We start from the raw sequence: 121,208 nt of genomic DNA, 5'->3' as shown, positions 1-121,208 counted from the left end.
CAGAACGCATCTATACACAGTTATTTGCATTGCTTTTTTTTTTGACATTCTGGTCATCTCTCTAAGACTTTCTTTTTTTATTTTCAAAAAGGTGCTGAGATGTCTTTGCGCTTGCATTGAACAGTCTGCAGATCACACACAAAGGCTGTTACAGAGATTTAAAGCACTTAATAGTCCTGCTCTCTGATTATGAGTGTTCCATCACCCTTCAGTACAGCCCTAGGGGACAGGTAAACAAGGTTCAACTGCAGCTACCCACTCTCCCAACATCAAAGACATCAAAAGTCAAGCATTGAATGCTAAAACACAACCCCCACCATGTGCAGAATCACTGCAGACCTAATGCATGTTAACAAATTTAAAGGGAGGTAGACATGCAAGGTAATTCAAAGAGAGAAAGAACATGGACAGAGAGAGAGAGAGAGAGAGAGAGAGAGGAGTGAAGAGTGAGAACAAGAAAAGTCCATGAAGAAAAGAAAAAAAAGACAGTAAGTGACAGAGAAAGGACAGGTGTTGAGAGAGAGAGAGAGAGAGTGTGAGAGAGATGATGACGCAGAGACAAAGAAAGAAAAGTTTCAACATTCAAAATTAAAAAGACAAAACAAAACTTTGTCAGTACATTAGTCCTAAATAAATAAAGTCTCCTCAGGCTTGGCTTTGCAGTGGCTTCATTCTCACATGCCAGTTGACACAGTGATTAAGGACATTAGGTCTCTAAGAGGGCAGGGAAGCCGGACGAGTGTGTATACGTGTGTTTGTTTGTGTTTCTATATGTGGAGTGATGACAGGTATTCGGGCCCCAAAACGGGCCATCAGTATCGGTACATCTGATAGGTGCTGACCCAAGAAGAAGGGAAAGCCCAGTTAGGGAACCTCTGGAGCATGGACTCAAGCATGGGCGTCTTCTGGTCCTCCCCAAAGAAATAATGAGAGGAGATGGCCACTGAGATCATGCCTTCAGCACTGGAGGGTTCTGGAGAACTGGGTGGCTGTGTGAGTAAAAAACATGCATAAATATCCTAAAAATACAACTATAATAATAAACTGAATCATTTTCAAACGGGAAAGAAATTTCAAAGTTCGAGACAAAAATGAATGCATAAAAAGTACAATAAAAAATGATAAAGTATATACTAGCATTTTGCTAATCTTCAATCTTTATCTTCAATCTTTAGGTTTTGCTAAACCTTCAGTCACAGTCAGTATGGATCATACAAATTTCATTTAATGTGCACTTAATCACATTCAGCAGAACCAAAATCCATTTCATTTCTTATCACTGGATTTTTAAAAAAATTTCTCAACACTCTACCTGGATTTCAAACCAGAAGTTCCAGGCAGGTGCATCCAGACCATGGGAGTAGAAGATGAAGTATTCCCCGCTGAGGTCAAACCGAGGGTTGCCATCCCCAAACGACCAGCTGGAGAGCTTGGCCCCAGGGTGTGGCATGAGGTAGAGGGACATGTGGCTCGGTCCTGAGAGAACCCCAGTAAGGATTATAATCCAGCCGGGTTAACAGCAGATTATTCAATTCAGTTCAGATCACTTTCATACCAAAAATACATTTTATACAGACGCTTACTTTTTACACATGCGTATACTGTAGGCAGATGTAGTGTTTCTGTGTCCTGTAATTTTTGAGCTATTGTGTTGTTTCAGAAGGTGTCACCTTTGGCCTCAAAGGTCATTTTGACTGTGCCCCACTCTGTCTCCTTCTTGGAGAGTAGCCGGAACTCCAGCGGAGACTTTGGAGACACTTCGGGTGCTGGGAGATACCAATTCTTCCTGCAAACACAGAGACGAAACAACAATACCATACATGAGTCCCCTACGCACTCATGACAAGTGCTACACAAATGACATAGACACACTATTGTCAGAGCATTACAGAGTTTACCATACACCACATAAAGCCAGAAGCACCTGGCACAAAATTAAGCATAAAAGTAAATGCTTTAGTGTTGGATGCCAGCCTACTGTGTTATCATAAGTATTATTTACATATATTCTAACAACTTTGTGACGCTCCTATGGGAGTCTTATGGCCCACATATTCTCTGGGATCACAATTATGAATCAAATATAAATAAGAACTCAATTAAGACTCACGTTGATGTCAATAAAAAAATTCAGTGAACTCGAACACATTTTCTGACTTGTCTGTATGCCTGACTTGTCCACCTGACTTAGATGAGGTGGTACTTACTTAACAAGGAATTTGACGGGAAGGAACCATGGGAAGCCACAGAAGGGCAGATTGTCCTGGCAGCGTGTTCGGATGGTCTCGTTAATCTCCGGGACATAAGGCGTAATGTGACTCATGCCAGTGTAGTCAAAACTGTTAATCCACAATCCAGAATCAGTCTTCTCCACAGAACCGTCCAAGCCGTGAAACGTACGGGTAGTATGCTGAAGAAGAGAGAGAGAGAGAGAGGGAGGGAGAGAGATGATTAAACTCATGCGTCTACCAAACCTCGATGAATGAAAATTGGACTTCTGAAAAGGCAGCTACTGCTGAGACGTGATGTAAGTCAGAGTACATTAAGCTTCAACCTTAAAACTTAAGCCCATTTCATTTGAGATGAAATTGCACCAGTAAATGTAACAATGATATGATTAGCACAAAGCCAAAAGTAAATTAGCATAAAATCATTTGAAGGTATGTCTATTAAACAATGGAGACATCAAACCAAAGCAGAAACACTATTCTGTCTCCAAATCTCTTGCTATCCATACCTCACTTCCAACATTCATCATTATAAGAAATATATAATAAATGTATAATTCTGGTGTGTCAGGACCTCAGTGGATACTGTATCAGACTTTACCTGTAGAAATACACGTTTGGGTCGTGGGCTGCTCGGGTCGGCCGTGTAAGGGAAGAAAAGCCCAAAGGACACCAGAATCAGCATCACAGTGAAGATGGTACCCAAACCTGCCAAAATCCACTTAGTGCCTCTGCTCAGATAAATGAAGTGCAACTGTACATGTGAGTTAGGAGGTGTATGTGTGTTACGTGAAAGGAGGAGTGTGTATGTGTGTGTGTGTGTGTGTGTTAGTGAGAGAGAGAGAGAGAGAGAGAGAGTATTAGAAACACTTGGAATTTCAGTCAAGCCGCAGTCCTAAATAAAGCTGAGGTAAGCCAAACTTTAATATATAAAATTTAGTCTGTGTTTGTTCAAACTTCACATATACGTATATGTTTGCCTGAAATCAAACATTTTTTCTTGTATTTGTGCCATTTCTCCCTTTCTGTTCAAAGACACTTGGTTGAAATCAAAGCAACACACAAATGTGTAGTTAGAAATGCTAAAAGCTCTTTTCTAATACACGCTCCATAAACTAATATCTCTCTGAACAGAAATGACCAGAAAAGTGTCTGCATCTTAATTAGGATGCAAATTGCAACTTTAGGGAAACCAGAATATTCTGATGAGAGTGTTTTCGTTCATATGTAGTATCAGCATGTAAAGGGGACAAGAAAGGGGTGTTTGTCAAACTACTGCAACTGCAAATACATTTAATCTGTTAGATCTGTTTAGAAGAGCCATCAAAAACAGGAAGGAAGATAACAGAAGGATGTGAAATGAGGAAGAGGATGGCAGTATTGTTCTTCGAACACTTACATGTAAGATTCACAGTTCACATCCCAAATGTTTCAATAAGCAAAACTTGACGAAAGATGAGTTGTACATAAGATAAAGAGCCATCGGATACTCACGAAAAAGGAGGACAGAAGAATGGTCGCCACGGTGACAAGCGAAGCCAGCACCACGTCAGGAGGGATTTCTGTGCCACTGCGACCCAGGATAGGCGTAAAAATCTCAAACACCACCCAGATAAGGAACATGAGGTGGACGTATGGCAGAGCCAAACCCAACTGGTACAAAACTGAATACTTCAACGATGCACCTGAAGAAAAAACAGAAATCCACACATAATTCGGCTGCTTTATGACAATGTTTGTAGCACACAGAGTCAAATTAAGAACAATTTCAAACGGTGAATGAACAGTTGTCTTGTTTTGTTTTTTAGTTTCTGACCACAGGACCGCAGCTGGTTGGATATTTTTGGGTGGCAGGCCACTCTCCACCCGGCAGTGACGCCGACCTGTTAAACCCTGCTGTGCCTGATACACTCGTGTCACCATGACACCCACCACCATTCCACTACCATGACATCCACCACCATTCCACTACCATTCCACTACCATGACACCCACCACCATTCCACTACCACGCCACTACCATGCCAGAGTCACAGCTTTGTCGATAACGGCCGACCACCCAAGTAACATCTGGTCATCAGCAGTTCTGTGGTCAAAAACTCACCATTTATGAATGGGCTAGGGCTTGGTGCACAAATTGTGCATGGAAACAAATGGGCTACATTCTGTAATTGTACACAAATGTGTATGTGCACCTTTAAAGCAGGTATACATAATGAAGTGGCCAGTGAGTGTATAGCTACAGACATAGGGAAAATATTTGATTTAGAATAGGGTATAGAAATGATCACATCAAACTGAGCTACTCTCTGAATCTTAACTAAAGTCTAGTCCTAATTTTAGTCCTTGCCCTGACCCTACTCTGCAAAAACACATCCTGAACACTGTCTCTATTTCACCCACTGACTTTAGCCAAGACCTTCTACACTCGTTGCCTGAGAAGGGCATGCCAATGGTCTAAGTCAGTGACCTGAGAAATATGAGTCCTTAACAAACATGTCAAACGGGATACAAAAGAGCCATGGTCGGTCATGGCCCAAATATGCACCTGAAATATATCAGATCCGCACCAACACTCTTAACTCAACTTAACATTTTTCCTTGTCTCCATGTCTACTTCCACACAAATTTGAATACCTGAGTGCCGTCCAAAGAAAACCAGACTATAAAGTATACTCGTAGGGCGTATTCAGTGTTTTTCTAATTCATTCAGTCCCTCCAAATCCGTACTCACAAGGGAAAGGACTCCATTTGTATAGCGTTAATACAAGGCCACTTATTCAGCGGCCTATTCACTGGTCTCTCAGCCTCGAACTAGGAGATTAACAGAAGCATCAAAATCTGAGCTGTGAGCCAAAAACAACTTAGAGAACATTTTTAAGGGCATAATGATTCAAGGTGACACTCTGAAAGAAGTGTTTAAACATCAATAAATCATTACACACCGAACACACAACCCTAAGTATCTTCTGTCCCCACTTCAGCAAAGAGCTTCCTTTTGGCTCCCATGTAAATTTCCTTTACTTCTTTCATGACATCACTCTCTCCTTCCTTAACTCTCCTTGGACTAACTGCTCAGTGGTCTTTCCTTTGAGGATCTAAGAACTACCTGATCTTCATTTGTTATGTTTCTAGATCAAGGGTAAGAAACAATCCTTGTCTTCGTCCTCAGTATTATATCAGAGGTGTTAGATTAGGGGTTGAAAACAAAACAACTCTAACCAAAGTACAGTGTGTTCCTCACCTCTTTGTTTGAACTCCTGGGTGAGCAGCACCTTCGTGATAAGGGGGAACACCACCATCAGCATGGGCACGTAGGCCGAACACAGGCCTTGCTGGGTCAGGTAGACCAAGGCACAGCACCACAGCAACAAACTCACATCAAAGAAGAGCTCACCCAGCTCCATTCGACGCACGTTCTGTGTGTGTGTGTGTGTGTGTGCATATGAGAGAGAATTAGAGAGAGAGAGAGAAAGAGAGCATGAGAACAGAGAGGCAGAGACAGGGAGAGAAGAACAACTGACAGAGAGTAAGAGGGAGAGTTTTAAGAAATCATACATAATTTACTTGTTATTCTTACTTGCTGTGCTTTTCTCGCTGCTGTGAGCAAGGACACAAACAAAAGAAAGCACAGCTGTCGTTTTAATACCTGCGTCACGGGACAGGGGCCTCGCCATAGCAGCCAACCACACCATCAAATCAAATCATGTGTCAATGGTGGGGAAAATGGAAGCTTCATTTACAACATCAGATACACATTTTCATCATATCAGCACTCTATTAGAGCCAGACGAATCGTTTAGCCTAAAAGCCACTGAGTTAAGACTTTCACAAAAGATAGGTCCAATAACCTCAGACACAAGAGACTGTCAATGCAAAACAAAACAAAAAACAAAAAAAAAAAAAAAACAGAGCATTTCCACACACAAACAGATATTTGCCAAAGGTGAATGAAGGACCTGTGTGTGTGTGTAAGAGAACAGCTCTGCAAGGACAAACACAGAGCACAAATGACACAGTTCTTCCAGTAGTGTTTCGTGTCATAATCATTATTCAGTAGTGTTTCGTGTCATAATCATTATTCAGTAGTGTTTCGTGTCATAATCATTATTCAGTAGTGTGAGTGGCATAGTTATTTTCAGCAGTGTGAGTGGCACAGTCACCTCAGAGAACAAAGCTAAAGAGGTCTACAGTGTGCTCAGTATGTTATCCAAACTACCACAAAGTATCACACAGCTTTGCCCCCTCACATACCCACTGTTACAAATAGGAACAAGGTAGTACAGATGGGCTGAGAGAGCAAGTAAAAATGTTTTAAGTCTTGTCAAAAAAAAAAATTAAAAGTTATAGTCTTCCTACATGAAGAATTAGATCTTTCTGCACAAAATCAGACAGCAATAATTACTTATATATATATTTCAAAAATGAGTGTGATATTTGTTGATGTACTGAAGATACGTTTTAAGGCAATTCTTGAGGCATTTGTCATTTCTCTTGATATGAGGAAAGGTGCAAAAAACACTGTCTGTGCATTGCTTCTGCTTCCTGCTACTCGTGTGCACGAGTACACACACTCACACACACACACACACACACACACACACACAGATACTCACACACACGCAGAGACACACACACACACAGACACACACTCACTCTCACTCTCTCTCACACACACACACCTCTCATTCAAACCACCAACATTTCCTCACAGAGGAACCACAACAGCTCACAACTCAGAAAAAAACTCCAAGGCAATCGACCCGACGTGAACCACTGACAAAGGCCTTGGCTTTTTACACGAGTGTCAGTGAGAGGACACACCGATCCACAAGCAGATATTCAAATTCGTTTCATATTTGCCATGGGGCTGTCTTGCACAATACACCAGGAAGCACTAGACAAGTACAGACTGTGATATAGAAATATGGCGATTCTACTCTCAACCCATCCTGGCCTTCCAGATTTAACAGATAGTTTTAGGGTGTGTTCAGAACTTGTGGGGTGGTACTTGAAGAGAAAGTAGGGGAGAGGCTGCCCTTTGTGACCTCCTTGGTAATCCAGTCATATGACTTTAAGCATGTCGGACTGGAATGATGCACAGATAACATCAAGTAGAGTAGGAGTGACAGAGAAAGTTAGTGCTGATGTGGAGGGAAGCACCGATGTCAAAATTCGATACAGAATTTTCCTCAACCATAGTGTGAACTTCAGCTCTGAAATTTACTGCAGTCCAGCAAAATGGAGGCATTAGCCTACATAATTGAACTGTGTGTGAAATCCATAATCATTATAAGTTATTAGCCATCGTTGAATTGACATGTTGAATTCTCACTGATTATATATGACTAAAACACGTTAGGATCCAAAACCTGAAGCACGTAACTGGCATGGAGATTTATTCAGATGTAATCTAAACTAAAGGAATTTCAAAATAAAGCAATTGTTATGAATTCTGTGCATGCTATGTAACATCAAAAGATGTAAAAATGTTATCAAAATTATTTTATTTTGACTTCTTATGAGTCTTCTAAATCTGCTTTCTAATGGTATAAACAGGTAGACAGCAAACTCACCCCGTAGTAGAGGTTCTTGGCCAGTGTGTGGATCAGAACCATCTTTCCAGTAGCTGCAGCACCATACAGGCAAATGGAGGCATAGAAGTGGTTGTACCAGAACATAGAACGGCCCATCAGAGTGACCAGAAGAGCCACAATCAACACAGACAACAGGGTGACGAACCAGCCCAACACTACCACACCAACTGCATAGGCCAACTCCCATATGTAACGACCACCTGAGAGAGCCACATACAGGTACACATTTTACAAAGAGTGCTAAATAATTCTCCTTTTGCATCAAGAAAAGTGTAATTTGTACAAGCAATGTGAACATACACATAAAAAGTTCTTTATTTGATACTGTTAGTAGATTCTCAGCTCTGAACTGTACTTATGTAAAAGTAATATGTGCTGTGTCAAATGTGTTGCAATTTTCCTCTAATATTTTTTTCACAAAACTACGCTATACCGTACATTATACCACTACTACGAGATAATACTCCAGAGATTCTATGTTCCAAGGATTATTATAATCTAAAGATGCTAATATCCAAATCTAAGTCTCTCTGAGAGAGTGGTTTTGACAAACTGTCAGAAAACATACCCACATTGCTAGGCAGGGAACACTTCTTGGCCAGGTAGAGGAACGTTGCCATGGCTGCCATATAGTTTATGATGGTACCAACTTGTGCCGGATAGGCTACCACTACCACGCCCAGTAGGTCGAAAAACACCATGTTACCATGACGATAATCGGAGGAATCCGCCAACATCTCTGACATGACTAGGTGCTTCAGGACAGCCAGAATGTTGTCACCTGACGGGGTACACACAAAACTTACTCAATTTATAACAGTCTATTTGAATATTTACAATATTGCACTTAATATTTAATCACATTCATTAAATTACTCTGGACATTGCAACATATGAATGACTGCATCATTAAACAACATAATTTCCAGAAAGATAAATTGAACTTTTCTTTTTGTTGTTGCTGTTGTTTATTGGTTGGGGTTGTTTTTTTCGGTGATGATGGTGGTTTTGGTATCTCCTAAAAGAGCACCTGGATTAGGAAACTCACCATGATTTGTTTGTTACAAGTAATACATCTTCCATAAATGGTCTTTACAAAACATGAGATGGCTTTTTAGCACCAGTGAGAGGTTGTTAACCACTGACCCCTCCCTCTTAGCAACCATGTTAAAATCTTTTAACCATTCTTATCTTTATTAACATAAGCAAATATTTCGGAGAATGACATTAGTGCAGGTAGAACACAGCTAACAGATATAGTAAACCACTTTCACTGCCATGGTATTTCAGCATGAAGACGAACATGAGCGAAAAAAAAAACTACCACAAAAGGGAGTCTTTTCATACTTAACAATTGAAAAACTCACATAAAAGCATCAATGAAGAGAGAGAGAGAGAGAGAGAGACAGAGAGAGAGAGAGAGAGAAATCGCATTGTTGGGAGGAGAGGAGAATACAGCGTGTTTGTGTGTGCCTGGAAAATGGGGTGGGTGGGGAGAAGTCAGTGGGCCCCATGCTGACACCACCGCCTGAATTCAGAATACTGCATCTCTCTGCAGTGTGCAAAACACAGCAAAAGAAAACAAAACCAACGGTTGCTAATACGAAAGAGCACAAAGCTCTATTGTTCTGTCTTGACCGTCTGAATCCACAGCTTGGTCCAACCCAGACTGTGTAAACATCCCCCCCCACCCACCCATCCAAAGCTTTCATATATGACTGACCCCCTGCTGAGAAACAACCAAAGCTCATTGTGCACAAGCATTTGGTGCAGCCATTGTATTTTTTTTTCCACTCCTGCTAAACTCATAATACCCTCTTCAAATATCACTTTAAGTCCTGCTCAAATGCAGTGCTTCTTCTTCTCTTTTTTTTTATAAGGAAACTGGAATGATTGCAAGCAACATAGCAAAAACACATGGCATTAAACTGACAGGATGTGGCACCTCAGTGAAATGACTTCCTCTTCCCTGGTCAGCACAAACCAAACACTACAACCAACAGGACAGTGCAATGCAATAAACACTGCTTTCCTAATCACATATAGCTATGAGGTTGAGAGGTTGGGAACAGCTTAGCTATGGAGTATAGAGATTAGCTTATGTTTAGCCCAAGGGGAACAATCAGCTCTATATGCTCCTCCTTGACTTTAAAAATAGATTTCATTTCCAGGATCTATGAATGCTCTATCTCACACTGTGTGCTATGTGTGTGTGCGACTGTGTTTTCTGGGAACGTCTGGATGTGCATTAAAACTTCTTTTGAAATGTATGCACTGTAATGTTTGTTTACATGCACTTCAATGTGAAAGTGCTTTCTTTGCTGCTTTCTTTCACGCACATGCGCGCACACGCGCGCACGCACACACACACACACACACACACACACACACACACACACATTCAGCTGAATGCATGAATGCAGAGGGAAATGCAGGAAAGTGCCTGCGTTGATAGTGATGTGTCCACTAGCTTATCTTGGGAGTGCTGGAGTGCACTAAGCCATGAAGAAAGGAGGATGAGAGGAAGAGAGAGAAAGTGGCTTTTGATAGTAACGCAGTGCTCCTCCCTCTCTCTCTCTCTCATTTTTATTCACTTTCTTTTTTTTTTTAACTCACAAAAGAAAACTGTGACGCAAGAGCAGCTGTGAGTCACCTTCAAAACAAGGCGTAGCCCCCCTGTCCAATCCTGAACACTGCCCTGCACAAACCCAGCTGAACCGACTCTCCTCCGCGTCCTCACAGAGGGCAAATCTGCCTGTCTGTCCATCATCATTATAAAACACAGCCCTGCTGATGCCTCACTGTCCCGCTAATGCAAGGGCTTTTGGAAAAGCCTCTGTCTAAGCTGGCAATTCGAGAGAAGTAGAAACGAACAATGCAGGAGATGCCTTAGAGCTGACAAAGACTGGATATTGTAGTGATGAACAGGCTAACTTACTAACTTCCTCTAAGAAGTTAATGTGTGTAAAAAAAAAAAAAAAGACTCAAATCCTGTGTTTAACGCTCAATACACATCTTGACTACGGTCAGAATGTGCTCATGTAATATTTGTGTACATAATAATAACTGATTAATATTTCTGTAAACCCTTTTTTAAGCTCCACTTCTACCTCAGCCCAGAATTAGCAAGTCCTCCTCCAGAGGAGCCAAGCTCCTGCAGTTTTAATCAGATGCACAAAACACTCGGCTATGCAGTTCAGAGGCTCATCAGGGCCTTGAGTGGCTGACTCGGGTTTGTTTGTGTACGATGGGTGAAAAAGCCTGCATACACTGGAGTCCTGCCAGAGGAAGGTTACCTATTACTGCTACAGTCCTAACAGTTTAACCATATGACGGTGTAAATGATCTGTCATTGGTAGAGTGGTAGTAAGTAAATACAATAGTATTGACAATGTCTCTACACGGGTCGTTACAATGCAAACAAATGAGCTTTGCGGAGTAATTTTACACCTTTTCTTAGGAGACCATGGAAGTGCTTCACTTACCAGCTCTCTGAATGGAGTCGGTCAGGATTCGGTCGGGAGTGTCGTACTTTGTGTGATATATGAAGCCATTTTCAATGAATGCCAAATCAATGCCTGCAGAGAGGACACTATCAGTTTAGTATGCAGGGAGGTGGAGGGCAAATCAGGATGAAATAATGACGCTATAAAAAGTTATGAAAAGCCAGTCAATGTTTCATGATGTGTGAAAAATATTCAGTTTAACTTCAAACATCATCTGCAGCATACCTGGAATATTCCCAAAGTCGCGGTAGATGCGGAAATCTGTATCAGATGGGATAATCCCACTTTGGAAAACCTCCTGACCAACCACAGATGCAAATGGGTGTTTGGCTGCATGAACATAAGCCTGAACCAACCATGGATTCTCAGGACCTAAGCAATGAAATAGGATATGTTAAAAAAAAAAAAAAAAAAGTAAAGAGATGGGGTTGGGGAGAAAAGGTGAAAAAGGGGGAAGTTTAGTAAAATGAATGATTTGATGGTAAATAAGGGAGAACCTCTGATAAGACTGTAATAGTGGAAGCTTGCTGTTCACCTACTCCTAACTACCACAGGGAGATTTGCATTTGTTCCTAGTGATTCAGGACAGTGTGGAAAGCACATGTACATCCCCTGAGGAAACACACACATCACACAAAGAGCTGACAATAGATGTAGGGGGGCTGTGTTTGGAAAAGATTGTATGTACCTGTCTGAAAGACCACCTCTTTCCCCCCAACACCTGCTGCCTCTAGATTCACAAAAGCCCGCACCTGTTTGGCCCAGGGGTGCTGGGTAATGAAGCCATGGCTTGCCTGGGGATAGAGGGAGAGAGAGAGCGAGAGAGAGAGAGAGAGAAAAGTGGAATAAAGAGTTTGCAGGACATGATGGGGGAGGGCATAAAGGCCAGTACTTTCTGATTGAAAGCAGAGCATTGTTTTAGGTAAACAGTCATGTCATTGTGAGTGCCGCATATGAATGACTGGCAGGTGTAAAACACAAACATCAGCATTTCATAAAGGGAATCTGATGTTCATTTCTATTGTACACACAAAAACAAAAACACACACATACATGCGTGCATACACACATACATACAAAATGTAAGACTGTATTTTTACATGACTGTACAAGAGAACTTAGTTACTTAATTTTTTTTTTTTTTAATTTTTTATCAAACCTAGGAAGATTTATGATGAGTTAGTTCTGTCTTTAATTACAGTTGTACAGTGTTGCAGCTGTTGACCAGTCTTTGGATATCATTCCTTGTACTGCCATAACAATACCACTGGATAATGAATCTATAACTTTCCAATTATCTGTTACATCCTTAGCACACAGTTAGGGATTTAAACTGAAAATCCTCCACCCTTCAAGTGATTCCTGTTCTTTATTAATCCATATAGTCTAAGAAAAATAAACATAACTATAACAATGAGCTTGATAAATCTGAAGTGTCAAAGAGTGCTATTGTTATAGAGTTTTCAAATCCAGCCTCTAGTTTCTCCATCTAACTCATATTTCTTTGGACACAAGCATAAACTGACACTAGCTCTGTTAGGGGTGTAAACACAGCCACAAAACAGCAATACTGTAGATTATTTCCACAGCTTCAGCTTACATCTCATGCATGCTAGAATTCAGGATGGCTAACAGATTTTTCATATCACTGTGATTATGAACATGCATCCAAACAGATTCCATGACATTATGAAAGAGTTCACCATTCAAAGCACTTCTGTGTTGTGCCCTCACCTGTAGGACATTTTCCTCTGCGCCATTGAAAAGGAAAACCACACCATGTTTCAGAGGAGAGGAGAGATTAGCCAAGGAGTGCAGCACCTCCAACATCACCGCACAACTAACTGCATCATCACTCGCACCTGATAATGCAGTAAATACACACACACACACACACACACACACACACACACACAGTTTTGCCTGACATCGATATACTTAAAACACACAATAATACAGAAGAATAAAAAAGTTACAAAAGAATACAAAAACGTGCACTCCTAAAGCACAGTGTCAGACATTCACATTAGATATCAATATCTGAAACAAACATTATTTCATACATTTTCCTCTCTCTCAGTCAGATCTAATCCTCCTATATCTCTCTCTCTGTATCACTGACAGATGAAGTCTGTTGTTTCTGCTGTCATTTTTATCATTTTTACAACTGAGTTCTCAGATGAAATTTAGAAAACAAGGTGCATATGGACAAGTCTTATTTGCAGAGCTTGGTTGTTCGTATTTGAGCTTTTGTCTGAAACCAGTTCGGATTTCTTACAAATAACATAATCTAACCATTAAACAGTTGAGTTCCGGTTCTATGTTTCCAATACTTTTCCAATTGAAATTCTAACCATCCACTAAAACTAGAGTTACAAATTTACACGTGAACAGACACACATTACACGTTGGTACGCTACACACATTTTTCACTGACCTGCAGATTACTGGCCCCATAACACAAACAATAACAGACAGGTTGTCTGTTGTTCCCACACCTCCCTGGACAAGCAAGAGAAATGAGAACCTGCTCCACTGGAAAACTTTATCTACTCTTCAACCTCTAGTTCTGGCTGTTATTTGGGCGATCACAGAAAACAGGATATTCTTACTTGTGTTACAACGTTTCTTGCTTTTTTAAATCTTCATTCCACATCTCTCTCACATGCCTCATTGGTGTGGGAAGGGTGTGATTAGGATGTGGAATGAAGACTGCAGAATGTTCTATAGACTAATGAGAGGTTGAAAGAAAGAAAGAAAGAAAGAAAGAAAGAAAGAAAGAAATGCTTTAAGAGAGCCTGAGCAATCAAGAGGATTTTGCCTGTTCTATTGTGAAAACAGCCCTTGTATATCAATAAGACCAGTCCCTGCTTCACACGGCTTCTCTCTGCCATAGCAACAGTTCGTAAGGTGTTTTTACATCTGAGACCCAAGCTTTGCGTGCTTGTGTGTGTGTGTGTGTGTGTGTGTGTGTGTGTGTGTGTGTGTTGTAATTAGAGAGCTTCCCATATCTGAACGTTAGTTTTTATGGTCACAAAAACAAACAGGTGAAATGTTAGTGAACACTTGCCTGGACAGTTTTGTTGGTTGAATGCACTGCTGATGTGCAATCACGTCTACTAACATCGGGAGTTTTTGATTCATTTGTTTTACCCATGTGATCAATGTGATCCCAGATTAGATATTTCTGTTAAGACGGGGAGTGTGTGCAAAGCTGCGTAGCGTTAACGTCTGTGAGAGCAAGCACTGAGTCGACTCTTGTATGTGTTAGAGATGGGACTTTAATGTGCATCCAAAGTGTTTTAACCTTCCATTCTTATCTCTACACTCTCAAACTGGTCATCATTCTCATGTCTAGAGACTCTCTTTAACCCAAATCTGCATAGACTGGACACATGAAAACACTGTAATTATGTTTTAATGTAAAGTATAAGCTTGTTTTCAGTACAGGTTACATTTACTTTAAAATATCTATTTCAGTTCTCAGAACAGTGATCACAAAGAAAACAAGTCAACAGCATGAGCATTTTCAAATCAATATTTTAGTATCAGGACCATTACTTTAGTATATTTTAGTATAAGTATCAGGACACAATCTATCATAAACACTGAAAGTGTCTTACTGCATGAGAACACTGCTATAATGCAGCATTTTATTTTTTGCTCTGTGTATGTGACACTGTGCATATTTATGCAGAATTACGTGTATCTGAGTGACTATATGTGTTATTGAGTTTTTAAGCTTTTACCGATCACTGTGTGTGTGTGTGTACGTGTGTGTGTGTGTGTGGGTTTGTGTAAGAAGGAAAACAGGCTCTTGTTTGAATGTCTGATCACTAAGAACTGGTCCACAGTCCGCTGACTCACTGGCCCTCATGTTCTAAACAGATTCCTCTTTGTCTTCCTATCAACCAATCAGACACCGGGTCCAACAAACTGCCACTGCCAACAAACAGGTCACCATGGTGTTAGTCCCATTCCTGGATGGTCCTTTAACTACACGGTTATAGCCAAATGGTTCCAATTCAAGATGGTACTTCCCAAAAAGTTAAAGAACTGTTTGAACTCCTGAGTGGCCCTTTTCAAGAGGCATGCAGTTAACCATGAACATGCCACCTACTGTTTGTTTTCTGGTTAAAATATTTCCTGATGGAACCACCTCACTATTTAGTCAGCAGTGCAACAATCCCCTAACTCTTTAATGTAATACTGTACTACTGTGTTAACATCACTCTTTGCTTTGGGGGAACAGGTTTACCTAGTCCCTTCACCATCATCAAGAAATACAGCAGAGACACACTGTCTACTTGTGTATGACAACAGAGCAATAAACAACAAATGACAACATAACAAAAACCAACCAGCAAATAATAACATTCAGGTCACCAAAAAACATTTGTGCCTACCACCTTTAACTCAGGGAGTGAGAAAATTCATCATATAAAAGCCACATTCATCACTTCTTAATGCTCTCATTACCTGGACTGTTGGCCACCGAGTCAAAGTGACAGTTGGCTAGCATAAGGTGCTGAGCTCCAGCCTTTGGTTCCAGTTTGACAGCGATGTTGGTGACACGGTCATAGTAGCTGGTGAAGCCACCGAGGAAATCAATGCTGAAGGAGCCAGTCGGCCGCTGAATGTCCACAGAGATGGTGTGGAGGCCTGCACTGGTCTCACTCTGTATGTGAGCGATTTGGTCCAGCAGGTAGTTTACAGTCAGAACCTCATTCTCTGGACTACCCACTGGCCTCGGACCCACTCTGGTGATACTCTCTAGATGTCTCCTGATCAGACGATGCACACATACAGAAATAGGTTAATGTTAAATGTGTTCATATGCACACACACATTTGCCTTTAGTGCAACAATATCCTTTAAAAAAATATTTACACAAGAGGAAATGTACACACTAGAACAGATATTTACATACTCACAGAGACATTTAACTTGCACAATGCCACAAGGAACACAGGCACAACCACACACACACATATATATATACACACACACACACACATATATATATATATATATACACACACACACACACATATATATATATATATGTGTGTGTGTGTGTGTGTGTGTGTGTGTGTGCGTCCTGATATCCTAATGTAGATTAAGGTATTTACACATACAAACAAAATTATAAAACAGACATAAAATAATATTTTACAATGTATACAGGTCAACCACAAAGACACTGGTCTCCATGCTACAACACAGACATACAACTCTACTCAGAAGTTCTACAACTGAGATCTAGTGCCCAGAACCTCACGTGGTGCGGGGGTTTTCTTTTTTTTTAACTGAGGCCAGCAAGAGGCCAAAAGGGGAACCTGACTCTTCAGTTGTTGTCCATTTCTGAAGAGTACTGAATCCCAAAGCAGTTCAAAAAGCAGTATTGCTTAACATATATATATACTGAATATATACACATTTATATATTACAGGTAATAGCAGCAGTGTACCCAGTATTAATATAACAGTAACATTTAATGACTTGTTTATTTAGTGCTGAACATCTAGATTAGAAAAGGTCCTTTGATAAACAGGTTCCTGACAACAGTTGGTCTCTCCGATAAGTAATACCTTCCCTGTTTCCATCCCACCCACCCCTCCACCCTCCCAAAAAAAAAAACAAGTTTCCAGCCAAAAAAAAAGCTCAAAGTAGCCAACAAGGTCATATGACACTTTGCTGGGAAGATGACACTCCATTACTTCCACCATACTTTAACTCTACACCACAATGCACTCCACCCTCTTCCCCAACTCCAGCCGAGTGCCCGAGGGGCTGTGAGCATGGGTGTGGCTAGGTAAACCGTTCTACATGTTTTTTTTCTCTCTCTCTAACAAGAGCAGGAAGGTACTTGACAGAAAAAAAAACAGTCTGTTCAAACTATGTCTCTAAACACTACCTAACTGAGTTGGAGACAGTTATTGTGAAGAACACAGCATGTCTGTTATAATAAAAGGACATGAATGCTGTGAAGAGGATGTTGCTCCCCCAACAAAAGCAAAATAATTATTAAGCTACTGAGACAATGTGACATTCGCAATGGATTAAATTGTTTACTTAAAAAAAAAGAGTTTGTTTACAATGACAACGAAAAGTCTGGCTGCAGAGTTCAAAGCCTGCAGTTCTGGGAGACTATACTCGTTTGCAGCAAGTGCAACACTACAGAGGTTTGGTTTTACAAGCATATCACTGAACTCCAGATAAAACTTCTTAAAGGGCATGCCCTGTTGGCTGTGCCAGCAATGATTTGATATCAGTGTCGGCACAATCACAGGAAATTTCGGCTAGAATCACTTTCAACAATATCTACAACTTTACTCTTAAGTAGCCCAATCATAGCATTTTCCTGGCATTTGCATTGTCCTGACCAACCAAACGGATACGACAACCGGTAAAATAGTGCTGCGTCTGTCACTAAATAGAGGAAAGGTTATACCCAGCGTATCAGTCACGAGAAGCGTACGTTGTACCATACAAACAACCAAAATTAAACGAACTGTGCAAGTTATGAAACGTTATAATTTATCGCTATAGTAAAAGGTGCTCACCTTGCCCGAACAGCATTGAATTCTCCGGTGGATTTTCCTATGACAAGCTGCTGTAAGGATAAGTGAACCAGTCCCCATAACACCAAAATAAATACAGTAACCAGTAACGTTGCCACTCCTTCGTTTAACAAGAACAGACTAACTTCAGGTTTCTTTTTCGCGTTCCCATAACCGTTGTTTCCATACTGAACCTCAGTGTCATTGTTCTCATGTGATGATTTATTTTGTGTACTGTAGGATTTAATTCTCCGTATAGTGGTGTCACTCTCCATCTTTACTACTGCTACACAAGCGAGCGTCCCTCTGCCGGACTCCGGACGGACTATGCCGAGGGACAAACTTTGACTAGAAGGAAACGCGATTACAGGAGGGGCTAGAATAGCGGAATCCGCCTCGTGGCAGATGTTTGAAAAACTTCAGTAAACAGGGACGAACAAGTACTATATCAGCAAGTAGATCGGCTGGTATTACATTTATATACCACATGACATAAATTAGTATGAAGTCATATAAACACAAGTAGATTTAAATGGAGACAAATCATTAATGATTTGTCCTTTTTTTAGTAGTGTATTTTAGTATCGCACCGATACTATTCGTTGGTACTCATATCGGGCCGATACAGTGTGGTGAACACTTGTACTTGGTATCGGCATAATTCATACAAACACAAGTAGATTTAAATGGACACAAATTATTAATGATTTGTCCTTTTTTAGTAGTGTATTTTAGTATCGCACCGATACTATTCGTTGGTACTCGTATCGGGCCGATACAGTATGGTGAACACTTGAACTTGGTATCGGCATAATTTAATGCTTCCAATTACGAGTACACTGTCGCATAATGACCTATCCTAGCATGTAAACTTGCCGCGAAAGCCCTAGAATTGCAATCAAAGTTGGAATCATGTTAGCTATTTGGTATGTCTTTAAACTTGAAAACAAAGAAAGTATAATATTTGTAATATTTGCAAGGAGAAGCACAAATACAAAGGATTACAACACAGGCATTTTGATCAAATATTTAAAGAATCGCCATCCTAAAGTACTGGATAAGCAACGCAGCCCGATTCCTTCCTTGGGCTCCCACCGCTTGGAAATTTCTATCAGCAACATGCACTAGTGTTGAGAGCGAACGACTCCTCAGCCTCGCAAATTGTTAAAGAGAGAAGAAACCGATTTACGTGAGAGAGAGCGGAAGTGCTTTTCTTTGTTAAGAAAAACCTTCACCTTACGTTTACGTTTACTCAGTCAAGCTAAATACGGTAAGCTATGTTTGTTGTCAGTTGGCCAGACTGTTTGTAGCTGGCTGCTGGCTTTGTAGAGAAGGCACTTAAACATTTCCGTTTCGAGTGGTACACATTTTCTTTGAGTAACTTTAATGTTTCTGTCATGAATTTACCACCTTAGCCTTTCTGTAATTTAAGTTTGTTTTGTTTTGTTTGTTTTTATCCGGCCTTTATTTGCACAAACAGGCCGCACCCCGGCTATGATTTGAGACCCTGCCACTATTTGAGAATTTACGGTATATAAATTTTTTTAATACAGTACAAGCAGTTACAGTCTCAATTGTTTGGGAGGTTTTTTGTTTGTTTTGGAGAGTGTTGAATCGAACAAATGTATTGTCTGAACTCTTTGCTAAAGGCAATAAAGCATTCTTACCTGTAAAATTTACATTTATGGATATGAAATTTGGCCATTATAGTAATAAGATTAATCGTGTACACATAAGTATTTTTCTGTGTATTTTTTCTGATATACATTTTTTCAATGTAAGATAAATCTTTCATCAGTGTTTTCAGTAATAAAGGCACATAGGTTTTGTAAGAAATTCTTCACAATTGGGCAGCAGAAATTAATCACATCGCTTCACTGCATCACACTGTTGTAGGAAGGAAACTCAGTTGAGAAAATATAAGCAAGAAGGACCTCTATCTGTGCGGAAGAATATAACAGCTCTGTAATAAGAGAGAGGCCTGGGTTAGCCTTGGATCCCATCACGGAATCATTCATGTCACATACATGTCTTAGAAAATATCTGGAGATTTAACTGGTTCCTTTACCAATAGTATACCCTGATGATAATGATGATATCCATATATCATCATTATGGATTTTGCGCCAAAATGTCCTCACTGGTTTACACCAGTGTCGCTAGAAAGTGGCAATCATAGCTATCTCTGAATATCTGGGGCCCCTTCTCAGAAGGGGGCAATAAAACAAAAAATAACAACAACAACAACGAATCAAAAAAAGACCAGCCCTGGTTGCAATAGAAAACAATATTGTGTTTTGTCCATCAAGTATTTCAATCAAAAGGGGTAATAGTACAACCTTGTACATACATGATTTCCCTTTTTGTAAAATCTGCTCAAGTAAATGTAATATCCCCATGACTGAAGTAAAAGAAATTGTTGATTTAAGAGACAAGAAGAAGAAGAGGAAGGTCTGTGCATGATTTCACAAATATTACCACATTACTTTCCTCATTTGGATCAAACTGAGGCAGCTCATTTAAAAGTTTGTATTACACAGATTCATAAACAAATGTGTCACACAGACACTCATGCTTATCACTAACGTGAGAAGAAATAATCCAATCCACAGTAGCATAATGACATTATTTCAAACTTTTTATATTCTAAATATGACACATTCATTTGGGAAGGTTATTGTGACATGTTAATAGCAGCACCACTGATAGCAGACAGTGACTTTGCAGCATGATGAATGACACAACCAGGGGCATCATGCACCCATTTTTATGAGTGGGCTCAGAAACAAAGAATGGCCCAATATTGACAAGGGGAAGGGCTAACCTGTTCAGTTCTGCACTGGTTTTTGCCATGTTTTTAGAGAATATACATGACTTACAGAGCTGAAAAAATCTTGGGCATATGCCCTCTCCACCCGAATAGGTATGATGCCATTGGGCATAACACCTATCATAAAGTTTAATTTCATGATCTCCTTTACCGTATACTTTATGACACATACATCATCATAGTATCACATTGTATATTATTCTGTCAAATGGTTTAAGGAACAGTGGGCCTGTCTTCTTATATTTTCATTATGATTTCCATTGAAATGTTTGTTTAACATTGACTTAAAACTATTGAGAAACTTCTTCTTTTTGCATACACATTGATCTGCAGTCTCTTAATTAAGGCTGACTGAAGACAAAGGTGGTGGTGGTGATGATGATGATAATGATGATGATGATTATGGTATGATGGTCAGGATAATAATTATTATGACACGCTGAAAAAACATCCTTTATGCAAGATTTCATGGAAGAAATTCATTACTTTTTGATCTGTTTTATGTCCCATGATGCAGGACTCTAGAACGCATCAGACGACGTTCACGAGTGTTGAGTGGTCTGGGGCAGTATCTGAGAATGTGGGAGGGTTTCACGCTAATTGGTACAGTTCAATAGCTTTAAATACGTGAACAGAACCCGTGACGATCATGAGAATTCTTTGCCCTGCAATTCTCCCTCACAAGCCAAAGACTTAAGTAGGCCTAGCAGACACAGGGGTGCAACGGTCTACTACACGGTCTCTCCATCTCTCGCTCTCTCTCTCTCTTTCCTTCAACCGCGATAAGTCACTACAATCAAATTATCCAGTGTGGGTAAGATTTAATTTTCGTTCATGAATTCGCGTGCAAAATCAATTTTAGTGCAAATGAAACGATGAGATGTTATTTTGTTGAATTTTCCGAAGGCTTAATGAAATTAAACACTGTGGTTAGACTGCACAAATACGACATAATAAGGAGGGGGATTCCAAACTGATTAAATGTAGCCTATTTATTTTGCCAGCATGAAGTTTGTTAATTTGCATAAGATTAAAATAAATAAATGAATGAATAAATACATTTATTTTTAAAAAGTGGGGTATTGAAGTGCGGGATGGATCTTTCAGTTTTTAACCAGTCATAATTTATTTTGTCTTTCAAGGCTGATTATGTTTTTTTTTTTTTTTAACGATTTCTTTGCGTGCATAGGTGGTTCCAAATAAGCAATGCCTCGCAGAGATTTCAGTGTTCACTTTGCCAGCAGGGGCGGCGGATCTTACATCAGATCAGAAGAGTTTGTGGATTTTTAATTTTACTGGCATACTTTCTTTTTCAATTTACAATTTAAATTGGTCCTCCTGTCACACACAATGTGTGGACAAAACACAGTGTGAAAAATATATTGCTTACAAGGACTACTTATGACTATTTGTTTTCATGTATTTGAGTGAATGCTTCAAAAAATGTGTTATTTGGGATGTGGACAAATATGGGCAAATGGTGACAACGTCATTCAGATTAAACAAGCAAAACTGAAGGAGTTATGCTGTTCATTGCAGGGCAGTGGGTATAGCTTTACTGGTGATAATTCTTGCTGCTCTGCTCATCCTGGGATGTTGGTATTACCGAAGAAGGAGCGGATACAAAATGATCCGAGTAAGACATGTGACTCGCCTCTCTTTTTGTAGTATTAATCTCTTTCCCTAAACACGGCACAGTTATGGACTGGAGAGAAAGACCTCTCCCAGTTCATAGCACTTACATGTCCACAGGATTTCCTCCTTGTACATAACACATTGAGGAAACAACAGAATATTCCAAATGACATGAAAACAAAGTATTTTGATTCAGACTGATACCCATGTTCTTCTTCGTTTTTCTATTGTTAGTCCAGTTAATAGATCTGAGATTAACTGCTCATACTCCAAATGCCTGTCTGGTGAGAGAAATATTTACCGCATAAAACACTGGTAATATTCTGGTGCCGTATGCCCCCACAGAGTGCACGCGGTACAGGTCAGTCCTGGAGGGAGATCATGAGATCAGGGCAGCACAGTGAAGGAGGGGCGGGGACTGAGAACAAAGTCGCTCTCAACGAATTCAGTAACCTCCAGCGAGTGGTAAGAAACAACAGAATAAATTGAAAAACAGACAGTCTTTAGTGTCATATTTAGAAGAGTTGAGTATGATCAATACTTTGACTCTACTAGTTTAATCATTTCGATCTGCAGTTCGATCATTTCAATCTAACTTAGGTTAGCAAGGTCTTTATTTCATTTGGTTAAGAGGTCTCTATCCACCAGTTCACAAACCCTCTCCAAAAGCAGGCACTCTATGTTGTGACAGCAACCTTGACCATGCATGCCATAAGGGATAAAGAGATCATGTGAGCTGATTCAAACACATGTCGTGCAGTGGCTAGGTTGGCTGAGTTGTATCACTGTGCTCCTTAGAAGATGAGGATTATTGTGAATGGAATTTGTAAAAGAATGGGGACTTACTAAATAGTGAATACTATATATTGAAATTTTTTTCCACCAAACGTGTGCAAAAGAAATACAAATGTTAGTGCTATGCTACATGTTGTTCCAATGCAGTCTCACTTGATATGTGATAAACTGGTACTTGCCAATGTTATACAGTAGATATGTTAATGCAAGTACCTGTTTGAGTCTATTCAGTATTGATACTATGGTGCACTTACTAATATGAAAGCATTTGGTTATCTGTGATTCATAGTGCAAGTAGATTAAAAAATAAATATAATAATCCAATAATCCTGCTATCCAAGTACAGTATCTGCAGTTATGTACCTAATGCGAATTTAACAGGTAATTTGATTAATGATTCTGTTACGCATAATAATAATTTTACCGTGACACTTGCTGAAGTGACAGTGATTGCTTTGGAACATATGGCTTTCTTTTCTTTGTATCTTAGGTTCCAAATGCCCCTCCCGCCTATGAGAAAATCGCCTCTGGCCCATTACCTCCTCCATATTCACCCTGAAGGGTTTTCACAGAAGGAAAACGAATATTCCAAAACTGTACATTTTCACTCTCTTGATTTGAATGGTTATACTACTGAATGCAAATGTACTATTCAATCATATTTAAGTAACCCCTGTGATTTTGGTTCCATTGGTAAGTAAACGGGAGATGGGGTTAAATAGGAGCAGTGAAAGCCTTTAAAGAAATATGCATTGCGTTGTCATGCACTGACACCTTTGATCATTCAATGGTTTATTCAAATATATGCTGAGTGCTTATTATATCTTTATTATTATTATTATTATTATATCTGCATATGTTACCTGTTACAGAACTTTTGAATACACAATCCTGTAAATCTTATAAACAAAGAGTGCTGTGAATCTTATCATTTACTCCAAATGACTGTTGGGCACCTGAAGTTCTATGGCTTCAGTTAAATGGGAAGTTCACAATTTTTTCTTTTTTTTTTTAGCTCATTTTCTGCAACAATATACAAGGCACTTGAAAACTACTTTGATTAACCGTCCCATTGATAGTGGTGGCTGTGCCAAAAGATAACGTTCCAAATAAATGACCTAACTTTCAAAATGTCAGATGTGCACCAAAGGAAAAAAAAAAAACACACACATAAGACCTATTTCTCATTGGGACAGGATTTTCTGAGTTTTCATTTGCTCATACAGATGGGTTGAAGCATCATCTTTTGCGAGCAGTCCTTTAGACTTCATGTCATTTTTTAATTAAAAACTTTATATCTCTCTCAGAGGAAGACATGTAACGTAATTACTAAATTTCAATATATAGAGAGCAAAGAGCATCAGTAAATATTCTACTAGACCACTGGTCTACGAGTGGGTCTAATACTAAAACAATTTAATTAATAGGAGATGACTGTAAAAATGAACTTGTATGTGAACTTTCCATTAATCTATAAACACCTCATGCTGCAGAAACAGTGAGGAATTGCCTACTTTTTTAAATTCTTATTTCACTGTCATACTATGAGACAGACCTATCCAAATGCTTATGATATTTCCAAATGTCATAATTTCCCAAGCGTAAAAGTGAGGTTAAATTGATACCACTACATAAAAGGTAAAGACTGAAAATATCAGTGAATGACAAACCATTTTTTCATTTTGGTGAATTTCGCCATATATTAAAAAATAAATAATTAACAAAACTGCCTTGAGAGCTTTATTAATGAGAACATACCTTAGTAGAGTACAAAGCACTGCATTTATTTCCAATATTTCATTGAATGCATGTGGTCCAAAATACCTACTAGTGTACTTTGAAAAATCTACAGTAGACAAATTGTAATAAATAATTTGACTTTCAACACATTCTGTGATTTCAAACCATTTACAAAGTACACTATCAAATAGTAGTACTTCTACATGAAATATGCCAGTATTTGTTTTGATAACATTTTGATGTGTATGTCTGTGTGTCTCTCTCAATATAACCACACTGCTGAGACCAGATACTGATACGTCTGAAAGTGTACAAATGCACTACTATAATTCAGTGGGAAGAATAACTTCAGAGAGTTTGGTGGCCATAAGATAAAATACATAACAGACCATTCTAAAGAATAAAATGCTCATCATTTAATGATTATTTTATATCAATGAGAAATGCTACAAAAACATTCAACCTTTTTGTTTTGTCAAACCAAACTTCTTGCATATAAACAGTAAAAAACCTTGCTAACCAACCCTTTCACAATGTACATTACTGGCCGTTAGATATAGCTGATCCTTGTCAGTAAATTTGCCTCCAAGTTAGAGAAGATACCACATCAGTTGTTTTGCCCCAACATACTATAAAACTCAAAAGTAGCTAATAAGACAACTGCCAAATCAGAGGGTTTCTAGCAATAAGAAAATATCGTAAACATATTTTAATTCCCAAAGAAAACAAAAATTAAACATTGTCAACATTCGTGTCCAAGTCCGAATTAGGTGTAAGGGGTCAAAACAAAGCTGGATTATCTATGAAGAATTAATTCCAAATACTCTCACACTCATTGATTGGGTCCTGCTGATTTGTCCGGGGTTGCTGACTGCTGAGGATCCTGTACAGACAGCACTGACAAATTACTGGTGGTAGAAATTACTGTTTGAGCTGCCACTGGCTTAGCCATCACTGGGAAACTGGAGAAGGCAGGACCTCTAACTGCATTCAAAACAGCGCCATCTGGGCTTACCAACAGTTTACCAGAGTTCAGGTTTGTTGACACACCAGATACAGCTGTCTGTGTTGGAACACTGCCCTGGACATGTGTAGAACCAGTTAAAACAACAGGCATTCTAAAAGTACCAGGCTGAACTGTTCTTGTTGGTTGACAGGATGCCCTTATAACTGTGTTAATGGATGGAGGCACAGTTGCTATGGGAGTCACTTGTCTATTACTGGCAGTACACCCTATTGGTGGTACTGTAGCAACAGGCAATGTCTGCATCCTGGAAACTGTGCTGCTCACCGACGGCACAGTGACCACTGGTAAAGCCTGGATTCTGGATATAATCTTCTTGGCTGGCTGCACAGCTGACACCAATGGTGCTTTTGTTGTTGTGTCTTTAAGTCCTAAAGAAAAGGGAGCTGGTGTGACTATGTTATGTGAATCTCCCTGTGACTGAGTAGATGCTACAGTAGTGTCTTTTACGTGGCTGTCCACACACTGCAAAGGTGTAATCGATGAGCCTGTCCCTTCTGTAGTTAACAAGGATGGAATTCTCACAACAGTTGTTAAGCCCTGTTGCCCTGATGACAGTGTAGCCCCTAATTGCTGTGTTACTTGTGTAAGCATTGTAGTACCACTGGATGACAAAGGTGCCCTGACAGTAGTCATCAACTGAGAGACAGCGATAGAAGGTCCAACTTTTGCCGTAGAAGGCACTGGCAGTCTAACTGCTCCATGTTGCAGCTGTGATACCATTCTAGGTGCTTGAATTCCTGACTGTACAGGTGCTGGTGTCCTTGGCACTGTTGAAACTACAGGCATGGGGCTGACCCCTGGAGTACCTCCACGGGGCACAGCTGGGCTAGTAATGAGCAACACATGACTGCCTGGTCCAAGACCTTGAGCAGGAACCACAAGGCGGGTGTTGTTGATGAGGATCTGAGTGCCAGGAGCAAGTGGAGCAGTGGTATTTATGACAATTTTTTCTTGCACAGTTGTAGCAGCAGAAGTGGGATTAATAGGCCTGACAATAGAAGTTGTAATAGGCAAAGGGGTAGACGTAGGCGTGCTTATGGCTTGTGTGGTGCTGCTTAAGGTCACTGGATGGGTGACCCTAAGTGGAGATGTAATTGTTGGTAGTCTGACTGGTGCAGGTCCTGTAGGAAGTGGTGCAGGAAACCGTGGCTTGTTGACTACCACACCCCTCATCAACATTGTGTCTCTGCTGATCAGATTTCCCAAGTATTGTGGAACAACATTCAGTGCGGAGCTTCCTACAGTTTGATGTGATCTGTTGCTGGAAGCCTCGGAGACACTAGACGACATTGATGAGGGTACACTTTGTTGTTGGGCAGCTGTCAGGAGGGAAGAAGAAGCCATATGTCCCGAGCTTAAAGTAGAAAATGTCATAATTTTGCCTTCAAAGGAAACACTTCCTTTGACTTGGTTACTGGAGTTCACAGACTGACTCCCACTGCTTGAGACTGGATTATTTCTCTGAACAAAAATGAGTCCACTAGAAGTTGCATGAACCTTAGAGACTGAAACAGGTGTGGTTTGTGTGGTTGTCTCAGGCAGTGTAACAGCTTTACTGTTCACATTCGCGGCAACTTCCAGTAGCTTTGAAGGTAACTCTGGAACACTAATACCCTCATGGACTATTTTATTTGCTTCACCAGGGGTACTGCTGCCAAATTTTAGTGAAGATGTAGTGGTCGATGGTGTAGTGGCAAGCCCAGAGCTCAAGGTTCCTTTAGGAACAGTAACAGTAGAATAAGTAGAGCCAGGTGCCTGACTAATGAACACTACCCTTGGTCCTGGAACTGTTAGAGTTGTGGGAGTGGTGATTTTTGAAGCTGCAGAAATATCTGAAGATGGTGAGACAACAAAAATTTTCTGAGAGTGGGCCTGGTCTGAAACCTTGTCTTGAGGTTGAGACCTTTTTGATGGAGGTTTTATGATATTTTTTGGTGGTGTTGTCAGGGTAACTCCTTGGCCAATCTTCACAGGTGAAATCTGTGCATTAACATTGTTTTGAGAGTTGGGAGATAACTGTGAGTTAGCACTAATCAATGTCTGAGCAGCTGTGGTTGGACTGTTTGCACCAGACACTACAGAGAAGGGAGAGTTATTGTGAGGATGGTTCAAGGCCAAAGAAATAGATGATCTGGCTACCATTGCTGCATTCCCCGGAATGGCACCTGTAGAAGGAGAATGGGGTACAGAAGTCAGCGAGGTACTTCTGCTTATCCGAGGCGTAGCAGCAGGTAGTGACTGGGCTGTAGTATTAGCAGAAACTGCTGTTGGATTGGATTTCGCAGTAGAAGATGACTTAGACACCAGAAAAGCTTGCAAGTGAGGAGGGATGGTAAAGACCGGGCTGGCTGGTAATGTTCCTGATGCACCCTGGTCTGATGTCTGAACTTTGACCACCCCAGTGTTGCCCCCTCTTGTGGTGACAAGGATGGACTGGGAGTCTCTGATGCACACTGTCTTCAGTTCTTGCTTGAGATCACATTGACTGGGATCAGTAGGGGTTGCACTGGGAGCAGGGGATCTATTTGGAGTCACATTTTGGTCAGTAGTCCCTTTGGCAACATGGGAACTTCCACTAAGTGGTATTACTTTACTCATACTAGGAGATACAACTGGAGACGGCGTACGCACAACACGTGTGTCTTTCAGAGGCGCTACCTGCTGGATGGGAATCTTTTCTGGTATAGTGAATGCAGAGCTGGATGGAGTTTTTGAAGTGGGGACAGTGATGACTCTGGTTCCCTGTGCAGCTGTCTTCTCCTCGAAAGACTTCTGAATGACCAGATTCTTTGGCAAGATAACAACCTGCTGCATTGTCTTATCCCCAGTTTTCTGGTCCAAAACAGGCTGCACTGCAAATTTCACTTGGCTGCCATCCTTTCTGAACAAACCCAAGCCTCCTGACATCTTGTAGACTAACTGGACGGGACTCTTTGGTGTGGATGTGGTTGCAGCTGTCTGTATCTGAGTGGTAATGGGCACTGTTAGTGGTGCTGGCTGACTGCTTGAAACGGATTTAATTTCATGTGTGGAAGTAGGCACTGTCTTGGTTTGCACTTGCAAAGCCTGGGCCATAGCTGCTGCCTGAGACTGACTTATTAAGGTCACTTTGTTCCCAACACTCTTGGCCAACAGAGCCTGGATTGGCTTACAGCGTCCATGAAAACCAGACACTGGTGTAGACACCCCTGGGGTCTTCTCTGAAACCTGTAAGGTCATTGTTTCAACATTTTGTTTCTTGCTTCCATCCTCTGAGTAGATTTCAGGAGTCAAGGAGTCCTCGCTTGACATTTTGTTTCTTTTGTTTGGGCTCAGGTCCTCACCCATGTTACCAATAAGACGACGCTTTGAACTCCGCGTTGAAGGCCCTGACTCATTGGATGTGATGAGGATTTCCAGACTGGCCCTAATGCCACTTCCTAATGGCTCGTTTTCAAGTAGATGTGGATACTCTGAGATGAGAAAAGTGAAACTAATATGTTCAACGTTTCACTCAAACCACACAGATTCATCACACAAGCAGGATATACTGAAAAGTATGTTGGTGCAGTACAAATACGATAACTCTCCACCAAACAAACTTGGAGCAAAGTTTTGAAAACGTAGAAATAAGACAAGAACAAAGAAAAGAAAGTAATCTGTTAATAGCTCCATCACAGACAAAAACAAAACATAGAATGCCGTCTACTAAGGACTCACCTGCCACACCAGGGTCCATATCAGAAGTTCCATTTTGTACCTCCTCCTCTTCTGTATCTCGAGATGCATCTGTGGAGCCCTCTTTACACATGCCACCTTCTAGTTCCTCAACCACCAACTCCTCTCTGACAAAATTGTCATACTCAGGATGTTTCTTGAAATCATCGTAGTCTTTCTTCAGTCGGGCTCTGAAATGAAAACAAAGTATGAATCTCAGATTTCTGCAATGCCCAATAGGAAAGGGCCTAAGTGAAACGTTACAACAAATCCTCTATGACTTTAACAATGTATTTCATGCACATTCACGCAAAACTACACTCAGAATACCTCTCGTCAGATTATATGAATTTGCACTGCAATTAAGGACACGTAACAATATCCCAAGTGAGACTTGTGAATACAGAAAACTTAGAAATTTTACTTTCGGGTCAAGTTCTAAAATTTAACATTACAAGCAAGACATGAAAATGCGGCAATAGGAGTAAACACCTCTACAAGGAGACAGTGGAAAAATAATGCAGTTTACCTGTTCCTTTGAAAGGCTTTAACCAGTTTTGGTTCCCATGGTGTTAACTCATTCAGCAGTCTTATAAGAGTGATATGAAGCTCTTTTACTGCCTCCCTCTTGTAATACCACCTTCCCTGAAATACATTACAAACACACATGTAAACAATGTATTGATAGCTCTTCAAAACTGTATTTATTCTTAATATACGTTAAAGGTAAATGTATATAGAATTAGTCTCTCAGGGTTCAAACTTTTATGGTAATACAGCATATGATTCAAAGTCTAAGGTTAAAAGCAAAGAGAGAACAGCACAGAAAAAGCATGATAAAACTGAGATTACAATAAAAATGAGATCTGTAGTTCAAGAAAACTCATGGTGTGTACACTGAAAAAGGGTACAACACCAAAATAACCTCTGCGGCAAGAAAATCACCATTATGTGAGGGCACGGGTATGTTGGAGAACCGACAATGTGAAAACACTGGGTTTTAAGATGACAAATTCTACATGAGACATGCAATTTTCAAAGCAATCATTTTATATAATGATTATATTCAGAATGTATTCTCATAAAATAGATCAGTGTCAGTGTATGTATGTGTTCCCTCTCTTACTAACAGATCTTTTTTTGGTGCTCTCCAGTTCATCCAGCTCATCCTCTGTTTTGCTGATCAGATCTCTTAGCTCCTCTAGACTGGAACAAACCAGCTGCATGATGGAAAAGAGCAATTCAGTAAAAGATAAAATGGAGAGATGATATGAGAAACAAAGTGAAAAGAGGCAGAGGTAAGGATGAAAAAGAGAGAGACGGGAGAGAAAGTAGAGAAAGGGGTCAAAGGTATTATCCTGATATGGCCATCCTGATATCCTGATGGCAAAGCTGAAAATTTGTTCTGCTCCAATATGCACCACTAAGCTACAGGAGAACAGACACAGAGTATTCTTAAATGATAACAGCTACATGCAGGCTGGATCCCATTAACACAAAATCAACATTTCTATTAAAAAATGCCATTCTATTTTCTCTGAGAGTACTGAATTCATTAAATACTCCCTTGCGGTGTAGTCTGATGACAACATTTGCATGTGGTATACAGTGATTAAAATATTGTCGCATGCCTATAAAATTACACATTAAAGCCAATAATGCTGTGTTGTATTGCTCTTAGTTGATCACTTTACAAGTAATTACCAGTTTGTTACAATGCATGAAACAGCATCAAGATGTTTCCCTTCTTCTAAAGTCACAAATTTCACAGTATACATTTATTAGGAACATGCTTCATTATTAGCAGCAACCTCAGGCCCACAAATAATTGAAATACACAACTGTAAAGTTTAATGGGTGAAAATCAGTTCTGAATGTCCTCAGTGCTATCAGATATTTATATTTTCCTCTAGCCAGCAAAGCTCTCTGTTTCTTCTTCTGATAACAAGCTTGTATAACATATAGTCGAATCAGTATAATAATAAACAAAAATAAAACAACAATAAAACAAAATGGTATAATAATAAATGAGCACAATTAGGGGATTAATGATAGCACAATACTTAAAAGCTCCGAGAATTATCAGTTACACAGCTGACACCTAGCATGACTTACTTTAAATGTTGGCTCCACTGGGAATTGAGGAGCGTCTTTCTCCTTCTTTACCACTTTGTCAGCGTCAACCTTTTTTCCTGCTTGAGAGAGGAAGAATGAATCTCATTTGTACCGCAGAAAACTGTTAAGTTCGTGAACGAATAATCACAACTGATAACCTGAATCTTACAGCAATCAAGGCAGGACATACCACCAGAATTGGGAATGAAAAAGCTGTTTTGCTCACCTAGCTTTCGTTTTTTCCTTTTGTCCTTTTTTTTGATAGTACAGGCAGCTTTGCGAAGGGTGCTTTTGGCTGCTTTGGCCTGACTCAGTTTCACAGAGCCCAGTTTACTCGGCCCACCCTTGACCCGGAGTTCCTTCCCTTTCTTTTTCTTCCTTTTCTTTTTTTTACTGCGCACTCGGCCTGCCTCCCCCTCCGTCGAGTTGGCGTTCCAAGGTAATCGGGTGGGTGATTTGGAGACCAGCTTTTTGGTACACTGGCAAGGGTGTGTCTCTAAATTTTGCTCAGACCTTATATGACAGTCAGAACAGGGATCCTGCTCACTTCCAAGTGATCCATCCACCTGAGTGCAGTCCTCTTCAGGTCTACTAGAAGATTTCATATCTCCCCTGCCCCAAGAGTTGGCAGGAGACTTTCCTCTGTAGCAGTTTTCTCCTACTCTCAGGCAAGGCTCTGTATCAGAGGACTCTTCTCCCTCCTCTTTTTTGAATTGAATGTGCTCTCCCTCCACCAGCTCCTCTTTAACTCTTTTAGGGCTCTCTGGATCATTTTTACAATGAAAAATAAAATTACTTTGTCTTTTCTGATCAGGTTCATTTTCTCCGTTCAAGTCCCCCATGTCTTGTAAGGAGTCCTCTGTCCCTCTCCAGACCTCAGAGTCCCTGCTGCTGGAACCACCATTCTCAACCTTCACCCAATCAACAGGGTGATCCATACCTGGTTTGTCCTCATGTCTGTCACTCGTTTCCACGGAAACTTCTGGCCCCTCGGCGGTAGAATCTCGCTCTAATTTTTTTACTAGTACTGCAGGCAAGGGAAATTCTGGCTCCATGCAAGGACTCTGGCAGTAAATCCGCAAATCAGCACCGCAGAAATGTGGGAAGTGTATATATGCATTCTCCTGCCCATCATAGCCCAGGATGGACTCGCGGCACTCGTGGATAGGTTGGCCCAACACAGCATCCTGCACGTCCTTCTGAGTCTCGTAAACATTGTCACAGAGGCCCTTGAGCAGCCACACGCGCTGACTGAAAGGCAGCAAGTGGAAAGCTCTCTCCTCCAGGGGACTTGTCTCTCCAAGAGTACAGAAAAAGCGCTGGCAAAGGCCCAGCTGCTCTGCCCGTGACCCCTGGTCATCTGCCCTGCCGACTGTTTGATACCAGCCTCCCACCCGCCGCCTCAGCTCTGCCTCCCACCGCCGATAAGGCAGTGCTGGGCGTCGGTGCAGTGTGGCCCGTCTGTGGGGCTGACACAGGAGTGAGGTCATGACCTTGGCGAGGAAGGAGCTGCAGCGCGGCATCAGTAAGCAGCGCTCCAGCTCAAAGAAGACAATCTCAGGGAGGTTCAGGGCCTTCTGTGCCAAGCACAAGAAGTGCCCGATGGCAGGTAGCTCCCACATCGTCTCCACTGGCCAAGGGTCTGCCTGAGACAGCAAGGCACGCTCCCACTCTTCGACCTCTTTGGCCGACGCCTCCTCAGCCTCCTTCTTCTCCAGCTCCCGCTGCCTAAAGGTCAGGGATCACAGTTTTGTAACGCAAATAATGAGCTACGCACATAAAATTCTCAAGATGTGTGGAGAGCATGCGGTGAAATGTAAACAACAGAGGTATGTTAAATGGCCAATTATCAATTTAAAAATCTGAAATACAGGCTAAACGGAACTGCCTGGAAAGGAGGCCTGGAGGACAGCATGAGTGTTTACCTCTTCTCCTCTTTGGCTCTCTGCTGTTCCTCCAGCCTAAGGGCTTGTACCATAATGGACTCGCTGCCACCCACTGTGATGGCAGCCAGATTCCGTGGCACAGACCTCCTTCTGGTTGAAGTGCCCCCTGTGCCCTTCTCATCCTCTGCCCCAAAGCGACCTTTAGAGGTCACAGCCAGAGTGGTCTTCTCTCTAAGAGTCCTAGCCAAAACAGTTCAGATGACAGTAAAACTCTATCTGTGATCCAAATCACATTCACACATAACTTCACCATGAATGTTCTTACAGCAAGTCTCAGTAGCAAGGCCTCTACCCTCTAATTTCAAAAACAGAAAGTCTCATTTTAAATACATTATGGAGAATTAAACATAATTAATTTTGATGTTTTAATGAACTCTATTCTATTTATGACCAACTTCATACCAGTTTGCCTACCTTGACAGCAATGTAAGTTTCTGCTCTAGGATGATCTCCAACTTCTGAGCTTGCTTAGAAATCCAGTGATCAACCCCATGAAATCTGTAACAGTTCTCCAGCATTAACCTGAAGTCAGCCACAAACTCTGTGATGGTTTCATATTCACGCTTTGCAAACTTCTCCTCTATCCTCTTGAAACATATTGAATTTGCAACAGGTTCTCCATCTCTGATGTCCCCTGGACCAATAGGAAGCCAAAAAGGGGCAATTAAAGCTTTGTGCTTCTCCAAAAGAAAACTGTGGAATATTCTAAAGGCTTGCCGCACTTCCGGTGTGAGGTCCTCATCATCGTCGACTGCACTAGATGGGTAAACTTCAGGTAAAGACTGACTATCCTCAGAAATTTCCGTCACGCCATCTGTCATGTCCACATCGTTTTTGTCACAGTAAGAAATAACACTGTCCAGTTCTCCTGAAGTGCCATTGCACAGGTCTTCTGTAACTTCAATACATTCAGTGTCTGTGTACTTTGATCCTGATTGTGATATAAGAATGCTCCCCTGGGAGCCTGCATCCAGTTCATCTTGATGGTGGGAATTCTGGAAGTATAATAGTCTCTGTCCCTCTCTGCCCTCTGTCATGTCCTTGAGACCCACGGCGTTGTGCATCACAACTTCGGATATGCAACAGGGTTCATTCCTGCAAGGGTCGCCTTGCACCTTCATGCTGGAGGCAGCTAGTCTTAGGGGAGGTTGAAGTCATTTAGGCTATGTCGTATTTGAGCTGGTAAATCAGCAACCTGGTCCGGGTGATGGATCCCGCAATCACCGTCACTATTAAAAACCGCATTTGTTACTATAGAGCCATCGCTGTTCCTGAGACTGAATGTTTTGAAATGTCTCTGACAACACGTGTGACGTGAGTGAAACAAGTTCCAGCTTGAGAAGTGGCTGCTTCGCTAACTAAAGTTAGCTTTAAATGTTACGGGGCTGATGGTACTATAAGCACTCCAACTGCAATGGAATCCAAATGAAATTTCGGTCTAATTCGTATTTTCACCATTAGCTGAGTGCACTGTCGAGCTAAGCAAAAGTGCTGACAACCTGAATAAGACCCCAGCCTTGAATAAAGTGTTAGCTAATTAGCTAGCTAGCTAGCTAAAAGTCGCTAAGTAGCTATCCACCAGCTTAAACGTCAGTCTTTCACATCTAGATATTCTGCTCACTAATCAGGATTGTTGTGTGACATATGTTGCCATAAAAACTCTTGGATCTGGACTTGCTAGGGTCACATTTCCTTGCATCCTACAGTCCTGTAATTCTGAAAAGGCCGTTGAGCATACCTCCAAGATCGGCGGTGTCAGTTTGCCTCCTAGACCCACGCCAGAGCGTCTGAGACGGATAACTGCTGCAGCTTTGCCTGCTTATTAGTGGAGCCCATTGTTTCCATTCCGAGGCCTGCGCTAAAGCTTCTCCTGACACTCGAAAAATACTCCAGCGTTGCAGCTATCTGTGTACAAAAAGTTGAGCTGGTTTTGTAACTTAGCTGCGAACGGACAGCCTGTATTTCAGCATGACGAACCCAAACACCGGTTAACATTAGCAAGCTCTGAGAAATCCGAAGTCAATTTAATTGGCTAACACTGGCTAACACATAGGCTATGTTGGCTAATTTACTTTTCTAAAACATTCTGCAAAAGTTGACAGCGCTAAAGAAAATAAAAACAAAAAACGTATTTAAACAACTAAATGTGTACGGCTAATCAAAAGACATTAGATTTCTCAGTTAAGGCCAGCTGTTCATAGCACCAGTTTGGAGAACATCAGAGGGATCCTACTATGCTAGCTGGCTTGTAAAATTAGCTGGATGTCTCTAACCAGCTCCTCTAACGTAACTTCAGACTCCCAAGTGTGACACTACACGTCATTTCTGTGACATTATACGTAGTTTCTGTCAATTTTTCCAGTTCATTTTTTCATGTCTGACATACGATCGGTACTTTAGTTACGTTGTCATTAACATTAAAAAAATCTTTGGTTATAATAGTAGTAATATCATATTCGAACTATCTGTAAAATTGAACTCACCCAAATGTATCGAAGAAGAATTATTTAGTTCTCAAGTTTTGCCTTGAGGATGGTGACCACACTGATTTGCATATCAATCTACATTATTACAATGATATGTTCAGTTTTCCAAACTGTAACATGGTACCCGATTTGCTATGAGGACAAACCCAGAGGAATTTTTTTTTACCAAATAGAACAGTAAATATTCCTATTCCTGAGACTTTCTTATGAAAGTGTTGAAATTTTAGATCATGCAATGAAGTTCTTTAATAGATACTTAAAATGGATGATGAATTCATATATATTCTACTGCAGACATTTTTTTTAAATACTGTGGTTTGAAATGCTCTCTACAAGAGGGAACTGTTTGGAATTTGTACTTACTGTGCACACTTATGATGGAGTGTGGGATGGGGAAAAAAGCCCAAACTTTCACCTTGCATCACCTCTCTCTGTTGTTCTGCTCTAAGGTTTTCCACTGATGCTGGAAACCTACGTCTGACATTGTCTGAGTGACGCTTACCATATCTGAAACTATATCAAAAGACGTCTTTTTCCGAAGTTTTACAGTTGAACTAAAGGTGCAGTAACATGCCCTAGGTTATATAAGCCTTTGAAGGCAAGGTTATGCAAACCAAAAGAGGAATGGATAAAAGGAGGAATGAATGTAAATTATACCTTTTGTAAAATACTAATTTAGAAAGGACCAGTGTCCTGAGTGAAAGAAGAATCATGTGAGGGAGATGATGCTGATGTTCAGTTTGACTGACAGCCTCTGAAACTGTTTCTCTACTTTTTGAGATTCTGAGATAGTCTTGCCCGCCCCCACATCTGCTTCTAGCCCAGCAACGCTGGCAACATCTCTGTGGCAATGCTGATATTTGTGTGGAATGCATAGTTAGTACTTTAAACAGCATGATGGAAAACAGACATGGTCTTTAGAAAACTCTTCTTTTGCAGATGTGATTGTGTACTTTCTTTTACTTCTAGAACAAAGAGCATAACTTATTTCTGCACAGTCAAATATTAAAAGGTAAGAGTCTGTATCCGGCTGAAGTGACCCCACTGTGGTGATCAGAATGGCCAAAGTGAATGAATGGCCTGTCTTGACACTGCAATGTGGGCTTAGTTATATAACAAACCAAGGCATAGACAGTGTAATATGTTTCTTCACCACCAGAGGGCTCCTCAAACCATGTTTTCAGGGAGACTCAATTATGGACAAGGACACATGGAAATGGGTTCGCAAACAGAGCTTCAATCTCTAAGATAATGAGCCATTACATTCGGTATAAGGAATGGGATCAAGCTCAGTGGCTGTGTTCAGTAGGATAAGATATAGCCCTGATTTCAAAACGACCTCCCTTGCTATTTTATTTATTTTGCCTGGGCTGGTACATACAAAGCAAGTGCCTTACACGCTTCCGACACAGCACAATTTACCCCTTTTCATGGCAGTCTTCGTTTCCGTAGTAACCAGGCCAGAACAGAGCCCCTGACTCTACACTAATCAACCCAACTGTGTGAGCAGATATTCAGAATATGCATGAGTAATACTATTACTGTCCCCATTTTCCTTACACCTTTGCTATGCCCTGCAACTGAATTAAGAGAACAAAACATTGAAGACTGATGTGACAGAGGAGACAACAGATCCCTAAATGTGAGCCAAAATCATGCTCAGAATCATTTAACATAATGGGAGCTTTAACGGTGCTGTCTTTAAGAATTCTAGAATGTCTTATCTTTCCATTAGTATTCTCAGAAATAGTACAAACCTCCCCCCTTACAAGAATCAGAGCAATCTGACCATAAATAAAGTATTAAGATGCACAGATTAATCTCCCTCCATTTGGCTCCAGTTCAGTTTTGGGACACACCCAGTGCTTAACCCTCTAGTCATCTCAGCTCAGCGGCCCTGCTGATCCCAGACCTCCCTCATGAAAGAAACTGGAATTTGCAATTCTAAACTGACTCTTTGAATGTCCTGTATTATGAAACATAACCTTACAGCTAACCGCCATATTGAAATAATGTTTAGATCTGGGAAAAGAGTTATTACTGCATTAAATGATATGAAGTGAACTGAAATCTGTGATAAGGGTTTAAGTAGATGTGAGAGTAGTTTTTGGTTACACCCACGCTGCACATATGCAAAATTCAGAGAGACATCTTTTGAGAAAGCCTTATCATACAAATAATCAAGCTTCTCGTCTGGAATCAAAATATTTAATAGGTACATATCAAGTATTATACCATGTATAAAATTTCCAATCACAATGTGAAGCCATGTAACTGCTTAGGTCAACAATGCAGCAGGTAACATATGCCACATAAAAAGAGCTAATGATTAAAATAGGCAACTAATGGATAGAAAAAATGGCATACTCGGGATTATTGGAAATTAGACAGAATTTTTGTCCTCTTCTCAAAATTTCTTTTCCTCATTAAGTGCAATAAAAAACATAGAACACAACACTAATGCAAAAGCGAAGCGGCCACATGACTTTAGAACTGTGTAAGAGCTGTAGTTAACATTGGAACTGTAGGGAACAAGATAGAGGAGAGCAAAGCCAAGCTCACAGAGAAAGGCAGAACCATTAGCTCTGCCCAGCAGCACGGAGAAATGAAAAGTCTATCTCTCAAAAACAGATGAGACAGGAATAGGAAAGGTGACACATCACAGTTTGCTTCAGAGATGATATAATCATTTAAACATTTGCGTCTGCAATTTTTTTTCAAACAAACAAACAAACGAACAAACAAAAAAATCATTAAAACTTTGAAAGAAGACAGGAAAAATCACCACAAAAAGAAAAGACAGACACACAAACAAACAAGCAAACAAACAAACAAACAAGGGCGTCAAACATGGAGTGAGGCACAGGCTCTCTCCTTCAAAGAAGCAGTTTGGATTTGAACTTGGATGGATGGCCAGTAATGAGGACACGAAAAGACGGTATGATAAACAGACCCTTGTTTGGATTTCACCGGTCTCTGGGGTCTAGGATGTGCAGAAATGTGCTCTCCTGGACAGTTAGTAGCAGCGTAGCAGCTTTATTCCATCCCATAAGAGTGTGAGGGGAAGGAGAGCAGCGTGATGTCATAGAGTACGCCAAGGAACATTACATGCTGGTCAAAACAATGCTAAAAGACTGGTGCATGCTTTGGCCTCCAGTACAGATATGACTTCCTCAAGATCTTATTATGTCTTTCACTTCAGTTATTATGTTCCTAGGTTCATCCTCAAATGAGCAACGGATAGAAAATGGCTCTTTATTGACTTCTCTTCTCCTGGACAGATAAAAGTTGATCCAGGGTGCTTATTAAACAGGCAGGGCCAGGAAGAGTGGGTCTGGGTAGACAGCAGAGTCCTAAATGCGTTCTGATATTTTGATGAGGTCCATAGGGGAGTCTGAATGATGGCTTAGTTCATGATGAAAACTGTCCAGACCAATTAGGTGTATTCCTGTTAGGCTGGGTGCTGCAGGATGGTTACATGTATGAGTGTGTTTGTTTGTGTCTGTGTGTGAATCTGCACAATGCTGTTATGTGCGGTCATTTTCATTTGGGTTGGAATTGCGTGTGTGAGTTAGTGCTGTAGTGAAAATGTAGGTGCATATGTATGTGTGTGCTGTGTAGGGACTCGTCCATATGTCTGCTTCAGGAGAGGCCGACTCATCGACCTTTGCTGTAACCAGGAAAGAACTGGTCCAGCAGTTGCTGTAATGTCTTATTTAGGACCATGACGTAATCTTTACCCAGGTCATGACGACAGGCTGGGCAGGTGTACACTTCTGCACGAAATGACCTCTGCAGGCAGGTCTGTGGTCAGAGAGAAAACGGACAACAATGTAAATGGCAGATCTGAGATCAGACATAGAATACAATAATACAAAGGCAAAGACAAAGCACAGGTCTGAGGTGAAGTAAAAAAAAAAGAAAAAGTTGGGGGGGGGGGGGGCAAAAAAACAAAACAAAACAAAACAAAAGAACCAAATACCAAAAACCCTAAGCACACAAATGGCAGAAAAGGTCAATTTCAGTAAAATACTACAACCTGGCGAGATCAGCTTCAGTTTTAAAGGCATAAACCTGAACCACAGAGTTGAGCATTATGTGAAACTACATATGACCAATATGACCAGTCCAAACAGTGTGAATATCACTGATAGACAGGTGATCGATTTGGGTGAATAAACACATAATTAAATAATAATAAATGCTTAATTACACATTTCTGTATTGATGTTCTCATGTCACATGCCGGTTCTAATAACTTTGCTTCTTTTTCTTGGAATTAATTAATACAGAACATTAAAAAAAATCAAGTAACCTAATAATATTGCATTTGTGTTTTCCAAATAAGTAACACTTTACTTTCATCTTACTGTGTGTGATGTGCATCCTTGACCCAGTGTCATGCTGTAATTCATATAAATGGTTTATCTTCATTTCACTTTACTGCTTAGAAAATAAGGTCAACGGCAGCAGAAGAGGCAAGGGCACACTCTCAACAGAATGCTTAATGTGCACTGCTTATCTGACTGCCTCTAGTTTCTCTACATAGCTGTTTTCTAATCAGACACTCAAAGAAGACACATCAGTGTGGCCTATCAATTTGAAATTAACTGAAATTAAACAGCAGTCCAAATAAAGCGTTAAATTAGACAGAGGAGAGTTAAATAGAACCAGTAACTTTGATAACAGTTAAGCACTTCTATCGGACAACATTTAGACTTATGCTAAGACTTACACTTAGACTAACTTACTTAGACAAACTTAACAAACTTATTTAAGCAATGCCCCCAGCCCTGTTGCTGCTATAATTAGCTACAGTAAAGTGAAAAAGGCATTGATCACGAACAGCTTAATTGTTGTTGATGATATCAAACATAGTCATGGTTCTCTGCCCACCAGTTGAGCAAATTCAAAACGGCTACACAATGGGTTAACATACAATTTCAAGTTGATGTTTTTCCCTTGAATTATCACCTGTGTGCACATAACGTACGTAAACACACATGCATTGTGTTTACTTACTTACAAATGTACACTCATGCGCATATACAGATGAGCAGACAGATGCGTGCATGCACACGCACATGCACACACACACACACACACACACACACACACACACGCACAGATACCTTGCAAACATTGTGCAGACACACTGTAGTGATGGGCTGGTAAGCTAGCTCCTGGCAGCAGACGCACATAAAGATCTGTTCCACTTTCCTCAGGAAGTTCTGTAGAAGGAAGAAGAATTAAGGAAATGAGGGGTTAGTGTCACCATAGAAACTACTTTTTTCCAGTAAATCTGCGTTGAAATAAAACACATACACTTGCATTTAAACTGTATTATAGATTGCTACAGCAGTGCTGCATGACTTTACAATGAAATATCATTATTAAAGTGGCATGTCTTTGTCATGCAAATTCACTTGGTTCATTGTACAAGGTATTATCATGTATTATGATTTTAAAATTTGTTTTCAGTGCAACGCTACAACTCAAAACACTTCAAGACAGCTGTTCTTTTTAAAGCATAATCAATGTCAAACTATTAATTACTTAAATTAATGAATTAAATTCGATTCAATTCTTGAAATAAATTAAAGGGTTTTTTTGGCTTTACAAGGTTCAGGTGAGAATGGACTGGTCTGGTTACATTTGCCATAATCCATCAGAAAGTCAGTTCTGGAGGTGGTTTCAGGCAGTCCACAGTCAACAGATTTGCTGAGTGCTTTAAAATAAATAGACTGGGGTTTCTAATGATGAGTTTCTGTGCTTCACCATAAATCTAGGAGTAACTTGACCCGCTGTGCTGAAGCACTTGGGTCGTGGGGCCTCGGCCGTGGTTAGCTGAAACGTCGGGCTGTATTTCTACCTTGTAATGCTTAAGCTGAACTTTTCTTGATGTATTTAATCAAGTCTTGATTGCATTTTGTCTGTGCTATCATATACAACTGCATACAAACACTCTTCTGTGTATGCAGGCTGGACTGGGAGCCTCTGCAGTGCCGGAGTTGTATAAAGCATAAATAAGGTTAAAGAACGGAGGAGTACCGGTCCCTCCACCAGGGCCCCCAATGCCTCGTCCCACAGTTTTTTATTCAGCTCATCATCCTGTATGAGAGCGCGCTGTTGATCAGAGAGATGAAATGCTTCCACATCCTTCTGTCTCTTTGCTTTGGGTTCCTCCTCTTCAACACGTGCATCTGAAAGGCACACAAGCACACACACACAGACAAACTCAGATACACAAACACATCACGAAACATAAACACAAACACAAACAGGTGAACGCACGTGAAAAGTAAATAAACGACTTAGACATACATTCTCAGACGTGGAGACACAGATGCTGACGAATGTGTACAAATGCTCTAACAGCTGCTTTAAAAAAAAAACAAAACAAAAAAAAAAAACCCACCCACACAGACAAACACACATGATACTTGTTGTGGAGAGGAACTCTTTCTCTCTCTGTTCTTTGACTGCTCTTCTCCATGTTATAAAGAGCAGTTATGACAGGCTGGAGAAGTCAGATGAGACAAGAACAAACAGTACAGTAACCAGAAGCCCTAATCTATACTAACACCGCAGTTTTACCAGAAACTCACTGTACCCAAAAACTAACGCCAAGCAAATTTGTTTCAATAGTAACAGGGGATAAATGTAACTAAGTAGTTACTGCTGTATATAAGAATCCTTTGCTTTTTTTGACCTCTCATTTCAGAGACCGGTTACAGGTCATGAGCTATGACTCTGTTTATGCAGCCCCTTAGGTTGATAAACTCTGACCTCTTAGACCTTTTGTATCCTGACCTGGGTCTTTGGGGGTTTTTTGACCCCCATTGCTCTGTGGCCCTCCATCAGCTTTTGTTTCAGACTGCACTTCCGCTTCTTCTTTCACTCTCTTTGCCGGCCTTGTAGATTTTGGTCGCCCCCTCCCAGCATGCCTCTTGCCTCGTGGGGAGCCCCCGCCCCCTCCTCTCACACTGGCCTCCTTCTTGGTCTTGTTGGCCATGGCCTCCAGATAGCCTGGGGGATACTGTATGGAAAAGAGATCTTTGCTCAGTGTGTCTGTGCTCATTTTCCTCTCTGCCTTTTTTTAATGCCAACTGATTCAGTAATTGTATTCAATATTCTGTTTGAGTGTAGTCCTCACACAATATTTTTTCCTTTTTTTAAAAAATATTTTTTTTTATATTTTTCCAGATCTCAGAAAGAGGTTTGAAACAAAAAGTGAAGAAAATAATTTACAACAACTAGTTTCGGTGATAAACAGTGCCCTAGTTAAGCTCTGCGCTTGTTAACACTCGTCTTTTGAACCTGTTGTAAAGTTTTCATTTCAACAGTTTTAAGACGAAGTTTTTAACAAAGTAGAGTAATTAGACTCTAGTGCCTGAATAGTCATTTCCTTATATCAGAATTATGGATGCCTGTTTACTAGGCAAAGTGGGTGATGGCTCACCTAACATACAGTAATAACACAACAGAACATTCTGGCTTTATCCATATACAGTTAAACAGGAAGCCACTGTATGGCTCGGTATATGCTGACATTTGGAATTCTCACATATTCCACTTAGATGACAGCTGTGGTCCTTATTGTCTATATACCATTATTTCCCAAACAGTGTATGTGATTTATAATACATACACATATATTTAATATGTTTTTGGTCGTTCTACAGACATTTTTTTTTAGTTCACAAAGAGTTTTCCATAAAATAACTTATTTTATATTTGTGAGGTGCGCTAATACAATTCCATGGCAACATGACAAGATGCTGAGTTAAAATTGATTGACCGGTGCTGGTCTAAATCTAGAATGTTCTTTTCAGCCACTGGTTTATAAACTGATAGGTGCAGATTCTGGATCATGGAGACAGGGTTGGAGTAGCTCACCTGAACTTTGAGGCCCAGTTTCTTGCTGCGTTCCAGGCCTTCAGGGGTCCAGGGCGCTGGCTCAATATCATCACGCCGCAGGAGATATCTCCACACCAGAAAACCACACTTGCCAATCTCAGGCCAGTACTTCACCACCTGCCCGGTCAGCACAAATAGAGACACTTTTAAAATGCGTATTACTGCAATCACATACAGTTTTATTCTTCAAATTTGAGTTTTTGATGCGTTATTGGACCAGCCTCCAACAAAAGGAGACAATAAAGAAAACTGCTGCAGTAAGGAGCCAAGGTCACTTGCTATATTCTAACATGAAGACACCAAATTGCAATTTTCTTTTGTTCAAAATTCAAAACTCTTGAATCAGCAGCTCAATCTCAGATGACAACAAAGTTCAAATATATTCCATTATATTTCACTATTTTTAGTATTTGTCTGCGGTTATGTATCATACTGACCTTCTACTAGCAAGAATGTGGAGCAGTATGACTACTAATCAGTTCATCACTACGATATAAAAGCAGACAGGCAATACAGAGAATGTTCAGTGAGGTTTTTCATTTACCGTACTTTCATTATACACTAATAAATTCAGCTAGCCGGCTTAATTTACAATAGTGTTGCTTTAACAGTAATACAACAATGTTCAGTGTGAATAAAAAACACATTCTACACATTGTTATATTTTGTTTCCATTAAAGAGAATACGTCTCACAGCGTTTTCTCTGATTGAATGAATAATTGAAAAAATTTTAAAATCTGAGGAACCTCGTGTATCTTTGCATAATGTATGAAACTGGCACAGGAGCCACAAATGAGTCAAAACCATACACACTGTTCCATAAAAAATAAAGAATATTCCTTTAAAATGTACAGATATTGGATGAATTATTATGAAATTCAAAGAGTTATAACTTCCACTACAACTTGCAGTGATTACGGCCTTTGAAGTGTGATTAATCTTAACATGGGTAATTGACACTTTCACATTCTGTTTTGATTAGAAAGCACTGTTTGATGCAAATAAATTTTACTTTCAAAAAGCCAACTGCGGTTACTTTTTCTTGACAATATCTAATGATCTACTGCTGTGAAAAGCTTTCGCATGATGCGTTGATTTTATTTCAAACAGCAGTGTTTTCTCTGCATGCAAAATGGGCTTTTGGCCTCAAAATGAACAGCTCAGTGAATCAGAGGATCAAACAACACTAAAGGATCAATAGTAACTATTGACTGTTTACTCTCAAGATCACACTGGGAAAACTCTCTACACAAACAGACTCCCCACTCTTCACATTATCAGACAATGAGACATCAATTCATGTGAATATAAAATAATATGAAAGCGTGTCACAGCCAAGGACTATAGAAGAGACTGTTTGTACACATATGTCTATCTGTCTCTCTGTATATATTTGTGTATGTACGTGCTTACGTGTGCTTACACATTTGTGAGCTAAGTTTAAGAGAGATTGTGTGTGTGTGTGTATCTCCACCTTATATATGCCATCATAGCGGTTGCCTTCCTCGGGGGCGTACTTGCTGATGCGTCGGCCCTTGGAGCTGCGCACTACTCTTACTGGTTTTCCCGCTCGCCAATTACGAGACTCCGCGCCATCCTTATCATTCAAGGGTGCATCACAATTCAGCGCCAGGGCCCTAGAACCAAACAGATAAACAAAAACATTCATATTTGCCAGATCAAAACGTACATACTGATCTTTATGGCATGCATTCTCAATCTCTGTTTTCCAGTCTTGCTCCTGTCCGCTTTAGCACAGCTGCTTCAACCACTCAAGGGAGTGATAATTAGCTTATTAGTAAAGTCAGATGTATCAGAGGAATCTAAATTGAGTAGTGTTGTAAAATACAGTCTCTCAACCCAAGTCCTGGAAACCCACCTGACACACCTCGCATGTTTTACCTTAGCCTCTGTGGCTCTTGTCAATTTATTCTGCTAGAAAGTCAATAAGTCCTTTATTTACTGAATCAAGTGTGTTGGCACAAGGCCAGAATAAAATGTGCTGTCCAGTGGTTCTCCAGGACTGGAGTTTGCAGTTTAAGGAATGAAAACATGTAGCAATAGCAGCGGTAATAGTAGATTTATCAGTGTTTTAGAGTCACAGACTGAAATTTCATACAACACTGAAGAAATACTCGATACACAAAAAAAACACCAAACCTGGTTATATACACTATATAAAAATAAATAAGTAAAAAGACACAATTTATGTGCAAAATGAACCAATGTGTTTGAAGTGGAGTTGTAAAACATATTTGCATCTATGGTTACAACATCTGGAGCAGGAAAATGAATGTACCACACCTGTTCATGTGGGTCAAAGTCTGGTCAAAAGAGTGTTCTCCAATTCGCTTGTTTCCTGAGAGGTCCCTGCCTCCGCTCCCTGTGTAGGTGAACTCATCCCCCCTGTCCTAAAAGTCAAAAGTCAAAGGCAAACCCTTCAATGCTTCATGCGATGGGTGAATATGGTTAGCTTTGAAAAGGACATCTGTCTGAGCTTCTCACGGTCACACAAGGGTAAGCAGTGGACTTCAGAAAGTGAGTCTTAAATGAATTTCACACATTGGTGATTTTGGATTTCTAACTTGTAAATCTCCTGACTGAGCACTGATCTTGCTTTATATTCAGGGCAGAGCCAACGTTAATACAGGTTATCTGAGTGAGGCTCTCTGCATCGTTGTTTTATGTGGTGTTCCTATATTTTTGCACTGAAAAGAATAGAAGTGAAAGAAAAATATAAAAAAAAACAGAGAGAGTGAAAGGAAAGTAGAGGGCAGGAGAGAGAGAGAGAGTGAGAGAGAGAGAGAGAGAGAGAGAGAGAGAGAGAGAGAGAGAGAGAGGGTTGTGGTAACAGTGGAAAGCCATAGCATATTGACATGCTGAGGATGATACCATAACAGGCAGCCAGTACAAACAGCATAACACATCAGAGGTCCAATTACAGAGAGCAAGAAGGAGAGCAGAGAGAGCAAAAACAGAGGGAGAGAAACAGAGAGAAAAGGTTAGATTAGCAAATCAATGAGCCAGACACCAGGGGAGAGTGATGGAGAAAAAAGAGAGAAAGAGGGGAGGAGTTAAAGACAGAGAGAAATAAAAACAGATAAACACTCACCACTTCATCCTCAAATCCCCCAGCCAGCACCAGAGAGTAGGAGCCATCGTTACTGCGACCATGGATACCTCCAACGTGAGGCCTGTGGACTCCTGCCTCACTCACCTGTACGGCAAAAGCATGAAAAAGCATTAAAAAAAAAAAAAAACAGGAAAAAACAGACAATAATGAACAAGTCACAGTTTGACTGATGGCTAACAGGTTCTTCAGTGGTACGAGAACTTTTTATTCACCTGGACACGAAACTTCCATGTCGTCCCCACAGGAATGCCAGGAATTGGGCCATAATGATTTGATGGAACAATGGTGCATTCCTTAGTGCGTCCAACACAGGCCATACCCTAAGACACACACACATACACACCCACACACACGCAAGTCAGCAGTGATACCACAGTGATATGAGATTAAATTTAAAAGCAATTTACATACCGCTATGATAATCATTGCTGTAAAATTTCCAATGTATTACCGTTGTCAAAAATCCGTATAATCCCTAAAGTGTGTTTGGTACAACAACTTAATGCTCTACGCTTTTTCTCTGTCTCCTTATCAGTTTCCCCAGAGTGTTAACCCCTGAGTCATTCTTGATCAGCTAAATGAAAATTAAATTAACTTCTCATTATCAAACACCATGAGGGAGAAAGTGCAAGATAGACGATAACTGACTCCTTCAACACCATTTTCAATTAACATCACGACTCTCCACGAAACAAAAACAAACTTCACATTCCTGAGTTTCCAGTAAAACTAATCATACCACGAATTGTGATTCATCTGTAATGAAACCATAGGCTTCAAAGCCAACTCAGTATGTTTAAGAGGTCAAGGAAATGACTCAACATCAAATCCTGAAGCACACACACACACACAAAGGAACACACAGACACCGGCACAAATACAATAACACTTTCACGTACATACAGTCCACCACTATGACGCACATAAGCGTGGAAACAATCCAAACTCATACGTTCTCCTACAGGGCAAAGGCAAAACCACATTCTCACACTGGTCTCTCCTGCTGCTACTGCTGTGAGTCATTCACTATTAGTTATCATATGCTGACGGAACTAAGCGTAGTACTAATGGATAGTGTCTGACTCTCATAACCAGCTCAGTGAGTCACATCCTTTTTCAACATAGTCCATAATCAAAGGAACTTAAGTTATTCATTATTTTGAAGACTTTTATGTTTCAAATGAACCAGTTTCTCTCGTAAAAGAAAATTTAATTACCACTTACAGAGTACGAAATATGCCCATTTTTCTCAGTGTGATGTGCTTGGTTAAATAGAAGATAAATAAAGAAGTAAGTAACAACGTTTTATGGAGCGTCAAAAAAAAAAAAAAAAAAAAAAAAAAAAAAAAACGTCCGTCACAATTATTACCTGCATATTTGTATAGTGACTCTTACAGGATGTTATAAGTGCTGTTAAGGTCAATATTATTAAAGTGCACTTAGATACCTGGAAAACGTGTAGTGAGTCATAACCTGTAATAGCGTGGGGGAATAATGTAACATGATACACCTACACAAGAGTTACATTATATCTGTACATTTATTAAAACGCACAGCTTTTAGGAATCTCAAAATCAGTACATTAATAAACCTACTTAATGTAAGGTCTGAAAATTCATGTAACCCCAGTGACTTCAGGTCTGACTCTGCATGGCTGCCTTTCCATCACTTCTATCATACACACATTCAAAAACACTTAGCCAAATTACCCTGAGTAACCATAGAAACACTCATTTACGCAGCGTTACCTTCTGAGACCAGTGACATGATGACAACTTCATCTCTTTCATAAATTTCCGTCTTTCCTAAACCTTCACACAAAGCTGTGAATTTCACACGACCGCCGGTTGAATTATTTTGGGAAAAAGTCCAGTACTCTGAAAGATGATTTAAATCAGTATTGAGTCCATGTTGGACAAGTCGAGTAAATTAAATATGAGAGAGTGCGAGACCAGGCATCCACAGTCATCTTGTTGATAAATTGTGACATTCACATAACAGCTCACTCAGCTTCACAGAATTCCTGACTTTTTGAATCCAAGAAGAGGCTGACATGACCAATTACCGAGCTGACCCATGCTAGAAGAATTGGAGGACGATAAGAAAAGCATAAGCAAATCTAAGTCAATTTAGATCAGGAAAATTATCATGTATATCTGTGTACTTAAACCAGCTTTGATTTTCTCCCTACTGCATAAGTCATCAGGCTGAGTGATACATCTGCCTCGTGGACAGTGTGTTCCTCACCTTTCCCCAGTCTCTCTGGCTCTCTGTGGTAGCTGAGGGCATCTTGGCCTTCTTCTTGCTGGCCTTCAGTTTTTCCCCTGCCTTTACCACCTCACTAGTGTCATTCTTACAGGTAGGACAGTACCTGCGCAAAGCGGTAGAAGAGAGCATCGCCAATCTGACTGATTTAACAAAGTGTTTTAAGGAGTTTCAAAAGTGAATAAGCACAGAGAACAGTGACAGTGAGGAAAGTAAACATTGTAAGACATACACAGTACATATAGCACATGGACTGTATTTAATATAAAAGAGGAGTGAGTTAACAGGCACTTTCTGAAAAACGATGGCGTGTATAGTAGGTGTCTGAGTTTCCTTGTATGTCCTCTATGTGAGAAGTTGGGTGACGTAAGTACAGGTGGTTTCTTCTCACCAGTCTTCATCTTCAGGGATGGTGGAGAGGGGAGGGTTGAGGCAGTAGATGTGGAACGCCATGTTACACTCATCACACAGGAGCTGCATGTGTGCGTCCTGTTTTCCCCCGCACACGCAGCACGAGCAGAAGCGACACTCCGCGTCCGGATCCGCCTTGCAATGTTTACACTCCGGACCGCTTTTCCCTAGGGCGAAACGGCCACAAGCACACACATGCGGGCATACACACAAAACACACACACACACGTGGCCGTATGCACATTCACATAAACGCACACACGCATACACGTTACCCACGTATTGGCATGAATACGCCCGCACAGTCACGTGTTCACACATACACAAGGGTAAATGTGTTATCAAGAGACACAGAAAAAGAAAATCGTGATACGCAGAGCCACGCAAACATAAAAACATATATATAAAAGCAAATTAAATATGCACTCCCACTCATCCACACACACACACACACACACAAACTCCCACCCCCACATGCAAACATGCACGGACACATATGGGCATCTTTGGTTATTTACATCAATAATCAATGTTTTTGCCTCTGTGTGTGTGTGTGTGTGTGTGCGTGTGCATGTGTGTGTGTTTGGGCCTACGTTTGAACTCCCCATCTGCAGGAGACAGAGCTGGAGCTCCAGGCTTCTCAATGTGGTAAATCTCATCCAGAAAGACCAGCTTACAGTCATCAATAACGTCCCCAGGGCCTCTGTGACAGGGTTTTAAAACCAAGTCTATTAGGAGTATATTAAAGATTTACAAAAATTTTACTGCAGTGTCTAAATTACTTACTGAAGTGAGTTTGGCCTACTTGAGGGAAAAGTTCATTTAAGGAAAAAAAACCATTTTGATGTCTGTCAATGACAATCAGTTACATCCATCATCTAAACACAGTACAAGCAATGACATAAGAAAGTTAACTCTAGCTTAAATTCAGGTGAAAGAAATGACAAACGCATGCTAGTAACTACATCATAAACACTGAAGCTTTACCCGAGAAGTATTTTGACACGGACTTCTTTACTGGTCCTGGAGATGTCTTTGAGGGAGGTGATTTCAGCATCGTACCAGAAGCCTCTCTCTTCAGGGCTCTCTATGTTGTAGTTCACCATCACTACCTGGCCAAGCTGCAGCTGCTCGAAACGGAGCATAGTCCGCGCCCTGGGCCTCACGTCCTCCGGACACATTTCCACGACGCCATTCTCTGGGTAACTATGGCAACAACAGCAAACGATCATTGTCCTCATCATTGCATCTGGTTACTACAAACTCAGTTACAGAAATACCTATTCTAACTGCAGCATTTGAAATAATCTAGAACAATGCTTGACCAAACTATTTGAGCAGAGAGATTAGCACAATCACAATTAATTGAGCTCCATCGCTCCATAAACAGTTTCCTTCTAAAAAACTTTAGGTTGAGTCTAGAAGACCAATGATAATATATGGAAGTTATCTGGTTTTGCGTTATTATTCAGTTGTTACTGGAATACCAGCAGCAATGTTTCTGTCGTATGTTTGAGGGCATAAATTCCAGTGACTTGATTTATATTTTGAGACTATAGTATTTGTGACATTGCATCTTGTGACAATACATTATATGACAGAATATCTTACAACTGGGATGCAGTGCTAGTTACACTGCTCTTAAATGGACAGCATTGCATTGCATCAATCAAAAAAAAAAATCACGTTCACCATTATCATCACCATAATCCTCATTATCAACATCCTTCTTTCAACCTTCCAATACACATGACATCTAATACAACATCAAATAAAAAAGCAACTCTGAACAACAGTCATCATCATCAGCATCATCATCATCATCATCATCATCATCATCATCATCACCATTTCCAACATCCTGCCATGCAGTAACTATGGGAATGACATAAAACAACCGTTATCATCATCATAACCCACCGCTCTTATCATTTCTAAAACAGTTCATGTTAAATAGTTAAGACAGCCCTAAAAGTACAGCACTATGGTCTGGTCTGAATCAGTGGTAATATCTGTTCAAGTTGGCAGTAGTATTGTGAGATGGACGCTATCAAGCATGAAACAGACATTGTGTTGTATTCCATTTTCAAACAGAAACAGTATTTCTTTATTACTGTAAAAGGAGAAGTAACAGTATAGGAGAGATGGATAAAATGTGTAATTATTAGAGGTGTAATGGTTTACTACATTCACAGTTTGGTTTGTATCTTGGTTTTTGGGTCACACTTTGGTTTGTATCTCAGTTTGACTTCAAAGAAAACTGAATCCACTCAGAACTGAAGTTTTTCTTACTTTTTAATTTAATCGTATTGAAATTGAACACAAAAAGAACAAATTTAACAGCAACAAACCCCTTCAAAAAACGAGAGTGAAAGAAAATGAACTAATTTTCATCATCTTTTATTTCAAGGCTCTTCTTCTAGAAAACGATTGTAAGAAAACTAAACTTTAACAACTTTGAGCAACAGTTATTTTAAGGCTTTTCTCCACGCCAGTGAGTGAAATACTATAAACGAAAAGCATCAGTACATTTAAAGCTAAGCTTCTCCTTCAAGACACAATGACTGCAAGAAATTCTAACTTGTGCACCGGTTTTCCAAAGTTCCTCTCCTAGAAAAGCAGCATAAGAAAACTACACTTGCGCGACGGGACTGTCGTCCGAGCATGCCATTTCAGCAGAAAACAAAACACATGACGACCGCAAAATGACAAATGACTGCTCTGAACTTTCTCAGATCGATGCACGACTACCTCGATACAAGAAAAACAACTTCCCGTTTAGAGAGGCCTGGGATCAGAGCTGTTTTCTTCCTTTATGCGGATTCATCTGTTCCGATATAACATATTATTTATGGTCTGAGTAATGATACCATGTGTTTCGCTGTTATTTAAAACAGTCGACGTTGTCATTAAAGCTGGCGTGATCGGTTCAGTTCGAGCATACACGTACCGTGTGATATATTCTCAAAGTGAGCGCGGGAAAGAAAAAGAAACGCCATGCTGGCTTTAACTTCTGATTGACGCTATTCTTAATGTTCCAAAGCACAAATGTGGAATGTTCTAATGTTCAAGGCATATGTATTCCCTTGTGATTTGACATTGACAAATAAACAAACAAACAAACAAACAAACAAAAAAAACGTAATTTAATATGAAAAAAAGGTTAAAAATCTGTGGTTCACTACACATGTGCTGTAGACTGAACCAGAATGACAGAGCCACGGCTTTCAGTTTCGGTACAAAATCGTTACACTCCCAGTTATTAACATGTAATAAAGTTTATCCTCAGAAATATGCATACTCTGCATACTCTGTTCTGAGTGACATCAGTTTTAGAAACAATACCTCAATTATAACTCTTTCATGAAATTATTTTGTTTACAAGTAATAGATGTGTACGGTTACGGAGGCTGTTGAAGTAAAGCCATTTCAAAAGAGTGGTCTCATATGTGTTATTACAATGTAGTAACCAGATATTAATGAAGTCAAAGCACTGGCAGGTCACAATCATCCTTGCAAAGCATAACAATCAACACTGAACTGGTCTCACACACCTGTATACTTACACACCCACACAAATGCCAATACAGTGCCACAAACAATAATCCTGAAAACTCTTTTGAATGTTCTATATACCGACATACAGCAATGAGACCTGAAATGTATCGCATCTGTAAACAACAACTGAAAACATAAAAACTAAGTCTCTGATCTTCCCAAAATATTCTCCTCAGTATCGCTTCCTTCCTGCTGACTTATATTGGGAAATGTCAGACAAATACAAAGAAAATACGAGACAGATTCCACAAAAACAGAGAAACTGTTAGTACTAATTCGAATAGGGAGTCTTGGCTTTTAAAGAAAGATTAAAGCTGCCTTAAATGTCCTGCTTTCTAACAGTATGCTGACATCTGTTGCCTCTGACGCGCCGAAACAGGTTCAACAAATATCTTTTCCCTGTATTCAGGCATTCCACCAATGAGTAATTGCAGATAACTGGCGAGGTGTGATTACAGCCGGAGTTTATAAGAAGCCCCCATCACAGAAAAGACGCAGCGCTCCGACGTCTCTGCTCTTGACGAGAGAGGGCGAGATAGCTCTGAGATCCTCCATTTTGAGTGGGCTCAGAAAGCAAGAGCCAAGGTCAAGAAAACATCTGCTTCGGGCGACACGCCTCACTTCGCCCTACACCGCAGTCCAGCCCTGTCTCTCTTTCTCTCTCTCTCTCTCTCTCTCTCTCTCTCTCTCTCTTTTTCTGTCTATTGTATGCACCCTCGCTCACCTGAGGACTGCACGTTTCTTTTTAAACCTTGCTGCAAACCATTTGTTCGCGTTACATTTGAATCTGTCTCCTCTCCGTAAACACACAATTTAATATGGCTGTTCAAAAGCCGTTTTCCTCTGTCACAGTGACAAATCAAAACTAATTCTTGGAAGACCGAGGCTACAGACAGAGGCTGTTTACAGATGGGAAGGGAAAACCATAATGTGTAACCAGATGACGCCAAATAAGAGGGACGAGAGGAGAGACAGACAGACACTAGCTGGCACGAAGAACAAAACACGCGAAAGCTAGTGGAGAGCCCTTTTTTTTTTTTTTTAAATATCGATCTGTTTATTATACCCTGTTTACTACACTCTCTTTCTCCATTTCTCTTTCTCTGTCCTTTTTGTCTCCCTGTTTCTTTCTCTGTCTTAACTTCTTCTTTCTCTATCCTTCTTCCTATTTCTCACTCTGCATGTTCATGGTCTGAATATTAATATGCAGCTACACACATAGACCCGCACACAAATGCCACATCACATACTCTCTCTCACTCTTTCTCTCTCTTCTTCTTTCTCTCCTCCATGAACCATCACCGCCTGAGGGGCTAGCTTTAACTACTCACAGGAATCTAAGACAGAGGGAAAGCTCTCTTTCTCTCTCACTCCCTCAGTGTGTGTTTGTTTCTGTGTATACTTGACTGAATAAGCATATATGATTCCATACTAAATACATAGACTCTTTGATCCATTTCTCCTTCAGGGCAGTTGAGATTAAATTATGCGAATATGTGTGTTGATTGTACAGTACATCAAGTATGTACATGTAAGCATGTGGTTATATCTGCTGCCTGCTAATGAGAGTGGATCTTTGTGTAATGAAATCAGCACGTTCACATGAAACGTACATCTTTAAAAAAGCATCTGAACCTGACAGCAAGGGAACCGGAGTGAGTGAGAGGGAGAGAGAAAGAGTGAGAGAGACAGAGAGAGAGAGAGAGAGTGAGAGAGAGAGAGGGACAGAGAGAGAGGGAGAGTGATAGAGAGAGGGAGAGAGAGAGAGAGAGGGAGAGAGAGAGAGAGAGGGAAAGAGAGAGAGAGTACAAGCTGGTTGGATTTCTGTCTTTTTTGGGTAAGAGGATTACAGGGGCTCTGTAGGGGGGGGGAACTGAAGCCACCCCTCCACACTCAACAAACCTGCACCAAACAAACACATCAGTATTTTAGCATGTGCGTGTAGCGGGGAACACACAGTCTATTTGTGGAAGAAGAGCACATTTCCATAGAGTCCACAGAAAAGACTGTCTTGGTCAAAGATCTTCGTCAGAGTGTTTGCTTCTCTTGTACAATCTTTTTCCAAATCGCAATTTCATTCTCTCGCTGTCATTTCGGTTTGGTATAAAAAAAACAAAACAAAAACAAAACTATTGTTGTTTGGTTTTTTTTTTTTTGCCTGATTTTCTTTTTTTCACTGATTACTCTCATCTATTCTTTCATTCAGAAAACATTCACCTGTATAATCACTGACAGGTGACAAAGAGCAAATGAAGAGAACTATTCATCATGTCAGTGTGTCACTCTCTCCCCCTTCCCCTTCTCTATCCACCCCACTCTCCTTATAACCACAAGTATGTAGGCTGGCGTATAGTAAAAAACAGAGGAACCAAAAATAAGAAAAGAAAAAGAACCAAAAATACGAAGAGGTCGGGGAAGAAGAAGAAGAAGAAGAAGAAGAAGAAGAAGAAGAAGAAGAAATACCTACTATATTATTTCCACGTGGCCAGCTACGATCTGTAGATCACACATAGTGATAAAAAGAACCGATTTTCCATTCATTTTTATGTACTTTTTTCTCATTTCTTTTACACAATTGATTCATAATGGACTTAAGCGCTAAACAATCAACCTGAGTCCTAAAAAACGCCAGGACGGTATATTAGCCATGACTGGAACAACAGCCAGTGTTAGAGGAGGGGAAAGCGTACGGAAAGGCACAAAGAAGAGGGAGAAAAACGACGAAGGGAGAAAGAAAACGAGAGTCACGGTGAAAACAGAGGGCGGGGAGGGAGAGAAAAATAAAACGGAGAGGGAAAACGCAGTTACTGCACTAAAGACAAAGGATTTGATTACTCTGTCAACGTGCTGAAGCGTAGTGTTATCAAGAATTTTTATTTGTAATGAGAAAGGCTTAATAACAAAACTTGTAAAATATGCATGCCAACGCCTGTGCCTGATTTATGCTTTGGTTAAACGGTCTGGAAGACATTTATTCAAACTCTTTGACAATGGTCCAACATGCTGGTTAGAGTTCCTATATTGACGTCAACGCCAATGAGAATTTCTGTCACGTTTCCTGGCTAAATTTAACCTGTTTTAAACTGTTGTTGAGCTGAGTTCCCGATAAATACATTTGCCAACACTAAGTTGAAGCTGATACACAGGTAACCTTGAAAGGACGTGTCCGTGAATATTCTGCCAAGGTATGGGCCAATAGGTAGTGCAATAAAACCACACTTGATTTAGAGAAAAAAAAACCCCTGTTGCTATATGCAATATAAAACGGACCTGTTAAAAAAAAATCTCAACAAAACATCAAACGACTGTTTTAGGCTGCAACACGAAATAAAAGCAAACAATGGAGACAGAAAATTGCTTCTTGGCAAGGACTGCACACAAATGCAACTCAAGAATAACAGTTCTCTGATGTTTCTATTAGGCATACATAATAATGGGATCATTTTCCCTCCGATGTTTCACTCGGATGGTCGTGTGTTTATTTATACAGCTAAAACACTGGGCCATGGGGCAGCTGTTCACGGCTCAAGAGAATCAAAATGAAAAAAAAAAAAAAAGAAAAAGAAAAAGAAAAGAAAACTGAGATTCACATACCATCGGTTCTCTTAAGTTTTCTAAGAATCTCTTTCTCTTCACAATTTCCATCTCAAAAAATGGTGATTTGTATTTCTGTCAAGCTGCTTCCCACTCAAAAATTATGCAATGGCAAATAGTTTAAGAGCTAACCTCAACCACAACACAAAGACAGATCAAACTAGCTCTCTGTGGATACAAAAACAAATAAACAAAAGATAAGAAAAAAAAAACAACCTATCCACAAATTCTACTTGAGTCTTGTTTGACGATCTGAGCGATTCATATTTGATTTCGCAAATGCAATGCAATAGCGGTCTATCATTATGCGAGGGTGGTCACGATACGGTTGATGCATCTTAAAAACGAAATATGGGGCATTTGTCGTTCCCAAGGAATTAATGGTCACCACAGCAACGGTTTGCTCCGAAACGGATCCTCTCGATTTAATAAGTAAAATAAATAAATAAATAAATAAAGGCCTATGAATTCTTCACTGCATGGTTGAAAGCAGAAATGTGTGCCAAACCAAGCTGCAGTTTTTAACAAGCGTCCTCTAACCCCTCCCTCTGCCGTCGTGCCGGCAGACTGCACACGTCTTCCTGACCTGGAGAAGAGCTGCTAGTTCAGCTTAATTGCACGAGTGAAAACACAACAGAAAAGAGTGAAGGATGCTGTTGATGAAGTACAGATGTTTGCTAACAGAGAGCGTTCAGATTTGCACACGAGGACTTGATAGTTAGAAAACACGTTCTCTTTGAGGGGAAATATCGGGGCGCTCGCGGTTGACGGAACAAAAGATTGTTTGCCGTGCCTCCAGAGAGGACCAGCAGGCTTTGCCTGCGAAACCATCCGAATAGATGCTTCTTCGTATGTACGCAAAAGATTGGATATGTACCTCACCTTGTCACTTTGAGACAGACCATCATAGAGAATGCTACTTGTTTTTGTGGAGTTTTGAACAACACCCATGTATCTCCATTTCTCTATCAATCTCTGTCTCTGTCTATGAAGGATGTGCCTTCTCTTGTGATGATGTTAGTGTCTTTATACCGTTTTCAGGATCCCCGTTGTCATCTTTCATTCATTTAAAATTTGTTTTAGTATTTCTTTAGCAGGTGTAAACATGTTAGGAATTAGAGATTTTATTCATTAAACGTGTATAACATTCTCTGTTTTAACTGCCCAGTCATATGACCTGTTTGTATAAAACTGAAATTTAAATTGTAGAAGCCCCGTGACCGTGAAAAAAGGAGAAAACAAATTATGAGAGGTATCCAACCAAGAGGTTTCTCTATGGGTTCGATCATTTTTTATTTATGTTTTATACAAACAGCTCTGTTTGTTCAGTTTTGTGGAGAAAGCACGAAAATGAATAGCCTTAAAGAAACTACTGAAACCAGAAGATTTAGTACCCCCCCCCCCCCAAAAAATATTTAGGTTATGAAAGATGACTATTCGTAATTGCAACTGTACTGCAAAACATGTTGGATGTTAAATGAACTTGAAAAACAGCTGGAAATTACTTTTGATGTCATTACGCAGCAAACACAAACTCTTCATTTTCTGGGTCTATGCTGACAGCACCTACAACGAGAGACAAACTGAAACTGCACATTTTAATCTTCGTTTTATCACGTCTCATATTGCCATCACAACGTCCAACACGTTTATCGCACGGCTCGTATTTTCTCCGTGTCACGCAGCTCTAATATCTACAGACTACGGTCTGTCCTTTCATCCCAGCAGGACCACTTCTCTCTGTTTCATCCAGGCCTCCGACAGTCCTATCACTGCATGGTCCCGTTTCTCCCTCCTCAAGCACTCGTCTCCTCTGACTTTTCTCAGCCTGGGATGACCCTTCTGTCAAAGTGAGAACGGTAGAGTTTAACCCTAACCCCTGACTTAGACTGAAAGAAATACAAACTCTTGGTGATTTCTTCTATACTCAGATGAGGACATGTAGTTGTTTCCATAATCAATTTATTTTAAGCTGTTCTAGAGAAGTGTCTGCCAAGCAAAAGAAATAGAACAAAACCGTCATTTTAGTTTCATAGCCGACTAGTTATTCCAACACTACCTGGGATCTAACGGGGGGAAAAAACCCCCCAAGAAATCCAGTTCGTGTAGAGATACAACACAGCCGTGTATGGCAGCTCCAGACACAGAGCGAATGACAATTATCCAAGTACACCAAAGGAAAACCACAGTATTACGAGACATTCTGCTCCTATCTGCACCTCTCTCGCTCACAATCAGGATCTGCCAGACTAATACACCGCAGTGATTAGCATCCACCATGAGAACAAATAAACCTTTCGTTGCATGGAATCTGTAGCTGTAGTAGGGAATTCTATTTTTTTTTTTTAAATAAAGACCTGGCTACCAGCATCCAAACAGAAAAGTCTGGTTGCTAATTTAATTAGCTTACCAGGCCATCTATCATGAAAGTTCTACTGTCCTGGTCTTACCCACAGCATCACAACACCCTCATAACCTAAATATCAGCCGAACCATCCCCTCAGGGAACAAATTTAGGTTTCTTCATATACTAAAATACTGATGGACTGTCTGAGTCTACTTGGCTGCCTTGTCTCCCAGTGCACCCCAAGCAGCACAGACTAGCCGAATGTGTAAGCGATTTGGCCCCCTGCCAACAGCAGACAGCGAGCAAAGAGTCTAAACACAAACATGTTTCGAACACACCCACACACATACACACCGCACATAACTCATATCCAGGCGCACAGCAGAAAAATTACATGGTAACAGACAATGCACACGCACACTCATATATCAAAGTGATCTCTGATAATGACTTTTGCCATCCACTTCAAAACAGTGTCATTCATGTGAAAAATTTGGGCAAGGGTTGAGTAACCAGTGAGGATACAATAACAACTACAATAATTCAACCAGAAATTCCAAGCATCTGAAATTACATCTCTGAAGGGGAAGGTTGGTGTTAATGTAATTTAATAATGTTTTAGTGCTGAGGAAGCAGTGACATGACCAGATCACTATCCATTTCAAGTAATTAAACTCCTATTAATCACCCCTGATGTCCACCCACCGCTGACCTCACCTCCCTGACATCACCAAGTATGGAAGGACAAAAGGATCAGAACTCAACATGAACTCGGGAGGATGAAAGAAACGCCTAACACTGGATGGAGGTATGTTTAAGTATGAAGGGCTGGAAAAAGGGCTATAAGAGATTTATAAGAGCACTGTAAAAAAAAAAAATGCAGCAGTTCTTTTGAATGGAAACAACCATGAGGGATTGACTAGCGTGACTACTATACCAAAGGACAAAGGAAATGTAATTTCTGATTCAGTTTCCAGCTTCAGTTTTTAATTCTTCGTTTTTGTGTCAGAGTGTTTTAAGAATTTTAAGACGATTCTGCGCTATTTTGCAAGTGTACCATTGCGTACCTTTGTGCTCACTAATTTCTATCAGATGTACAGAAAACCTACAGAAAAGTCAAAAACCATTTAAAGTGGTGTTTACACATTTATTGTGCTTCCCAAGGCTACAGACTAATTCCATCCCAATGTTCCTGCGCCATTAAAAATAGTGTACGTGATAGAGGTCCACCAGTACAATTTTTCCTGCAGCAATAATGCTATCGATTACAAGTAATTGGGAAGGCCAATGATGAATATTCGAGGCAAATATTCATTTGCATTAAATATGAGAAGTTTAGCTTTAATTTTTGCATGTGGAGTAACAAAAACTCCAATGCAAAGCTTCCTTTAAATGAACATATGTTAAATGAAATACTTGGAAAAACAAAGAACATCTGTAAAAGACATTAAAAAATAAAGTTTATGGAGCTCCCATAAGGTACAAAAATTATTTTGTTAAATTACGTTACTGAGAGAGTTTGGTAACTTCAGTACGCTCTTTTTCGCCAACGACCAAATGAGCTCTACAACTTAGGCATGTTCTTCTTACGCTTCTGCTTGGTGAAGAAGGGAAATGCTTCTCAGAGCTTCTGTTTACCACAACTCCCCCACAGTCACGGAGAGGAGCACTGATCGGCTATTTACTCATCATTATCCAGATTTCAATTAATACGATAATGCTGTGGTGACAGACAACTAAACTGTACCTTTGAGAGAGCATTAGCTGTGTCTGTGTCTGAGTCCACGCATCACATGAAAAAAAAAAGTTTTTTTCTCTTTTTATTCTGCAAATATATCAGATGATCGGAAAAATGATCAATATTGGTTCCCACTATCGGCCAGATAGATAATCTGCCAGTTCCCAAAACAGGACAATATTAAATCTGTTTTGGGATGCCTTTGGGGTGAAAATATTGGGAGTTTAACTAACATTTAACACTAAATGCCTGTAAAGCAGTAAAACAAGGTAACTAGTAAATGGATGTTAGATGGCAACAGTAACTAGGCAAAGTGGGACTGTCAGTTTTTAAAGAAAGATGTAGCTTGCCACAGAAAAAGGTGACTACTTCTAAGCAGTGACTGGTGAAGCGCCGTGTCAGTCAATTGCTGGTTTAAGTGACATCATGCCCACTGAAGCTAACAGTGCAGAAGCGGAATTTGCCAGAGTATACGGATTGTATGGCTAGCAAACTAACTACGGCTGAGTTGACTTTACTGACGTGAAAACACAAGATGAAGTTCCCACATGTTTTAGAATACATCCATCTAGTTAGCATTTAATTAGATAAATAGCAAAGATGTTTACCATAAGACGTTAAACATTTTCAGTGCAAGTTTGAATGAGTTTGGCCTTAGGCATTGGACATGTGACATTAGCTATTGCATTGGAGTTTTAAAAAACTGCAAAAAGTGGGAAAAATTGCTATGCAATAAATTTTCAGATGTTAGAATATACTTATGCTGTCTGAGTAATTGTGTCACTCTTACCAATACAAAGCACAGAGGCCTATCCAAAACTCTAGATTTAAAAACATACAGTCAAGATAATGCCTTTTAAAAGTCGCTGATGGCGTCATGCCAGCAAAAACATTTCCAACGAGAAATAAATGTACCAGTAATGTTAAATGAAAGCAATTTAACAATGTTTCAAAATCACAACGTTTTGGGTCGGTTACGGGATGTTTCTAGAAAACGTTAGTCTGGAGCCCTGGCTTCCCAGTAAGTATTATGAAGCTTTTGAGGTTTTCACACACTTTCGTTCAATTGTTTGGGCTCACAATCAGAATATACAAGGAGACACTGAGTAGGTAAAAGACAGAGGGAAGCAATAGTGAGAAGAGAAAAGCAACATTTTACAGAAGCAGCAGTGTGTTAAGAATGTGTTTTTCCTTTTCCTAAAGCAGTAACAATCAGCACATCACAACCCTACTAACACCTCCAGTACGTGTGAATGAAACAGGTTTTCACGGTTCGTACTCTCTTTTTCCTGTGGTTTGTTTTGCCTGACAACATATCTGGATACACTAATCAATGAAATTACGCCAGGACATGATGTGCTCCCATGTATTTAGGGGCGAATGAGTAACGACTATCCTATTACGGGCAGACTGTTTTTTTTTTTTTTTTTTTCTCTGATGGAGAGAAACGAGGGTCTCAGAGCAGGGTCAACATCTCAGTAACTTGCATTTAATTCATTGCAGTCATGACTGTGTAGTAACAATATCACACTATACAAAGCCTCATCTGAATGTAACTCCTGATGTTACCTTTGACTGTTCTGGCCCTCCTCAGTGCACTGCTGACTGGCATGGATGGTCCTCAGAACAGATACACTTACCCCTTACCTTACACATGGTACATTCCCATAATGCACCATTCCACAACAATGGGCTGACCAATCCACAATAAACTCCACCACAAGAAACCCAACAAAATGGGGGGAAAAAAATCTCAGCCAAACAAAAAGAGATGAAAAAGATAACAGCTTCCTCATCAGCGTGAAAAAAAAACAACAACCCTAAATGCTAAAGGGGAACGTGAAACATCAGGATGAGAATTCCCGGAAAAGCAATCCCCGTGAGGTGAAATTCTTTTCTTTTTTTCTTTCTTTTTTCGGCTTTCCTCGAGTAGACTTACTCTTCATATTTAATATGGTATACGACCTCCTCTTGTTCTTGTGTGCAGTCTGTTTGAGAAGTGGAGGGTTCGCTACTGTCCGAATTTAGTGTCTGCGTGCCATTATTGTCCAGTGCAGACACGGAGGCAGGCTCCTGCTCCAGCTTGCCATTAGTCCTTTTGCTGGGGCGGCCCACCTTGGCTGCAGGGGCTGTTGTGTCTGCTTTGCTGTTCTGCCCTTTTTTGGAACGTGTAACATTCTCAATACTGCCTTCGAACCAAGCGCCCAAACTCAGGTCTCTGCAGTCCACAAGTTCATTAATCTGGCCCAGAAACAAACACAGTGAGACAGAAGAGAAGACAGTTTAGTTTGTTGCGACAAAATTGTTTCATTTGCAGTAATGTTTGGTGCCAGAGGCTGAGTCACAATGTTGAAAAAATGTCAGCGAATGATCATGTGTTTTGTTTCTTCAGAATCACTAACACGTTGCCTCCACAGGAACACTACATTTTGTAAAATATTCATTTCCCATATAACTGCATACATAGCTCAGTGTTTCATCTTTAATTTTCTACAGATCATTAAAGGGTAAGGTTACAGCGACTACTGGATTGAGGCATTAAAACAGCTGATCACATACTTCTTAAAAAATCATCAGGACATTAAAACAAAGAAAGGTTTTACACAACCCCCCACCCCCCCCAGAAAAAAAAAGGTTTTAAGCTACAAAACACACACAAATCAATGAAGGGGCCACAATGATTCCATGACATTAACAAATCGTCCGCAACGGGCAGTTTGTTTCATATCTAGTCTTGTACATTTTATTACAACAATACAAATTATATGAATTGTAGTGATATCTGCAATACTACTTACATGAGAACACATTGTATGGTGTGAGGATGTCAATGCATACCTAACAGAACTGCCATAACAGAACTGCCATGAAATTCGTACTAAATGAAAGTGCACCGGGAGAGCTCAGAACCAATTTTCAAAACTCCCAATAGAAAAATATCTAAGGAACACTAGGAGGTGTGAGCGTAAATTGGCAAGTTAATCATTATTGACATTTAAAGTTAAACAAACCATTAAGCTGGTTTTCAACAAACATTATTGCTCTACCTGACAAACAGCACTGTCTCTGTAAACAGCATTTAGCCTCTGCATATTCACACACACACACACACATGTGGAGAGGTTGAGTTTAGAGTTCACCCACAGACTGCTGAAAAGTGTGTCACGTTTACTGTAATGATGAGATTCTGTTTCCTCAAATATCCATGGAACACTCAGGAACATTCCAGAATTCTGACTTCCACTCTGCTCAGTAACTCGATTCTGTGGTTCTGTGTGATGTATCACACCACTGGTCAGACTATGGGGATTGGCTGGAGACGCAGTGTTTGTGAATCGTTGCTTTTAGATCTTGTAATGACGATGTGGCCAATATTGTCTTTTGGAATACTGGTCGAGTAACACCCTTCAGCGCTTCGTGTGATAATACGTTGACACACGCTTTCATTTTCAATCACCTTGACCGCTTTAATGTTGCTTTTTTTCTCTCTTCTGCCCAACAAACTGAAACTTGTTCAGAATGCTGCAGTCACCACAGTTGGAATTTTAACAAGACCAACACAGAGAGAACACACTGTTCTGGCTATTCTTCATTTGCTCCCGGTCACAGCAAATTGATTTATAAATCATTTTGTTTGTTTGTAAATCTCCTACTGGTTTAGTATTTCATCTGAGTGTGTATCAAACCGGAGCTCAATAATTCTCCTCTGCTGGTTAATGCAGAATACCAAAAGCAAAATACAGAAAAGTAGTAAATCCATTTGATTTTTTTTCACCCCAGTTCTATGTGGTGAAACACAGAAGAACATTTCCAAGCTTTACACCTGAGTAAGGCACCAGTTCAGAGTTTTTACATACCTTCATGACTTCCAATGTACCTGCTGTGTTCAATATATGTCTAGATAATTTCAGAGTAATTTCAGTTTGAAAGCAATTTTGGAGATATGTGAAGGTGAATAAAAGCCATAAAAAGCTTTGATGTTTAATTCTGTTGTTTTTTAATGCTAGTTTCTTGTGCTGTGAAATTCTTTTACCCTTTTTGATTGATCTTATAGTTATCCTATACACTCATATAATTTCCCCAAATTTTATAGATATGGATACATAGCACCCACTGACAATACAACAGCAGGAAAATTAAAAATCAATTTGTATTGATAATGTTAACTATTTGCTAATAAAAACATATCACACTCAGAGGAAAAGAGAATGAAATCCTCCTTTTGTTATGACGACAGTGTATTTAAAAAAGTAAAAACTAAAACACTACCAACTAGTATTGTGTGCTAGCGCAATTCAACGTAAACGTTTGAGCCTGCACAGTCGCTGGTAACTAAACAAAACCAGTATACTGCGGCAGATCCTCACGGCGACGGCTCCCTCTCAACCGAAATACCGTGAGCGCATATGAAGACAAGGGGGGCAAAAATAACCTGGAAAAGCCAGTTCTAGAGGGAGGTGTGAAAGGATGAGGAGGTAGAGGCAGATAACACACAACACTGACGGACACCCTAAAATCACAGACAGGTCTAAACGCACAACAACTCTCAAAGCCGGTGAACAGGCCAAACGGGGTGGAAACGACTCATTAACACCATCGAGCCTCCACAAAGAAGATGACACACACATACTCACACCGTTACAGACTAAAACTTACACCCACTTTCCTATGCAGGTGTTCAGTGAGACAGAAAGGCCAAGAACTTCACAGAGCTAATAAAAACAGAGCTTCCATGGCGGTTATGGTATCTTCACTCTATTGGACAAATTACTCAAATACACTCACATCCCAATGGGGAAATCTGAAAAGCAGAGTAATCCACTGTGGTGGATTAATTTTGGTTTCGAAATATGAGAAGATTAGCCGTTCAATCTACTTTTAAAATAAACACAACAAGCCTCTGTAATCAATACAGGAAACAAAGCACAGGGCATTGACTTATATCTAAGACTGATGTGGTGTCTGTTAAAGCAAAACAACATAACAAATGCACATAGACACACACAAATCCCTAACAAATCCAAATAAAAGTCACTCTCTATGTTAAGAGATTCTGGAAGCTTCTCTCTTGGTTTGCCGCTTTAGCGTGCCCTGCCAGCCTCGCTGGCACACAAACTCGACCCCTTCCAGTCATCAAACTCTCCCTGGGCTGAGTAAACAGGTCACCATGAAAACATGGCACGGAATGAAGAGTGCCCAAGACAGCTGCCAGTTCAAACCACCACAGGCACGTGGGTCAAACCACACCAGTGCACGCACGCCTCGGAAAAGAAGGTTACCGGGGGCCCTGGCCTCTCCTTTCAGACTGGGGCCACATAGTTAGCCCATGACTGCCTAGACAAGTCATATTTCTTCAGCCTCTGTCCACGGAGAGTATATCTAATGTGTCCAACACTCACCCACACCAGAATTATCATTCTAATTTAACTCTTTTGAAATACACAGTTCTTAAGACCACAGAAATTATGAGTTAGGTGATTTAGTGCTGGAGGAGTTATTCTATGAGATGTTGGGGTTTTTTTTTTTTTCATATATGTCTATATTTCCTTGCAGAAGTGGAGAGGCAGCCTGCTCTGGGTAGAGGATAAGGTTTTACTGGGTTCGATGTTTTGCTGGTGTGGAATGTAACTGGAGACTGCCACACTTCTCCGCGCTGGCTCACAACGAGAGATCATCTCCACAGAATCGCCCGTACTGAATCCAACCTTTTATGACGCGCTTCACACTCTGGTCATCTCGAAATGTTACGCCAAACACAAATGAAAGGAAATAAACGAGGTTAGAACACGTTAAGCCTCACCTTGTACAAACCGATTCCTGGGTCAATGAGGAAGGATCGGGAGGAGGTCGAAGGCTGACTGGCTAAGGGCGGACTGTTGGACTTAGACCCGTTGCCATTGTTACTGTTGTTGTTGGTGACGGTCGTCGTTAAGGGAACGGCTGGAGTTGGGGCGGGGGCTGGTGCAGTCGGAGTTGGAGCGCGGGCGACACCTTCACAATCGTTTAGAGTGGGACTGTCGGGGGGGTCGGTCTGGGAGCGGATGAGAAGCTGGACGATGTCGTTGAGGCCGACGTTGTAGTCAAACAGCGTCTGGCCGTCTTCCATCTGAACAAGGGAAACAGCAGATACAGACGTGTCATCGGAGGTACTTGTGGAACTACAGAATGGCTTTATAGTAAGACACAAATACTAGTGGAACAATGTCATCCAGAATAAAACATGCACACATTCATTTAGAAAAACTGAGGACGCACACATACGAGCATTCACAACCACCCAGTTACACACATACACACACACACACACACACACACACACACACACACACACAGACTCACACATCAGCCAAGGTTTCGAGGTTTAATTGATTAAGCCGTCAGAGCCTCAGACACAAAGGCACTGATCTGGAAGAAAGTGTCTGTTTATTATTAAATAACAGACTAGTTACTAACCTCTTTCATCTGTCTGTCAAATATCTATTCATGAATTATACCATCAATGGTTACACTGATACAAAGACCGTCTTTGTGTGCACGCGTGTGTGGGTCTGTGTGTGTGTGTACAGTAAAATCACACGTTTTTCTGCAGTGACGGCTGTCGACAGCTACTATAGCACTAGCTTGCTCTATATTTGCAGTACATTCGTAAATGTCACCTCGGTCATTGAGTGTATCTTGACACAAAAAAAAGGTTGGGCATTGACTGTTTGGGGTTGCTATCCCTGTGAATATCACCCACAGTATGCAGTGGCATATGCTCATCCTGAAAACAGATGTGTCTTCCCCATTTGTCTTTCAAATAAATAAAAAAATAAAAAATGGATAAATCTGCGTGTATTGGTGGGGGTTGAGGTTGCCATGGCAACCAATAGAGACACACACACACACACATGCACGCACACATACACACACACACACATTTCTCTGTCTGTATCTTTGCCCTGTTTGTGAGCTCCTTCAGATGGAATTACTGCAGTTTAAGCCAGAAAATCGCTTTCCGTGCGCGGAGAGAGAGAGACACAACTCACAAACCAGCAGTACGCTTTCTGTCTATTTATTTTTTCTGGACATTTAGCAAAACGTTTCAGAGAGATTTCACGAAAGCAAAAATGCGTGCTTAGTTAAAAACCACCAGCACTTGCCTCTTTGGGTCGACAGGGAACACACAACCATGACTGACTGTTCCTTGCCTTGTTATTATGCATGTGTGACGGAGAGAGAGAGAGAGAGAGAGAGAGAGAGGGAGTGAGACGGGAATAAGGAGAGGAGGAAAAAAAAAAAGGGAGAAAAAAAAAAATCCCCCACAAGCTTGGTGAAAGAGAGCGTAATTTCACTTTTTTTCATGAAATTTAAATAAGTCTTGATTTGTTGTGGGCTCTGCAGTAACCAACCCTTCTGCCTGGATCCGTATCTGCGCCTGCAGAAACCACTCTGAAGCGTCAAACGTTAGACGCCATCTTGGACAAAGACACTCGACTCATACATACTGAGTCCACACTGCAGACACAGGCTGGTTCTTACTTATCTATGAATAAAACACCACAAAATCTTCAAATCAAACACATTATCGGCACTGCTCTGAGACACCAAAACAATATGAGAGAGTATTTGATCTCCTGACTCATCGAAAATGAGACGATGTCTCAGACACACAGTAATCTGGATGTTGGCTTAGGTTACGGAAAAAATCACTCCTTTGACCGATGAGACAAAGACTGCAACTGCATTTAGAATATGACAAAATATCATTTATGATCATCCATCACGCTTCTACAGTATTCTAAACAAACCAAAATTCTCGCAGACTGCGCTGGCAAATTAAAGGTAAAATGAATGTAAAGTACATACGTTTATAACCGTGAAAATTTGAAATTTAATGAGAAACACAAAAATGAAAGTGTCATGGCATTTTTGGCACGGGGGGGGCAAATTTAATTCACATTTAACTTACATTCCTCAAATGATTGACATTTAATTGCTGAGAAAAAATGTCAATGCAAGTCAACACTTCACTGGAAGAATTTTGGACAGCATGGTTAGAACCAACCTCGTGTGAAAGAGAAAGCTAATGCGTGTGCACGGCTCAGTGTCGGTGTACATTTGGGAAAAGAGTGTTGGAAGTGTCAGTTTTTATGTGTGTGTTTGTGCGTTTGTGTACATGTTTATGTAGGCATGTGTATGCGCACTTGTGTGAGTGCACGTGTGTGAATATGTGTGTGAGTGTGCGAGCGTGTGTGTGCGCACGCGCGTGTTCTCGTGTCTCTGTTTGCACATTATCTACGCAAACCTCACCGAAAAGGCTTCAAGATTCCCTCCGAAGACACTCAATTACACGTGAAGACAAAACGTTTTTCTAGCTGTGTTTATCTGTGCGTGCTCTCATCTATGCGTCTCTATTAGTAAAGCACAGATCGAGCTCCAATCCTCCAATTCTCCAGCCACTGACGAACAAACCAAAAACCAGAGACAGCATCAGAATGCTCCAGCCTTCCAACACTGGCACGGCTACAATAATACCCTCCTCTTAATAGACAATTTCTGGTCTACTCGTTAACTGTTTCAGAGCGCAATCTAATCCCCAAACGCTCAAAGGACAAACATGAGGGAGTCGGGGAACTATGTTTGAGTAATGAGTTATAGCCGTACCTGTTTTCTAACTACAGTACGAAGCCTGAACTGACTCGTGTCGTGGTTCTGTTTGTGTTACTTTAGCCTTTGTTTTTCTGTGAGTGACTGATCAGGAATGTATGTGTGTGTGTGTGTGTGTGTGCGTGCGTGTGTGTGTGTGTGTGTGTTAGTGAGGTGAAACAGTAGGTTTGTTGAACAGTGTGGTCTCTTTAAGAGACGTCGAGAGCCAAACACCAGGAAGCTTTCATAAAACTCCACTCTCAGGGTCACGGACATGATCTGAGCAAGCGCTGGAAAACACGCGTTTGCAGCAAGCTAAACAGCCCTGAGTGTGTGTGTGTGTGTGTGTGTGTTTGTTTGTTTGTTTGCTTGAGTGCTTTTCTAGCTCTGCGGTAACTAGGGTTGGGGAACTTTGATTGTGTTTGTACGTATTCATATGTGTGAGTCAGTGTGTAGTTTTATTATGAGTGTGTGAATGTACGTGTTTGTGCATATTTACATGTATGAGTATGAACAATAAACAACTACTTCCAACCTTCATCAACAAGGTTAACAAAACTAAAACCATTTTGGCTGGAGTGTGTACGCCACTGCAGAGCCCTGCAAGGAATTCTGGGATACGTTAGGAAACGCCCCACTCTGCACTGACAGACACTGCGCACCCCTCCCCCCTCTACCTCCTCTCGCCAGCAAAGGGTAACAAGACAAAAAAAAAAAAAAAGACAGAATGAAAGAAATAGGTCAGATTCTAATCATTGGCAAACACTCTTTTGCAGCCAGTAACTCAAACAAGGAAATGTACCATCTACCAAACTCTGACCACACAGAAAGCCTACTCATTTCTGGACCATTCATCAAATGCACCAGCGGTGAGATTATAAGTCAAAATAAACGAGTTCCTCCTCTCGTCTCTTTCCCTAAAGCTCATATCGATCCAGCGTTCCGAAAAGCAGACCCAAGTTTCTCTCGCTCTCTCTCTCCCTCTCTCTCTCTCTTTTTTTTTCTTGATAAACTGGCGGGGTGAAAAGCCTTCCTGATTTCATTTCATTATCCAGCGTGGCTGCTAGGTTTCTGTGGCCATTCTAATTTAGTAAACATGAGCTTTAAAAGGCTCTGAACGCACAGCAAACAGCACACTGAACCAATAATGTGGCCAGGGCTCACACAGAACCACCGCGCAGACAGTGCCATTGTAAAAACCGTTACGCCGAGAGCATATTCACACGTCGGCATTGTTCAGCAGCCCATCGTGACCGGGCGCCATTTTGAAAAAGGAGAGACATCGCAAACCTCCTGTTCGTTCACCCCCGAGACAGACGGATGGACGGAACCTCGTCTGTGCGGTTGCGAGCGGATTATCAACAGTGTGGCCACCTGACTCTTCTATTTTAGTTCATTTTGAGGTGTGTAAACAAAGCAGGGAATATCATGTAAACGCTTAATGATGTTCATAAAAATTCCAGTATTAATACTGATTTCTTTCGAAGGTGTTCCTGAAATTACCATGGTAATGACTGGTGTATGATGACACTGTAAATGCACCTTTTGCAGTATAGACCTTATTGATGATATTTAGTATGAAAAGATCAAGAGTCCACACCAGGGCAGAGAATCATTTAAACATTTCACGTGATGAATGTTTAGGTGCCTCTGAGCACATTTAGTCTTCACCTTGTCATATAAACCTGTTAGATACAGATTCTGTCAGTAAATGAGATACTAAACACAGCCCTTCAACAAATCCCAAGCGTGCGCACACACACTCACACATGCAAACAATTAGACTGTAAATACCACTGCAACCCTCTAAAAACGTTCTCAGAAATCAGTGTCACCCTCCTCCACACACACAAACACACACACACACACACACACACACACACACACACACACACACACACACGTATCCACACACCCACACACAGACTGCAGTGTCAGGACCTCAGGTGCTGTTTCACGCAGTGCTTTATAATGCTAATGAGCATTTTCAAACCTCAGAAGTCTGCTAAACAAGACACAAAACCTCTTATAAACATAAACCTCTGTTAATAATAATAGCAGTTCAGCATAAACAGCCATTTGTTGCATATAATTGCTATATTTATTTTTTTATATTATATGTATTGTGCTTATATATGTGTGCTTAAACACACACACACACACACACACATATATATATATATGACATCCCCAAAGTGGAAACTAAAGGCTGTGGTGTTGTCTGGTGTGTGATTCAGGGCCAGAGATCCTTAATTAAGCCACTCTGGGCTTCTGGCATTAGGAGACAAAACACAAGGCCATTGGATTGGCTCCTCTTGCAGGTGTCTACTGAGGTACAATGCAATCTGTTAAATAGACATCTGGTGCCTCAAATCCATATTTAGTGGGCAGGGTATACTATATACGCAAGATGTAAAAAACAATTTCAGACAAAATTTCACAATTGGGTATCATTCCAAACCACAAGGCAAGCCATTTTTTCAAGCTGAGATGAAACCTGAAGCAATTTACCATTTCACAGCAGACAGTTTTGAAACACTGCAGCCATAATTTTACATACTACTGGGATATATTAATGATTTACAAATACATATCTGAATGGGAGATAAATAGAATATTAGCTTGTATTTTAATGCTAAGTTCAAAGAGGGCTCGACTCTGTTGGCATGGGTATATTCTTTGTTGTTCTAAATCAAACCAACAGAAACCTTCTACTATAACACAATGCATGCTGAAGTCCCAGGAACCAACTAGGAATCTCAGCATGCATTATTTTTTAGCATGGAGTTATGTATGTATGGTGTAATAGCATGGGGTTATATATGTATGGTGTAATGGCATAGGGTTATATATGCATGGTGGAATGGCAAGGGATTATGTATATATGGTGTAATAGCAGGGGGGCTATGTATGTACAATGTTATAGCATGGGGTCATGTTTGTACGGTGTAATAGCGGGGGGTTATGTCTGTACAGTGTAAGGGCAGGGGGTTATGTATGTATGGCGTAAGGGCAGGGGGTTATGTCTGTACAGTGTAAGGGCAGGGGGTTATGTATGTATGGCGTAAGGGCATGGGGTTATGTATGTATGGCGTAAGGGCAGGGGGTTATGTCTGTACAGTGTAATAGCGGGGGGTTATGTACGTATGGTGTAATAGCAGGGGGTTATATGTGTATGGTGTAACAGCATGGGGTCATGTATGTATGGTGTAATAGCGAGGTATTATGTATGTACGGTGTAAGAACAGGAGGTATGTCTACAGTGTTTTTTGTGAGCAGGAAATGCATGAGACAATGAGGCCAAATCTACACAGTCATACTCTCGAACAGGGATAACTTCCCGTGATGGTTTTAAAACTATCGTTTTGTTCATCGGCCTCTGGACTCCACGAGTTCATCATATCATAAGAGCCTGATCATCTCCTACATAGTGCTTTAGAGTCCACTGAACTGATAACCCTGACCTACAGACCACAGTAAAGAAAAAAATGAACCTATTTGGACCGTGGCCTAAAGCTCTAAGTAACAGGCAGAGCAGGGCATGTCTGTGCTGAGGTTGTGCCTGAGAGACAGGGACTTATTCTTTTTCCAGGATCAAAAAGTTGAGGTGAAACAGCCTTTAAAGACACAGCCCATGGCAACACAAACTCTGTACAGGGAATGAACTCTCTTCTTCAAAGCACAGCGATCAAAGAATGTGTGATGATACACATGGTAATAACAAAACAGGCCAGAACGGCAGACAAAAATCCACCTTCTTTAAAATGGCGTGATTGTGATGTGATTGTTGATTCACAACAATCGAGTGAAAGTTCAGCTGCGAATCAACTGTAAATCGAAAGCGCTAGCGACGTCTCGTTGGCAGTAGAGTTCATGTACTCCAGTGGCCTGGAAACAGCAAGCCATATAAACACAATAACTTTGGCCCATAAACAAACGCTTCAAACAAACAGCACATTAGCCCAAAGTTCACCAATAGACAGAGAGCACTTTTCAAAATTAGCCAATCACTGCAAAGCAGGGGCACGATGAACAAACCTTCTGCCAGCAAAGGCTCCATTGAGCCAGCAGAAAGGGTGCTCTCAGTAGAGTGAACCATTTCTAAGAGAGACGTCAGGTTATTAGCTCCCTCAGAGAGAGAGATGGGGGGATAAAAGTCTTAGACCGTATGACAGAAAGAGTGTGCACTGTCCACGTACGCTAAAAAAAAAAAATACAAAAGGTTCAATATCTAACCCTGAATCAGTTATGTAATAAACACAATAACCAGAGCTGTGGAAATGCTCTATAGTGTCACTGACCGTGTATGTTTAAGAGGCCAACAACAAGGAAGAAGACAGTGAGAGAGAGAGAGAGAAAGAGAGAGAGAGAGAGAGAGAGAGAGAGAGGAAGAGAGCGAGACAGAAAGAGAGAGACAGAGAGAGAGAGAAGAAACCCTACGCCATTTTGAAAGAGAGGGATTTGTTCCTGGCAACACACTCTGACAGTGGAAGGGTATGGCGAGAGGCCCATTCTTCAAATGACTTCACACGTGGAAATCCCCCCACAATGCCCCTCCCCTCCCAGGCCTCAGACAGGACAGGATCGTCCCGCGGAAAACACAGTGAGACGACCGCTCAGTTGAACTCACCACTAAAGACAGGGCCGTATTAAACAATACGTCTCCTTTTAAAAGACGATTGCTCCTGCGACACTTTTGTTCTAATGTAAGTGTGCAACAAAAAATGAGTTTGTAGAAAAAACTGTTTGTCCATTAAAGACGCACTAAATCCTAATTTAATGGCAGCCAGAATTGTGTTGCGTGTCCTTCTGTGAAGTATGGAGAAGGAAAAAAACTCTAAAAAGTCATGCAAAGCTTTATATATTTATTTTTGCATGAGTAAATTCTGGGTAAATTTTTAATATGACTTGGTTTACAGAAAAGAAGAAGAAGAAGAAGAAGAAAAAAAGAAAAAAAAAAAACCCAAAACAAGTCATTACGGTCAGTCAGCATTTTCGTAGGTATAGGTTTAGTTTGCCGATTAAGCTTCAGTAGCAGTGATTCAGAGGCTGCTAGTAGACTCAAAACAGGCATTTCCTTTCCTTTCAGCTGGGTAGCCACGTTCAACACAAAGCTAATACAAGATGGCTGCCGACTAGCTGTAACGCAAAACTCTCATTAAAAAACAAAGACGTTTCAGTAGACGAGAGCTTTTCAAAAAAAGCTTGACCAAGTGCTTGAAAAGCTCACAGAACATCAGAAGAACCTCAAGAGAATTACAACTGAACTGTCAAAACCTGGGGGATGACATGAAACGGCAAAAGGATGAAGTTTAATTGCACTGTGATTTAGTTTAGCTGTGCTTTTTTGTTTAACTCCCATCACTAATTGTAAAGCTAACACATTTGAATGGCCATGGTGCCCCTTTGTTCTGAATCAGCTCAGTTTTGAGGGGGTGAAAATAGGTAAACTGTTACTTACAAATCATCTGCATAATTCTATGCATTTTCATGTTTGCAATTCTATGCATTTTTCTTTCTCACTCCTCCTCTCTCTCTCTTTCTCATTTCTGAATAAAACACACACGCACACACACACACACACAGTGGAAATGATGAATACTCACAATTATTTTGCATGGTGGCCAGTTGTGGCCTTACTGGTTATTATTCAAGAGAGAACAGCACAGTGCCAAAGCAATTAATTGGCTGGGTACATCTCTCTGCCAAAGAGCTATAGCTGATTGTCAAGATTAATGCCAATTACGAAGTGGGCGCAAGGCTACTACAACGGTGTTCGCGGGGGTACCAATCTGTACATCTCATCCCTAACTGCTATTGTTTTCATCACTGGCATTTTCCATGGCATTCACACACTGGGGAACATGAAAACCACAAAACAGAAAGCATTGAAATGGAAAACATAACATTTAACACACCTATTCAGCCCACAGAGACAATCATTTATGTCCAATCAGCTCTGGTGAGCTGATCATTTCTATGAGTTACAGACTACTGGATTTGTAATCACTGAATTTCATGTTGATCAATGATGTTTATGAAGTGGAGTGACCAAAAAAGAAATGCTGAAAAAAATCCTAGTTAACGGACAAGACACAGACACAATGGATTACAAACAACACACAACTTGTAAGCCATCCATTTAACTTAGTGTAAGAGCATATGCGTTTTGATGATGCAAGACTCCAAGGCATACAGGTCTGGAAAATGAAAATTATAGAAACATGCACTACAAAAACTGGCTCAAGGGCCTTTAATTAACAGCTAAATGACAGAAACTGATCTCAAAGCTTTCATCACCACTAAGGGCAGCAAACACAGGAACTAGTGCAAAGATGGGTATATTTAGGCGTAGTTTTGTGAAGTAACTCTTTGCTCTGTCCGATTGAAACTGCTAAATTAGGCTTTCTTAAAGTGTATATGGTGTGTCTAGAATAATACAGAGTGGCTTAAACGTACACTCTGAAGACTTTATCAGTTTTTGACGTTACCTACAATCTGTACATCTAGTTGTAAGTCTGTTCAAATGACTACACAAAATACATGTATCAATTATTAATCCAGTCGTGTACATAAATACGGCCACTAATTTTATGGTTCATGTTAAGCGATTATCTGTCTATCTATCTATCTATACGGCTGTACACCATGTATGTGTAGTTCACTGACGTAGGGAATAATTCCAGCATTGTCTGAGTCGAACAAGGAAGACTGATTAATACTTTCTGCCTTGGCATGAAAAAATGACATTCATTTAACGTCCGGTCCAGTGACGTTGGCGCGCCTGGTGTAAACATACCGCGATCAGCTTTGGATGGCAAAGCACGTGCTTTAACGCATCCTCCTCTGAGCGTAAACAAATGCTTGGTATGAACACAGGCTGCGGTCAAAATATATTTTAAGTTCTTTTGTTGTATAGCATTTGGTATAATATACCGGCAGGTTGTACGAAGCTTGATGCCAACACAGATGTAGTAGTTTACGTAAAGGATTCTCTTACTAGGCCTGTGACATTCATTTGACTGTTTAGGGGAGCCTGCATATGCTTTCTATATTCCTAACTGCTCCACGTTGTTCAGAATCGCAGAGGTTTACGGAATATTAGGGGGATCAAATCTCCCCATGAATAATACGATGGACGGAGAAACAAAATGTAACGTTTTCGTTATGTAACGTTAAAGGTTTTCATGAAGAATTTTCTATTGCAACAAACGAACAAACATAACTTGAATGAGATAGGATAGCCCAACAAAACTGGACACAACACATGAACCAGTATGCCAGTGAGGTGATACAGTGTGTCCCCCAGTTCTTGCGCAAGAACTGTAAGCGAATTCCCATCAAAACAGGAAGCTCCACTGGGTTGTGTGGTACGTTAGCAACCTAGCGCCTAATCCCACAACACAAATCAAAGGGAAGAGCCAAAGCGAAATAAAAAATCACCGATGGCTGTTCAAGGGTATGAAACATTTACCTGCTTCCCTCTGTAAAACAGCCGCTGTTGTTCCGGGTTAACATTGAAGATCTCTTGTATTTTCAAACGTAAAGACTCGATTTTAGTCAGTCTAGAAAGATCCTCAATGGTTCGGGTCTCTTTTCCGTCAATGGTCCGAATCTGAATCCACATCCTTGCACCGCTCGAGCAGCCGCCAGAGAGAAAAGGGGGTACCGAAAATACTGTTCCACCGCTCCGTGGGGGCGTGGGGGAAAAGGGGGCTCGAATTGAAAGTGCTCACAGGTCCATGGCGCGCGCCTCTGCAGGGGGAGAATGAGCGCTTCTTGCAGGAGGCGTCTCACATGGGGGTCACGGCGCCAAGCAAATCTCGCGAAAAAAAAAAAAACATTTGAAATTTGTCGTTAAAGATACAGGGCTCCTTTTTTTCTTATCCACACAATATGTTTGACAGAGCAATAAGCGAAAATAAGCTCTCTGTAGACCTTGTGTATCTGTTTGCACAGGTACACATAAGTCTTATTTTATATACATAATGCATAATCCAATATGCAAAAATTAGCTCTTTATCAGCATCTATAAATGGATAAAGTCACACATGGGCCTAAACATTTATTTTTGAGTCTGTGACCTCCACTGATAAAACCTTTGCGTTTTTATCTCAGATAAACTCAGATAAACAATACTTCCTTGTGAAAACGAGTGGGCTAAGGATCTAAGGCTTAGTGAAAATTGTGGCATAATGGTACTCTCTCACATTGGTCACCTCACCGACCATGCATTCAAAAACCATTTAGGTGCTTATGAGCTTGTAATAACTTCTGTGTTGAGGGAAATGTTGCAGCTCAGTCAATACAGACTCTGTAAACAAATGATCAAGGTCTATGAGTCACACAATGAACTGTGTCAACGCTGAAAAGATTTTACATGTCAAAATATCCCCTCTTTTAGAGAAAAAATGCACATGTAATAATGCAAATTTCAAACATTGATAAATATGCAGTAGGTGCAGCACTTCAGCATTTAACCACTACACTAGCATGTGCACAAGGCTCAGACAATGGTGATTCCTCAAGTATTTGCTATAGCACCTTTTTACAGCTGCATTTAAATGTATTTGTTTATTAAGTGTTGTCTCAAGTCTTTTATGGTTACTTTAAGAGAATTTAAAATAATGTGGTGGAAGAACATGTTTTATGCTTGCGTCTCTGTATCATTTGTTAATCCTGCATTTATTAACTGAAATCATAAAAACTTTCAACCACATGAACAATTCCTTGCTGTTTTCCTCCATGAACAATAGACACACTGATCATTTTGAGGATGATTAAAAAAGTTTTTTATTTTTGTTCTGTGAATTGCAGGTTATTCTGCATACCTTTATTACAACTGACCTGATAGCAAAATCAGGCAAACTGCAACATTCACAAAGATATACATATATGAAGACTGCCAACTCTGTAATTACACTTTATGACAGAGCATGTTATATAGTAATGAAAGATAACGACTTTGTCTAATGGGTGGCACACAAATTCCTAGGTTACATCACTAAAGATGAAAATAGCTTTTCTATACTTATTTGCCTGCAAGTTATGACACAAAAAGTAAAATTTAACTTGCATTTTCTGAAAAATGTTTTAAAATGTAATAGTTTATAACACCCTTGTTACAAATAGGGACAAGTATCTAACTTAAGCATTTGAAGTGAAACTGCAGAATATGAAATTATGTGCTAAACCTTAATTAAAATCTAAGCCTAATATGTTCCCATAATTTTCAGGTATATTGTCAGTGGTAAAATCTTGAAATTCTGCTGTTTTTGTCCATGCACCAAACTCTTATTAATGTATTTGTCTTAACAGACAATAAGAACATGTTAGGGTTTGAAAAGAGAGACAAAAAAAAAGACAGAGAAGGGGGTGAACCTTTGTGAAGCGCCATAGCGCCACCCAGTGTCTCTCATAGCAACTGACACTTACTCCTGCAGACAACAATTGTTAATTTGCATTTCTCTGCCAAGTACAGGAACAGGACATATAAGGTCATTTGTGACAGAGCAAATCCTAGGAACAGGTAATAATTCTCAACTAGCCAACTAATAAGCTAATAAGCCAATTTACTCCATGCTCTATGTTTGAGAACTCTTTCCAGTGTCTTTTGCTTTTAATAAGAAATGTTAAGTTTCTCTAACACTGCATATTGGTCTGCCACTCATGTCTGTTTGTGATAAGTGTGTCCACCTTTTAAAAATATTTGCACAAATGTATGTAAATTGTATTATAACATATGTAGAGAGCAGTGCACAGAACTACAAATTCACTGAAAACAACAGATGACTTTGACTTTTTAAATGTTTTATTATAACAGAAGTACAACAGTTATCACTATGCAGGTGTACAGCCAAATTTAAATCTACCGGAAAAAAACAAAACAAAACTGAAGAGGAATGCTAGATCAATAAGAACAGCAGAGCAAAAAACAAAAACAAAAAACAAAACCCAAAACAAAATCTGATATACAAACAGAGAGAAAGAGGTAAAAGCACTTTGGATGGTTTTTTTTTCAAGCTTTGTACCAATTCAGACATCTGGCTCACTCAGTAACCTGTTCTTATATCTCAAATGTACGCAGACAAATTTGTTACACACATATATGCATTCATTTACACTTCTAAATTCACTCCACAGACTTCAAGAGCTTCACACAGTCAAGTACCAAATAATGAAGCTGTCGATTTGAGGTAACAACAATAGATATTACACCACATAATCTGAGGATCTGATCTTCAAAATGATTTTGTGAAGTGTTAATTTCTAATTAAACATTAATTAACGCATTAAGGGGACATGTCCATTAGCCAATCAAAACATAGAGTTTAACGTACCCGAGAGTAAACGAAACTACCCTTTTCTTTTACACATTCAAGGAAATGAAGCATATTTTTCCCATGTAAAAACAGGAAACCCAAGGGAAACCAAGGAAAAAAAAAAAAAAACATCACACTGACTGATAGCTGTTAATATCAATTTGCTCAAAGTTTCCCTTGAGAAGGCTCCCTCTTAGATATTGTAAAATATCAATGCATCTAAACAATAAAGTAAAGAGTACACACCAGTCTACAAGGATATTAGGGAGGAGAGTGAGTGAGTGAGTGAGAGAGAGAGAGAAAAAAACAGAACAAAGGAGTCAGACTACGTGAAACACATATCTAAACTATATGCTTCCATGGAACACAAAAGAAAGACAGGACACAACTTTAATCAGATTGGCAGGGGGAGGGAGGGGGTATCAATAGCAGTTACGTAAAAGGGTTGGGATTTGGAGATGACAGGTGGAAGTAAATTGGGGGGGGGGGGTGTAAACGTAGGTAAAAAGGCGTTAGTCTGGATCTAATCCTCGTCGGAAGAGTCCCTGTCGAAGTTGTAAGCCATAAAGAAAACGTCAGGTCGAGGAGGCACGAGGGCGTGGCCTGGTTTCACTATCTCAAAGCCCAGAAAGCTGAATGTTCGCACTAATTTAGCTGAGGAAAGAAAGAAAGTTACACAGCCACATGTTAGAAAAATGCTTTTCAAAATCTCTTAAAAGCCAAGAATGGACAAAAATCTGTCTAGGCTGAATGTTTTGTTTTGTTTTGTTTTTTGATGAAGGCAGAAACTTCCTCTTATTGAGGGTGGGATGGATCAAAGCACATTAAACATCAGATGATGCATGAAAAAGGGGAAACGAAAGTTATTCACAGAGCACCACCCACGCAGAAATTATATATAACTGCTGTCATTACCCTGATAAAACCCAACAAAAACAACATAAACAAAGACGTACCACGGTCATCCCTGTTCTTGTAAAAGCAGACAAACACACTGACAACCTTAAGATGTTCTTCGGCAAATTCCAAAAGAGAAGCAAAGCTGTAAGAGAAACAGAATAAAAGAAAATTCAGTAAAAAACAAAAAAAAAAAGGGGGGGGGACGGGACATATGTACCATAATGCTGATTAGATTTACTCTGTAGCGCAACCATTGAAAAAATTTAACAAGAGATACAATCTCAGTGCTCCAGAACTCTCTCAGTAACACACAGTTTGACTTTTGTTAAATATGGCATTTGAGCAGCAGGATTTCACACACTCCCCTCAAATCCATCCATGACCTCTACAATGACCCTCACCTCTCTTTGCTGCCTTCTGGGAGAGGGTCCCGAGGAATCTCCACGTATAATCCGTCACCGCTAAGCACCGCCTCCCAGTCTATCACTCGGGAAACGGTGGGCCGGCTCTGGAAACGCAATATCCTTGGGCGACCCGCTCCCTCGGGCTGCTCCGTCACAGTCAACTTCCTGTCCTGCAAATGAGAAAGAGAGAAATATCAGTCAATGAAACTAGAGGATGAAATGCAATGAAAGGATGAAATACTGTGTAAAAAGACTTAAAATGAGACAAGGAATTCCAAGGCTGAAAATAAAATTCTCAGAATAAAAACATCTCAGCAGTGCACAAACTACGAGGCTAAGTGAAAAATTCCAGCAGGTGTTGAGTTTTTATTGCCAAGAACAAACTTGGCGACGTGATTCTACATGACTCGATTATGAGAGTCCAATTTTTAACGACACCATTAGCACAAATTAGGCTGACTCAATTCCAATTGATTGGTGAGTAAACAGTATTTAAATTGGCATATTTGTGTTTGCAACAATGGCTGTTTTGTATGTCAAGCTGCAGTACACAGATACCACAAGGTCACGTGACGGGATGTGGCCTGTGTGTGTGTTTGCCTGGCTGGTAAGTAGGGCATAACTAGCCCCACCGGAACATTCCACACATACTCCGGTTCACTTCGGTGATCTTGGTCACATTTAAGCACAATATTTACTGTCAACAGGTTCTTCAAGACTTTTGCTGACAGATCGCCTGCACTTCTGAATGTCTGTTTACCTTTATTTAAAAGCAAAATCTTTCCAAAATGACAAAAGGAGAGCTGCACAACGCTAGCCTGTATACACATGAAATAAGAGTTGAGGAAGGGTTTCAAATTGCACTGTAAAAACAAATGTGGACAGGAATGTACTTGTGCTGTCCACTCTGGCTTGTGTAAGCGGCATTCAGGAAGCTGAATGTATGTGTGCTCAGGAGGTGTGTTTGAGTACACCCTGTGCTTTACACATACAACATGTATGCACCGAATCTGGAAGAGTGTAGGACTACATATGCATTACATACATGTGTGGTTTTCAATGTTGTGTGTACTGCATTTGGCTGGTGGTGTATGCATTAGTGTAAAAAAAATAAATAAATAAGTGGGAAATTAGAGTTAGATTTTTGTGTTTCTGTGTGTGTGTGTGTGTGTGTGTGTGTGTGTATATGTGTGTGAGTGAAAAACGTTCTTCATGTTTAATGTGTTTTTGAACATCTGCGAAAATGGCATTGTTACACTAAGAGTGTGTGTGTGTGCCTCTCTACTCCTGAGTACAATGGGCAAACTAAGGAAGTGTACGTCTTTGCACGTGCATGTATGGTATGTGTTAGAGCATGTTTCTTTCCATGTAGAGCAGTCACGTTTGACCACTGGTGTGCGACGGCGAGTAAATGTGTCTGAACTGGCACAATGGGTGAACGGTGTGCGTGTGTCTTACTGAGTACAACGGCTGAGCTGTGGGAGTGTGATCCCGTTGACCATTCCCTCGCCCACCTGGGATCTTCAGGGGTGGGAGAGGGGCATCAGGAGCACCACAGAGGCCCCGGGCCACGGGTACTACTACAGTGCAGGGACAGGCTAGAGAGAAAGAGAGAAAGAGAAGTTAATATCATAAAACGAATATGACTGCAAGCCGTGTATACATTTGTATTTCCAGTAAAACAATCATCCATTTTAATGAACTTCATATCTGTCTCAACTCAGCGACCTGAGCAACTGCTATCTGATCACAGGTGGTTGTGTAATTTTACAAAGAGGCATTTATCATTGGCTCTGTGAAAGATTAATCAATAGGCCTCCTGGATGAGCAAATCCCTGTATCCATCATTAAGTTTCGAATATGCATGTTAAAAAAAAAATTTTCCTTCTAATTTGATATTTATGCCACTTCTTATTTCCTTTTGTGGCCACCTATTTCTGAGATATTGCTGTCCTCTAAAACCACAAAATAATTGTTAAGTCATATTCCATAGGTTTCCCTAAAGTGGGCCGCTAGCGCTTAGGGATGACATCATGTTGTTCTTGCACAACCAAGTCAGAGGAAAAGTAGTCAAAATCCCTTTAAAGAAACTGATTTTTATACGAGTGCAATACTATGTTATCAGCAGTCTTGCATTTGTCAGTATTTCACCATTCCATATAATCGTCTGAGAGAGATAATGTAGGTCTATGGCCAAGAGCTCAAGGATACTTATATACCAGCTGCATGTTACTAACTCAAGAGTCATAAAAGTATACAGGGTCTGACATTCCGATACATTTGGGTGTTAGTCAGGTGATTGTGTTGGCAACGTCATCAAAGTAATCATCACCCGACAGGCAATATCAGTCCGGAACAATTCTGTGCTCAAAACTGTGCAAGGTAGCACAAACAGCTGCCGTTTTACAAGCAACCGTTTCGCCAACATGTTATTAACAACAAAATGGAAGCAGAGGTACGGGTGGTGCAGATCGTGTGATTCCTGAGTATTAAAATTGATTCTACAAATGGAGCATAGATGTTACATACAAAATGAACCGAATAAGACGTATTGGCTGGTAACAACATAATTTAACGATAACGAAATTGTCGGTTCTCTTGACAATTTAGAGTGCAACAATGTAGCGCATTTCAAGCTGCGTCAAAATAAGGAACTTGATCTAGCCAGTGTGACGTAACTGTCGTCAAGCTCAATATCCTCAGCTAAGTAAAGCTGTTGGCTGACTACCTAAGCTAAGTCATCTTCCTAGCCTAGCTAATAGCGTGTTAACCACAATGTGTGATACATTTAGACACACGGCAAAAAGAACTGAAATAACTTTCAGCTACAATGTAATTTACTGAGTAAAAAAAATGAAAACCAAAATGACGTCAACAGGCAGAATTAGCTTTGTTCACAATTATTTTACGAATCATTGCACTATCAAAACTTATCCAGGCCTATCAGTGAAGAGCAATCTTCCTTACACAACGTTGGGACAATATATCTTAATATGTTCGAAAAAGCATCAGTTGACACTAACATAAGGCAATATCAACGAGTTTCACATTATTAATCATGCGAGCAAAATAGTTTGTTCGTCGGATCAAACTAAAATGGCAAATAAAAAGCCAGCTAACGCTAGCTTACGGGCCCTTGGCTGTGACGTATGCTTCAGTTAGCATGTTGCTAAGGAAAATAAATTAGCTTAGATTTAACTAGCTAATGCCACTCACTTAAATTGATGAGATTGCTATGATTGCACACACCATTAAAATGACAATTATTAAACAGCATATTTCCAAAATGATCGTGCAAATTATATTCATAGAGGAACGTCTCATACCAAAAGAAGAAGTTAGCAGTAACGTTAGCTAGGAACAGTAGCTACAAAAATTACCCTTCCCCCACATTCTTGCTTCTGTCACTTACTTGCCAATCATGTCACAAATACTACTACTTAAAGACTCCATCGTGGTTTGACACTGAGGTTTTCCTTCTTTTTCGCGCGCAAAACAATGACTGTTGAGTATCCGCTGGAGGTTGGATTTTACCATCCGGCCTCGGAAGGGGACACGGCAGCTTTTCTGCTCACAACTGTGGTCAGCGCTTGAGTGAGACTATATGGCTCAGTATCGCTTTCTTAAAGCCTAGCACAGGCTACGTAGCAAGAGAAAAACACAAGCGAGGAGGTGAGGAGGATGCGCAGGGGCGTTCTTTTTTTTCACAGCGAATGGAAAATTACTGAGACCAAGCAACAAAATCAGAAAGGAAACGAACGCAATTGTTAGAGAACGCCATCCACTGCTCAAGTTTATTCTTCATAAATTGTTTGTGGATTGTACAGTTGGCCTCTGAGAAGTGTAAAAACAAGCTGATGCTAAATGTGACTTTTATCATTTATAAACGACACATAGGTGTATGTACTTTCGATAGACTGAGCAGAGGACTAAGAAAAAGAAACATGCTGTGTGAAAGACAGTTCTCAAAAAATGGAATAACACCTAAAGGAGAATCCTGTGTAAAGCGAAAAGTCGTTCTGTCTGACTAATGTTGAAATATATCATAGCAGTCATTTTTGAATGCTTCATGTAGTGTTTACATCCATTTAGATTTATTTGACATGTTCCCATTACCAAGTATATTTAACTGAGGAATTCTGTTGCTATTCAATATTATATCACTATTATAGCTAATTTGTCTAGCTAGTATTGTAAGTGTATTGTTAGTTTAATTGTACAATATTTAAACAATATCCACCAATCTTATAGATGTGATTTAAAATGAATTAATGTTTCAGCTATTGCCAACAACCTGGATAACAGTCAAGCAATAACCTTGACAACAATAGAATGTTTATCTTAAATTTTAAGATCTCTTAGTTTCTCTCCCATACATAAATTAGAACAAAGGAATGAGAAGACGATCTGATATCAAGGCTGCTTGCCCTCATTTGCTGACTGCTCAGGCTGTCTCAGGTGACTCAGCCATGCTATCACTGGCTCTAATTTATTGAAACATCAAATGTCTGGGCTCAGTGATGCTTTCCTCTCTTTGTATAGAAAAGGCCTTGTCCTTTTGGTTAGCTATGATTGCCCTCAAGGATGAGTTGTAGGGTATATACACCCTCACGTACACACACAGGCACAGTGGGTTCACTCTGTGTCTTCCATTTGACTCCTATATTATGCCTCTCCCACATTCTCAGATTTTCTAAATTACTGCATGCAGAGGCCCCCAGGTTTATATCCTGGATGCAACATAAATAGAGTGATGTGATGTACAATAACTAAACTTTAGAGTGTTGTATCTGGATACAGTCTTTGATTACAATGTTGTGAATGGTTTGAAAATCTTTTTAAGTTCTCTGTTGCATGTTGCTTTGCTAATTGAGATGGGGGGTGGTGTTATTGCCTCTGTAAATCAGCCTGGGAGTCAGGATCAACCTGACTATAGATTTGTCACCAGGAAAAAGACTACTAAGCAAGCACCCACCCATCCACTTATTTATCTTTCCATCCACTCATTCTTCACTCTTGTTTTGATTCTCTGTTCTTTCTGTGATCCATCTATCTCCATCCAATATGAATTTGACTTCCACAATTGGCTGGACTCGATAAATTTTACCATGACAGCTGAACATTTTAACTAGTGGACAGGAATGACATTGAATTGTGAATATGATGTAGAGTGTATTCTGAAATCTCAGAAACATGACAGTCATTTTATATGTGATTCATCAGTCCTGTCAGAATGAATCTTGTAATGTTAGAATAGAATAGAACGCAGCAGACTAAAATAGAATAGAACAAAAAGTTTTGTTCTTCAGATCTTACATGAGTTTTCTTGGCAGTCAATGAAAAATTGTTGTAGACGTTTTCGTGTCCATACGCCCCCTGCTGGTACAAATCCTTGATATAAATGTTCGGACTGAACAACCAGAATGAATCACCAGATGTCACTGTTGTTTCACTGCTGAGATCACTGGCATAGTAGTAGCAGTCTGTCTAGAAATTTTTGCCATATTTGGCCCCCCTCATTTGATTGCAGTTCAGGGCATCTCTCTCTCGCTCTCTCTCTCCCTCTCTCTCACTCCTTCCCAAAAAACACACATACACAAGATAAAACTTTCAGAACAAAAGAGAAAAATTATAGCTTTCTTACAGTAATCTTAAACACACATCACTTAATTCTCAGGGCGATGGCTTGTGTACATATTTGCTTGTCTGGTCTCTTTCATACCATTTCAGTTCATGTTGCCAAAACAGACTATGTTGGGCTCACAGCAGACCAGCAAGGGCAAGTTCTGTTTATTGCTATATCAACAGTCTGGAGGAAAAGTGTCTGGACAACAGAAAAAAGGAAAACACATGTCTACTCACAGATGCTCAGAGCTGAAAATAGTTTACCTGTCCTTGACGTGCATTCAGAGGCTAACTCTGAAAATTTGCAGATATAGTTCTATTTTGATGGCAGGTGAGTAGTGTGAACTCCATATAGTCTGATAATGGTAAGGGGGACTGTTGCAGAATATTACAGCAATGCGTGCGATTTTATCTCAGATTTAAAAGATTAGAACTAATGCAATATGTGCGAACAGAATATGAATTGCATTTGCCATGATAAAAAAAAAAAGGAGAAAGAACTGAGTTTGTGACACAGTGTTATGTTATATTAGTCTCTCTGTTATAGCAGAACCTAGCTGTTTCTCGCATAGTTCCTGCAGTTCACAGGTAAAGTTAAGCCATACTTTTGTTCCTCATTGGGGTATAGAGAACTATTGTTGACCCTGTTGCTTCCTCAAAGCATGCTATTGGTTCTAATGGGCCTGAAACTATTTCACTCTTCCTGGCAAGTGGTCAGTCTAGAACAGAGACAGAATGGGAAGAATGTAAAGGTGAAATTTGGGTGTGTATTGTGTAAACATATGCATGCACACAGTGATGATGATGGGAGCTGTAGTATCGCTGTATGAGGTCTGCACAGCTTTGAGGAAACAAAGTGAACAGTTAAAAGACAAATATTCATCACTTTAATCCTCCTTGACATATTTTCCGCATGGTTACCTGACACGTTTGATGTGCTAACACTGATGCAGGTGGAGTTAATAAGTCTTTTTTTTTTTTCAGACGTCTCTCTTTTCTTCCAGTTCTTCCAGTTCCTGCCGGTCTTGTTTGTAGTGCTCTTTGGAGAATGCTGAATTCAAAATGAGACACAAGCTCCAACAGTCACCAGAAAAAACAATAGACGTCAACCCTGGCTTTGTCCAGGGGGGTCGTTTTGGAAGCTGTGCACAGGCTACCACTTCCTCTGGAATCTCATTCCATTGGCTAGCGTTCCATAGCAACACATTCCACCTATAACAAAAGCGCCTAGCTATGCCTCTGAGTCGGTGATATGAAGCAGAAAGCCAGAGCCAGGATCAAGGGTGGGGTGCTGAAGGGAGGGATACTTTTGGGGAGGGAGGGGGGATGGGTGAAGGTACTCAACATCTCCAGGCAGATTTTTCAACAGGCTAAAAATCTTTGTGCCCTTACTGCTCATTACCTGGGTATAAATCTAGCTCCTTTGGTCAGTATGGCAAATTTGCCTAGACTGCCAGATCATTCTGTATTAATGTATAAGTGAAATATAATGTTTGGTTCTGGATTTACAGTTAGCTACTGTCTCAACATGCATGGTACTAGAATAGCACGTGTAATTTACTTTTGTGAAACTACAAAGCGTTACTGTGAGACGTGCCATAGAAAAATTAAAGCTGGGTTGTGTAAGTGAACATCGTGTGAAGAACCCTTATCATCTGCTGTAAAGTGCCTTTTATGGACTTTCATTTTTTTCCTTATTAGACCTTTGCTATTGGCTTGGACGTGGAATTCAACCATGACAACCACTGTCCCAATGAAACACATGTACACACACACTGCTCTGTCCAAACATAGTTATTAGTTTACAGACCAGACATTAAATGGATGTGTGAAAACATATTTACATTTTATTGGTAAACTGAGGAGAAGCTTACACGCAGTAAGTTGATAATGGAAGTTACTGTTAACATGTTTACATCAGCAGTGGAACAGCAGTAGATTAAAACAATATATATATTTTTTTTCCTTGCAGATTTGGGCCATTTTTGGCTTCACTAGAGGAAAGGCTTTGATATTTAGTACTGCACTTGTCAAGCAGGTACACAGCAAGCACCACAACAGCAGCCTGAAAACAAAATCTAAAATTCAAAAAGAAATAAAAACAGAAGCCAAAAAAAAAAAAAAAAAGGCATTCCAGTGACTAATGCGGGTAATTCGAGTGGATACCATTAATATTTTTTTTCCTCAAATGATTCATATTTACCACTTCTAAGACCTGCTTGACCCGCCATAGTATTTAACAAGTTATGTACATATAAAATTTTTGTCTCCAGACCTTTTCTGTGAAATTCCAGTTTCACAGTTTTCAGTGTGAACGGTGAATTGGGTATACTGTCATAGATTTACATTTGGTTCCTCCATTCTGTATTCCCCAAACTCTTAGACAGAGAACAAAAGGCACTCTAACTATCAACAAATATATTAACATTAATAAACATACTTTTCACAAGGTGTTTGAGTTTTGAAAGAAAAAAAAAAGCAGGAGTAGCAGTGAAAACACATCTGAACCAACATCAAACCTTATTGGTCATTTTTATGGGTTTGTGTCAGATAATGTTCAAAGGGAACCGGACCAGTGGGGGATGATTAAACCCGTATGTGTTTCCAATTCAAAGGAAGATGATATGTCCTGGGTTTTTACAATGCTACTTTTAACAAGGAAACACATCCACTCTGCTCTGAGTGCAGAGTTTTTTTCTGTGGGAGCTTTTCCCTGAATCAGCGTATGGCAGACCATTAAAGAAAGGGTGTGTGTTCATTCACATTCACTTTAAGGGGGGCTCAGTTTACACTTTAACACCAGGAGGCCCCCCCCCCCAAAGGCTTTTCTACAGCTTTCTGCCAATGGCAAACAAACCAAGAGGAAGGAAGAAGGATGGTTTAGATGTTTTTGTTTTAGTATAGTTCAGTCATTAGTTACACTGAATAGTTAAATCCTTAAATGAGGTTTATTAACAGCGGTAAGACTAAACAGTCCAGGTTAAAAGAGTGTTAAATGTTGTTATGTTAGTCATATGAGAAATGTAGGTAAACACTTACAGAGAAAGTAGTTACTGATACACTAGAGAAGAACATTAGAATAAAGAGAGTATCTGTTTAAAAACAGGAAAGAAAAGAGAAATGGATGGAGTCACTGTCTCTCTCTCTTTTCTTTTTTTTATCTTTATCTACCCAGAGGTGAAGTAAATACAAAATGGAGATAATGTCAAACGCAGTTCTAATTGTAGGGCTCCATACAGATGCTGATGTGGTGGATCCACATAATTTCTTTTCTCCATATCTGTTTACACACATACAGAAAATATCAGCTCTCTGTTACTCTGCATAAAACGTCAGAATTCTCATCAATGGAAACATAGAAGAACAACACCAAAATGGATCTTCTCAGAGTTATGAAATTTCTTCTTTCCTTTGATACTCGTTGGAGTGTAGAGTGGATGTGTTAGGCTGTCCATCTTTGGCAGTGTGAATACTGTGTTATATAATGTGTGGACGGAGTTGGGATGGCAGATTGACGGAGTCTTCCTGAACCTTGCAGTCAGTATATCACAGTATTTGTCAAATAACATCTGTGACATCTCACGCACAAGCACACACACGCGCACACACACACACACACACACACACACACACACACACACACACACTCTTAAACTGATTTTTATAGACACACACACACACACAGAGAGACGTTCTTGAACCCACAGACTGATGTTTAAGTTTTACATACACAAACTCTCTTCTCAGTGTGTGGTGGTTTTAAGTGAGTACAGCAGTTCTGCCGTATGGCAGAGAGACAGCGGGTGAGCCATTGAGAAATACTGACAGCACAGCCAGTCCTCTAATTCTGCATTTCTCTCTGGCTCTAAAGAACGCTCAGCAAATTTCATCATCAGCAAAGCCCTTTTCACATCCAACCAGTTCAGCAAACCTTCGTGCCTAAGCCCCTCTGGTCCTCCTACTCTTCCAGAACCCCACTGTTGTTCCATCAGGTCCTTACGGGGGCCCCAGAGAAGGCAATGAAGAGCCCGTTTGGCATCATGAATATGGATACGTTTGATGGGGTCTGGTTGGAGCAGGAGCCTAGCCAGCCTTTGGAGGCCTGAGGAGTAGAGGGACACAGCTGGAATGGCAGGGAGGTCCTCACTACGGTAATCCTGCTCCTTCAGAGCTGGGCTCACCTCAAATGGGTTGGGCTGATGGAGGAGCTCGTAGATGAGAATCCCAGCCTGGAACTCATCGAATTTACGGTACTGTGCCGCCGAGACTATCTCTGGGGCCAGGCGAGCGTGGTCACGTTTGAGCCGTGGGTCCGCGTTGGCCGACGAGGTGTCTTGGTCACCTCGCTGCTTGGCTTTAGCGAAGTTGCTGATGAGTAGACGTGGAAGGTGCTGCTGTTGAGTGTCATCTGTGTTTAGTGGGCTGCGTCGGTGAGGTACCAGGAGCAAATTCTCAAGGCAGAGGTTACGGTGAGTGACCCCATGAGATTTGAGGTGCTCCAGTCCGTTACACAGCTGCAGGAGGAGGAAGCAGACGCGTCGTTCATACACCTCTGGGTGGGCTTGATGGAAGGATGCCCACTCCTTCACAAAATCTGCTGCACTCTGATGCGGGACTTCACGGGTAATGACCACCACTCGCTCCTGTTCGCCCTGTGCTGGAGGTGCAGGCCCCCCCGAGGAGCCCGGGGCCCCGGCTGAAGGCTCCTCATTGGGCAGCATGCTTTGAGGAACACAGGCAATGAAGTGGCCACAGTCTTGCTGGATGTTAAAGTGTGGAGGTATACTCTGTTGGACTGACAGACCGTACAGATGTGCCTGCTTAGCGTCTGGAGTCTGGCTCTTACAGATCTGTATGAGAAAGGAAGAAATGGAACGAAAGGAGATCAAAGTGGGATCTTGTAGCTCCACTTCACATGAAATCTCCCAAATTATGACATACTTATGGACTCTGCAGGTGCATTTTGTTTGTAGGAGGATTTGTGTACTTACAACAACAGTGACTATGAATTGGTTATTTCACATACTATAATATAATTATATCGGTGTGCAGCAGAAAGTAGACTGTACTCGTGTATGTGGTTGTTATGCTAATGCATAATTATTGCAGACACTGTGAAGAGGGGCCAATGTTTCATAACAACATCACGGCGAAAAAGCAATAAGCTGATACACAGTCCTATATTATAACAATTAGGCTAAATGCTAACTCCACTGAAATGCTAGTAAACATCTCTGTGTAGCAAAATGACCGTGAATACAATGTTAAGCTCATTTCCACAACAGTCAATAACTGGAACAGATTTAAAGTTCAGTCATATCTGTATTCACTCTGATCTCTGTTTCAATCAGGGAAACCAAACGATTTTTCACAATATTACTCAACAAATCAGTTTCTGTGCCCGACTGCCCTGCCCTTCTTTATAGACACACAACACACAGTGACTAATTCTGACGACACTGATGGTCTGATTTAAACCGAGCGTATGGTTATTTCATCCACAGTGACGTCAAATGCTTGTCTGTGTATATAAGACTGTCTGTGTGTATGTTTGAGCATGTGTTTGGGTTTACTGGCGTGCGTATCAGCGTGTACGTGAGTACTAACATAGTTTTCACAATGAGGGTGTGGCATGTAAAGATTAATGCACACGCTGACATTAAGCAAGAAGAGAAAGCCTACAGCACTCTCTTACTGCAGCTGTTGACTCCTTACACATCTCTAATGACTAAATGTCAAAGGTCTGACTGGATGAATGTTCTCTCACTCTTGTGTTTTTCTCCCTTTCCATACCATTAACTATAGCAAATGCAGTTTGCAGAGATGCCCACACCTTTCTCTGTTTTCTTTCTCTCTTCCTCTGTACCTTTTTCTTTGTGGTCAACTTTAGAGGGCTTGGTTTACTGCATGGTAACGTTTTTGTGTGTGTGTGTGTGTGTGTGTTTGCGTGAGGGGATTTTTGTCAGTAGCCAAAATGACCTCGACAGACGAGCTGCTCTCTCACAGTTGTTTCGGTCAAACAGAGAACATGAGTGTGATCTACTGACTCTGCCCAGTAGATTCTCACGCTCTTTAAAATAACACAGTGGCCCTCAAGGCTGCTTTATAACGCGTGTCTCACAAACATTCTGTATTTTTCCTTTTTCACACACTTTGTTGTGTCTCACATACATTTCCATGGATAAACATCACATTCTTTCCAAGAAGATATTTTAGAGCATTCTGTTAGTACAGGACTGCAAGTGCCTGGTAGGCAACACGAGGACAAAGACCCAAACCAGGACACAGTATCATTCCCACAAGTTAACACAGTCATAAGGAAAATCTGAAGTTACTTCTGCTAAACAGAAGTTTCTTTGAAATTGAGCACACACACACACACACACACACACGCGCGCGCACCCTTGCATGCGCACAAGCACATGCAAAGGCACACACACACACACTTGCTTAAGCCTTCTTCCTCTCTGAGCTTGTTTTTGAGCACAGAACTTTTTTGTTTTTAATATTTACAGTATGTACAGGGTTTTTTGTATATTATGCAGTCCCAATATATTTCTTTAACTACTTAGGATATTTCTTTAAACTTAGGATATGTCTTTAACTACTTATTACTACTTTGTTTTTAATACTTATTGTGCGTTATTTGTTTAACGTGGCGCTATGGTCCCTGTGAAACGCAATCTCATTCCCCTGTATGTATGAGACATGCATATGTGGAAATGACGATAAAAGCAGTCTAAGTCTATCATGCATTTTCAAAATGAAGTACAAAACACACACGCACACACATACACACCTTGACCGCATACATGTTGTTGGTATCCGAGGCACAGGATGCTGAGTAGTATACAGCGTCTCCTGACAGGCAGGTGGGTTTGTTGCAGGTAAGTTTGAAAAGGGACCAGCTGCTCTCATCAAATTGGAGTGGGTTCTTCTGACTACGGGTAAAATGGTCCTCGCATTTCAGAGCCAGCCTGCGGAGGGACTCTGCATAAAGGCCTCCCAGTTTCGAGTAGATGCCCTCACGGCTGTCAATGTTACTGAGCAGGGTCTGCAGCTGTAGGGTGGAGCCTGTACCTGAGACTGGGGTGGGCACCAGGCCTGAGGAAGGGGCGCTCAGCTGCGGAGATGAACATGAGGTCAAGCTACCCCGACTGTGACCCCCGAGACGACCGGTGCCTTTGACCTGGGGCTCCTCCAGGGTCCGGGAGCGGATGGTTCGGTTGAAGGGGGGTTGGCAGCGCTCCAGAGAGTCGTTGGAAGAGTAGCAAGGACGAGCCTCCACGGGACTGGACGGAGTTTGGGGGATGCTGTCTGGACGACACACGTTCCCCTCTGAGCCGCTGAAAGGGAGACGCGGGCGACCCCGCACCACCACCTCGCCGGGGGCGGAGACGGTTCGGTTCACCATCTTCTTTTCCGGTAATGGAGGAGGCTGTAGCTGGCGCCCCAGACTGTTGCTAGGAAACGGGTCAGGTTGGGGTGACCCAGGAGAGGGGGTTAAAGGGCTGCTTGGAAAGGGGGACGGGCAAGAGTGAAGGGCGGAATCCTGGGGCCCTGGAGAGAGAGATAGAGGTAGTGAGCAGGAGAGGGGGAGAGTAAGAGAGAGAGAGAAAGAGAGAGGGAGAACAGATATTATTAGATGATGCATCTGTAAGATGTTGCCAAAGTCAGCCTGTGTGACTTAAGTGAACAAGAGAGAACAAGCACAACTCTTCATTCCATTCTGATACACTTGAAAAATGTTAAAGGCAGTCTTAAACAATGATTAGAAAGAATTCTATGACACATACCAGTGGAAATGCATTAAAACAGTTTAACACCGCTGTACTCCCTCATAAAAAAAACACAAACAAAAACTCCTTAGCAATGTCAAAGGAGCTGTATAAGGATAAACTGGCAATTATTATTAAATTTATTTAAAAAAAATTATTAAAATGTCACACTTCATCTTAAGATCAACTGACTGAGTGTCGAGGTACACGTGTTTCTCTGCTGCTAATACTGTTGCATTGCAGATAAGTCTAGTGTATGGTGCCATAAAGGCAGAAACTGAGTTCAGCAGAGGCTGGGACTGATAAAATAAAAGGTATGGAGACACTGGAACACTGACTTCTCCCTGCTGCGGGTTAGTTAATGTTTTACAGGGAAACGCCTTAGGCACCTGTATTGATTCACACACCCCACTGGATCCATAATAAACCTGTATAGTATGACCCATATATGGAACACGTAGTAACCCTGGCAAGACAAACCCAAAGAAGCACTACACCCTATTCCAGTGTAGACACAATTACACTGGGGTCTACTGTAAGCAGATATATAGTTCCCACGTGAGTGTCATACATACGCTAAAGCTATCTCCAATGCTGTGAATTATTGACCACAGATATAATCACTTCACATTCAATAATGACTTTATTCTTATTACAAGGATCAAAACAAGTTCAAGTGAAAAGACTCCTATCCTGAGGCCGGGTAGGTTGCAGAGAAAAAAGCAGACCTATTGAGAAGTCTGAAAAAAGTTTTTCAAAAAACTTTTTAAACTCTGCGTCAGGCGGAGAAAAAAAAAATCTCGCTAAACCAATGTCTGTTTGTTCATTCCAAGACAAGCAAATGAAAGAGTCTTGAGACGTCCAAGTGAGTGAACTTCCAAACAGCTCGTCAGTGCGTGGTTTCATTTAGAGCTGGAACCCACGATTAGAGCCTTTATAGAGGGGGGAAATCTGAAGGAAAACTCCCTCTGATATACAGTAACTACACCCTAATTTACCCTCTCTATCTCCATAATTACCTCCTCCCCTGCTTCCGTCAGGCAGAAGGAGATGCAAGAGACACATCGGGGGGGGGTTTGAACCACAAACAAGAAAATTGTGACGCAAAACAGGATGACTTTTAATGCCTTAACCTTAGACCTGTAGCTGTATTTGTGCATGATGACGTAGGTTGTACATTGAGCCTGTCAGCAGCAAAAAAAAGGGGAATTTGAGTAAAACAATAGGCCTAAGACCTATTCCATGGATGTTATAACGAGATGACCTTTGCTTTAGATAGACCATAGGGTTTTCGACACAGCACAAGTCCTGCATCTAAAATCGTGCTGACAGTTCAATATCTACACGCACCCAGCAAATTCACTAGTGTAAAATTTACTCAAACTGTGTTATGAATTTCTATTTGTATAACACACTCACCAGAGCAAATGCATGTATAAGAGCACTCCTTAGCAGTGACCTCATGGATTAACCGTCACAACGTAGGTCTTAGCGGACAGTATAATAATTCTAAAATGAATTCCAATCTAAGAAATCTTGCACTTGAAAATCAGCAATCATAAATTTGAGTACCCAAGCAACCTGCACAATTTTATTGGAATCCCCTGTTGCGTTCACAGTCTAGTTCATTGTTTTAGCCCAATGTCAAGTTTTTTGTTTTTTTTTTCATATTCACAACAGCAGGTGAGTCAGCGAACTCCATATCCCAGGGGCCTCCGGTGCTGGCTGTACCTGAGCGTTCTGAAGGATTGAGGGTGTGTTGAGATACTTACCGGGTTCAGAGTGAAGGCTGTCTGAGGAAGTGGTGGTGAAATTACTGAGGCCACGCAGCGACTGGGTCAGATTCTCCACAGAACCCTGCTGACTGAGACGATCCAGCTCCACATTGCTCTGACTCATTTTACCACACACCCTGCCGAGAAGAGAAGATCAGTTATCATACAGTGCAAGGGTTAATGTGCTCTCTCTCTCTCACACACACACACACACACACACACACAACACACATACTCACTCAACAGCTTAAGGAAGCTTCTAATGCGCCTTGTCAACATACCACATCAGTGTTGTCCCTCTCTCTCTTAATGATGGAGTCTTGACAACTCATTATGCCAAGAATCCATGGGCACTGGAGAGGCAATCATCTTATCAAAACAAATGCAAACTCAACTCGACTCAGCTTATCCTCCAAGATCAAGATCATAAAAAATGTCAAACAATCTTTCCACGATTTTCCCAAACAAGTCCACACACCAAAGTACACGCAGCCACTTAAACCTTTCGAGCTCTGTCGGAGAGATCTGTCTTCCTCCGAATCTTTCCACTGTTTTCAGAGGTGAGCCTTCATTTCTTTAGCTGTCATGTGTCCTGTTTTGACTGCTCCATGTGTCCGTTTATGGAGGAACATTTAGATTCGCATATCACCACTCATCATAATGCAATTTTGTACACAAAGCAACCTGCCTCTGTCAAGCAGAGCGTGAAGAGGTCCACTTCCTCTTGTGAGAGATCATGTTTCTCATTTTCCTGATCTTGTTTCAGCCTCATGATACTTTAGAATACAATTATAGCTCTTACTGTCTTTTAAGCACGCACACACACGCGCGCACACACACACACACACACACACACACACACAGCCAAATACGTGCACTGCAAATCTGCATGCAGACAGACAAATCAATGCATATCAAATTCAGAAACCGATAGAGACTCATGCAGAGGTAGTATCGTCAACTACGACACGAAATCTTCGCAAATAAACAACGGCAGAGTAGGGAACAGTACATTACCCTGCAAATCACTGAGTCCCATGTGTAATTATACCGCAAAAACTCACAGACATAAATCTCTCAATGTAAACAAATCTACGGCCCTGACATTGATATGCGGGGCAAAGACCCGAGTCTACCTAAAGACCGCTCCTTTCAGGACACAAAGCTCACAGCCTCAGGCACGAGCATCAGACTCTCTCTGCCTGGGCACATGCTCAGACACACATAGGCAGTCAGTCATTCTGACTGTGCTGATTCCTCTAGTGTGATTAAAATTGAAAAAAAAAAAAACCCACACCATTCCTCTTTGGACATAAAGGTCCTCAGGCATCACCATTAAACTCGCTCTTTATCTCTGTGGAGAAACTATTTTCAGTTCTCAGGATGGAGTAGCGCTCTCTCTCTCATCTGAAATAACCTAAGCTGTGTGTGAATGAGTGCTCATTTACCTGGGCAGATCCTCTGATCACTGAGTCCAATTGGCTTGAGTGACAGCAATTCAGGACAGCATTAGGGGACTTGATAGTTAAAATGACCGGATCACTGATTGCTCCCTCTCTCTGTCTCTTTTATCGCAGACTGATGGCTTAATTTGATAACCCTTTAATGTAAATCATACCATAAACTACCTCAACAGCTCCACTCACTCACACACACACACACACACACACTCAAACTGTCCAAGATCAAATATCCTCTCAGACCTACAATGAATGAGGATTAAAGCCTGTGGCGATGCCAAAGCACAGGTCTGTGTGTGTGTGTTTGTGTGTGAGTGAGGGAGAGAGAGGGTACTAACCATCAGAGTGGGTCTTATACATCTTTGTGGACACACAGTTATCAGTGTACCTATGTACACAAACACATTTGTGGGTACACTCCTGGTTAAGATTACAGATTTATTAAATGAGCAAAAGTGAGCCTATGTATTTGTGCATATATGTGTGTGCGCACAGCTGTTTAAGTATCTCGTTTCTCTCATCCTTCACACAGACGAATAGTGCTCTGTGATATCCACAGCCAAGTAACCGTAGCATTAAGTATTGCATCACTGCAGACACCTTCAGCCCAAGGTTACACCACTCCAGCAATAGACTTAGATTGATACATACAGCCTGTAGCCTACATAGACAAATACACACATACACACACATACACACACGAAAATCTATCACCAAGGCAAGGCTTCGTAACTAAAGACTGGAAAGTCCAATGAAGTGTATGCGTAATCTTCGAGGCCATCGAGAATCTAAGGAAAGGACACATTTTGTACACTGATGCACAGAGGGGAGGCGTATGGCAGAGAAACGCATGGTTACATGACGTAAATCCGGAATAAAAATATATTGTGGGGCGATGGGACCGTCAGACCTGGCGGTTTTGAAACCTGAGCTGCGTTCCACTAAACTGGTGCCGCGGTGTAAAACCGTGAAAAAAAGTGTCAAGCGTCTCTTGTACTCGCTCTGTTGCATGCATACGCACGCACATTTCCTGAGTCATCATGATCTTTTTTTATTTGTGGATCTCCGGTTCTTCTCTCTGTGTGGTGGAGAAATCTAAAAGTAGGACACCACAACTTCCTTCGCCTTTCGGTCTTTCACGTGTGACTGATGTCTGTGTTTTCGTAATCATTTTGAACATCTGTTTACCTTACAGCTCCGCCCACCACGATTTCATGTTCAAGTTTTTCAAGATTTTCGGTTCATTGATGATAACTACTTTATACATAAACAAAATTAGTTTATTTAATTGAAAACATCACGTTTCAGATATCGACAAGGTCTTTTGTCCTTTTAAAGATGCAATCATCACAAACCAACGATTTGTTATCACAGACCCCTTACAGAGAAATGGCTATTAAAAATCAATGAATCTGAAGGGTCTGGCTCTGTGATGAGAATCGTATGGTTAAGAGGGGTGTAGCAGGCAAGAATGAGATAGATTATTGAATCTTTCTGCAAACAGCTAAAATGATCTTGGGGAACATAGCTCAACCAGTGTGGCGTTGTGTGGAGAGTGGTTCTTAAACATTTCACTGATGACAATAACCGTTCTATTTCTGTAAGCTATTAATAGCATGTTTCGGTTCATGACACCTTCCCTCCTTTTAAGTACTTCCTGTCTGTCACAAAATGCATTTACAATACATTACGAACGCTCTTGATGGAAAAATATTGACACTGCACTGGATAAAAGTTCTATAATTGCACTTGGAGAATGTTCTGGTCAATACAGAACCAATGGACTGACAATCTTAACATTATTCCCAAAGGCAATAAATAAAAATAAAACAAACTATTACATCAAACAACAGTGCTGTCAAAGACCTCCAGATGACCTTTTTTGTAAATTAGTATTAACAAACTGCCAGTAAACCAAAGAACAATAGCTTTCCTGCAACAGAATTGTCAACAAATATAAATTGTAATATGTCTGCTTTGTCTTGGCATCAGTTAAAATGAAAACCCAAAACTCCCTGGTTTGAACTAACAAGGCTGGGTGAACGTTTGAGTCATGCTCTTTGTGTGGTTTTGTATCAGTACAGAGAGAGGCTCAGCATTGGCGTTTCTTAACCACCCTTCAGCACTGAACAATCAGACACTGATTAACCCAACAGAAGAAAAGGCTCTATTGTGTCTGGCACAGGGTCATGTGAACACACACAGGGGTCAGAAGCAACTGTAAAATATCTCTTCCATGCCAGGGCATTTCATAACCAAATTAATGAGAAACAGAATCTGTTTATTCCGACAAGCTGCGCTTTCTCTGTGTATACACCGCGCATTTGACTTTTCATCTCGGTTATCTCAACCTTTTAATCTTCTTTCTTTTCCACTGACTCAATCACACTGGAAGTCTCCCTCTCTTTTTCATCTGAATTTTTTCCCCGTTCTCTTCTCTTGATTTCTTGTTCTTTGGAAATCTCATTTCCTGCTTCAACCTAATCTCTCACTCAGTGTTCTGCTCTCTCTCTCTCGCTCACTCTCTCCCACAGTATTCTCTCGCTCTAACCTCCTCTTTATTTTCAATCTCTTTCTCTCTTGCAGAGACTGGTTTTTGTATCCAAACATCGCACGGCGTGAAGGCAAGGTCAAAGATATGTCGCGTCGTGAGCTTTCTCCACCAACACGGTGCCTGTGCTGGTAACTGGGCCGGTGAGCACTTGAGTGAGATTTACCGCTCTCCCGCCACTCTGCCGCCTCAGTCATGCTCACCGGATTGAAGCGATTTAACATTCTGATACCGCCGCGGCTTTTATGGAAGGAGCTTCCCGCTCCATCCATACGGATCACTGCTTCCAACCACTCTACTCTCCCTCAGGAGGTTCTGGGACACAGAAGGAAGTTTACATAATCAGAGTCCTGAAAAAGGGAGCCAGCCTCTCTCTTTTTCAACCGAAAGCCACATTTCTGGGCTTTGGGCCACATTTAACAGCCTTGGTGCCAAGAGCTGTGAGAGAGGGCATCCCTGGCCAGCGTTTGGCATATACAGACCATTTAGAACCATTACTGGATCTCCTAAACAGGAGAAAAGAAGCAGGTCAATTCAACAGGTACCACAACTGGGAGAACCAATGAACCGTATCTTTACTGGCTGAATCAATGCCAGTTCTACCGGTCAAGCTATTCATTGGTTAACCCTCTGCACTTGGCATTCAGGTCTACATTAAGATTTAATGTGAAACAGAGAACCAGATCAGAACACGGTATTTCCATGTACCTGAAAAGCGGACCACAAGCTTCTAGAAAGGTCAGTGAGCACACTGAGTGCTGTGTACAAGTGGAACATCAAAGTGCAGTCAAGTTCCTGCTAAGCCACACGTCCACACACAGGTAACACACGTAATCTTTCTTGCTTTCTCTCTCTCTCTCTATCTCTCTCTCTCTCTCTCTCTCTTCAGTCATCTCAAACACCACTCAGACGTGCAGCACATTCTATCTTCCAGCAGATTTTGGCGAGCTGAAACACACATTTAGAATTAATCAAGTTAAACAAAAATAGTAATTAGAAGACCTCAAAACAAACAGGTTTTCACAAAGAGCATTATGAAGGACAGCCATCATCCACCTACCTCTCCATATGATATTCAATATGAATGGATGTTCAAGTGGAAGATGCTGAACTCTGTTAAAAACAAGTCCAAAGTAAGAGAGCACGCCCCTGAACAAGTGCCCGGCGTGTATTTAAAGTCTCTCGCCACAAATAAAGCGATGGCAACCTTTATCAGTGCAAATTAAAACACCCATATCTCATAGCATCCACACACGTCTCCCTCTCTGTGGCATTTTAAACCTAGCAACTAGATGCTATCTATTCTCTGTCCTCCTGGAGGGACAGAGTGAATCCTGAGGGTGGGGGTAAAGGGGGACAATCACCAGGGGCAACAATCTGCTCTATAAAACCTCTCCAGAACTTTCTCTGTCTTTCCTAATTGATACTGACTGACATATGCACACATTTATCTGTGTTTGGATTGGTCAGACAGAGGTAGGGCCAACTGGCCTAATGGTCTTAGAACATTTGTACAACACAACACCTGCCACTGTGGCAACAGCGTCCATTTACAAGAGTTCTACTTATGGACTGAAGTTATACGCTGCGGATGGTTCTGAGAAAGACAGACTTCCAAACCATCTGCTTCTTCAATGATTCATTCGTAAAAAATGCTTGCTCATAGCTTTGCCTACTCCTATTTGTCATAACTTGACAAAAAACCCCACAAAAAACAAAAAACAAAAAAAAGGATATAATGCAAATCTTTGACTTAAAAGTCCACTCTACATATTGTTTAAGATTCAAAGTGCAAGTTCAGGTAAATGAACAGTCCATAAATGAGGTATCATTGGGTAAAGCGGACCTGGAGTTCCTGACTAGAATTAAAATTCTATTGTCTCTAACCAAAACACAGTAAACCCTCAGCTATTATGTTTTGGTCTAATTTGCTGTGCATAGGCATAGCTTGGTGTGAGATACAAAAGAAATAAACAAAATATACTTGAAAGCATAACCATCTCTGAGCAAGACATGTTCTTACATGCATTCAAAAAGGCGTATTTTTATCAGAGCGCCATGCTAGCTGTGTCACAACAGTGAGAAGATATATCAACTTCCTAGTGTTACAACAAAAATAAGGGTCCTGTGAAATATGAGCAGTGGCACTTACTTGACGATCCAGCAGTCAGAGTGTTTTGAGGAGTGTGTGCGTGTGCGTGTGTGTGCGTGCGCGTGCGCAAGTGTGTCTGTGTGTGTGTGTGTGTGTGTGTGTGTCTATGGCAAATCTGTTTCATTTTCAGAAGTTTAGAGTGTCAGACTGATGAACTTGTTACAGAGAGAAAGGGATTTCCCGTGACAGAGTTGCTGTATTCCATTCAAGCCTGACAAAATACAGCCACCATCAATGCACCCAAACAACCTTCTTCTGTCAGGAACCAATGAAACATCAATCTTCAAGAGCTTAGCCAAATGAACTGCTACCATTTAGGTCACTCCTCTCTCCCACAGAAAACAAAACTTATGACTATCCTATTTGAATACACGATACTCCATACCCCACTCCATCAGGTTTAAAAAAGGCTGTGCTCTGAATGCTAAGATACCAATCTCCTTGGAGACGGAATCTCTTGTTGACCAAGCACCTGAACCCGAAAGCAGCTCAGCAACAGGCGACAGAAATTCTCGGTTGTATTTTAGTCATAAACAGGCCTATCTAAGATAGGGTTTATTTTGAAATGGTCCTTTGAGTCTGTGCGTGTCTATACTCAACCACCTCTGCCTGCCTTCCGTCCATGCGTCAGGGAAAGAGAGCCGAGAGATCAAATAAGAACCACCCCATATTAAAATATCTCTGATGGGCGACAGCACCATATGACAGAGATTTACACTTGGGAATGTTGTTCAAAAAGCCAAAACACGTCTCACAAATCATGTCTTTACGCAAATACAGAGTATGTATCCAAGCCAAACAGAATGCATGGATGTACAGAATTGATTCTTTCACACATCTGTGAAACGACGAGTATCTTTTCACTGAACACCTCTGTGGAGTGGCCAAAACAAACTGACAACACGATGCGGAACTTTTTTACAGCCATTTCTGTATACAGATCAGAATGAGAAGTTACACTGGTGCTAATGGAACAAGGCATTCATTCAGAATCATTCCGGAACAAACTGAACGGTTCCAGGGAACTGGAATGGAGGCTGATACGGGCTGAAAAATCCCTGACTGAAAACAAAGAGAGAAAGAGCAAGAAGAACACAGAGAGATAACAGGCTTGCTTCACTGCAAACAAACAAAGGAGCATCGTGTATAGCTTGCAAAACTGCACGTGGTCAAACATGGGCCATAGTCAGCTGATTAGGGATTCAGAGAGAGAAAAAGAGAAGGGGGGGGGGGGGGTGAGAGAAAAAAAGAAAGAGAGAGAAAGAGAGAGCAAGAGAAAGAGAGAGAGAGCCACACTGCCAAAGTTCATCATCCCTACAATTTACAAGTGAAGCAAAAAGGTACTTAAATTATTCGGCAGCAAAATCCTTCAGAAAAAATAACACCAACTGAATGTGACATATATTATTATCCTAAAAACCCCACTGTTCAAAATTCTGTATATATATATCTGTATATATATTTCTCAGGCTAAACCCTTGACTCTTTGAATTCAAAGTTACAACAGCCCTTAAAAAGTTGAACACGTCTTCATTGTTGCTTGTCTGGTGACCTTTGATGTCACAGGTGATTGCGTGTAATACAACAGTTTGGCTAATGAACTAACACAGCTCACTGACTCACAACACTGAGACACGTCAGTCATCCAAAGCCAATGTTCACTTAAACAAATCTTTTCCATTTCAGTTGGCTGAAAAACCAAAATATACACGAAAGCTTTTTCCATAAATCCATTACTATATGTACCAGTGTACCTAAATATCACTAACGAGTGTCCAAACCCCCCTCTCCCCCGCAGTCTTTGACTTCACATTTTAAATAATGGCAATAAAATCCTTTTACCCATACAGACAACTTTTTCCACTTCTCGCCTCTCTCACAGTCTGCTGCTACACAGAAATAAGTGAAAATTCAAACCTTTCCTTACCTGTGGTGTTTTTTGGGTGGAGGCGGCGGAGGTATTGGATCCCTGCTTGCTATCCTTGTAGCTGGTATCTCTGTTGCATGGGCAACAGGAACAGGATTCGTTGCACTGGCCAGCATACTGTTGCTCTGTCTGCCCTCCTCCGCATGGATGCCCCTCTGATTCTGACTGGCACCATTGTTGGTGGTGCCTGGCGTTGCGTTACTCTCACCCTGAGTCCCAGAGCTCCGGTCTTTGGACCTCCTCCAGACAGCAGATCCATTGATCGGCCCTTGAGACCCATTTTGTGAGCCTCCTTCCTGGGGGATTCTCTCCTCAGAGTCTCGTTCACCCTCCTCCTCTTCCTCAATACGGCCCTCCATGCTCCAGCCAGTGCTATGCAGTTTGTGTCTCCTCTCAAGGTGGGAAGCTGAGGTACCAGAGGTGTGGACATCAACCTGGGAACATTTTATTGTTGTTTCTCTGGGAGACAGGGATGTATGGATGGAGAGTTCAGGAAGAGGCACTGGGGAAAGGCTGGAGGTGCCCAGTTTTGGGGAGCGAGTGCTCCTCTTTGGGGGGATGGGGGGGCTTGACTGGGGTTTGGGTGACTGGCTGGGAGCAGGGGAGGTGATCTCCATGGAAACAGGAGTGGAGGGCCAGGAGAAGGCAGGGTTTGTGGTAGGGCTGAAGTGGGGCCACTCCGTGCTGACAGCTGAATCCGGGCTACTCAGGTAGAATGTCCGGTTATTCTCTTCTGTGTGAGCTGCCATGACTGTGATGGTCGCCTTTTGACCCTCGCTTCCACTGTTAACCGCTACATCCAGTTTGGACCTCTGCTGGGGTTTCCCATCGCATTGCATCCTTTGCTTTCGTTTGGTGCTCTCAGCATAAATAGGTTCTGTGTTAGACCTCCGGACGTGACCATTGTCGGAACCTGCTGTATTTGAAGGATTCCGTGGGCTCTCAGGTCCAGAGGTTGGGGCAAAAACATCTGGTCCCGTCAGCGAGTCAACACTGCTGCAGTATGAGCAGGAGTCAGACAGGCTGGCATGGTTAGAGTCTGGTGTCATGGCAGGAGAGGGGGAAGTGCTTGAAGGCTCCTGGGCAGCAGAGTTAACCCCATTCCCGGGAACGGCTGTGATTACATTGATGGCGATCCCTAGAGGAGCTTGCATTTCCTGCCCAGAAGACCCTAAGTTCACAGCCTCACCGTAGCTGTTGCAGCTACCTGAGGACAAGTTCCGCTGGGCGGGGCTATTGGCATGGTTACAGTGGAGGGACTCCCCTCCATTACTCATGTAAGTGTTCTTGACCGATTTGGCAGCCTGCTGCCTAAAAGGGTCGCTGTTCCCATTCTCCTTTAGGTTATTAGGGTCTCGTCCATCTTCCTCTGTGATAAAAATGCTGCTGATAATCATGGAGTCCTTGGGGAAGCCAGGAGAGGAATTAGCATTTGGAGAAAACCTACTGGAATAATCTAGTTTTCCTGGGATTCCACCATTCTGTAGCAGGGGCTTTCTACAGTTGGTACTGTCAATATAGAGAGGTGCCTGATCAAGCATCTTCCTCAGCCCCAGACTGTCCATAGAACTCTTCTGTTTATCCTGAACCCAAAGAGGTATAGGTATTAATATTCACATATCAGCATCAGCACCAGTCTTACAGTTAGTATTCAGATGCCTACTGCTTCAATTCACAAAACTAACTACAAGGGAGATACACAATGACTGATAATGTTTCAGACAATGAAATATATTAACAGTTTTTGAGAGCACTGTAATACGTAAATAGGTACAACATGAGATTATTTTGATGGAATATGTATTGTTACACACAAAGAGTATGTTATGGTAACAAACAAACAGCCAAAGATAGAATAAGAATACACTAGTGTAGTTATCCTGGAAGAACACTGTTAAGGACACTCATTAAGTGGGGATTTTTTTATCACGTTCTCTATTTGATCTAGTTTGATGTCAGCATATGGCATATAAATGCTTGCACTTGCATATCTCACACTCTGTTTTTCTGCTTACATAGCACTTTATTAATGATGTTACTGGTGATCACTTCTATTACACCTCCCGTTAACATGGTACAGATTCATCCATAATGAGATCAGTTCACGTCCAGATGGCCATTAATGTGAAATATTTTGCGTGCGGAGGGAAAGTGAGTGCACTACTACTATCGTTCTAATTCAGCTCATTTTCCACAGATACCTGCTCCGTGTTCATGTTGATGTCTACTGTGGTCTCTGAGTTGTCTGTGCTCATCATGGTGGGTCTGACAGCGATTGTGGGTTTAGAGTAGGGCGAGGTGAAGGTTAGACCATCCTCTTCCTCTGCCACCACGCTGGCCCTGGTGCTGGGGGTGCCAGCTATGCCCTGTCCGTGGGCACTACGAGGCTGGAAGCAGTTCTTACAGGAGCCCGGTTTCCACACGTGTTCGGCAAACTCGCCACACGCTGCAGACATCTTCAGTCAAGACCCTCAGCCCTCCTGTTTGTCCTCTTCTGCCTCCACGTCAATGTGGGAAAGAGCCTGTTTTACCGGGCCTGTGGTGCTTTGACATTGTGTGTGAGATGGCCGTGTTACCTGTGGTTATTATGGACAGGACCGCAGCCTGGAAAGAGAACAGAGAGAGTCAATTTCAGTGAAATGCAGCAAAAAAATGGCTTGAACAAGAGGTTTTTTTTTTTAAATGATAGAACATGCTGGTATATTCAGAGGAAATGGAAAATTACACTAACAACCACGCAGACGGAAACAAATATGTCTTGGTAGCAACAGCCCAACCAACTAATCCATGATTATGATGACCGGATTAAAACTGTGGAGAAAATTCTGAGTGTCTGGACATCTTTAATCTGAGATTTGCAAACAGGAGAAATTAAAAGGGAAAAATGTTACAGGAAAAAACATAGCGTTTTGGAACCCACTAAAGTGCTGTGTGACTTTGCTGCAAGTCACATTGAAAGATGAAGAGTGCAAGTTATTTTTCAAGCATATATGTTTCCTGAAAATGAGTCATAATCTCAGTCTCAAACTTCCCCATAATCTACAGAAAAATTCTTCTAGGGCAAGTGTATGAGATGGATATTGTCTTATGTAAATACTGAGGTCTACAGACCGTGGATGAAAGTATCTCACACCCACTCCTGAAAACCAAAAGGTGTGACCCCATATTCACTCTCTCTCTCTCTCTCAGAGGAAACTTTTGAACTGAAAGCTATGCAAAAGCAAGAACTGTCATAAACTGCATCATGCTAATCAACAAACATTACCAAAGGGAAAGTAACCTTTTTAATAAAGAGCAATTGTTATGACTATATGAGAATGTGCTGTGTGAGTTTGATGTACTATAATCTTGTGGCTTCAGAAGTCAATAAGAGTTTGAACCACTTTTAAAAGACAATGTGTACGCCCTCCCTCTCCATAAAAGACAAGACGCTAAAAAAGTGAGCCATTAACAGGGTCAAAGCACTAATAAAGAGTGACATGTGGACGTATGAATGCCTCTCCCTGTGCCAGTAAAATTTTAACCCTGTCTATCTTGCTTTTCTCAGGCTCCCTCGCCAGAAGTTCCTCCTTGTTTGTAATCTGAGATACACTTCTGTGACTTTCAGCTTTCCCAGGCCTCCCAAATTAGAGGTTCTTAGTTTCTGTCCATCCCACATGACCCCCAGAACCATGAGGGCCTGTGTTTAGAATGCTCCCTCACGTTCTACAACGCCTCAGAGGCAACAGAACCTTCCGGGAGGTCGGAATGCAAAGAATGCAGGAGGGTTGAATCACACGGGGGTGAGCTTTACACCACAACACTGCCTGTCTCTGCCCCCTCACACCAAAGACAAGCCGCTGGTGAGAAAACTTACACGCCACCAGACCAAATTAGTTTTTTGTTCCTACTGGGTGTCCGTCTCTCACCAGGAAGGGAAAAATCCCTAACTGACACCCAGAGTGAAGCGGGAGCACTTTAGGGCATACTCGCTCACTAACTGAAAAGAGTGTAAGGTGTGTGACTCTGAACGAAAGCTTATCTTTGTCAGAGATTTTGCTGTTTATTTCATCACAGGATTATGATTCATATTGTACTATACTACCCCCTCCCACCCTTTCTAAACAATGTACAATGATGTTGATGAAACCATTTTTAACATTATACACATGACTAATGATACTGCTATGGAGACAACAGATTATTCAAAATAAATTTGTAATGTCAACAACATACTGACACTGCACACAAACAGTCACTTCCTCTTTAAATCAAAAAGTAGTCATCCACAAAAAAGGTATCTGGCCATTCATACCAGTAGATTAAACAAAAAACTAAGTTTGACTCATAACAGAACAAAGCTACGTAGAAACACCAACAATAGGTATGTGGTCAAAAGGTTAGCCTACATTTCTGAAAATGGAGCATTAGTGGAAAACTCACTTCTTACTGACAAATCAACCAATGAAGTTTCACTCCTTGTGCTCTGAGTATACATACTTCCAGTCACATCTTTTTTGTATTTCTGATGACAAACAAACCAAAACTTTAACAGCACTCAGAAAACTTGGTGAGACATTTATTGTTAACGGTTAGCCCTGTTTCTATCTACTGGGAGAATAACATGATCAAGGAGGAGCAGAACATGACTGGACAAGTGCTAACGTCATTTTCTGCTGTCCATTTTACTAAGCTAACCACCAAATATTGCCTTAAATTGGGCAGATTGAACATGTTTGGGCACACAATCCACAGTAATCTTGTCCAGAAGCCCCAACATTGAGTAGAGACATTAGCAGCGGGTGTCGCTATTAAAAAACAAAAAAAACCAAAACCCTAATGTCAGGGGCCAAATGAGGATGACCTAGGTCTTCAGCTTTGTCCTCTGAAATTGCTGTGCCACTTCACCAGTCAGAAAAGACAAAAAGCCATTTTTCTTTGTGTGTGTGTGTGTGTGTCTGTGTAACCCTTTTGGGGTCCTGTCGTGTCTCTCCACCGTTGCCTGCATGGGAAGTCTGCCCGAGGGCAGAATGGTCTGCCGACAGCCCCACTGACCATGCGTTGTTTGCTCAGGGCAAGTCTAACGCCTAGGGAATGTAGTCTGAGCCACACTGTTAGACTCACTGGCTACAAGTTTGACAAGTCAATACCCGAGACAAGAAAAGGGTAGGGCTTTTGTTACACCAGCACAGAAACAGCTGACAACACTTGCAAACAATGAGTGTTTTTTCTCCCCAGACCAAGTGGGATAGACACAGATAGAGAAGGTATGAGACAATTTCTCTTCTTTTTCATCTTCAGAAAATCACAGTAAATTTCAGAGCCAAAAGAGGTAAATGTAGTTTTTGGATGAGATTCAAGTACTGATTGCTCAGATTAAATACACCTTTCACCTTTACCTCCCCTCTCTCCCCATCACTGAAGAACGTGTTTTTTATTTCATTAATTTGAGGTTTCAAGCAATTTGTGAAATTATTTGAAACCAAAAATAACGTTAATCGGTTCAGGTTCCACATACGTAGATCTATCAGCCTCTGTGTTTCAGTATCATACATTACAGTCAAAGACCAGAGAGGCACTGACAGTTTCAGTGTACAGGCTAAAAATACTACACACCACCATTTATGAATTCGAGTTTTCTGCATATATTGACTGGCATAATCCATAGTGGCTCAGAGATTTCCCGTCAATATTTCTCTCAGACTTCACAACTGCAACTACTGAGTGGTGAGGAACGGACAGAACGATGACCTCTATAAAGCGCGGGCGACATTGACAATTCATTTCATATAAATCTCACGTAGGCTTAGCTTCACATACATGGTATGCAATGTGCCGCTGTCGTGTTTTTCCGCCCTGCAAAGTCGTGTGTTTTGCCTCTAGCACGTGTCTCAATTTTCAATAGGAGCAGCGGCAGACACCGATTAGCCCATCACATCTACACTTCTTGCAGGCAGTACTGAAACTGTTGTTCACTGCAGACTGGTACAGCTACTCACACCAAGCAGCATGAGTTTTACAATCTTTTTCGTCCAGAACTCACTATCTGGCATATTTCGTATAGCTTACACCTGACGCCGTCTCTTAATGTGTTCCCCTAGGCTCACCGACAAAGCTTACTCATTGAAGGGTTACTGAAATCATAATTCGCGGCGATGTTCTCGGAGCAGTACCACTGGCAGAAGACTCACTGAGAGACTCAACTAAACCTTGGCATGCCTTCGCAATAATGCCATATGTTATGTTTGACATGGATCTGCGTGCCATGTCCCGCTGGTAGTTGTATAGCCACTAAGCTCTTTCATAAAATCACCAACTTGACAGATTCTCTTTGTGACAAATGAATTGTTTCAGCTTACCTGCGTACTCTCCAACTTGCCTGGCAACAGCAAGTACTGACAACCAAAAAAAACAATTCGGTCCTAACTGGAGCCTGCAGAATTCCGAGGGAGTGTAAAACCGTTGATTTTCCAATTATTTCAACATCCGACAGGTTGCCGGAGAATGCGCTCTGAAGAGAAGGTATGCGAGGTACCGCCACTCTGTCCTGATCTGTACTGAGTGTGAGAACTGGCGAAGCACGAACAGCAAGCTCCAAACTCCTGCAGCGGGGGCGGAGCTCGGTGTGTAAACTGATAAACTGTACACCCCCGCTGACTCATTGAAGCTTCCCGTTCCTGGTCTGGTTGAATTACTACATGGTCAAATATTGCCTTCAATAAACTAACAATCATTTTAATTCAGCGACATTGTTTATAATTATTTGTTGTTATTTGTTAGTTTAATTGGCGTGAGTTGTGAAGTATGCCTTTCAAATAATTCAAAGTACTTCCCCTTGTGTTCACTTGGGAAGCACAATGTTTCTAGTTACATGATTCATTTCATAGATTTCTGAGCAGAGGGAAATTCTACAGTAAAAGATACAAAACATGGGGACATTCACACAGCACTGCAGTAAAGCACAAAGCACATGAACAAGATGTGTGGTAATACAGTTAATAATAAACGACCTCTCCAACCTCTCCAACATTTCTTTTACATTTATTCATTTAACATCATCAAAAAAGATATGTGAAGCTAAAAACAAGCAAACAACAACAACAACATTTAAAGCGACTGCTGGGTTTTTTGGTTCAGTGTTGTTAGTGATAGCTGTATGGTTAAAAAGGAGCCCCCTGGAGTTTCAGCGTCAGTAGCTTGAGAGGACAGCCACTAAAAAGGGGGAAGCCAGGATGGACCTCCTGCTGATTCCCATTAAAAACACAGAACTGGTGATGCTTCTGTGCACAGTGCCTGTACATTTCCACAACAGAGAGGTGAAATGTCACTGTCAGCCAAGACAGCAGAGAAGAGAAGAAATGGCTGTCAGAATGCTCAGTAAACACAGCTCAGGAGTGGAGAACTTGTGTCATTGTGACATAAGACAGAACTGGAATCATTTCTGCCTTTTCTTCCAGGGGGGAATTTTCCTCTAGGGGTGATTTGTATTTGTCAGGGGGACCAAACTATGTGTGGAGGGCGGCTGTTTAAGCATGCTGGATCTCTCCTAAACCATGTTAGGCATTCTCTTAGAGTAGCTCAAGCTAATTGTCTATATGAATAGAAATCGGTGATCATTTAGCAAAATAAGGCTGTTCGCTTGTCAGGCTCCCTTTTACACAATAATAAAAAAAAAAATCCCCTCAGATTTAGGGAGTGGTACATGTTTTGTCATCTTTTCATTTCTTCTTTTTAAATTTCTTTTCCATTAGGTTGAAACCTGTTGGTTCTCATCAGTCTGCTTTCTCTCTCTCAGAAGTGCACATGATCTTTGCCCTGACCTCTGACCTCTGGGTTAATAATTCAGACTATCTTTTTTCTTTCCCCTCCCATTCTGAAGCAACTGATGTGCATGTGCATGACCAGAATTGCCCACAGGTGCTGAGAACAGTGGAAAAAAGAAATATCCAGAGGCTGACAAACCTTTACAAAATATACTGACACAAAACATCTCTTAAAAAGAATTAAAAGAATCACCACTGTACTCTGTGGAACACAAGCAAAAACATTTTAGACTGTGAGCATTCTAAGAATGTTTGATGAAAAAATCCTTCAACAGACAATAGTTTATGTCATACATAACTCAAAGTAGTAATCTAACACACACCTCACCCGTTAGCAGCTGGGATTGAGACTTTTTAACTCAGCAAAGAAGACTAAGGCCTTCACACTGAAATATGTTTACAAACACCTTCAATGATCACATCTATGGGGGAAATGTCAGTGTCCTACCTTTATGTCATAAATGACACAACATTTCTGTAATGACAATGTCTTTGTGGTAAAATCTGGGGATGTTGAAAATGAAGCCGAGAGTATGCTGCCCCCTCCACCCACCCCCCATCTTTCCAAAAGTCCATTCACAGTTCTGAGTGCTAGTTTCTGTTACGCTGACATTGCTCTATCCCCTTTTCCTTACAGCATAATGCCATAGAGGCTGAAACCACAAGAGGATGAAACACAATCCAAAGTGTGCAGTGCCCATTACTACTGTTTCCTGTTCTGGATTAGGGAGATTAAGGTATGGCCGTGGATTTTTCTACATGGAGGAAACCCCTGCTCTAGAATGGGTATTTGTATTCCATTATAAAGGGTTTACATAGTCGAAATGTAGGGTGAACCCCTCGGGATATGGACTGTCCATACAAAGATATTACTCCTTTGTTTCCCCATCCCTGTTGTGAAATATCCTCTTCCAGTGAGGACACAGGTGGATTTCTGTGCACCATCAGAAGTGTAGAGAAAGGTTCAGGTGTCAGTCAAGTGACCCACAGAGGATTCAGGCATAGGTCAGTGACATTGTACACATCTATCCAAAGTCTTGTGGATTCCGAGTGCCAGTAGGGGAACACACAGCTGATTCTTTGAACCAGACTCAAGGGGCTCTAATGAGTGTCCCGGATACACATTTACAATTCAGAGAAGTGAATTTGTGGTTTGTTGACACACAGTCACGGCAGCACTGGTAATGTGAGAATAAAGAGCCTGTCAATGAAAACAAGGCCTGTCTCTCTCTTTCTCTCTCTCTCTCTTTCTCTCTCTCCAGCTATCTTGGGGTTCTCACACTTTCCTGTTCCCAACACACACATACACAGACAGACACAGACAGACAGACAGACAGACAGACAGACAGACACACACACACACACACACACACACACACACACACACACACAAACACACACAGCAGCTGATTCTGGAAGATTCTACCATGCATCCCTTAGTGAGATAAATTATTAAGTGTAGAATCATTTTGAATTAGACTCAGGCAGTGGTGGAGTAAAGCGTGAAAGTTATAGTCAGGTGAGGCATGAGAAACCTTCAGCAATCTTAGTGGATTATTACCAAAAATTAAATGTATCTCTCATTATAGCAACACCTGCAACACTATGGAACTCTGTGGTGTCAACAAATCAGTTTTCTAGATTGCACATGATGGGATGTGAATATGTCACCTAAATCACATTAATGGAAAGGCATACATTTTTCATTGCCAGTGTGATCTTACTTAATTACAGGCACGGGTTGTCTGAGTTAAAGTAGTCTTTCATCTCCCTTTCCACAGTCTGAACTCATAGGTCTTCATGTCGTTATGAGGAATGATTCAGTCCAATTCAATTCAGTTCAATTCAATTCAATTCAGCTTTACTAGGAATTGAGTGAACATCATTTTATGAGGTGAAAATGAAGTGAAAACGTTAGTTCGGGGAAAGAGGACACAGGAAAGGCACAGAATTCGAACTAAAAGCAGCTCTTGCCTGTGTGGGTAATGTGGTGTCACAATAGAAACTGTTGCTTTATTTTTGCTGGTTGTGGTTGTTGACAAAGGTGTGGGGACAAAATATGGTTTTAAGAGTTGTGTGTGTGTGTCTGTGTCTGTGTGTGTGTGTGAGAGAGAGAGATCTGAATGTGTGTATATGGAGGCGTTTGATGTTGTGTGTTGGTGTGTGGCAAAGGCCATGATGAGGAAGCAACCACACCTCTCTGCCTCTGTACAAGGTGCAAACAGACAGTTACACAGACAAAAGACAAAGCTCTGTGGCTTACTTTGAGCTACATTAAGGTTTATTCAGTTCAATTCAATTCAATTTACATTCTTTTCCATGTTTCCCATTGGTACAATGAAACGATTATAAGCTCAATAATGCACGGGTTCTCAGTGAAAATTTGCAGGGGGAAACTTGGACCAGTTGTCTCAGCTCAGTTCAGTTCATTTTATAGAATGTCCCTTTACACTCCTTAACTAGTTCATTTAAGCTATTCCAAGACTGTTCTGCGACCCCTGGTACCGAGTTCTCCAGACTGCTTGCAATAATGCAGAACATATTAAGCAGGTTATATCACTCAGCCAATCGGATTGGGTCTTTTTTTGTTGTGGCAAGATGTTCCTACTCCAGGCTAGCAATTTATTTAAGAGCGTGCTGCCCCCAAACACACACACACACACACACACACACACACACACACACACACACACACACACACACGCACACACATCACTCCCCAAAAGGTGGAGTTCAGAGTTCAGTGTCCTGCTGTGTTTGTTTTCGTTGATTGACAAAACAGGTATTGTCCCAGGATCCTTAGTTGCCCTGGCAGGACTTTAAGCACCTTTGTAGCAAAGCCCATTTAAAAAGTCTCTGCATAATCATTACTTTCAAGAATTCTCATTAATGATCTCCCAAAGCATAGAGGATCAGAGACAAAGACATGTACCTGCCATTCTGGAAATTTCTAAACACACTACGCACCAGGATAAGTCAATATCAGTCATTCCATTCAAAGGAGTGAGACATCTCTGAGCATAATCTATGCATACACATGTATGTTTGCATGTGTGTCGGGGGGGGGGGGGGGGGTGGCTGTACATTCTGACAAGACTTTAGAGTTGGGTAAACTGTTCAATGTGACTTTTTTTTTCTCTCTCTGCCTGGTTGCAGCTGCAGTGTGTTTAAATTAAGGGGTAGGTGTAGTTTGGAATGTAGTGATAACATGCCCATCTGCCACACCCCTACAGCCAAACACAGGCCCACCCTGCCATTCGTATGTTCTCTCTCCTTCCTTCTTTCTTTTTCTCTCTCAGGAACTCTGGCATGACTGTTATCGTGATAATGTTCGCCCCTATTCTTCACCCGTACAAGCCACTGCCTGTTCATACGGATTCATCTACAATTTTGATTACGTAACACAGTTTTGTCATTTTCCAAGTATGACGTTAAGACACTTTGTATCCGCTACTTGGTCTAAATATCTTACTAATTTTAAAACTGGATGGTGTTTCACCTAAAACTGGACCTTTTGTGTTATATCTATTTTAAGGCAGCCGTGATGCGTTGTAAGATTTGATATAAGTTTGGATGAGTTTTGTGGTGGCCCTTAATAATCTTGCAAAAGCACAACAAAATTGTGGTGATGAATCTCAGTAATCAATTTATCAGTTCAGTCGTAAGAATATGTTGTTAACTTGTTTGCATAATCAAACTTATGACATGTTGATTGTAACAAGCGGTGACATATATTCAGTATAACTGACATAGATATGATCCTAGAATTCCATACTAGCACACTTAAAACCTTTTGTATGGATTTTTTTTCACTCTTAAATAGCGTGTGTGCCAGGACTGGATCGATATGTCTCACAGGAGGATGTTCACTGGGCAGCAATGTGAGGCTCAGCTGGTGTCAGTGTGTGGTGTTCCATTACACTGTACTCTTGCCAGCACTTTACTCCGGATAATGTGTCTCACACACACACACACACACACACACATGCACGCACACACATACACAGGCATCTACACTGTATTTGTATATCTGTTCCTCCACACATACACACAGCACCATCTGCCATTGCCATCAGTGTATTTGGGTGATAGGGGAGTCAGGAAGGCAGATAGAGGTTACACAGGCCTACTAATGACTTTAACATGGCATCCACATGCTCCTCTGTCACTGAGAGGAGGAGGGAGGAAGACAGGAAAGGAGGAGAGTAGGAGTGCTGCTCTTACTTTAGACCCCCACTTGGGCCATCCCCTGCTGAGTTAAAATCTCTCTCACCTCCCCTGGCCCTCCCTATTCCTCCGTAACCAACACTAAAGTGTCCATTTTCCATTTGAAGTGAGGCAGTGATGGTCCCTGTGGAAGAGAAGAGGGCAGAGAGAGAGGTGAGGACCCCAGAAGAATGGATAATTGTTGGGGGAGTGCTTGACATATCAGCCTCAAATGAACCCTGGCCTTGAAGCACAGTCAGAGGCAATGTTTGGAAAAACCAACCGTGCGGGACAAATGAAGTATTTGTAGTGTGTTGGTTTTGCAGATCCGACAGGATTAGGCTGCCCTAGAGTGGGACGTACTGGGTGGTTTCCATACCTCTCGTGATTCATCTGTTGATTTACCAAAATACGTAATTCATAACATCATTTAGAAATGGAAATGATTTTACATAATGATGAAGCATAATTTAAAAATGTATTATTACTGAAGTAAGTAAGTAAGAAAGAAAAAAGTCATAGGGGAATAAATACGAAATTTAAAAAAAAAATAAATACTACAATTGGATGTTGACTCTCTCAAGTCACAAAATATGCTGAAGATCTTCTTCTTCCTCTTCCTCCTCCTCCTCCTCAAAAACTGCTTTTAAAAAAGAAGGAAAAGAATCGTGCACCTTTTTAAAATGCTGAGTTTCTGAATAGGGCGGCACGGTGGCGCAGTGGATAGCGCTGTCGCCTCACAGCAAGAAGGTCTCGGGTTCGATTCCCGGCCGGGCGGCCAGAGTCCTTTCTGTGTGGAGTTTGCATGTTCTCCCCGTGTCTGCGTGGGTTTCCTCCGGGAGCTCCGGTTTCCTCCCACAGTCCAAAGACATGCAGGTTAGGTGAATTGGAGACACTAAATTGTCCCTAGGTATGATTGTGTGTGTGAGTGTGATTGTCTGTGTGTCTGCCCTGCGATGGACTGGCGACCTGTCCAGGGTGTTTCCCCGCCTTTCGCCCTGTGACCGCTGGGATAGGCTCCAGCAACCCCCGCGACCCTAGTTAGGATAAGCGGCTTAGATAGTGAGTGAGTGAGTGAGTGAGTTTCTGAATAGAATGATATTAAATTGTTAATAAATGAAGGTTATGAGAGCACATATATTTTGATATTGTGCTTCATTATAATTCATTTGTCATGTATCTGGTTTTGTTTTCCTTGCGTAAAAAACTTATTATTTTTTCATCTAACATTTCTTATCCATTTTCTGTGCTTATGCCCCTACTGTGTCTAAACCACTGAAACATTGAGACATAAAATGGGATTTTTCATGGAACAGAGAGACTCTATGAATCTTTTACCTTCTCTAACATATGCGCGCGCGAACATAATCTGAAACAACAAATGAATGAATGAATGATTGAGTAAATAAATAAATAAATAGGGCTTTGAACAAAAAAGACCAAAGAAACCTAGCAGTATAGTTATGATGCAGGCCATGCATACATAGTTTCAGTTAGACAAAGAAATGTAAAATGCCACATTTGTGAATCCCCCCAAGGAGTCTTCTGAAGGTCAGAGTTGTTGGAAAGAATGTGTGCTTCAGAGGACTGGACAAAGCAGTGTGTTTGTCAGACCCCTGCTCACCCTTAAACCAACACACACACACACACAAGCACACACGCACACACACGCGCACACACGCGCACACACGCGAGCACACACAGACACGCACGCGCACATGTATACACACACACACACACACACACACACACATGCACGCACACATGCACTCACACACACACACACACACACACACACACACACACACATGCATAGAGACTGCTGTAATTGAGGTTCACTCTCTAGAATGAGGCAGACGAGAAACGGGCCACTGGGATATAACCTGCCATTAACCTCACTAACATGCCCCCTCTCTCTTTCTCCCTCTCCCTTTCTCTCTTTTCATCACACATCCTTTAACACACACCAAGCACCCTGATATACAACCTCTGTGAGCTAATTACACTAACTACTAACTGACACACGATACTTGTCAATCTATTCCGTCCCCTAGAGCTGAATTCACACCGCTCTATTACTGAGAGAAAATGGCAGTCTTTCTCAACCAGGCTAATTGGCCAAATATGGCACAAAAGACAGGTTTGTTTGCTTTAGAAAAACGAAGAGACCTTTTTTGAGCAAATGTCATGATGGTGGAATGTGGGATTTCAGTATCGGCTGTGTGGATTTTCCACCCATTTAAGGCTATGGACTTACAGCAGAGTTTACGGTGATGCTTTAACATTCAGGGTCAAATCAGTTCTCAAATTCACATCAGCTAGAGCCAGTTGTGAATGGTGACCCCTATGTTCAACAGTATTTTTGGTGGTAAATTACAGTTTACAGTTTAAAAAATATGAACCCTTAATGTATAGAATGACTTACATTAAGTGTTACATTAAAAAAAAAAAGTGAAGTTATTGGGAATCTGAAGATTCTCAATCACAGACTGGTCTTCATTTCATGTTAAAAAAGAAACTGAAATAATATAGAATGTAATAATAATGCAAATGAAATGTAGCTAAAAGGGGAAAAATTTAATTTTCCCCTTCTTTTCATAAATGCTGTATTATGTTTTAGAACAGCCACCTCCAGCTTCCTCTTTGGGTTGGAAAAGAGTTCTGTAGAGGGTGTCGTATTTTCCTTTGATTAACTGAGATACACATCTTAAACTTCCTCCCTGTGTTTCCATTACCGTAACACACACACACACACACACACACACACACACACACACACACACACACACGTGCACACAGGCTCGTACATGTTGATATCACACAGAGGGTGTTGCTTTGATGGTAATTTTTCAAGTAAAACCGAAAAAAGACTTGTTGTAGGTGTTTGGGGATGAACATTTTGTGCAGTCATTTAAGCTTTGGTGTATTTGTGTGTGTGTGTGTGTGTGTGTGTGTGTGTGTGTGTGTGTGTGTGGATGAGGTATTAATCCAGGGCCTTGAAAAGGTTTGCTATGGGTGCTCTAATCTGCTCTGTGTGAGTGAGTTTTGTTGTGTGCAATTTCAGGGTCAGAGAGGCCAAGTTCATTCTTCATAAAGCGCAGTGTATACACTATGTGCATTTCTGTCAGCTTTAGGGAGTGTGAAGGTGGGCAAACTGAACTCTCCCTCCTGATCAAAGCATGGCCTTTGAAAAGGAGTGCTGGAGCTCACAGAAGGCTATTATCATGTCAGCTGTTATATAATGACGGCCATTAACAATTATCTTTCTGTCCCACAGGCCTATAATTTCTCCTGTCAACGTAATATTCATTTGTCTAATATGTTTTCCATTCACAACAATACTTATGAAAAGATAACAACCCAGATGAAATACCAAGACACCTTTAGGATCTTTTTTAGTTTAATTTGCCTGTTTAGATATTTAAAATAAAAAAAACACATAGTGCTGTTGAAGGGTACACTGGCTAAAGAATCTCTTCAATGACTTCCCTGAACATTTTAAGGCTGTTGTATAGACAGTTTATAAAGTTTGCATTGTCTAGATTAGAACAAACAAATGTTGTGACTTTGATTTACAGACCGCAATTATTGCTCTAAATAAGATGGAGAGAAACAAGCCTGTTTAAACAGATTAATTATTCTGTTAAGTTTACAGCCCTTCTCTAATGCTGGGAAACTGCTGTCCTGGGATCTTACGGAGAGAGTGCTTGAACTCACACAGAACTAGATCATCAGGATTTTTGTTTGGGGTCCACCCCCAAACTCTTTCTCTTTCTCTCTCTCTCTCTCTCTCTCTCTCTCTCTCTCTGTCTCTCTCTTTCCAACCGACACAAAGCCATATTCCATGCACACACAAGGCGTGCTCAAACATATGCACATTCACAAACGCACACCTCAAATCACATATGTGCAAATATACAAATGGATATCTCTTATATGCAGTTTCACAAGTACTTTTGAACAATTCACCATTGTTTCCCTTTGAGGAAGCAATGATGAGACAAATACACAACTGAAACAAGCATGTTCACTAACCCACCGGCCTTGTTCACCTTGTCTGTCCACCTGAAGCCAACCATGAAAGCCTTTGGCTTTGTTATGGCTGTGACTTACACATCTGAACTCTCCCATGGTAAGGTTACCATGAACTCTGACTGCACCATCTCTGCAGGCAGTCTGTGTATGCTGGGAGTAGACTAGAGACAGACAGGGAGAGAAAAAATGATTGAAGAAAACTGGATGAGTAAAATGGATGAGTGAAATACACCTTCTTGGATTGCCCAAGGCCAGTGTGTGAACCTAGTAAAAAGTAAAGCAACTTTTCATAGTCTTAACAATGATGACAGGGGCAGTACATGCACATACAGATACAGATACAGATACAGACACACACACACCAACACCGACACACACACACACACACACACACACACACACTGAAGTCTATGTGACTCATGCATGCTGTTTCAGACTGAACCTCCTTACATGTTGTACAGATCTGTGAGAACTATCATAGAACACCATGCTGTACAATGTGACGGGATTT

The 121,208-nt window shown here is 41.0% G+C and overlaps 6 protein-coding genes across 6 annotated transcripts; 1 reads left to right on the top strand and 5 right to left on the bottom strand.

Annotated features, from left to right (window-relative positions):
• Positions 1–754: 754 nt before the first annotated feature.
• Positions 755–18,170, bottom strand: LOC115808299 (endoplasmic reticulum metallopeptidase 1-like). The gene is made up of 15 exons (XM_030769627.1): positions 17,899–18,170; positions 15,811–16,115; positions 13,066–13,193; positions 12,020–12,125; positions 11,557–11,703; positions 11,311–11,403; positions 8,394–8,606; positions 7,805–8,025; positions 5,473–5,647; positions 3,723–3,913; positions 2,830–2,982; positions 2,208–2,410; positions 1,671–1,786; positions 1,313–1,476; positions 755–989 (listed from the first exon to the last, which is right to left on the bottom strand). The coding sequence occupies exons 1-15, from the start codon at positions 18,168–18,170 to the stop codon at positions 813–815; spliced, it is 2,664 nt and encodes an 887-aa protein (XP_030625487.1). The 3' UTR covers positions 755–812.
• Positions 18,171–21,931: 3,761 nt separating this feature from the next.
• mlana (melan-A) lies at positions 21,932–23,714 on the top strand. Its single transcript, XM_030770301.1, has 4 exons — positions 21,932–21,999; positions 22,265–22,361; positions 22,706–22,825; positions 23,646–23,714. Exons 1-4 carry the CDS (start codon positions 21,932–21,934, stop codon positions 23,712–23,714), a joined length of 354 nt encoding a protein of 117 aa, XP_030626161.1.
• Positions 23,715–25,727: 2,013 nt separating this feature from the next.
• brd10 (bromodomain containing 10) lies at positions 25,728–34,800 on the bottom strand. The gene is made up of 11 exons (XM_030767945.1): positions 34,094–34,800; positions 33,659–33,859; positions 31,960–33,461; positions 31,734–31,810; positions 30,749–30,838; positions 30,148–30,263; positions 29,622–29,809; positions 26,729–29,374; positions 26,502–26,558; positions 26,187–26,290; positions 25,728–25,976 (listed from the first exon to the last, which is right to left on the bottom strand). The coding sequence occupies exons 1-11, from the start codon at positions 34,798–34,800 to the stop codon at positions 25,728–25,730; spliced, it is 5,937 nt and encodes a 1,978-aa protein (XP_030623805.1).
• Positions 34,801–38,982: 4,182 nt separating this feature from the next.
• uhrf2 (ubiquitin like with PHD and ring finger domains 2) lies at positions 38,983–77,477 on the bottom strand. Its single transcript, XM_030769663.1, has 16 exons — positions 77,235–77,477; positions 66,933–67,238; positions 63,072–63,373; positions 50,883–51,101; positions 50,489–50,598; positions 49,876–50,062; positions 49,467–49,590; positions 47,432–47,539; positions 47,199–47,303; positions 46,391–46,497; positions 45,561–45,723; positions 44,065–44,202; positions 42,979–43,204; positions 42,217–42,368; positions 41,298–41,396; positions 38,983–39,969 (listed from the first exon to the last, which is right to left on the bottom strand). The coding sequence occupies exons 1-16, from the start codon at positions 77,385–77,387 to the stop codon at positions 39,823–39,825; spliced, it is 2,646 nt and encodes an 881-aa protein (XP_030625523.1). The 5' UTR covers positions 77,388–77,477; the 3' UTR covers positions 38,983–39,822.
• A 2,082-nt stretch (positions 77,478–79,559) lies between these two features.
• oaz1b (ornithine decarboxylase antizyme 1b) lies at positions 79,560–85,011 on the bottom strand. The gene is given in 6 exon segments (XM_030768929.1): positions 79,560–80,736; positions 81,039–81,124; positions 81,384–81,556; positions 82,845–82,931; positions 82,933–82,984; positions 84,799–85,011. Coding segments are annotated over 6 exon segments (654 nt in total). The 5' UTR covers positions 84,924–85,011; the 3' UTR covers positions 79,560–80,605.
• Positions 85,012–90,747: 5,736 nt separating this feature from the next.
• prag1 (PEAK1 related, kinase-activating pseudokinase 1) lies at positions 90,748–108,327 on the bottom strand. Its single transcript, XM_030767944.1, has 6 exons — positions 108,256–108,327; positions 106,856–107,110; positions 104,655–106,237; positions 96,562–96,701; positions 93,811–94,571; positions 90,748–91,861 (listed from the first exon to the last, which is right to left on the bottom strand). Exons 1-6 carry the CDS (start codon positions 108,325–108,327, stop codon positions 90,755–90,757), a joined length of 3,918 nt encoding a protein of 1,305 aa, XP_030623804.1. The 3' UTR covers positions 90,748–90,754.
• Between the last annotated feature and the right edge of the window lie 12,881 nt (positions 108,328–121,208).

The sequence above is a fragment of the Chanos chanos genome, chromosome 3 (assembly GCF_902362185.1).
Source record: "Chanos chanos chromosome 3, fChaCha1.1, whole genome shotgun sequence".
Taxonomy (NCBI): domain Eukaryota; kingdom Metazoa; phylum Chordata; class Actinopteri; order Gonorynchiformes; family Chanidae; genus Chanos; species Chanos chanos.
The sequence above is the reverse complement of the archived record's forward strand: the minus strand, read 5'-3'. Positions and strand labels throughout refer to the sequence as shown.

Coding starts and splice junctions, on each gene's coding strand:
- LOC115808299 (XM_030769627.1), bottom strand. CDS start 18,170: ATGGAGAGTGACACCACTATACGGAGAATTAAATCCTACAGTACACAA. Junction 8,607..11,310: donor CGACTCCATTCAGAGAGCTG/GTAAGTGAAGCA, acceptor GTACCCCGTCAG/GTGACAACATTCTGGCTGTC. Junction 8,026..8,393: donor TTCCCTGCCTAGCAATGTGG/GTATGTTTTCTG, acceptor TGGCTCTCTCAG/GTGGTCGTTACATATGGGAG.
- mlana (XM_030770301.1), top strand. CDS start 21,932: ATGCCTCGCAGAGATTTCAGTGTTCACTTTGCCAGCAGGGGCGGCGGA. Junction 22,362..22,705: donor GCGGATACAAAATGATCCGA/GTAAGACATGTG, acceptor ATGCCCCCACAG/AGTGCACGCGGTACAGGTCA. Junction 22,826..23,645: donor TCAGTAACCTCCAGCGAGTG/GTAAGAAACAAC, acceptor TTTGTATCTTAG/GTTCCAAATGCCCCTCCCGC.
- brd10 (XM_030767945.1), bottom strand. CDS start 34,800: ATGAAGGTGCAAGGCGACCCTTGCAGGAATGAACCCTGTTGCATATCC. Junction 30,839..31,733: donor CAGTGGAGCCAACATTTAAA/GTAAGTCATGCT, acceptor TCCATCATGCAG/CTGGTTTGTTCCAGTCTAGA. Junction 25,977..26,186: donor CAGTGGTCACTGTGCCGTCG/GTGAGCAGCACA, acceptor ACACATGTCCAG/GGCAGTGTTCCAACACAGAC.
- uhrf2 (XM_030769663.1), bottom strand. CDS start 77,387: ATGTGGATTCAGATTCGGACCATTGACGGAAAAGAGACCCGAACCATT. Junction 63,374..66,932: donor CAGGAATCGGTTTGTACAAG/GTGAGGCTTAAC, acceptor TTTCTGGGCCAG/ATTAATGAACTTGTGGACTG. Junction 50,599..50,882: donor CGTGTCAAAATACTTCTCGG/GTAAAGCTTCAG, acceptor ACCCTGTCACAG/AGGCCCTGGGGACGTTATTG.
- prag1 (XM_030767944.1), bottom strand. CDS start 108,327: ATGGTTCTGGGGGTCATGTGGGATGGACAGAAACTAAGAACCTCTAAT. Junction 106,238..106,855: donor TCAACATGAACACGGAGCAG/GTATCTGTGGAA, acceptor CTTTGGGTTCAG/GATAAACAGAAGAGTTCTAT. Junction 91,862..93,810: donor ACAACATGTATGCGGTCAAG/GTGTGTATGTGT, acceptor TTTCTCATACAG/ATCTGTAAGAGCCAGACTCC.